The sequence below is a fragment of the Eleutherodactylus coqui genome, chromosome 13 (genome assembly GCF_035609145.1).
Source record: "Eleutherodactylus coqui strain aEleCoq1 chromosome 13, aEleCoq1.hap1, whole genome shotgun sequence".
Taxonomy (NCBI): Eukaryota; Metazoa; Chordata; class Amphibia; order Anura; family Eleutherodactylidae; genus Eleutherodactylus; species Eleutherodactylus coqui.
The window spans coordinates 30,486,169-30,630,347 of NC_089849.1; the positions used below are offsets into that span (position 1 = coordinate 30,486,169).

The 144,179-nt window shown below is 46.6% G+C and overlaps 2 protein-coding genes across 4 annotated transcripts in view; both read left to right on the plus strand.

Moving 5' to 3' along the window:
- The first annotated feature begins 15,430 nt into the window (after positions 1-15,430).
- Positions 15,431-85,502, plus strand: GPATCH8 (G-patch domain containing 8). 2 transcript variants are annotated; one of them, XM_066587286.1, is made up of 8 exons: positions 15,431-15,532; positions 41,164-41,238; positions 54,050-54,122; positions 67,683-67,750; positions 69,308-69,394; positions 73,074-73,217; positions 79,745-79,875; positions 81,201-85,502. In XM_066587286.1, the coding sequence occupies exons 1-8, from the start codon at positions 15,485-15,487 to the stop codon at positions 84,760-84,762; spliced, it is 4,188 nt and encodes a 1,395-aa protein (XP_066443383.1). In that variant the 5' UTR covers positions 15,431-15,484; the 3' UTR covers positions 84,763-85,502. The 2 variants fall into 2 exon arrangements, with proteins under 2 accessions (XP_066443383.1, XP_066443384.1); XM_066587287.1 differs by lacking the exons at positions 15,431-15,532; positions 41,164-41,238 and adding an exon at positions 62,566-62,610 and having other exon boundaries at positions 53,984-54,122.
- A 2,430-nt stretch (positions 85,503-87,932) lies between these two features.
- Positions 87,933-144,179, plus strand: part of ITGA2B (integrin subunit alpha 2b) — a 62,551-nt gene continuing 6,304 nt past the window's right edge. Inside the window, exons 1-27 of one of the 2 annotated variants that reach the window (XM_066588207.1) lie at positions 87,933-88,104; positions 98,204-98,365; positions 100,778-100,908; positions 103,140-103,234; positions 104,301-104,472; positions 107,447-107,496; positions 108,418-108,463; positions 110,152-110,268; positions 110,663-110,707; positions 114,800-114,840; positions 116,269-116,319; positions 118,988-119,040; positions 120,235-120,443; positions 120,568-120,750; positions 120,833-120,878; positions 125,572-125,673; positions 126,862-126,917; positions 127,247-127,398; positions 127,472-127,594; positions 129,882-129,949; positions 130,316-130,463; positions 132,552-132,638; positions 133,261-133,340; positions 135,090-135,170; positions 137,494-137,599; positions 141,736-141,882; positions 142,147-142,299. In XM_066588207.1, coding sequence (XP_066444304.1) covers positions 98,226-98,365; positions 100,778-100,908; positions 103,140-103,234; positions 104,301-104,472; positions 107,447-107,496; positions 108,418-108,463; positions 110,152-110,268; positions 110,663-110,707; positions 114,800-114,840; positions 116,269-116,319; positions 118,988-119,040; positions 120,235-120,443; positions 120,568-120,750; positions 120,833-120,878; positions 125,572-125,673; positions 126,862-126,917; positions 127,247-127,398; positions 127,472-127,594; positions 129,882-129,949; positions 130,316-130,463; positions 132,552-132,638; positions 133,261-133,340; positions 135,090-135,170; positions 137,494-137,599; positions 141,736-141,882; positions 142,147-142,299 — 2,682 coding nt within the window. In that variant the 5' untranslated portion in view covers positions 87,933-88,104; positions 98,204-98,225. Of the gene's footprint in view, positions 88,105-97,953; positions 98,016-98,203; positions 98,366-100,777; positions 100,909-103,139; positions 103,235-104,300; positions 104,473-107,446; positions 107,497-108,417; positions 108,464-110,151; positions 110,269-110,662; positions 110,708-114,799; positions 114,841-116,268; positions 116,320-118,987; positions 119,041-120,234; positions 120,444-120,567; positions 120,751-120,832; positions 120,879-125,571; positions 125,674-126,861; positions 126,918-127,246; positions 127,399-127,471; positions 127,595-129,881; positions 129,950-130,315; positions 130,464-132,551; positions 132,639-133,260; positions 133,341-135,089; positions 135,171-137,493; positions 137,600-141,735; positions 141,883-142,146; positions 142,300-144,179 lie in introns of those variants that run through there. The other variant, XM_066588208.1, reaches the window with a different exon arrangement.

A 144,179-nucleotide genomic window follows, 5' to 3' on the forward strand; every position in this document is an offset into this window, starting at 1 on the left:
CCACATTTACAAATGTGGCACATAGACTTGTAAACTTGGCACAGTTTATGCTGCACCAATTTTCACATAGTAGTGCTATGTGCGCTAAAAATGTGCCAATTTGTTTTCCGAAATATGTTTTGCACCACAAATTAAATTCTGCTTTATGTACTAATAGAAAAAATTAACAACTGATTTTAACATATGAATTGTGGGCAAAAACATGACCCCCCCCCCCCCCCACAAAATGTACTTATTTCCACATAAAGTTAGTACGTGCACCAAAGATGCGCCAGTTTGCATTCTGAAAAAAATATTTTGCTCCAAAAATCTTATTCTGTTTCACAGAAAGGGAAATATAAAAGCAAACAATCACTGAAAATGGCCATATACTTACTGATACAGGAGGGCAGACATGTGCACCACCTCAGCATGCAGGCAGCCATACTGCCAAATGAGGGAGCCAATTACACCTGTGGTGGACACCGAGGAGACAGCCACTCACACACCCTCCTAATATAGAGGGGGTGGCTGCTTGGTGTATACTCCTGCACAGAGTGGATACAAAGTGGCAGACCTTCTGATACATGTAGTGTACCAATGCAGACCAGCAACCTATCAACGATGCCATAATAGTTTGGCGGGCTGCCCTGAACCTCAAGTGAACCACATTGGTACCGCCACCCTGGGCTCCCCCAGCGTTCAAAGCTGCACTGCATGTAAATAATAGATAATAAATGCAAGATTTTAGTTGGATTTTGGCCTAAATACTTGAGCCCACAAGCCAATCGTCAAGGCTCCTCGCGTTTTGTGAGTCCCTACACTAATATAAATGTATCACAGGAAGGGAAAAATAAGAACAAACAATCACTGAAAACGGCCAGATACTTACTGATACAGGAGGGCAAACGTCTGCACCAACCTCAGCATGAACGCAGAGGGAGCTCAGGGTGGCAGTACCAATGTGGTTCACTTTTTTAAGGTGCTGAACTATTATAGCGTCATTAATAGGCTGCTAGTCTGCATGGTCTACATGTATCAGGATGGTTTGACACTTTGTATCCACTCTGTGTAGTAGTATACACCAAGCAGCCACCCCCTCTATATTAGGAGGCAGTGTGAGTGGCTGTCTCATCGGTGTCCTGCACAGGTGTAATTGGCTCCCTCATTTGGTAGTATGGCTGCCTGCATGCTGAGGTGGTGCACATATTTGCCCTCCTGTGTCAGTAAGTATATGGCTGTTTTCAGTGATTGAAAAATGTTATTCTGCATCATCTACTAATATAGTCAAAATAATGATAATAAAACAAAAAATGAGGCAAAATCAATAAAATAAAAACCTATCCATGTAATTAGACTTGAGCCTAAACAAGCAGGCGCCAAATGCCTTGTCATTTATGCCAACTCTTGTGTTGGATAGTCATAACTTGCCACGCCCACTTTTTTTGGGGGGGGGATTGACGAGCTTGTGGCATCTTTTTTGTCGCAAACTATTTGTGAATTTGTCTAGAACTTGATCCACCTTAAGTATGGCGCAGTTTTAGAAACAAATCTGTCGGAAACACATTGATAAATAAATGGCCAGTGTTCGTGGTGCGTCTCATAACGCCCCACTGACCGGCAGCCAACATCTGGACATGGTGTTGGTTGTTATGAAAAACGCCTGCGGCAAAAAAAACCTTCATGTGCTATTGTCTAAATAAATCATAAAACCTAAAATTAACGCTATCCGGAGATTTATTTGTGTCCCGCTGTTTTGGAGGTCCTCCGCATTACCTGCACTCCCAGAAGTGAAGTTACTCTTTCCCATTCAATCACCAGCCAGAGCAACCGGTAACTTACCTGAGGGCTGCCAGCTGAATTTTGGGGATTCTTACATTACTTTTTAGACTTGTTTGTTGTTTTATCTTCTTTCGCTTTTCAAATAGCAGGAGCTCCCCCTACTGGAACTACATGATATATTCCTTTTTAGACTAGGGCTACACTGTGTTTTTGGCCGCGAAACAGGTTGCACAGGCAAAGATCAAAGTGTAGTCGTGGGACATCGAACATAATGAAAGTCAACGTGGTCATGATACGTCTCACTAGTTACCGCAATTACATGGAATCTCTGGATTCTTGCTATCGGCATGTAGCTTAGTCCTGTGGATTCTTTCTGTGGTGCAGATAAAAATTCACACAAGTTTTCTGTAGTAAGTTAAGTGGGTTGTAAGGCCTCCTTCACAAGAGCAAATGCGTATTTGCACGTGCACTGTCATATTTTACTGTGTGTTTTGCACCTGCAAGGCATATTCATTTGTGCGCAACTAACAAGGACACACCAATTTAAATGGCTAATTTGTCTAATGAGTTGTGTGGTCTAATATCCTAGAATCATAGAGTTGGAAGGAACCTCCAGGGTTATTGGGTCAATGAAGGATCACTAAATCATCCCAGATATTTGTCCAGCCTTTGTTTGAACACTTCCATTGAAGGAGAACTCACCACCTCCCGTAGCAATCTGTTCCACTCATTGATCACCCTCACTATCTAATTTGTGTCTCCTCCCTTTCAGTTTCATCCCATTGCTTCTAATCTTTCCTTGTGCAAATGGGAGAATACCGCGGACTTCTGCCACAGCTGTCACAGCTGTAGCAGAAGTGCAGCATGCTATCCCATTGCTTTCAGTGGGGTTAGCGCTGCTGCCGGCCCAATTGAAAGCAGTGGTTTGTGGCAACCCCCGTAGTATGATTTTCGGGGAAGGGCTTGAAATATAAGCCCTTCCCTGAAAATCACCATTAGCTGGATAAAAAAAAAATGAATGAATAGCTAAGCGCTGGCTGTAATTGGCTGAGCGCTCAGCCAATCAGCACAGCCCTTTCAGGAGGTGGGGATTTTTAAGTCCCCGCCTACTGAAAGTGCTGGACAGCAGTGCAGGGGATTCAGTCGGAGGACGCGTCTGAGCGACAGAGAGGTGAGTAAATTTTATTTTGTTTTTTTTTATCCAGCTAATGGTGATTTTCAGGGAAGGGCTTTCTTTTTCAAACCCTTCCCCGAAAATCATACTGTCAGGGTTGCCACAAACCACTGCTTTCAATGGGGCTGGCAGCAGCGCCAAGTCCATTGAAAGCAATGGGATAGCATGCTTCAGCTGTGGCAGAAGTCCGCGGTATTCTCACTATGTTTTCAATGGCGATATTCCAGCGTTTTTCTTGCGCTGCGAGTGTTTTTACTTGCTCTCGCAGCGCAAGAGAGAATAAAAAGCCAGTGGGTATCTACCCTAACTCTTCTCTGAACTTGCTCCAGTTTGTCGGTCTTTTATAAAGTGGGGTGCCCAGAACTGGACACAGTATTCCAGATTAAGTCTGACTAAGGAAGAATAGAGGGAGATAATTACCTCATGTGTACTAGACTCTATGCTTCTCTTAATACATCCCAGAATTGTGTTTGGCTACTGCATCACATTGTTGACTCATGTTCCGTCTATGATCTATTAGTATACTCTAGTCTTTTTCACATGTGCTACTCAGCCAAATTCCTCCCATCCTATATGTGCTTTCTTCATTGTTCTTGCCCAGATGTAGGACTTTGCATTTCTCCTTGTTAAATTCTATTCTGTTAATTGCTGCCCAATGTTCAAGTTTGTCTAGATCTTGTTGAATACTCTCTCTTCTATAGTGTTAGCTATTCCTCCTAGCTTTGTGTTGGCTGCAAATTTGATCAGTTTTCCCTCAATTCTTTCCTAGAGATCTATACTGTATATATATATAAAGGCGAAAGCCCTCACTGACTGACTGACTCACGACTAATTCTCTAACATCCCGATATACAAACTTGAAATTTGGCAGGAGCATTCTTTAGGTCGTAAATAGGAAAAGTAAAGGGATCACAAGTTCATTATTCAATTCTAAGTGCAAAGGTAAGTGACGCCCCCTCCCCCTATGTGATATAGCTAAACACACACATCTGTAGCGCACAAACGTGAAATTTGCCATGGCCATTTTTTACGTCCTAAATAGGAAAAGTAAAGGGTTTACAACTTCAGTATTCAATTCTATGTGTGAAAAACTGTGCGAAAATTTGCAATACATGACATAGTTCTTTTTCCTGAAACCATAAAGCCCAGGGAAATGATTTGTATACTGAGGAGATTCTAACTAACCTCTCTGTGCATGTACTAAAAGGCTGTAAAGTATATAAGGAAGCGGTGATTCTGTCATAGAAGGAAATAATAATAATATTTGTATAGCGCCAACATATCCCGCAGCGCTTACAAAGACTGAGGGAATACAGAAAGACAAAAGTGCAAAAATTACAGAACCACGGTTACATATAGTAATCAATTGATGGAAACAATTGGGGTAAAGGTCCTGCTCCAACGAGCTTACATACTACAAGTAATGGGGTGATACAGAAGGTAAAGGGGCTGGAGATGTGCACGGTATGGCGAGGTGGAGAGTGAGGGAAGCTATACACATAAACAATGGTCAGACATTCAGCCGCGTGACAGCAGAAATGGTGTGACTGCAAGGGGCAGTTGATGGTGGCTAGCAGGGATTGCAGTCAGTAGGTCAGGGAGCATGTTATCAGGCGGAGTACAGAGGGGCTTGGTTTAGAAGACATGGTATGCCTCCCTGAAGAGGTACGTTTTTAGAGCACGCCTAAAGTTTTGTGAGTCATCGATTGCCCAGATAGCCTCAGGGCCAACAAGTTATTTGCTAAGATTGAGAAAGTTGTTTTTGGTGTGCAGAAAATATCTTTCTTAGGGCATGTCATTACACCATGGGATATCCAGATGGATCCTGGAAAGGTGAAAGCCATCACGAAGTGGGTCCAGCCAGTCACCCTGAAGGCCCTGCAACACTTCCTGGGGTTCACTAATTACTATCTCAAGTTCATTAAGAACCTCTCTGTGGTGGCTAAGCCTTTAACGGATCTCACCAGGAAGGGGGCGGTGGTGAGTACCTGGTCCTCCGACGCGCTGCCGGACTTCGCTACTCTGAAGGCTGCCCTCTCTTGTGCGCCCGTCCTCGTCCAACCAGACCTTTCCTGCCCGTTTGTGGTGGAGGTGGATGCCTCTGTGTTTGGAGTAGGGGCAAGTACTTTTTCAAGGCCCTTCCACACTCACGAATCTTAGACAGTGTGCTCATTTTTCTAGAAAGTTTTCCTCTACAGAACGGAACTACGATATAGGCAATCGGGAGTTACTCGCTATAAAATGGGTGTTTGAGGAGTGGAGGCATTTTTTGGAAAGAGTATGTCATCAGATCACAGTACTCACAGACCATAAAAACCTTATTTACTTAGATTCAGCTAAGAGGTTGAATGCTCGACAAGCCCGTTGGGCTCTATTTTTCTCACGTTTTAACTTTCGAAGAATGTTAAAGCTGATGCCTTATCTAGGAGTTTTGGCACCCTGGAACCTACTGAGTCTGAGCCTGAGACTATCCTTTTCCCTGGGGTGGGTCTCGCCGCTGTCTCCTCTGACCTTTTACCTCTGATTCAGGCTGCGCAGCAGTCTGCCCCTAAAGCCCTTCCGGAAGACAAACTGTTTGTTTCCTTACCTTTGAGGTTGAAGGTGTTAGAGGAGACGCATGCCTCGGTGCTAGCTGATCACCCCGGTATCCAGGAACTACTTCCCAGAATCTATTGGTGGCCTCATATGGTTAGGGATGTTTGGGCATTTGTCACTGCTTGTCCGGTGTGCGCCAGGGGGAAGAGTGTCAGGAGACATCCTGAGGGGCCTCTTTTTCCTTTGCCCATTCCGTCCAGGCCCTGGTCACATCAGTCCACGGACTTTATAACTGATTTACCGCCGTATACGGTCATTTCGGTCATCGTGGATCGGTTCTCTAAGATGGCGCATTTCGTTCCTCTGGGCAAGCTACCTAACGCTAGGTTATTATCTGAGATGTTTATCAAGGAGGTGGTGCGCTTGCATAGGATTCCAGAGGATGTGGTCTCGGATAGAGGAGTACAGTTTGTCGCTCGCTTCTGGCAAGCTTTCTGCAGGAACTTGAATATTGATTTGTCCTTTTCGTCGGCTTTTCATCCCAAGTCGAACGGGCAAACTGAGAGGATGAATCAAGAAGTAATTTAATACCTACGACTGTTTGTTTCAGATAATCAGTATTAGTGGGTTAACTTTCTACCTCTCGCCGAATTTGCCATAACCAGCCATGCTAGTTTGTCATCTCAGGTCTCGCCGTTCTTTTATTATGGGTTCCATCCTCAATTTTCTTTCTCGGCTCCCCCAGTTTCTGACACGCCGTTTGCGTCTTCTGCTATTGATGAACTGTGCACAGTTTGGGCCCAGGTTTGTAAGAACCTTCAGGGTTCCCAGGGAAGACTTCTTGGTCAAACTAATAAAAGACGCACGATCTCCGCACCCTTCGTCATTGGGGAGCAGGTGTTACTTGCCTCAAAAAATTTGAAACTTAAGGTCCCATCCTTAAAGCTGGCTCCCCGCGTCGTTGGTCCATTCACCATCTCTCAGGTGGTGAACCCTGTGGCATACAGACTGTCTCTTCCACAGTCGTGGAAAATTCATGACATTTTCCACAAGGGGTTGCTGAAGAAATGTGTAACCCCAGTTCTGCCCGCCCTCTCCTACTCTTGTACAGGGGGAACTGGAGTACGAGGTAGAGCGCTTGATTGATGCTCGGCGTGTTAGAGGCGTTCTTCAATATCTGGTACACTGGAGGGGTTTTGGCCCTGAGGACCGTACATGGATTCCCGCCTGGGACATGCATGCACCACAATTGGTTCGATGGTTCCACAGGGCCTTTCCCCTAAAGCCTGATCTGTGCCGTGGGGGTCCAGTGTTCCCCTGTAGAAAGGGGGGGGGACTGTCAGGACCCGTGGCTCGCGGGTCCTCTGTGCCCTCGCCGCCGGTCCTCTCACACAGGAGGCTGCCGTGCGGCGCAGGGGATCCCCGATCCTGGTTACCTCCCCTGGCCGCCGGGTTCCTCCTCACCGCCGGGTTGCTAGGGACACAGCGGGTGCCGTGCCGCGTCCTCGGCACTATGACAACCCGGCACGCATCTTCTTCTCTGCCTCCTGCAGGGCTGCGGGCGGGTTCCCCGGCACTGCTCGGTGTATTCAGCTGCTGTCAGACTCCCCGCCCCAATCAGCTGCTGGGGCGGGAGCTCTGACAGTATTTAAACCTGCTTGTGTCTGCATATCCTTGCTAGTGTTAGTTTGGTCTTCCAGCTGCACCTGCGTCTTCATATATTTGACTCTCGCTTTGACTTCTTGCTTTTTGGACCCAACTTGCCTTCGCCTGACCCTTCCGTACTGCGTACCCTCCTGCTGCCGACCTGGATAGTCTGACTTTGCCTTAGTGTTATTTGTTCCAGTGTCTGTCTGTTTGTCCGGCCCTCATGTCCCGCTTCCCCAGAGAGTGTAGGGACTGTCGTCCAGTTGTCACCCTGGGGCTTAGCCTAGGGGGGCAACTAGGTAAGGACAGGGGTTGCAGGTTTTTCAGGGACTTCCAGTTTCCCAGACCCCAGTCCTGACACTTCCCTTTTTTTGAAGATGGGGACAACATTTGCCCTTTTCCAATCTTCTGGGACTTCTCCTGTTCTCCAGAAATTTTCACATATTACAGTGAGGGGTTCAGCAGTTACCTCCGCTGCTTCCTTTAGTATCCTAGGATGTAATTCATCTGGACCTTGAGACTTGAAATCATTTAAGTTAGCTAAGTGTTCCCTCACCATCTCTCTGCTTATAGATAGTCTGCATTCTTTTGTTACCCCCAACAGCACAGGGAAGATCAGTTGATGTTCCATCTACTTTCTGAGAGAAAACAGATACAAAATAGGAATTTAAAAGTTCGGCCTTCTCAACATCATTGTTAACTAGGGATGAGCGAGTATACTCGCTAAAGCACTACTCGCTCGAGTAATGTGCTTTAGCCGAGTATCTCTCTGCTCGTCCCTGAAGATTCGGGGGGCGGCGCGGGGCAGAGCCGGGAGGAACAGAGGGGAGATCTCTCTGTCCCTCTCTCCCGCCCGCTCTCACCTGCTCCCCGCTGCGACTCACCTATCAGCTGCGGCGGCTCCTGAATCTTCCGGGATGAGCAGGGAGATACTCGGCTAAGGCACATTACTCGAGCGAGTAGTGCTTTAGCGAGTATACTCGCTCATCCCTATTGTTAACCAATTCACCATTTTCATCTTGTAAGCATCCAAGAGCATCTTTGACTTTTCTTTTGACATGCCCCCCAAATCCTTTTTTATTGCTTTTGGCCTCTGTTGCAAGCCTCAATTCATTATCAGCTTTAGATTTTCTGACACTTGCCCTACAGTTTCTGCAGACCGCATTATATTCTTCTTTAGATATTTCCCCCTCTTTCCATTTGATAAACAGGTTTTTCTTCCTTTTTAACATGTGTGCAAGTTCTGTGTTCCTCCATCCATATGTGTTCTTTTTTCCAGTGGAATTACGCAGTGTATTACACATCTCTTTGCACCTCCCTCCCCCCAATGACTCCTATAAGGACCTTTGGTGCACAAATGCACAGAAAAGTAGAGAATGCTGCTTTCTATTGCGCAGTCAAAATGTGAAAGGGGTTGTCCCGCAAAAGCAAGTGAAGTTAAACACTTCTGTATGGCCATATAAATGCACGCGCAGAAGACCTGTGCGGCGCGATCACGCCGGAGCGGCCCCTTCAGCGGGACAGAAGAGGCAGACTGCGCAAGCGCGTCTAATCGAGGCAGAAGAAGGCTTCGGTCGGCGCCATGGAGACGGGGACGCCAACACCGGGGGGGTAAGTATATAACTTCTGTATCGCCAATATTTACTGCACGATGTATATTACAAAGTGCATTTATATGGCCATACAGAAGTGTTTGACTTCACTTGCTTTTGCGGGACAACCCCTTTAACGAAACTATTCAAAAATTATAATTATCCCATAGAAAATACAGTAAAAAACGCAGCAGCACACGCAAAAGCGCAAGCTCTAATGCGGAAAAAAGCGGCGCAAATACGCATATGCTCGTGTGACACAGGCCTAAATCAAATTGCTGAGTGTAAAGGATCATTCACATAGGCGTAAATATGCCACATATGGCACACATATTTTTACCAGCGTAATATGCAATGATTTCAATGTGTTGATTCACACATATCTTTCACATGACTTTCGGTCACATGAAATAATACACAGCATGTCTTATTTTGTTGCGTATTCGGCCATAGAAGTGAATGGGAAAGCGTAAATACAAAAAAATGCTCAAAAAAACCCAAAGAAAGACCAAAATCCGCTGGGAATAGGCGATATTCAGTCTGTGAATATGCTGCGTATTCATGGACCGAAATGCGCTCATGCCTATGTGAACGAGCCCTAAACCTGGTGTAAAGCAATGGTCTGGTGACATAAGGCTTCATGCCATAAACTGCCCACAAGAGGGAGCTAATCCTGCACACAGCACCAACCATCCATGAACCTCCTACAGATCACCATCTATAGGGGCACACGTGTGTTAGAAAACAAATCCCACCGGTTATGTCCACAAAAAAACTGACATTTTTTTTCATGTGTGCGACTCAGTGTGGTCTCTTTATTCAGTCCGTTTTTTAGTTTTTTCTCTGCCATGCGTTTTTCACAAAAAAAAAAACAACAACAAGCCCAATTCTTTTTTTCTGCATCTCTACAAAAAACCAAACAACAAACTGACAGCACTGGGACTGCACACTGATGGCATCCATGGCCGGTGCGTTTTTTTCTCTCCCCATCGACAGAATAACGCAAGCGAATAGTTTTTTCATGCAGTTCGGTTCTGCAGCGAAAAACTTGGTAGTGTGTGTTACACAAAAAAAATGCTAGTCTGTCGGAGGCCGAGCAACGTAACATTGTACCAGTGATTACGGCGCCCTCTACCTGCACAGCGGTTACTGCTTTTCTTTCACAAACGCCCCTTCTATTTTTCTTCTAGGCTTTTTTTTTGTCTCACCACCTGTTATTAAGTCTTAAAGGGATTGTCCAGACAACCCCGGTTCAATAACACCGTCTGCATTCAAAAATTAAACAAAACTATACTTACCTCTCCGTGGCCACCGGGATTCACACTGCATCCCCACTGTGGTCCCATTGATTGTTGTGATAGATGATGTCACAGGAAATCAGGTGACCGCTGCAGCCAATGTGAAGCTTCAGCCTCACGTTCCTCAACCTCTGGCATAATGGCACTCAGGATGTAAGTGCTGATGCCAGCAGAATGAGGGGTGACGCTGCCGTGGTTACCTGATTTCCTGTGACATCATCTATCACAACAATCAGTGGGACTGCAGTGGGGCTGCAGCACTGGATCCTAGTGGCTGTGGAGGGGTAAATTGTTTTAAAGGTGTCGTCCAGTTGTTACCCATTGATGACCTATCCATATGATAGGACATAAATAGAAAATTGGCATGGTCTGCCGCTGGGGAATCTCTCTGATCAACTGATCTCTGAGTTGGTGCGCTCGTGCATTGAGCTGATTTTTACAAAGAGCAGACAGCTCCATTTCTGCTGCAGTGGTCAGGTTTACATAGTAACATAGTATGTAAGGCTGAATGAAGACAATGTCCATCTAGTCCAGCCTGTCTATCCTACTGAGTTGATCCAGAGGAAGGCAAAAAACCCCAAGGCCAGAAGCCAATTAGCCCTTTTGGGGAAACAAATTCCTTCCCGACTCCCTAATGGCAATCAGACTGTTCCCTGGATCAACCCCTAAGAGTTCCTACCTTCCTATATACCCAGATTGACACTTAACCTAAGATTTATATCCTGTAATATCCTTCCTCTCCAGAAAGACATCAAGTCCCCTTTTAAACTCCTCTATGGATTTTGCCATCACCACTTCCTCCGGTAGAGAGTTCCACAGTCTAACTGCTCTTACAGTAAAGAATCCCCTTCTATGTTGGTGATGAAACCTGCTTTCCTCTAATCGTAGCGGATGTCCTCTTGTTACCGTCGTGGTCCTGGGTGTAAACAGATCACGGGAGAGATCCATGTGTTGTCCCCTCATGTACTTATACATGGTTATTTGATCGCCTCTTAACCTTCTTTTTTCTAGAGTAAATAGTCCCAATTTTGATGCCTCTCTGGGTATTCCAGTCCCGTCATTCCATGTATTAGTTTAGTTGCCCTTCTTTGAACCCCCTCAATCACTGTGACATCTTTCCTGAGCACCGGTGACCAGAACTGTGCGCAGTATTCCTTGTGGGGCCTGACAGACAAGTGCCTTATATAATGGAAGGATAATGTTCTAATGTTACAGGCCTGTAATACCAACCCTGGCCACTGCAGTGGGAACAGAGCTGTCTGCTTCCTGCAGAAATGACGAACAGTTGATCTAATATGAATGACTTATCCTGTAAATAGTCCATCAGTAGTTTACAACTGGTTAAAACCTCTATATTACAGGTAGTGTTATTGATGCGGTTTTGTCCAGTAGCCAGACAACCTCTTTAAGAGTTCTACACCGCAATGAGTTTTCTGCTATTTTAAGGGTTCATTAACATGGGTGACAGTGAGTCGCACCCAACATACTTGGCGCGATTCGTAATGCACAGCACACAAACCCCCTGTCCATGTGCTGTCCAGGAAACCGTACATCTACATGTTCTATTCTCATGTGAAAACAAAGGTTTCCTCGTCTGTGTTACAGGCAACCTCCAAATCTGAGGAACCTTATAATCACCAGTGCATTGCCCTCTGACACACAAAAAGGAACTTATCCCTGTAAGGTAAGTAGCTGTAAGACCTGCTCACATATGCTGACTGCGGACAGGATACGGATCCCCAACACACAGCAGGACTATAAGATCCCGGGGACATTCACATGTTCCTCGTCTGATATTGTGTACCTGATCCAGTGCAGTAAATGTCCTGTTGGGGGCCTTTATGTTGGAGAAACAGGACAAAAACTGAAAGCCAGGATGAGGTCTCATCGCCACACGAGTAAAGACAGAAAGAATGAATTGCCTGTGGCGGAGCACTTCTCTAACCGTGGACATGACATAGGAGATATGCGAGTTTTGATATTGAAGGATGGTTTGACATGCTGAATAGTGGGTTAAATTATTCACGAGAATTTATGGGTGAATGGGAGGTATGAGACATCTATAGCACAGATAAGACTGCTGGCCTGGTGACCCCCCAACAGTAATTCATGGACCATAAACTTTCACTCCCTTATCGGTGTCTAGTTAAAAATGTTTGTGCACCTCCTGTAGCATTCCTGGCCTGTACCCCCCCCCCCCCCCCAACAGTAATTCAGGGACCATAAATTTATAATCCCTTATGAAGGCCTTGTTTAAAAAATAAATAATCGCATTGCGCTCACAAATACTCGCGGCACAGGGGGGAGGAAAGTGTTATATTTTCCTGAGAAGAAAAAAAATAGATTTTTTTTTACAAATCGCCGCACATTCAGGTAGAAAACTGACACTTTATGAGCGCGATGCCGGTGCGAGTTACATGGACGGATATCTCATTTGCGCACGTCACATGACCCTGCTGGGAGCACATGGGGGGTTACTAAGAATTCTTCTGTGGCAAGACCAGAAGGCGATGAGCCACGTCTCCTGCGCAGGCTGTGTGCGCGTTTGTCCGCGCAAAAAAAATACACGCGCGGGCGCCGTCAGCCATGGAAACGGACGATTAGTTTAATGTTTGTTTCTCGCAGGAGCTGGCTGCCTACTTCAAAAAGAAAATTGATGACATCCGTCAGGAAATAACTTCCCAATCCCAGACTAGCCCTGACCCTAGTCTTGTCAGCACCTCATCTAGCTCCTGCTCACTGTCTGTACTCAGACCAGCGACAGAGGAAGAAGTCTCCAAATTGCTCTTCTCTGCTCGCCCCACCACCTGCACTAGCGACCCTCTCCCCTCACACCTCCTCCGTTCCTTCTCCCCAGTGGTCATCTCCCATCTCACCTCTATATTCAACCTCTCTCTGACCTCTGGCATCTTTCCCTCTTCTTTCAAACACGCCATCATATCCCCACTGCTAAAGAAGCCGACTCTGGACGCGACCGATGCTGCCAACTACCAACCCATCTCAAACCTCCCCTTCATCTCCAAACTACTAGAACGCCTGGTTTACTCCCGCCTTGTAAGCTACCTATCAGAGAACTCTCTCCTAGACCCCCTACAGTCTGGCTTTTGACCTCAACAATCAACAGAAACTGCCGTTACAAGGGTATCCAATGACCTACTGACAGCCAAATCGAGGGGCGATTACTCCCTACTGATCCTCCTCGACCTTTCCGCAGCATTTGACACTGCTGACCACAAACTCCTCCTCAGTATGCTACGCTCCATTGGCCTAAAGGACACTGCTCTCTCCTGGTTCTCCTCCTACCTATCTGACCACTCTTTCAGTGTCTCCTTTGCTGGCTCTACCTCCCCTCCTCTTCCCCTTGCTGTTGGGGTCCCCCAGGGCTCTGCCCTCGGCCCCCTTCTTTTCTCTATCTACACAGCCCCTATTGGACAAACCATCAGGAGATTTGGCCTCCAATACCACCTCTACGCTGATGACACCCAGCTATACACCTCTGCCTGTGACATCTCTGCACCTTTACTCCAAAACATCACTAACTGTCTGTCCGCTGTCTCTAACACCATGTCCTCTCTCTACCTAAAACTAAACCTCTCTAAAACTGACCTGCTGGTATTTCCACCCTCCACTAACTAACCTCCTCCTGACATCTCCATCTCAGTGTGTGGCGCCACCATAACTCCCAGACAACATGCCCGCTGCCTTGGGGTCATATTCAACTCTGATCTCTCCTTTACCCCCTACATCCAATCTCTGGCCCGGACATGTCAGCTGCACCTCAAGAACATCGCAAGAATCCGCTCTTTTGTCACTGTGGACACGCTAAAAACGCTTACTGTTGCCCCCATCCACTCCCGACTCGATTATTGCAACTCGCTGCTGATCGGCCTCCCCTGCACCAGACTCTACCCTCTCCAATCCATCCTGAATGCGGCAGCCAGGCTCATCTTCCTGTCCAGCCGCTACTCGGATGCCTCTGCCCTGTGCCGGTCACTGCACTGGCTGCCCGTTAAATACAGAATTCAATTTAAACTCGCTACCCTCATCCACAAAGCCCTCCACAGCGCAGTGCCACCCTACATTGCATCCCTCATCTCAATCCATCACCCAGCCCGGGCTCTCCGCTCTGCTAATGAAACCAGACTGAGCGCCCCTCTAATTCGAACTTCTCACTCCCGCCTCCAAGACTTCTCCAGAGCAGCACCGGTCCTCTGGAATGCACTACCAAAGAACATCCGGGCAATCCAGGACTCGCAGAACTTCAGGCGTGCTCTAAAAACGCACCTCTTCAGGGAGGCATACCGCATTCCCTAAACAAACCGCTCTGTACTCCACCTGATAACATGCTCCCTGACCTACTGACTGCAATCCCTGCTAGCCATCATAAACCGCTCCTGCAGTCATACTGTTTCTGCCATCACACGGCTAAATGTCTGACCATTGTCTATGTGTATATCATCCCTCACTCTCCACCTCACCATACCGTGCACATCTCCAGCCCCTTTACCTTCAGTATCACCCCATTACTTGTAGTATGTAAGCTCGTTGGAGCAGGACCCTCACCCCTATTGTTTCCATCAATTGATTACTATGTAACCGTGTTCTGTAATGTTTGTATTTTGTCTTTCTGTATTCCCCCGTCTATGTAAGCGCTGCGGAATATGTTGGCGCTATACAAATAAAGATTATTATTAATAGAGCGCGCCGCAGACTTTTTTTGCGCAACTGAAATGCAAACGCAAAATCGGTGGGTTCTATTCGTTGGGTAGTAAATGCACGCTTTCGTGCACAAACACGCTCATGTGCCGCCGGCCCGCGCATACGTGTATTTATGCGCGCCTGAGTATTCGTATTTGTGGAATGAACGACATACTTTCTGCACTCATACGCCATGTCCGTTCGCACGCAGCGAGGACGCGCCACTTGAAATGCCTAATTAGTCTAATGAGTTCCGGACATGTTCTTTTTCCTGCGCAGTTCCGCACTGTTTCGCGGCTCTCCTAGCGGATTGCGTGCACATTTGCGCCCCCCATTAACTTCTAGGGGAACTTTTTAGTGCGCAGGAAAATAGAGCATGCTGCGGGTTTTTTTGCATGACTGAAATGTGCAGGAAGATACGCGCCCGTCAGCGATATATAGTGACGTATTGCGCGCTGGAATACACCCGTCTTCACTCCACTTCTGCTACAAGCACTAGATTTGCATCCAAAAGTCCCAAAATATTGAGAAGCAGCGTCATCCGTGTGATCACGTGGGCAGAGAACCAGCAGCTTAGAACTCCCGATCTAGAACCGTTCTAAGCTCCCCCCTCTAATTACGTCACGCGCAGCCGCCGGTGGGCGGAGCTCCAGCACTACGTACGACCTGAGGAGAATTAGTACGTGCTGCCGTCGCGTGGGCGGAGCTTCCTCGTGCGTCTTGCGGCGAGTGGGCGGGGCTGTGGAGAGGCGACAGTCGTACCCGCAAGACGCAGGAAGATGGCGGCGGATAGATTCTCCCGGTTTAACGAAGACCGAGACTTCCAGGTACGGGGGCTCCCGGGGTGTTCGCAGGGGCGACAGCAGACGGCGCGGCAGCGCTGGGTAAACATGGAGGTGACGGACGCGGCTCGTCAGCTTGGTTGTTCCCGGTACCGTACGGCTGCCTCCTCACCGAACCTTACATGACCCCGGAGTGTTAGCCCCTCCCACTAAGCCTAACTCCGCCCATCGCCCGATATCTGCTCCCCGTATCACTCAGTATTGTCTATGTAATAATATCCTCAGCTCCCTCCTCCAGCCCCAGGGACCCCCCTGATACTGTGGTGCCTCCTCCCCTCCAGCTCCATGCCCCCCCCCCCCCGAAATACTGTGGTGAACCCCTCCAGCCCCAGGGACCCCCCCAATGTTGTGAACACCCTCTCCAGCCCTAAGGACCCCCTTAATACTGTAACCCCCCCCCCCCCATCCAGCTCCAGGGACCCATTAATTCTGTGGTGAACTCCCCCATCCAGATCTGGGGACTCCCCAATACTGTGGTGAACCCCTCTTCTAGCCTCAGGTACCCCTTAATACTGCAACCCCCCCTACAGCCCCAGGTGAACCCCCCCCCCTTTCCAGCTCCAGGGATGTCCCTAGTTCTGTGGTGAATCCCCCCCTACAGCCATAGGGACTCTCCAATACTGTTGTGAACCCCAACACAGTTCCCCACCTCCGTACAGCCCCAGGTGACCCTCCCCCAGGCTATGTACCCCTAATACTGTGAACCCCCTACAGCCCCAGGAGAGGCCCCCCCCCCCAATACTGTTAACTGCTCTACACCCCCAGTGACCTCCCCCCACCCCTATGGCCCAAGGAGACCCCCCCCCCCCAATACTGTGAACCCTCTACATCCCCCCAGGAACCCAAAATGCAGTGACCCCCCCCCCCTCTCTCCCCAACCCACGGACCGCCAATGCAGTGGTTTCCTACAGCCCCAAGTCCCCCCAGCCCCGGTACTGTGGTGACCCTAGCCCCAGGGACCCACAACTACCGTGACCCCACACACCTTATAGCCACAGGGACTCCCAATGCAGTGGTGAACTTCCCGCCCCCCCCTACAGCCCCAGCGATCCGTCAATGTGGTGCCCCCCAAATACTGTGGTGAAACCCCCCTAAAGCCTCAGAGACCCCCCAATACTGTGGTGCACCCCCCCCCCCCCCAGCCCAGGGACCCTCCAATACAGTGTAGACCCCCCCCCCCCTCCTTTAACAGCCCCAGGGACCCACCAATACTGTGGTGCACACCCCCCCCCCTAAAGCCTCAGAGACCCCCCAATACTGTGGTGCACCCCCCCTCCAGCCCAGGGACCCTCCAATACAGTGTAGACCCCCCCCCCTTCTCCTTTTACAGCCCCAGGGACCCACCAATACTGTGGAGACCCCCGAAGATGTGACCCCCCCCCCCCCCCCTTCCAGCATCAGACTACAAGACTAGTTTTGCGTATACCTGTATCCAGTATCCCCCGCCCCGTACGAGGGCTTGGTGTTTTACCAGGGGAGTTGTATCTTTCAGCGTTACCGTGTAAAGGGGCCGGTCACCGGGGGACCGCGCCATAAACTAAGGACCCGATAAATCGGATTCCCGCAGCCGGACGACAAACGAGAATTCATTCGCTTCTCGTTTGACATTCAGCTGGGCAGAAGGCGAACAGACCCCATTATGGTCAACGTTCAGAACCATCGGTTCCCCCGACACAGATGTCAACCCCCCCCAAAATATCTTTTGGGGTGTACTTTGATTCTCTATTATAAATACCATAAAGGGGGGGTCTTCACACTTTTAATGACATTTTTCCCTTTTTTTTGATTACTTGCACCCTGCACTACAATACTTCAGTATTGCAGTCTGTGGCCTTTCTGCCGGCATTGTATAAAGACCGGCCGTAGGAACGTTTTAATAGGCTGAAATACATGACCCCCGGCTGCCCTCCAACCTCACTATACATGACCCCCGGCTGCCCTCCAACCTCACTATACATGACCCCCGGCTGCCCTCCAACCTCACTATACATGACCCCCGGCTGCCCTCCAACCTCACTATACATGACCCCCGGCTGCCCTCCAACCTCACTATACATGACCCCCGGCTGCCCTCCAACCTCACTATACATGACCCCCGGCTGCCCTCCAACCTCACTATCTCATCCCCAGAGCGCTGATTGGAGCATTTAAAGAGTTAACAGGCGCAATCAGCATGAGCGCTGACCACAGCTGTGGCAGGAGGGTGTAGCTGTCAGAGACGGCCGGCACCCGCTGAGTATGGAGCAGGATTGGTTCCTGATCCGGCTCCATACAAACCCGCACACCCAGGATGTACAAATATGTCCTGGGTTATGAAGGGGTTAAACTGCCAGAAACCAGCCGGTCTGATCTGTCGATCTGTCGCTGCGTTCAGTTTCCTCGTTCTTATCCTAAAACTGAGCAGAAGAATGGAAGGTTGGAACTGTGTGCCGTGTCGCCGCGTACGAGCCCTAACATACCTGGCCAAGGTAAATCCGCCATCCTCTGCCATTTGTTGACCCGGATGACTTCCACTTCCTCCTCCTCGGTTGTCCTGCTTGTTTGCATTGAAATCAATGGGAGCTACGCCTGCAGTTACAAGCAGTGGCCACTACATGGAGGTTGGAGCAGTAGCTTCCGCTCCGACCTCTGTGTATTTGCAGAGCTGTCAGCCGGGTTTCTGAGCGGCGAACCCCCAGTTGATCAACTATTGGTGACCCATCCTGAGACGACGTCATCAATAATATATTCCCTGGAAAACCCCTTTAAGTTCTCACTAGATGTAAGCTGTTAAAGGGATATTCCGGTACTTTTACTATTGATGACATATCCTCAGGATAATCAGATAATTGGCGCCCTGATCCTGTAATACACGGCTTTACTCCCAGTGAAATCATGGGGACCAATGCCTCATACTCCACTCCTGGCGCCTCACTGTGGTCAGAGCTGGAAGTGTAATCCCGTTGACTTTACCCCGCCGACAGCAGGCGTTGGAGCCCCGCCAGCCAACTGCTGATGACCTGAGGATCCTTAAAGTCCTGAAAACCCCCTTTAATTGTCGCGTGCCTGACCTCAGCGAACGCTTCATTCATGAGCGGGCTGCACGGACATACATCCCCACTGCCCCAACCCGCCGTGTGCCGACCGCTATATTACCGTACTCTCCGCCGTATCCGCTCCCTCACTCCGTCACCACCCAGACCCCTTTAGGGTGACTTGCGTTACTATTGCGCATTGAGGAGGAGGGAGAGATCTCCCCACGGTGGGATTAATGTCCCATGTACGATGTAAGGTGTACGTTTACTGCCGGCGTGTCCGCTGTGGATGATCTGCGGCGTGTATTCTGCGTGCAGACGCAGCGCAGGAGTTCGTCTATCTCTCATTGCAACTTCTTCCTCCACGCGGCAGCTCAGGAGTTAATCTGATCCACGCTGGCTTGGCCGCAGATGCCCATGCTGCTTCTATTTGCGGAGCGCGGCCCTCAGCTGTTCGCGGGTATGTCCCCTTTACCAGTAATAGTTTTGGGCTTTGGCTTGTCCGGTAAATAAATGTCACCGGAGCTCGCGATGACAAGTCCCGTAAGCCCTCTTGTCAGTGACAGACGAGACCCGCAATCACCGCGGCCGGCGGCCATCTTCACCTATAGAACTATACCAGCTCTCCGCTAGTATTACTGTTGTCATCTGTCCCTAGAGAGCGGCCCCAGAACTGTTATTGTCCCGTCTTGTTTAGTAACGCGATACGCTGGACGGCTCCCAGGAGGCAGCAGATGGTGGAACGATGGGAGGAAACTGCTCACAATGCAATTCCCACACATGGACCGACTCCAAGTAATGGCCGAGTATTTGCTGCGGAATCCACGGTTGGCGTCCGCAGCAAATGCCAATCAAAACATGCCATGGAAAATCGCTTTTTCCTTCACACTCGCAGAAACGAATTGTGATTTCCGCCAGCAGAGAAAAAAAATGGCAGCATGCTCTATTTTGCTGTGGGCTCCACGCAGACGGCTTCCAGTGAAGTCAATAGAAGCCGTCCGACCCGCAGCCCATCCGCGATTGACATTGCAGATAGGCCGTGGGTACCTGCGCCATCCCCTAGCGACGGCGCAGGAAAAAAAATATATATAAAAAAAAATCTGTGCTGTGTATAATGGATGGCGAGTGTCCTCGGTCATCCGTGTTACAGAAAAGACAAGGTACGCGGCGGCTGCGGCCGGGGTCAGAGTCTGGTTCCACTGCGGACTTCTGCATGCAGAATCCGAATCACCTGTGTGCAGCCGGCCAAGCTTCTCCATCTTAAAGGGATATTCCGCCTTTTTCTTTAAACAGATGACCAATCCCCTGGACAGGTCATCAGTAGTTGTTGGATGGGGGTCCGCAGCTTGGGACCTCCGTCCATAAGCTGATCGTTGAGCTCACTGTCAGCGCAGAGGGCCGGACGTTATTGTCGGAGGAGGAAGTCCGTGCGCCGGCTTCACTCTAATTGAGGTCAGTGGTAGCGCCGCACTTCGCGCTCAGGACCGCGATGTCAACGTCACACCCTGAGCAGGAAATGTAGCAGTGGCGCAGAGCTACCCCTGATCTCAATGGGAGTGAAGCCGGCGCTCTGACCTCCTCCTCTGACCACCGATGATGATGACTGTGATGACAGCGAGGCGGACAATCGGCTAATAGACGGGGATCCCGAGCTGCGGACCCCTGTCCATCAACTACTGGTGACCTGTCTAGGGGATTGGTCATCCGTTAAACAAGACTGGAATACCCCTTTAAAGGGAGTATATAAGTAGAAAATGACTTCTTGTATAAATTAAAGGTTTTCTATTTGTAAGCTATTGATTGCCTATTATGAGGGTAGGCTGTCAATAGTAATTAGTGTGGAGCCGCTGCCTAAAGGACCGTGCTGATGATCTGTTCACGGGCTCCGTATGTATGGCAAAGTTCTCATTCACTGCAATAAAAGGTGATATCAATATACATAGATAACACAGAACCCACTATTCACAATTGGGGACTTGTCACAGCTCCCCTCCTCCCCCTCCCTGCAGAATGACATCTGCACGTCACAGCTCCCCCCCTTCCTCCTCCCTGCACAATGACATCTGCACGTCACAGCTCCCCTTTTCCTCCTCCCTGCACAATGACATCTGCACGTCACAGCTCCCCCCTTCCTCCTCCCTGCACAATGACATCTGCACGTCACAGCTCCCCCCTTCCTCCTCCCTGCACAATGACATCTGCACGTCACAGCTCCCCCCTTCCTCCTCCCTGCACAATGACATCTGCACGTCACAGCTCCCCATTCCTCCTCCCTGCACAATGACATCTGCACGTCACAGCTCCACCCTTCCTCCTCCCTGCACAATGACATCTGCACCTCACAGCTCCCCCCTTCCTCCTCCCTGCACAATGACATCTGCATGTCACAGCTCCCCCCTTCCTCCTCCCTGCACAATGACATCTGCACGTCACAGCTCCCCCTTCCTCCTCCCTGCACAATGACATCTGCACGTCACAGCTCCCCCCTTCCTCCTCCCTGCACAATGACATCTGCACGTCACAGCTCCCCCCTTCCTCCTCCCTGCACAATGGCATCTGCACGTCACAGCTCCCCTCCTCCCCCTCTCTACAGCTCACCTCCCCTTCCCTGTGCAGATCACATAGAACACTGTATCATAGAAGTCAATCGGTCTGCTCCCATCTATTGTGTCTGTGGCTCATGAAGCTGCTGTTAACTGCGGCTCGGACAAGATGGCCCCCCCCCTCCCCCCCAACTGTCCCGGACAGACTGGAGAACAAGAAATTCTACGGTTCGAAAATAAAAAAAAAAATCTGACAAATTGTAAACCTCCCACAATGGGGATTAGTTTAGGACGCGGCGTATATTAGTTTAGGACGCGGCGTATATATAGGTGATCCATTCCCTTTAACGGCGTCAGCGCCCCTAGTGAGACGCTGGACTTGTGTCAGCACGCCGGCAGTCGCTTCCAGGCTCTGGACTGCAGGGTGTCGTCGTTAGAGGGGGCAGCCGGACCATTTTAGGAATTAGCGCGCCTCACTTGGTGTTTTAGGAATGTAATATTAGTTAGCAGCAATCGAGGGCCGTGAGAGACGAGCCATCATCGTTACGGCGCCCCTCTCCGGTCGGGATGGCGAGGATAAACCATTCTCTGCTGTAGTGCCGGCTGCAGCAGCTTGTGGCGGGACATATGCGGTGGATACCGTAATCCCCTGGATTATATGAGCTGCTTATCGGGCAGATATGTCTGCAGTCGGGCATTAATATGCTCAGAGCCTCTCTAGCTGGTGGCGCTCGCAGGATTCGCTTCTTTACTTGCCCGTTTGTCTTGTTTTCGTTGGTTTTGTAGTAAAATCTTAGTGAATTGGGTTACTCAACCCCCCTCTCCCCCCCCCCCCCCTCCATCGTGTGGTTGACGGCTCTATGGGCGACGGAAAGAATGGAAATGCCTGCAGGTTTATAGGATTTGTTGACTTGTAAGAGGAGTCATTCTGCGGCTCCCTAATGTTATAGCTCTGTTCAAGAGGTATTGATTAGTAATATCACAATATGTTGGGGGTCGGACAGTTGTAAACTATTGATAGCCTAGCCTCAGGAGAGGCCATTAGTAGTACACAGGCGGGAATCTGCCACCTGGGACCCTTTTTCATCTCCATTAGCTGCGCTGAGCTGATTTGTGCAGGAAGCAGACAGCTCCGTTCCCACTACAGTGGCCAGGTTTGGTATCACAGGTCATTTGTTTCAATAGCAACTTTGCCTGTAATACTGAACATGGCCACTGTGGTGCAAACGGAGCTGTCTGCTTCCTGCAAAATGGGACAAGAGTATAACCGGCCCAATGAACAGCTGACCAGACTACTGATGGCCGGTTGTGAGGATGGGTCATCAGTAGGTTACAGCAGAACCGCTCTTAAGGGAAATCAGTGAGCTCAAACATGCTGACCAATCTGCAGACTTAGGGATGAAATAGCGCTGCTTCGGCTTTGCTTTAAGGTACTTTTACACAGGCCACCTGAGTAATCGCTCAAAAAGGCGGGCGGCGGGAAGAGATCTCTGGCGCGCTCCATCTCTATTTAGTGAGCGATCACCACTCCAGTGTGAGAGCGCCAGAGCAGTAATTGTTGGCATGGCTGACGGGCACAACAGTCTTCCCTTGTAAAAGGACCCTTAGCAGCTGGCATGCGTCACAGCAGTCTACGGACAATGGTGGCCCATTGTAGAGAATGTTTAGCCGGGCGGCTCACCGCTGACAACACCTCGCTCCACTTCTATGGGGAACGTTCAGACGTAACGAGAAGCGGGCGAACCGCCGGTGACTTTTATGCCGGCTGAAACTGACTGACCAATGGAAAGTGCGCGATGGCTCCGCGTTCAGAACTAACGATTATTGCGCACTTTCCTTTGGCTTTTTGAGCAGCAATCGTTGCGTGTAAATGGGCCTTAATAGAGAAGTAGCGGCGTGTCTGCTCCCTCTTGCTGGAACATTCTTGCCCCTAAAGATAGCGGTTCTGCAAATAGCCGTCCGTCGGGGCCTCAGCTGTTTATCTGCATGTGATTCGCAGCTCGCCTCCTTCCTGTTTTGCTCTCCAGCCCTCCTTGATATCATTTTTCTCGTCAGTCTGCACGTCGGGGCCAAGCAGCTTCTCCTGGGCGTAGCCCCCACTCTGGAAGTATTTGGCGCCAACGACCTAGTTATGTGGAGCGCTATAACTGAGCCAAGGCTTCTGTTATCAGATGCCGACTGCTCCCGGCCGCACAGGATAAGCTGCCGCTTCCAGATGTGACGACCTACCGCGGCACGCAGTTTACACGGAGCGGCTATCCATCCAAAAAGACAATGGTGATCATTCATTTTAAATGCGAGCGAACAAGAATGTCGCGCTTGTTGTTTAGTGTCAGTCGGCGTAAAAATCCTCATCAGCTCGTTGGCTTCTTGTTACGTCTAAGCGCCGACCGGTTAGTCCTTCATTAAGGAACGTGAAACATTGAGCGAGACGTTCACGATTGGCCTGTCTAAACGGGCCGCATGAAGGAGCTGGTGATGACGTCACCGGGGCAAACGAGAATCGCCATGTTCTTTAATGGCGGTTTACACTGGACGAATATCGCACAAAATTCGTTCGGACGAAAATCCGTGATAATCGGTACGTCTAAATGCCAAAAAAAAATGTTTTCTATTCGTCTACTTTTTGCTGTCCCTTTCAACCAGCGTGAAAAATTATCGCCGAGTGCAAACGTTCAGCGCTGAGCGAGAAGCCCGTCTGAATGCTCGGCACGGGCGCGAACAACGAGTGGTGATGTCGGCGCCCGTGCGCAGCTCCACCCGGGTAAATGAAGCATTACACCCTGGGGCCATGAATGATTTCTCTCGCGGAGCGTGCATTGGGGCTCATTCACACGGGCAAAAAAATGCGCTGCGCTTGGAATCGCAAATATTACAGTGCGACATTGGCCGGCGTTTCTCAGACCGGTCCCGCACTCTGAATACGCCCTCATTCTGCGGTTGGCTCTCACAGGGTTGTTTCGCTCCGTGTCGCTTCTGTATACCATATCTAGAAGTAATGCTATGGCAACTAGGAGGAAAGCGGCCATCGCTGAGACCGGATAGCCAACCGAGCCCGATATTCTTGGGCGCAACTGGCATCACACAGAACATTGCCAAGGCATGCGGGAGACCACGTACCTGCATGTTGTACCCTCCTGTGATACTGGTCCAACAATGCAGAACGCTGCCATTCCTTTTGTTCGTCTCGCAGCGTCGCTACGAGATAAAATGGCGCGTGTGCATAGATCCATGGCTGACAAGGGGGGTCTTGGCGCGTACACGAGAATCATTAGCCATGTAAGCCGACCGGACTGCACCCAATGAGCCGGAGACCTATTCCTAGTGGTAGAAGTTTATATAACATTTTCTTCACATACTTTTAACCCCTTAGGCCTCGTCCACTGGCGGGTCAGATTGCACATTCAGGAACCCGCAGCGGAATCTGACCCTGCCCGCGTCCGAGGACCCAGCGTACCTAACCGTTCTTTCTGTACTGTGGACACATGCGGAAGTACCTGTCGGCGCCCATGTGCAGTACGTGTTTTTTGTTTTTTTTCCCCCCCAAATGCCTGCTCCGCAGATCAGGCTGCTTCCATTGACTTCCATGGAAGCTGTCCGTGCGAGAACCGCACTGAAATACAGCGTGCTACGATTTGATTTCCACATCCAAATATGCACAAATCATATCCGATCTGCTTTAATGCCGTTGCGGACGCCCAGGTTTCCCTACGGGCGGCTTGAACCGCAGTTCATCCACGCGGATTATGCAATTCAAATCCGCCTGTGGGCATTGGGCCTTCAGGACCAGACCCGGTTTAGGGATTGTACCCATGTGCTGCTTTTACTGCCCCTTTTTTTTTTTTTTTCTACCACAATTATTTTTGCCGTTTTTCCGTCATATAGGGCCACTTTTAAAAATCTCTTTTTCTGACGTTTTTTTTCCTGTTATTAAAGGGGTTCTGACACAAATAATGTTTTTATGCTTTAGCAGCCGTTGTTCCCAGTCTGCCTAATGGACACAAGGAACCCAGGTGTTTTGGCGTGCTAAAGCATAAAAAAACGAATGCTTACCTTTTCTTCTGTTGCTGTTGTCCTCCAGAGGTCATCTCCCAGCAGGCTGCTTCTTCCTACCACGGGCCGCCCCCCTCCGGGATTTCGCGCAGGCGCAGAAGAGAGGTGCCCTCTGACAGAAGTCAGGACGGGCCGCCTCTCCACTGCGCACGCGTGAAAACTTTGCAGCTCAGACAGGACGAACGGGCCGCCCACAGCAAGTTTTCACGCCCAGCCGATATACGGCGTCTCTCTCTGCAGGAGGAGGAGGCTGGAAGAGCCAGGAGCAGTGCTCTGAGGCCCTGCCCTCTCTCTGCCTCCTCTCCACCCCCCTGCACTATTTTCAATTAGGATAGGTGGGACGGGGCGGAGCTAATTCCCGAAACTTAGCCTGGGAAGGAGAAAGCAGAAAGAGGTCAAAAACCTCTTCTACCTTCTCCTCCGGGTCCTCTGCTGTGTTTGAGCGACTGCCTGTTTACTGTGATTGGAGGTTGGAGATGGGAAGTGACCTCTGGGCCCGCTCTGCCTCCATTCACTGAGCGATCCTCGTGTGTGTACGTGTGTGTGTACGCGCGCACAACTATCGTTGGTATGACTGCCGGCGGTGCATTGCCTGACAGTCATCCTGTGTAAACGAACCTTTACTTTTAGTTTTTTTCTCTTAGTCCTGTGTGCACCTTGGCTTACGAGTGCCTCAGCTTGTGATCTTCTTGACTTGCGAGCAGGCTCTCTCCTGAATTTTTGCTCTTATTTAAGAGCAAAAAATCGGGTTACGATCCTGCTCACAAGTCAAGAAGATCACAAGCTGGCTGGGGTGGGGGGCAAATACTCTCCTACCCCGCAATGGCCTGCAGCGCTGCTCTGTCAGCGTGAAGGAGGCACATGGCAGGCTGCAACGGAGCCCCACGTGAGGACCGGAGCGCAGGCGGTGGGTGAGTATTGATGTTTGTTTTTTTTACATGTAGTGTGAAACTTTCCCCATTGAAACGAACCGGAGCGCATTAATGGCGTTTTAGTTCATTTCGATGAAGAAAATTGATTTGACTTACGTGTGTTTTGGGTTGAGAACTTCATCACGGAACAAATTAAACTCTTAACCCAAGGCACCACTGGATTTGTATTTCCCGTGCTATCACTTAGCGAGGACACGGGTACCTGACACCCATATGCAATGTTAATTGCATATGGGCTGCCGGTTGGACGGCCTCTATTGACCTCAGTGAAGGCCGTCCACGCGGACTCTGCAGCAAAATAGAGCGTGCGGAACACGCAATTCCTATCAGAGTGTGAGCGAAAAAAAACAACAACTTTACATGCCTATCAATGCGTGCGATTTGCCAATCAGAAATTCCGCAACAGGAATCCTCCTGCGTGAAGCCGGCCTTAGGCTAGCTGCCCACGGGCGATGCGGTATCCCACGGTGAAGCTTCGCCGCAGGAGCCGCCGCCAACTCTCCACTGGTCAGCCCTATCTAATAGATAGGCTGACCGCGGAGAATCGGGGCAATTCGCAGCATGCCACGAATTGCCTGCTGTGAGCAGAGAATCGCAATGATTCTCCGCTTGTGGACAGGTGCCGGCTCTTTCCATAGCAATGCTGAGGGAAGCTTCGGCTGACGTGATCCGGCAGTGACGCTAGGCTGATGGCCTGGTTTTTAGCCCAGATCTCTCCTCTCCTGCACTTTGTATCAGCTAATCAGATAAGACCTCATTGTGGTCATTAAATATCTGATCAGAAGCTGCAAGAGAGGAGAGCAGAGAGAAACCAAGCCGTCCGTGATGGATCTCCTCCTAAGAAGACTGCGGTGTCTATATACACTGATACATAGAAGCTGCAGACAGGCGGTGCAGCATTTGTACTCGAACCATATTGCAAAAGAAATTGTCCGCCCAAAACACAAGCATTTAGGTGAAAAGCTCTTTTTCTTCCAGTATTTTGAACTGGATCTGCGACGGAGGCTCCAACGCAGATGTGACACCGGCCTTAGCGAGAGGGGCTCATCGGTGTGTTTTTTTAGAATCGGCCTCTGGTTGTTGCATTGCCTCGTGTTGCGGGTCTAGTCGGGGTCCAGAAGTTTAGAGACTGAAGAACACAAAGAAAAGACTAAAAGAAAGTCTAGCGATACTGCCCGGAGGACCTGCACATACGGCCCCAGCCGGCTTCACACGACCAGATTCTTATTGGCGTCCGCACTGAAGATCTGCAGCAAATCGCACGCTTTGAATGGCATGAACATGTTATTTTTGCCCACACTTGCAGCCACAAATTGCAGCATGCTCTATTTGGCTGTGGACCCTGCGCGGGCGGCCTTCATTGAAGTCAATGGACGCCGTCCGTCCTGCAGCCCATACGCACTTAACATTGCGAGCCGGCCGTGGGGGAAAAAAAATCTCTAGTGTGCACAACAGACGATGAGTATAGGCAATGCCGAAACCACAAGTATGCAGGGTCCTAAAAATCGCACATTTACAAACGCAGCATCGGTCCCAGTTTCTCGCACCGATGCCGAGCTGGTCTGTGATCTGGCGCCATATTACAGAGATCGTGTCCCGCAGCGTCATAACCTTCATAAGAGGGGGATAGTTTTGACTCATGCGGAGAGCTTTCCTGGCACATAAGGAAGGCGGACACTTGCATGTGGTGTGTGTATAGCCTGACCGTGCGCACAGCCATACCACGGACAGTACTGCGCAAAAGTTTTAGGCAGGCGTGGAAAAGATGCTGCAAAGAAAGGATTCTTACAAAAGTGTTAACCCTTTCCAATGCAGCGCTGGACCTCATCCAAGATTGAGATTTCCCCGCACAGCTCCCATGTCGGATCCGATACGAGCTCCAACGTCCGCACTCTCTTCCACATGGGGTATTATACATATTAACTTGTGTTTAATCTTCAAACAATTGCTAATAAAATCATCATTACGGGTCGTTTTAATGTGTTTTTCTGTAAAGTAATTGCAGGGAATCCACAAAGCGCTTCTCCACTCTAAATAAATAAATAAAAATAGCTGGGTAGGGTGCGGGCGGCAGGGAAACTGGATTGGAAAGGGTTAATAGTTTATTTTTGTCAATGAACAAAATGCCAAGTGAATGAACAAAAGAGAAATCTAAATCCCATCAGTATTTAGTGTAACCGCCCTTTGTCTTCACTACAGCATCAGTTCTTCGGTATTGGTGTATCTTGATGCCACCAGGAAGTCCTGGTGGAGACAACAGTGACAGCCAGGTGATGCCCCCTTCACCGAAGCGGCTGAATTGATGGCTCCCCAGCAGGTCCTGGTTGAAGTTCCCCACTGCTGCTGTAACTCTGCTCCCTGCAGTCCTGCTCCTGGTGTCCCCGCTGCAGCTGTCGCTACCCGTACTCCTGCTGTCCCGGCTATTGGGCCCGCTTCTGCTGTCCCCGCTGCTACTGTCACTGCCCCGCTCCTGCTGGCCCCGTTGGTTTAAGTGCTGTCGCAGGTCCCTGCAGTCCCGGCTGTTGGCTCCGCTCCTGCTGTCACTACTGCTGGTGTCACTGGCCGGCTCCTGCTGTCCCCACTGGTTTCAATGCTTTCACCGCTCCCTGCAGTCCCGGCTATTGGTCCCGCTCCTGATGTCACTGCATCGCTGTCCTGGCTAGCATCCCTGCTCCTGTTATCCCCGCTGGTTTCGGCACTGTCCCAGCTCGTGGACCCGCTCCTGCTGTTCCCGGCTCACGGCACCGCTGCACCTGCTTCTTGTACGGCCATTCCACCCTCCTGCTGCTGATGGCCGCTGTCCGTGTCCCTGCTTTTAGTAACATCACCGGCGGCAGAAGATCCACAGTAACACGATACACAGTGTCCTGCTAGGACCTTAGACTTGTCAGCCTATCGGGAGCTAGGGGTGTGACTCGGGCATTCCTAAATCCAACCCCTGTCAAACCCCTAACTTCCTGTGGCGTCAAGATACACCAGTACCCAGTTCTTTTGGGTACACTTGCACACAGTTTATGAAAGGAATTCGTCAGGGAGGTTGTTTGAGACCTCTTGGAGAACTGGGCAGAGATCTTCTGTGGATGTCGGCTCGCTCCAATCCTTCTGTCTCTTTATGTAATCCCAGACAGACTGGATGTTGATGAGATCAGGGCTTTGCGTGGGGGCATTTCGCCATTTCCAGGACTCTGTTCTTCTTTACTCCAAAGATAGTTGTTAATGACCATGGCTGGATGTTGGGGTGGTTGTCCTGCTGCAGAATGAATTTGGAGTCTTCTATTTTTGGAGTCATTCCTACTTTGCAGCATTTTATCCATACCTGCCTAAAACTTTTGCGCATTACTGTATATCAAGTGTTAATCAATGAAGGCCCACTGAGCGGGGGAGGGGCTCGTAGAAGAATCCACTGGAGGATATGTTCTCTCTCGCTCGGCTCTCCATCACTCTTCCTTTTACCTGTCAGGATTTGATTTCCCCGCAGATGTTCTCCCATTACCCAAATCGCTCGGCTCATGAAAGTAATAAGTGTAAATGCCGCAGATATGAAAACTCTGAGCCGTCTGTATATCTCACCTCTGATAGGTTCTAATGGAGACCTTTTGGATTTTGGCAATTCTTGTAAAGACTTTTTCGTTAACCCTCAGAGTATGTTTACACGGGGCGGAAATACTGCGGACTGTCCACAGCGGGAATTCGCTGCTAATTCTGCAACATATCAGCATCCGAAACAAGTCAAAATCCGCACCAGCCGTACCTACAGCTGATTTCAGAGGATACAACGTTCACCTCTGAGGTCTTCTGCAGTCAGCACTTCCTTCACCAGTAGTCCAACAGCCTGTACTGAATGTATTGCCGCTGGTCAGGTGATGCGGAAGTGACAGGCGGCGCTGCACTCAGTACAGGGCGCTGCGCTACCGGTGAAGGAAGTGCTGACCGTGAAGAGTTCAAGGGTGAGCGTTGTCAAACTACTAGTGTGCGTGTGTGCGCGTGATGTGTTTGGGTCCGGATGGATGTAGTAGAGCTGTGTGTGTGAGAGATGTGCGGGGGGTCAGGATGGATGTAGTAGAGCTGTGTGTGTTTGAGAGATGTGCGGGGGGTCAGGATGGATGTAGTAGAGGTGTGTGTGTGTGTGTGTGTGTGTGTGTGTGTGTGTGTGTGTGTGTGTGTGTGAGAGAGAGAGATGTGCGGGGGGTCAGGATGGATGTAGTAGAGCTGTGTGTGTGTGAGAGATGTGCGGGGGGTCAGGATGGATGTAGTAGAGCTGTGTGTGTGTGTGAGAGATGTGCGGGGGGTCAGGATGGATGTAGTAGAGCTGTGTGTGTGTGTGAGAGATGTGCGGGGTTCAGGATGGATGTAGTAGAGCTGTGTGTGTGTGTGTGTGTGTGTGTGAGAGATGTGCGGGGGGTCAGGATGGATGTAGTAGAGCTGTGTGTGTGTGAGAGATGTGCGGGGGGTCAGGATGGATGTAGTAGAGCTGTGTGTGAGAAATGTGCGGGGGGTCAGGATGGATGTAGTAGAGCCGTGTGTGTGTGAGAGATGTGCGGGGGGTCAGGATGGATGTAGTAGAGCTGTGTGTGTGTGAGAGAGAGAGATGTGCGGGGGGTCAGGATGGATGTAGTAGAGCTGTGTGTGTGTGAGAGATGTGCGGGGGGTCAGGATGGATGTAGTAGAGCTGTGTGTGTGTGAGAGATGTGCGGGGGGTCAGGATGGATGTAGTAGAGCTGTGTGTGTGTGAGAGATGTGCGGGGGGTCAGGATGGATGTAGTAGAGCTGTGTGTGTGTGAGAGATGTGCGGGGGGTCAGGATGCATGTAGTAGAGCTGTGTGTGAGAAATGTGCGGGGGGTCAGGATGGATGTAGTAGAGCTGTGTGTGAGAAATGTGCGGGGGGTCAGGATGGATGTAGTAGAGCTGTGTGTGTGTGAGAGATGTGCGGGGGGTCAGGATGGATGTAGTAGAGCTGTGTGTGTGTGAGAGATGTGCGGGGGGTCAGGATGGATGTAGTAGAGCTGTGTGTGAGAGATGTGTGTGAGAGAGATGTGCGGGGGGTCAGGATGGATGTAGTAGAGGTGTGTGTGTGTGTGTGTGTGAGAGAGAGAGATGTGCGGGGGGTCAGGATGGATGTAGTAGAGCTGTGTGTGTGTGAGAGATGTGCGGGGGGTCAGGATGGATGTAGTAGAGCTGTGTGTGTGTGAGAGATGTGCGGGGGGTCAGGATGGATGTAGTAGAGCTGTGTGTGTGTGAGAGATGTGCGGGGGGTCAGGATGGATGTAGTAGAGCTGTGTGTGTGTGAGAGATGTGCGGGGGGTCAGGATGGATGTAGTAGAGCTGTGTGTGTGTGAGAGATGTGCGGGGGGTCAGGATGGATGTAGTAGAGCTGTGTGTGAGAAATGTGCGGGGGGTCAGGATGGATGTAGTAGAGCTGTGTGTGAGAAATGTGCGGGGGGTCAGGATGGATGTAGTAGAGCTGTGTGTGTGTGAGAGATGTGCGGGGGGTCAGGATGGATGTAGCAGAGCTGTGTGTGTGTGAGAGATGTGCGGGGGGTCAGGATGGATGTAGTAGAGCTGTGTGTGAGAGATGTGCGGGGGGTCAGGATGGATGTAGTAGAGCTGTGTGTGTGTGAGAGATGTACGGGGGGTCAGGATGGATGTAGTAGAGCTGTGTGTGTGTGAGAGATGTGCGGGGGGTCAGGATGGATGTAGTAGAGCTGTGTGTGTGTGTGTGTGTGTGTGTGTGTGTGAGATATGTGCTGGGGGTCAGGATGGATGTAGTAGAGCTGTGTGTGTGTGTGAGATATGTGCGGGGGGTCAGGATGGATGTAGTAGAGCTGTGTGTGTGTGTGAGATATGTGCGGGGGGTCAGGATGGATGTAGTAGAGCTGTGTGTGTGTGTGTGAGATATGTGCGGGGGGTCAGGATGGATGTAGTAGAGCTGTGTGTGTGTGTGAGAGATGTGCGGGGGGTCAGGATGGATGTAGTAGAGCTGTGTGTGTGTGTGAGAGATGTGCGGGGGGTCAGGATGGATGTAGTAGAGCTGTGTGTGTGTGTGTGTGTGTGAGAGATGTGCGGGGGGTCAGGATGGATGTAGTAGAGCTGTGTGTGTGTGTGTGTGTGTGTGTGTGTGTGTGAGAGAGAGATGTGCAGGGGGTCAGGATGGATGTAGTAGAGCTGTGTGTGTGTGAGAGATGTGCGGGGGGTCAGGATGGATGTAGTAGAGCTGTGTGTGTGTGTGTGTGTGTGTGTGTGTGTGTGTGTGTGTGTGTGTGTGTGTGTGTGTGTGAGATGTGCGGGGGGTCAGGATGGATGTAGTAGAGCTGTGTGTGTGTGAGAGATGTGCGGGGGGTCAGGATGGATGTAGTAGAGCTGTGTGTGTATGAGAGATGTGCGGGGGGTCAGGATGGATGTAGTAGAGCTGTGTGTGTATGAGAGATGTGCGGGGGGTCAGGATGGATGTAGTAGAGCTGTGTGTGTGTGTGAGAGATGTGCGGGGGGTCAGGATGGATGTAGTAGAGCTGTGTGTGTGTGTGAGAGATGTGCGGGGGGTCAGGATGGATGTAGTAGAGCTGTGTGTGTGTGTGAGAGATGTGCGGGGGGTCAGGATGGATGTAGTAGAGCTGTGTGTGTGTGTGAGAGATGTGCGGGGGGTCAGGATGGATGTAGTAGAGCTGTGTGTGTGTGAGAGATGTGCGGGGGGTCAGGATGGATGTAGTAGAGCTGTGTGTGTGTGAGAGATGTGCAGGGGGTCAGGATGGATGTAGTAGAGCTGTGTGTGTGTGTGTGTGTGTGTGTGTGTGTGAGATGTGCAGGGGGTCAGGATGGATGTAGTAGAGCTGTGTGTGTGTGTGTGTGTGAGAGATGTGCGGGGGGTCAGGATGGATGTAGTAGAGCTGTGTGTGTGTGTGAGAGATGTGCGGGGGGTCAGGATGGATGTAGTAGAGCTGTGTGTGTGTGAGAGATGTGCGGGGGGTCAGGATGGATGTAGTAGAGCTGTGTGTGTATGAGAGATGTGCGGGGGGTCAGGATGGATGTAGTAGAGCTGTGTGTGTGAGAGATGTGCGGGGGGTCAGGATGGATGTACTAGAGCTGTGTGTGTGTGAGAGATGTGCAGGGGGTCAGGATGGATGTAGTAGAGCTGTGTGTGTGTGAGAGATGTGCAGGGGGTCAGGATGGATGTAGTAGAGCTGTGTGTGTGTGAGAGATGTGCGGGGGGTCAGGATGGATGTAGTAGAGCTGTGTGTGAGAAATGTGCGGGGGGTCAGGATGGATGTAGTAGAGCTGTGTGTGAGAAATGTGCGGGGGGTCAGGATGGATGTAGTAGAGCTGTGTGTGAGAAATGTGCGGGGGGTCAGGATGGATGTAGTAGAGCTGTGTGTGAGAAATGTGCGGGGGGTCAGGATGGATGTAGTAGAGCTGTGTGTGAGAAATGTGCGGGGGGTCAGGATGGATGTAGTAGAGCTGTGTGTGAGAAATGTGCGGGGGGTCAGGATGGATGTAGTAGAGCTGTGTGTGAGAAATGTGCGGGGGGTCAGGATGGATGTAGTAGAGCTGTGTGTGAGAAATGTGCGGGGGGTCAGGATGGATGTAGTAGAGCTGTGTGTGAGAAATGTGCGGGGGGTCAGGATGGATGTAGTAGAGCTGTGTGTGAGAAATGTGTGGGAGGTCAGGATGGATGTAGTAGAGCTGTGTGTGAGAAATGTGCGGGGGGTCAGGATGGATGTAGTAGCGCTGTGTCTGTGAGAGATGTGCGGGGGGTCAGAATGAATGTAGTAGAGCTGTGTGTGTGAGAGATGTGCGGGGGGTCAGGATGGATGTAGTAGGACCTGTGTGTGTGATGTGCGGGGATCAGGATGGATGTAGTAGAGCTGTGTGTGTGTGTGTGAGAGATGTGCGGGGGGTCAGGATGGATGTAGTAGAGCTGTGTGTGTGTGTGAGAGATGTACGAGGGGTCAGGATGGATGTAGTAGAGCTGTGTGTGTGTGTGAGAGATGTGCGAGGGGTCAGGATGGATGTAGTAGAGATGTGCGGGGGGTCAGGATGGATGTAGTAGAGCTGTGTGTGTGTGTGAGAGATGTGCGGGGGGTCAGGATGGATGTAGTAGAGCTGTGTGTGTGTGTGTGAGAGATGTGCGGGGGGTCAGGATGGATGTAGTAGAGCTGTGAGTGAGAGATGTGTGGGGGGTCAGGATGGATGTAGTAGAGCTCTTTGTGTGAGTGAGAGATGTGCGGGGGGTCAGGATGGATGTAGTAGAGCTGTGTGTGTGTGTGTGTGTGTGTGTGTGTGTGTGTGTGTGTGTGTGTGAGAGATGTGCGGGGGGTCAGGATGGATGTTGTAGAGCTGTTTGTGTTGCTGAGAGATGTGCGGGGGGTCAGGATGGATGTAGTAGAGCTGTGTGTGTGTGATAGATGTGCGGGGGTCAGGATGGATGTAGTAGAGCTGTGTGTGTGTGTGAGAGAGATGTGCGGGGGGTCAGGATGGATGTAGTAGAGCTGGGTGTGTGTGTGTGAGAGATGTGCGGGGGGTCAGGATGGATGTAGTAGAGCTGTGTGTGTGTGAGAGATGTGCGGGGGGTCAGGATGGATGTAGTAGAGCTGTGTGTGTGTGAGAGATGTGCGGGGGGTCAGGATGGATGTAGTAGAGCTGTGTGTGTGTGTGAGAGATGTGCGGGGGGTCAGGATGGATGTAGTAGAGCTGTGTGTGTGAGAGATGTGTTCGGGTCAGAATGGATGTAGTAGCGCTGTGTCTGAGAGATGTGCGGGGGGTCAGGATGAATGTAGTAGAGCTGTGTGTGTGAGAGATGTGCGGGGAGTCAGGATGGATGTAGTAGAGCTGTGTCTGTGAGAGATGTGCGGGGAGTCAGGATGGATGTAGTAGAGCTGTGTGTGTGAGAGATGTGTTCGGGTCAGAATGGATGTAGTAGCGCTGTGTCTGTGAGAGATGTGCGGGGGGTCAGGATGAATGTAGTAGAGCTGTGTCTGTGAGAGATGTGCGGGGGGTCAGGATGAATGTAGTAGAGCTGTGTGTGTGAGAGATGTGCGGGGGGTCAGGATGGATGTAGTAGGACCTGTGTGTGTGATGTGCGGGGATCAGGATGGATGTAGTAGACCTGTGTGTGAGAGATGTGCGGGGGGTCAGGATGGATGTAGTAGAGCTGTGTGTGAGAGATGTGCGGGGGGTCAGGATGGATGTAGTAGAGCTGTGTGTGTTTGAGAGATGTGCGGGGGGTCAGGATGGATGTAGTAGAGCTGTGTGTGTTTGAGAGATGTGTTCGGGTCAGAATGGATGTAGTAGCGCTGTGTCTGTGAGAGATGTGCGGGGGGTCCGGATGAATGTAGTAGAGCTGTGTGTGAGAAATGTGCGGGGGGTCAGGATGGATGTAGTAGCGCTGTGTGTGAGAAATGTGCGGGGGGTCAGGATGGATGTAGTAGCGCTGTGTCTGTGAGAGATGTGCGGGGGGTCAGGATGAATGTAGTAGAGCTGTGTGTGTGAGAGATGTGCGGGGGGTCAGGATGAATGTAGTAGAGCTGTGTGTGAGAGATGTGCGGGGGGTCAGGATGGATGTAGTAGGACCTGTGTGTGTGATGTGCGGGGATCAGGATGGATGTAGTAGACCTGTGTGTGAGAGATGTGCGGGGGGTCAGGATGGATGTAGTAGAGCTGTGTGTGAGAGATGTGCGGGGGGTCAGGATGGATGTAGTAGAGCTGTGTGTGAGAAATGTGCGGGGGGTCAGGATAGATGTAGTAGAGCTGTGTGTGAGAAATGTGCGGGGGGTCAGGATGGATGTAGTAGAGCTGTGTGTGAGAAATGTGCGGGGGGGTCAGGATGGATGTAGTAGAGCTGTGTGTGAGAAATGTGCGGGGGGGTCAGGATGGATGTAGTAGAGCTGTGTGTGAGAAATGTGCGGGGGGGGGGGGGTCAGGATGGATGTAGTAGAGCTGTGTGTGAGAAATGTGTGGGGGGTCAGGATGGATGTAGTAGCGCTGTGTCTGTGAGAGATGTGCGGGGGGTCAGAATGAATGTAGTAGAGCTGTGTGTGTGAGAGATGTGCGGGGGGTCAGGATGGATGTAGTAGGACCTGTGTGTGTCATGTGCGGGGATCAGGATGGATGTAGTAGACCTGTGTGTGAGAGATGTGCGGGGGGTCAGGATGGATGTAGTAGCGCTGTGTCTGTGAGAGATGTGCGGGGGGTCAGGATGGATGTAGTAGACCTGTGTGTGAGAAATGTGCGGGGGGTCAGGATGGATGTAGTAGACCTGTGTGTGAGAGATGTGCGGGGGTCAGGATGGATGTAGTAGACCTGTGTGTGCCATGTGCGGGGATCAGGATGGATGTAGTAGACCTGTGTGTGAGAGATGTGCGGGGGTCAGGATGGATGTAGTAGACCTGTGTGTGAGAGATGTGCGGGGGTCAGGATGGATGTACCATGTAGCAGAGCTGTGAGGCACATTGCACCACCAGAAACACTGGTACTATAATTTCCTAATGATTAGTGGTATCTTTTGAAAAATATCAAGTCACAATCTGCCCCTGTGCTGTAGAATTTCTGCTGTGGACATTGCGCAGCATTTACGCTCCGAGTGCGAATGTCTTGCGAGTATAGTGCGTTACAAGGCGCACAAATATGAACTCCCTTCTTTTAAATGCAGTTTTTCACGTGAACGAATCACTGCAAGTCCTATTATTTGGCGTTCTCTCGCCCCACTTGGGACCGTCAATGACCTTGTGCTGTAGATTCACACCTGAGTGGAAGGCAATGTTTCCCATTAAATAATAGGTAGCACTTGCGATCCCAATCCGCTTGTGAAACACGTGCCTGGGGATCGCAATGTCACAGAAGTGATGTGAGGCTTTTTTGAATGGAAACTGCCTGAAATCTGCGGGTGAAACGTATGTTGGCGAGCGCGATATCTCGGCCCAATATGGCGCTCACTCGTGGGAATGCAGCCTCCATGTTCCTCCGGTGTCTCTCTCCTGGGACGGTTCTCGCAGCTCATAGGGTTGCTTTCCTGAGTCCTCAGTCGGCTCCAGATTGTGAGCACGCTGAAGCCATCTGCAGCCGCTCGTCCTGGACTTATTTTGGAAAAATCGCCTCCTTCGCTGTTGTTTTTAATTGGCGAGTGGGAGGCTGCGATCACAGGCTGTGCGCTCAGCAAACGGAGAAAACACCCAGCTGCCTCATCCTCGCATGATCCAACTCGGGGCTCGTACACAAGCCTCCTTCGTGCCCGTGGTCCTTGGTGACTAGTAGGAACTGTCAGTCGTGGCACCAAGAAACTGCTACGCACTTCCGTATTGCGTAATACAGTAATATTGGTCTAGTCTTCAGTGGAGCCATTCTGTTAGTAGAACTGTAGAAGGCAGCCGCTGTGTGAACCCAAGCCATTGGAGAGTAACACTGCCCATGCACAGGGAGATTTGGGGACACAGACTTCAGGCCGGACTCACATTGTCAATTTCCTCGTACGAGATCCTGCGGATTGCGATAGGGACGAATTCACACAAGTGACCCGTTATGTTCTATATTACACACGGGCGATTTTGCTTTGTCTTTTAGACCAAGAGTCCGAGATAGAAAAATCACAGCATGTCCTATTTTTTTTTTTAGGGGGGGTGATATCGCCGTTATTTTCTATGGTAGCTAAAAAAAAAGTGGTGTTTTTTTTTTTTTTCTTAACGTTTTCCTGATAAAACTTGATTTTCGTGTGTGTGCAATGATGCAATTTTCTTGCAAAATGCATCGTCCATGCAGGCAAAATCACAGGTTTGCAAGTGCAATATCGGTCCAAGGATAGTTGCTGAGCGGTGGACCCCCATCAAGCCACCGATCACTAGATCTGCCGGCACACTGTCGGTTCTTTGGTAGTTGGAACCTTATGTGCAATAGGCTGCTTCTCTTGCATTGAAATTAATGGGCGTTCTACCTTCTGTTACACTTCTATCTCCAACCCTTATGCAAACGGAGCCGTCATCATCCAACCTGTTGCAGTGCGGGGTTGAGATCAGGTGATCGTCAAAGATCTCAAGCAATGAACCCCCGACCAACTATTGAAGGCCTGTGCTGAGGATAGGTCTTCAGCAGTAAAATCTTGAAAACCCCCTTTAAGCTGTCCATATATCTTCAACAACTGTTGGATGAACGACCATTCCCCCCGACAACTGTATCCCCAACTGCCCGCCCCAACTGTATCCCCAACTGCCCGCCCCAACTGTATCCCCAACTGCCCGCCCCAACTTCGGCCAAATGGTTTGTGTTCTTGGGAAGGTAACAGCCTTGGCAACAGCTTCTCTTCCGAGGAACAAAAGGAATTGGCAATGAAATTCTGCGTTCCTGATCCTTCTTTCCCCTGATGTCTGTTGGGGGGAAAGTTGAGCCGCCCCGATACACGTTAGTCATCCAAGCCCATGTATGTCAGCGGGTCTGGCCGACTAAAGTCTAAAGGTCCTTTTACACGAAGCAGTTAATCATTGAAATGAGCAAACAAGCGAGCGGGTCATCGGCTGTCAAGCGTCCGGTTACACGCACAGATAGTGGACATTTTTCGACATGGCTCATTCAGTCCGTCGTTGGGGAGTCTAACAATGCCTGGGAATGGTTTGTGAATGACTGATGATCGCCTTTTACACGGAACGACTGGCAAATAACGAATGGTTATTGTTGTTGATCGTTGGCCGTGTTTACGTTGAACGATTATTGTTCATTTTCGCATGTTTTAACGATTATTTGAAGGCTAATTGTTCTGTGTAAAAGGGCCCTAATATGTATGGGGGCCTAAGTGCCATGCTGTGCCCCCTGGGCATTTTCAGCATTACATGTGTTTTCAATGGACGGCAGGCAGTTTGCTTTTGCCAGACCTTTCTGGCAGCACCTTCTTTCTCCTGAGAACAAAAGGCTCGGCCCCCACCCTCTTACCTCACACATCTGCTGTCGGGGAGAGTTGGGAGATCTTCATACACATTATGGTCAGCAGGTTTGGCCAACCTGCTTTTGGTGTGTATGGCCGTCTTAAAGGCTGTACAAAGGTTTTCCTGCTGAAAACTAAGGGCCCTTTTACAGAGAACGAGAATCGGGCCGTTCTAACGAGTGCTGATCGCAAATCGCATCAGTCGGCGCTCCCTAGAGGATGGCTGGTGTGCGGGCCTACTGTTGTTGCTATGATCCTTTATTCCCTACTAGGTGGCACATCCCGCTGTTTACATGCGCTGCCAATTGGTGGTCAGACTTCAGATACAAACCGCTTATGAATGACCGTTTACTTGTTCATCGGCCGTTTGCATCAGAAGGACCGATGATCACGGGATCGCTCATGCCTGATCATCTCCTTGTGTAACAGACCCTTAATGCTGGTTCCCATGGGACGCTTTCACTGCAGAAATCTCACGTTTTTTCCACAGCGAAAAAACGCGGGATAAGCGCAGCTTCAAAACTCACGGCCCTTGGCCACAGGTTTTGGAGCCGCATGCTTTGTCATTGCGGCCGGCTCTCCCATAGAGAGGAGCGTGGCTGCAACGGGGAAAAAAAACAGAAATGACATGCTGCTTCCCGAGCATCCACGCTGCAGTGCCGGCTTTGCCGTGACGGATTTTCCGCCCCGCATGGACAAGACTTTTGACAAATCTTATCTACATGGCTGGCCAACCCCAGGTTAGCGGCCGCAGGCGGATCCGCCGCGGCAAATCCGCCCTGTGCGAACCCAGCCTGACTGTATGTACAGCTAGGCTATTAACCCCGTGACCCTAAAGTGCATACATGAACAGCCTCCAGTGTTGCGGTTTGTATGCAGCAGGATCGGGAGCCGGGTACTGTCTGTCTTTAACTGCTAACAGCCACGATCAGCGCACTCACTGATCGCAGCTATTAACCCTTTAAGGCCCCCTGTCCATGACCGTGAATTCGCCGGCAGTAAATCGCCGGCGAATCACGCAGGCTGAAGCTTTCCATAGCGTTGCTATGGAAAGCGCCGACCTCCTGTCCACGAGCGGCCGGCAATTCACAGCATGCTGTGAACTGCCCCGATTCTCTGCGGTCAGCCTATCGGCTCCTGCTCCCGGGCGGCAGCTCCCATGGCGGATATCCGCCGCGGGATACCGCAATGCCCGTGGACAGGGGGCCTAAATGCTCTGATTAGAGTCTCTCATTCTCCCCTCTGCCGTTCAGTTTTCAGTTGTATCTCTGCCTATTTGGATAGACCTAAAATACTATATACTGCAATAATGAAGTATTGCAGTATATGGGATAATTGTTCAAACGATTTCAAGTTCCCTATGAAGACAAAAAAAAATGTTGAGAAAATTATTTTTTTTAAGATAATTTCTTAAAAGTAGTACACCAAAAAAACCTATATAAATTTGGTGGTGGTGTAATCGTACTAACACGCAGAATAAAGTTGTCATTTTGGTTGTTGGCTGTATGCCATAAAAACTAGTTGTACTTTTCCTTTCTACTCCGCTTACAAACTTGTAGTAGTTTTTCAGTTTCTTATATGGTGCATTAAATAGTACAATTGAAGTATACAACTTGTCCCACAAAACTGATGCGCTCAGACAGCTGGTCATCCATAGTAGATCAGCAGGGGTCTTTCATCCAGGGACCCCACTAATCAGCTGTTCACTGGTCCGGAATACTCTTGCGCTGATGTGATATCTGCAGGAAGCAGATAGCTCCGTTCGCACTGCAGTGGCCATACTTGGTATTGCAGGCCAAGTTTCCATTCATTTCACTTGGCCTGCAGTAAAAACAGAGCTGTCTGCTTCCTACAGAAATCAGCTCATCACTTTAGCACACTGGCCCATCAAAGAGCTGATTGTCGGGAGTCTCAGGTGATGGACCCCTGCCAATTTACTATTGAGGATAGGCCTTCAATAGTTTACAACTGCCACCCCCCTTTCTTTACATCGCATTGGCGAGGTCTAATAGAAGTGATCACGCTGGTCTGACTGTAAATCCTTTTTATCCCGCTACTGTGACAACGTATCGTAGTAAAGACCCCGGTTCTACAAATTCAGTAAAAGTCCACGTTACCCATAATGCATTTGAAACCAAAGGAAGAGAACTGACTTTCCACTCTTGTTTTTGTCTTCAGGGTAACCATTTTGATCAGTACGAGGATGGACATCTGGAGATTGAACAGGCCTCTCTGGACAAGCCCATTGAATCGGTAAGAGAAGGCACTTTGGGCAGGCGTTTATAGCATTGTTTCTTTTTGTTTGCCCAACGAGAGAAGAGCTAGCGATTAGACTAGGAGATGCGGGCCGTCAGCACGGGAGACAAACATTGGTGGTTTATTATTTTATATTGCAATTTGGCCCAAAGTATTAAAAGTGCTCTGCTTATCTCCAGAGGTCAGGGACCTTGTATGAAGGCTAGCCCAGGGAGAGCTGCTTATATTTAGTCCAGTCTGGCACAATTCTCCTTTATTTACCGTGGGGCTTTCACCTATGCATGGCGGAATGCAGACAGTTTGCAGCCTGAGGGTGCTTTTACATACAGGTTTTGGGGGGGTTAAAGCCACAGTTTTTGGAGCCGAAGCCCGAGGTTTATCCAGCAGTAAGGAGAAGTAGACGTCTTTTATATCTCCCAGATCTTCTGGCTTTTGGCTCAAAAAAACTGCACTAAAAACTGCATCTTTCTTCCAAAAAAAAAAAGGAAACCTGTGTGAAAGCACCCCAATACACCCCTCCGATCACCCTCTTGTCTGGAGGAGCCTTCAGTAGACATGCTAATGGCTCAGCCCAAAACGTTGTCTGCTTCCACTGTGTGTATGTGAGAAGTCTACTTACGAGAGAAATGCACATCGACCCTCAGCCGGACCCTGCAGTCCGGACCACCGACTTATTCTTAACCCCTTGGTCGCTGCCTCAAATACCAGCTCTGATTTTATGAATCCTCCAATGCATGTAATACCAACACGATGCAAGGGCTTGATCCAAATTCTGTGTTTTTCATGTGGACAGGTTTTTGGTTTTTTTTTTTCATATACTTCGTCTGTATTAAAAACGCACTTCTCTGGTCTCGGTGAGGACGGGGCTGCACCTGCCATAGTCCTCAAAAAACTGCTAATCTGGCTAAGGAGCAATGTGCATCTCCCTGCTGAAGTGTAGGTCTGTGTTGTGTTTGTGTGTGTGTCTGTGTGTAGATGGTTATACAGAACTTTACACAACTTTGGCCCTATCTGGCCTTTCTCTTCCACAGCAGTTGATCCCAATATTAGCTAAGCTGCTCATGACCTGGTTTGTATTGCACGCTCTGCCTTTTTTAATTTTTTTTTAAATTTCTTTTATATATTTCTATATATTTATACATTTCCTTTATTTTTTTTTTCCTTTAACCGCTCACTGCTAGAGGGTCTGGCAATGTGTGGTTGTTGCTGTGCCTCCCAGCAGTGAAGGGGTTTATACTCTAGGACTACTTTCCTCCTCTTTCCCCTACCCTCCTCCTTTCTGTTATGGTCCAGTGAACACCACGTATATATATTTGTGTGTATATATTATCTCCCCTTTCTCTGCTATGTGCTGGCATGTTGCTAGCTAAAGTGCGCACAAGGTAATGCTGCAGAGGAGGACACCGCTCCACACAGGGGTTCGAGGAGGACACCGCTCCACACAGGGGTTCAGGGAGGACACCGCTCCACACAGGGGTTCAGGGAGGACACCGCTCCACACAGGGGTTCAGGGAGGACACCGCTCCACACGGGGGCTCAGGGAGGACACCGCTCCGCACGGGGGGTTCAGGGAGGACACCGCTCCGCACGGGGGGTTCAGGGAGGACACCGCTCTGCACGGGGGGGTTCAGGGAGGACACCGCTCCGCACGGGGGGGTTCAGGGAGGACACCGCTCCGCACGGGGGGGTTCAGGGAGGACACCGCTCCGCACGGGGGGGTTCAGGGAGGACACCGCTCCGCACGGGGGGGTTCAGGGAGGACACCGCTCCGCACGGGGGGGTTCAGGGAGGACACCGCTCCGCACGGGGGGGTTCAGGGAGGACACCGCTCCGCACGGGGGGGTTCAGGGAGGACACCGCTCCGCACGGGGGGGTTCAGGGAGGACACCGCTCCGCACGGGGGGGTTCAGGGAGGACACCGCTCCGCACGGGGGGGTTCAGGGAGGACACCGCTCCGCACGGGGGGGTTCAGGGAGGACACCGCTCCGCACGGGGGGGTTCAGGGAGGACACCGCTCCGCACGGGGGGGTTCAGGGAGGACACCGCTCCGCACGGGGGGGTTCAGGGAGGACACCGCTCCGCACGGGGGGGTTCAGGGAGGACACCGCTCCGCACGGGGGGGTTCAGGGAGGACACCGCTCCGCACGGGGGGGTTCAGGGAGGACACCGCTCCGCACGGGGGGGTTCAGGGAGGACACCGCTCCGCACGGGGGGGTTCAGGGAGGACACCGCTCCGCACGGGGGGGTTCAGGGAGGACACCGCTCCGCACGGGGGGGTTCAGGGAGGACACCGCTCCGCACGGGGGGGTTCAGGGAGGACACCGCTCCGCACGGGGGGGTTCAGGGAGGACACCGCTCCGCACGGGGGGGTTCAGGGAGGACACCGCTCCGCACGGGGGGGTTCAGGGAGGACACCGCTCCGCACGGGGAGGTCAGGGCGGAGCCAGCCACATGTGTATGACCTGTTCCCTGGTGGGCTTGTAGGTGAAAGATTGTAAAGGGGAGAGTGCATGCAGGACAGCTCGGGGCTCTTCACATCATTTTGGCCATCCACTAAACGTATACGGTTTAATACAGTATTCAAACATATTGCTTGACATAACCGGAGAATAAAATTGATCAAATCTACTTTCCAAGTGCGACCTTCTGAGTGCGGCGGGCCTCTTACATTTATGTACTTTGTGGGGTAGAGGAGCAGACCATGCAGTCCCACACACAGTATATGCGGAGCATACGTGTCTCTTACATCAGCCAATAGAATCCTAAAGCTCTACATGTCCGGATGTTAAACAAGGGGTTACGCAGTTAGAAAACAAGGTTTTAAAATGTGTCCAATGCTTTAAAAATAAAAGCAGAGGTACTTACCTGTCCTCTGCTCCGGAGAGCCAGCGCTGCAGCCCCATGATCCTACCGAAACGGAGACCACATGACCGCTGCAGCCAATGAAAGGCCGCAGCGTTGACATTCTGAACTCCTGGCATCATGACGCCCAGTATGTGAGCGTTGATGCCAGGAGAACGGGTGGTGACGTTACAGCGGTCGCATGATGCCGTTTCCCAACAAAGACCAAGAGAGCCGTAGGGCTGCAGCGCTGGATATGAGGGCTGCGAAGTACATTTTGATCTTATTTTAACAGTTGGACCCATTTGAATTTAAAAAAACAACGTGTTTTGTAACTGGACAACCCCCTTTAACCCTTCCCAGTCCAGTGTCGGACCTTGTCCGACATTGAGACTTCCCTGCATAGCTCCCATGTGGGGCGAGGTCCGACGTGTTTCTAACACTATGCAGAAGGGAGCTACGATGCTGGATCTCTTCCGCATGGTGTAATATACTTATTAACTCACATTTAATTTTTAAAAAACTGCTAATAAAATCAATACAGATAATTTTTGTGCTTTCCCACCTAAAATAAACAAGAGCTGGGGATGATTTTTCCATTTAACGTATTTGCTAGATGTACGCTAAAAACGTGATGTGAACCGTCCCGGACCTGTGGCATCGGGTCCGTTAAGGGGGTTTGCACAGGGCAGATTTGTTGCAGAAAGTTTTGCAACTTAAAGGGGTTTTCGGACTAATAAATACGTTTATGGTGATGGGGGAGGAATCGGTAAGTCAGACAGCCCCTTGAAAATCGATTCCTTACATCCGAAGACGGGTTGTTTCTGAGACGATCACCTGGGTTGCTGGACGGACGCAGATATCACTCTAACAAATCTGCCGTGTGTGAACATTCCCTGAGCCTTAGGCTTCATGTCCACGGGCGTAATTGAATTGTGAAATCCGCGTGTGCGATCCGCAGTTCAATCAGGCCATACAGAAGCATTGGGCCTCCACACTTAAATATTTGCGGATGTGTTTTTTTTTTCCCGATTTGCTAATGACATGCACGTGAAAAAAAAATCGCAGCGTGCTCCATTTTACCACTGATCTCTATGGGAGCTTATGATCTGCAGTGCATCCGCAAATACGCTTGCGGATGCACTGCGAATATGAAGGTCAAATTCAATTAGGAAGGTGGGGAGAAGGCTGGGAGGTGGGGTTGTGCTTTAGTGTATCTGCGTGTGAAAAAAACGCAATCTCCCGCAAGCAATAAAAAAAATCAATTTATGGATAACTCGCAATGCATCCGCTGCGAAAATCCGCGCATGCCGTGGACACGAGGCCTTACGGTCATATCTGCATCCGAGCCGCCAGCAGATACGGCAAAAAATCCTGGCTGAAATATCGCAGCATGCTGCACTACTTTATTCGCTAAAATGTCGGTCAGAGAGCCGGACGCCCCCCGTTACAGTCAGTGGGGTCCATTCGCAGCTGGCATGTGCCCGATCCAGCAATTCTAATATTTTCCAAGGACGGATCCAAATGCAAATCACCCGGAACCCCCAAAGACACACAAGCATATAAGATCGCGTCTGTGTTGTGTCCGTGCAAAAAGGATGTTTTTTTTTTCAAACGCATGCCATACTTTTACGCCATTCGTGTGTAGTCCGTTTGTCTTTTTTTTTTTCTTCTGTATGTCTTACGTTTTTCATGTCCACAAAATAAACGGACCCAGTTCTTTCTTTTTTTCCCCCAGCATTCACGAAATACAGAGCGCACACAAGCGGCATCTGAGTGCTGTCCTTTTATGTTTTTTTTCCGCATCCCCATTAATTTGTATAGGTGAGTCTCATCTGCACATGGGATCAGAGTAGTGCATGCTGTGTTTTTTTTGTTTTTCTCACCATCTATGTGTCCCTGTGAAAAACGGATGTGTGATTTGGCGCACTGACTGCGGATCTGTGTGCTTTCCTAGTCATCTCCACACCAAATTCCCAGAAAACACGCATGTGGGACATGCAGACACGCTTGTGCCGTATTCTTACACTGTGATTTAATTCCGCTTAGACAGACTGATGTCGCAGCCACAGGGGGCGCACTACGGCGCTCAGGCGGAGAGGGTATTTGTGGGAGCGTTAGCCGACCTCTGCAGCAGTACCTGTGAGGAAGAGTGCAGGGTTGGGCTATGGCTCTTCTGCTCCGAGTCTACAGATCCTAGTCTCGGGCTCTCGGACGTGAGAGGAGTCCGCGCCCGCCCGCCCGTCTCCTGATTCCGAGCCCCACCGCTTGCTTTGTAAATTGTATTTTGCCATGTGATTCCTGCCCATAATCTCCCCTGATGAAAGTCTATGCGGCGGAGTCCATATATCATTATATCGGTGCACTTCTTCAGGTCTCGATTATAGCGGAACGCTGGGAAAGTCGACGGCATTGGGCTGTCGGAGCGTCGCCGTCCCTTCCAACGTAGCATCCCTCAGGGAATGAATTGGAGGCGATCCATCGACTTCCGAGTGCAGCCGGCGGGATCTGTGGACTCTGAGCCCGGCCCGGCCTCAACTTGACCGGCATTAACCCTTCAACTGCTGGAGGCTCTCATTTTTTTTACCACTATTAGTAAGAGCCAGCCAGGCAGTTAAGTAAAGAGGTTATATCTGCGCCAAGTTGGGTGCCCATTTGGCATAGCCTAACTCCACTGCTTCTTCTCTGTCCGGCCTTGGTGGTGTCAACTTGTAGTGAGCTGCAGGGTTTTGGTTTCGAGGGGCTGATCAGGGTCTCTCCAGCCCTGCAATATGCATGAGAAAATCCCCCCACAGTGAGCATTTTTTTTTTAGTTTTTACTACAGAGCACGCTGAGCCGATCTTATCACCCACTCAAGAGCTGGTAGGGGGGTGGAGCGAGGAGCGCAGGATATATGGAGGTGGCATCTGTTCACTCGCAGTCTGATGGCTCCTTCCAGCACTTGCCCTAAATTACACGTCACCACAGCTGTCATTCATCTCACGGGCCGCAGCGCCTTCCCCCCCCCCCCCCCCCCCTGGTGGCCATTACTTAGTCACAGCTGCCCTACACGGATCACCATCCAGTCAAATTTTCCATCCCCCCTCTTCAATGTAGAGCATTGTCCGAGAAATTACAAACGGCTATATTGTATAACACTACGTTGATTGTGCTGCGCGGCGGCACACAATGCATCTCCATTGTATCTGCCATCCCAGCAATGACCCAAGAAGTCATTCTATCGGGGGGCCGTACCGCCATCCTGCCCTTCACACAGTGCCGACGTCACATCAGCTTTGCTGCTGAACAGATTCATGCTCTCCGACTGGGTTGAATACCAAATAGCCGATGGGCGGGATGGGACCGTACCGTTAGCAAGAGGTGATGATGGCTGGATGATTGTTTTCCCAGCAGCCATTGCTCTTGACTGGCTCTGTAAGTGACGCAAATGTCTGCCCAGTGCATCCATCACCCCTCCGGGCCATCTTTTCTTTTAACTTCTCCATTTCTCCTGTCAGTCTTTTTTTTTTTCTTCTTTTTTTTCCTCTTCCCCCCTCTCCTGTTCTCCCCGGCACTCAGTCCACCCCTCCGATTACCCAGTTATTTTATTTTTTGACGATTACTTTGTCTATGCCTTTTCATTTCACCTTCCTGCTTTCACCTATCTTATATATATTAAGCCTTTAACTTGCAAGCAGTGGCTTGGTGACAATGCAAGAAAACAAAAACATTAAAAATACAAAAAAAAAAATACAAAAAAAATCTGTGTTTCTTACTGTGTTACATTTAATTGTTCCTTTTGACAGCCCTGTTTTTAAAGCCAGGTTCGTATTTCCACTCCACTTGTATTATCTTTTGGAAACTAGCAATGCTTCCCCCCCCCCCCCCCCCTCCCATTTTGTCTGTCTTTTTTAACCTTTTCTTGTAGAAAATTCATAGTGACCTTTCCTGCGCCCAAGCAGAGTGCCTCCCCTCCTCGCAGCAGTCTCTTCCCGCCACCCATGTGCCAGTATTGGGCAGAAATACCCAACTCGTTGCTTGTACAAGTTTAATGGTTACTGGAGTATTTTGTGTAGACCTAATGCATTACGCCTTTTACACAGCCCAATGATCAAAAGGACAACCATAGGTACATTCACAAGCAAACGCTTATTTGTTGGCTGTTCCTAGCTTTTGTATAGCCAAAAGCAAATAGTCATTGTTGGCAGCACACCTCCCCGTGTGAACCAGGGCTGTCCTGCCAACAGTTATGGAACTCGCCTCCCTCCCACCCTACATACAATTCCAGTTGGCCTATGCAATATCCTACCAAAAGTAGTATTTATTTCCATATGTTAATACTTAGTGGGGCTCCTTTGGCCCTAATGGCATCGGATACTCTCCACGGTTTACTTTCTACTATCGTCTGATATACTTCCCTTTATTCATCCTGCAAATGTCTGGCCAGTTCTCTCAGCAATGGACACTGTTCCTGACCCGCTGTTCTACTTCGTCCCAAAGATGTTCAGTAGGCTTCAGGTCGGACTCTGTGCAGCCGGTCCAATCGTAGAAAATCCGTATTCTCAAGCCAACGTAAAGCAGCGTTGGGTGTGTGACAAGGCACGTTGTCTTGTTGGAAGTATGGCCGACCATTCCCAGAGTATTGTCACATTGTCAGCAGCACATTATTGTCTAGAATGTCGGGGTACACCTCCGTGTTCATGGTTCTTGCCACTACAACCAATGGACCAAGACCATGCCATGTAAACCATCCCCAGACCATAACGGAGCCTCCACCGTACTTATCTGTTGGCACAACACACTCAGACAGAAGGTGTTCCAGGACCCCCCACACCCAGGTACGTCCATCTGATGTGAAGATGGAATAGCGCGATTCATCACTCCGTAGAACGTTCTTCCATTGCTCAACTGTTCAAAGGCTACGCTCCTTGCACCATTGTAGACGGGCCGATGCATTGCACTTCATGATTGATGGCTTGTGTGCAGTGGCATAACCCTTATATCCAATAGCGTGTAGTTCCTGTCGTAAACTATGGCTGACAGCTCCAATGGTCTACATCTTATGGTTCAGGTCATGTGACATGCTAATAAGACACGATCCATTCTACTGATAGGGGGGGTCCAAATACTTTTGGTAGGATAGTGTACAAAAAGGCCAGATAATTGGGTGCCAATCTCGTTGATCGGTGCTTGTTACATGGCTCAAATTTAGCCGTGTAAAAGGACCCCGAAGAGCCTTTTACATAGTCTGTTTACTGGGCAAGAAGGTTAAGAACACTTATTTACCTGAATCTCAAGCTGTGTGAAGGTACACCCAACCAGCCAATGAGTGATTAGGCCATGTAAAAAGACATTGAGTTTGTCCATATTAATTGATGGCCTATATTAGGATAGGTCATTAACAGTAGATTGGTGGGAGTCCACTGCCTGGGACCCTTGCTGATCAGTTACACTCTGGGCAGGTGCGCTCATGCATTGAGCTGATTTCTGTGAGAATCAGACAGCTCTGTTTCCAGCTTAGTGGTGAGGCTTGGTATTGCAGGCCAATTTCCCATTGAAATTAACGACCTGTATTACCAACCCTGGTCATTGCACTGGAAATGGAGCTTTCTGCAGAACTCAGCCAAGTGTGCCAGCCCAGCGACCAGCTGATCGGTGGGGTCCCTAGCAACAGAATGCATTGGTTGGCAGCACATCTGATATTCACACATGTGAGTGTGCTGCTGATCATTATTTATGCTTGCAGAGAAGGCCCGAACAGCTAACGCCTGTTTGTCGGCTGATGGGGTGCAGCGTCACAGAGCCCAGTGATCGGGCAAGCAAACGTTCTTACGAAGGCTCTTGCCTAATCATCGGGCTGTGCAAAAGGATCTGTCTTTCACACATGCCAATCCAGATTGTACAAGAGATGAATAATCGCACATACCATCGCTTGTCCCCAGTTTAACATTTTCGGACACATCTTCCATTGACAAGAGATTTGCGGTCATCGATGATATAAATATATAAATAGAATTTTTTAAATTTTTTATTTTTTTTCGGCCGCACAAAAGACGTCATCAAGTATTTGCCAGCTGATTGGCTGCTGCTTCGTGTAAACGAATGTTTCTGTGACATTGTAAAAGCTCCTTAATTGTCCCCATAAAACGCCCAGTAAGGGGACTTTTATGTATAATCCCTGTTACCCAAACAATCGTCCCAGCGACTAGTACTGCTGTGCGTTCACACAGGAACGTTAGTCGCTTAAGCGAATGGAGGCGGAGCGCGCTGGGGGTCTCTTCGGGCCGCCCGCTTCCATTCACCGTGAAGACGCGGTCGTATAGATGCCACCTATTTGCAACTGAGCGAGAAGTCTCTTCATATCGGAGCGACTAGCAGCTAATGAGCAATTTCTCGCTCAATTCCCCAGTTGGCTTTCGCTTATGTCACGCCGGTCATAGTCATTATTACTGTTTTTTTCGCCCAATAGTTAGCCCATGTAAAAGTACCCCAATATCTTCTCAGACTGACTTCCTAGTTCGACCTCCAGAAGAATAGAAGTATTCCCTCGGTGCATCGGGCACAACTCCGAAAGTACCCAGCGCATTTGTAAGATTTTAGTTTCGACCCCCGATTGTGCATTTCGTGTGATATATCCCTGCGGTGCTCCTCCAGGACAGACGTCATCTCTACAGGCTGCCCAGGGGTTTCCCTCTTTATTGCTGCCCTTGGTAGATGTCCTGATGCGGCCGTTCTCCGACGGTATGAAACAAGCCCCCTGTTCCTTATTTTGGCAGACCCGGTGTTTTTGTAATAACTTGGCAGCGTAAAATATATTTTGTCTCTCCGCGCCGCATCGGTCGGATTCTTGCCTCATTTTCTGAGCAGTGGGCTCTGTGATTTAGCATCGCCATCAAGCCGTTAGCTTATCCCCATAACCTGGCGGTGGCTGTTATTAGTGGGTACTTATCACCACCTCCCTACTCTGCAATGCAGCCTTTGTGCATAGGAATGCAGAACAAGCCTCCCTTCTATGTCCTGCTATGTTCCACCCTGCAGTATGAGTCACCCATCTCCCCCCACCCTCAGCCTTTCTCTATTGTTCCCCCCCCCCTTCCTTTCATCCTCGCTCTGAAATATCGTCTCCGCTGCCGTCTGTGGATTCACTACGCGGCTTCTAAACAGTTAAAGTAGCGATCAAACAGTCGTGGACGCCAAAAAGCAGTTATTGACTTATGCACTTATTTACCGACGGCCATTCACTTGGATTTCAAGGAGACGCCTTCTCACCCCCCCCACTCAAGGTTACTTCAAGGTCACTCCTAGCGATCAATTAGATATGTATAAAGGGGAGATGAGACACTCTGCTGGGACCCCCTTATCCTCTTGCCTCTGTTTTGCTTTATCATTTGCACTTGAACATCCTTGGCTGTTAACCCCGTCCTTGTCCTGTCTCACCCGATGCATTAGATGCTATGCAATCATTCATGATCCTCATTTCATAAAGCCAGACCTGCAGGTGTATCTCTCCTGTTTTACTTCTATCCCCCCCCCCCCCCAAACATGATTACTATTACTCTACCTAAATAACACTAACACAAATGGTTTCTTCTGAAATAAAATATATATATAACGTTTTGCTGCATGCTTTTAGTTACGTCTGGTCTAAAGAGAAATGTAATGAAGGAAGCTTGTTGGAAGCCAACTGGTATCTACCTCCGTAATCTACTTTTTTTTGCTATTCCGGCTTCTCCCACAATCTTGTTTGTTTGACAATGTCCCCAGGAAATTGGGTGTGCTGTCCCATCGAGAGCTAATGAGAGCCGACCTTGCCCACTCCACACATGATCACCACCGTGATTGTTTACCTACTCAGAACTGATTATGCAGCAATGCCTATAGTCCTAAGCTTTGCAGTACATGCTGGGGCATGTAGCTCCACTGACAAGGGAGTTCATTCGTCGCATAGCTTATTGTCTGGTATATATCCAAGCACGTACACTGCTCAAAAAGCTAAGGGAACATTTAAAACACATTTTTTTTTAAACGGGAACTCTATCTTTCCTCCTTAGGGAGAGCACCTAGAAGGTGAGTGAGGAGACTTTTATAAGGCCATTCATGCTCCTCTGGGTAATATGCTAATAAGGAAGATGGAACAATACCTCTACAGTGCCACCTATTGGAATGCAGCATTCCTGCAAGTCAATGTTACTCTTATGGAAGCCTTGTAACAATGACTGGGAATTGAAAGCCAGGCCAGAATCCATACACAGACAGCTGTTTCGGGGTGTTTGCCCCTCATCAGTGTGCCTCATCTGAGGTATTGTTCCAGCTTCCTTATTTGCACTTAAAAAAACCCCCAAAAACCTTAACATGTCAAAAAAATGTTTTGATTAGAGGGGGTCTGGGTATGGAGACTCTTCCTGATTGCTCAAATAAAGGGGCTGCAGCACTCACCCCCCTTCGGCTGTCTTCGGCCACATGTCGGCTGTTCTCAGCAGCTGAAGGCGGACGCTGTAACTCTTAGACATCTGTGTCCCTCTTCAGCTGCCGTGAGGACCCAGGAGGCAATATAGAGCTCCAGTGATGGACTTGCCAGTTCTGGGGTTCTCTGGAGAAGTCCAGTCGGGCTGCACGGTGCTGGGCTGTGAGCAGGGGTCCCACTACAGGACGTCGGGCCCTCGTGGAGTCCGTTTGACAGTTTAGGCAGAGATGTACAGACCAGTAGTCCACTGGAGGTCATTTTGTAGGGCGCTGGCATCGCTCCTCCAGTCCGGAGTTGGGTTGATGCCCTCCAGCGCTGTCCAGCTCTCCTCATGTCTTGGCCTATGTCCGGGTATCTGCTCCTTGCTCCGGAGACAGTTCTGCAGGCAAACCTTCTGGTGGCACGTATGGATGTGCCGTCCTGGAGGAGCAGGGCTACCGGGACAACCGGATTGGGCTGCAGGTTGCGGCTCATGTATCAGTGATAAGGACACCAGCAAATGCCAAACTAGAGGAAAATCAGCCAGGAAGGAGTAGAGGAATTGTCTCCAGTCTCTTTCCGGGGTCTCACTGTTGGCCTCCAGCACTCCTGTTGTGAACTGAAGCAGGTGAGATGGATTCGCAATCTCTTCTGCTTCCTAGCAATATAGATTGATATCCCTGAAGCGTAAGGATACTTTTACACTGACTAATAGTCGACTAAGTCATTGCTCAAAAGAGCAATTACGGCGACTCTCGTCCTGTGTAAACATCCGACAGGGTAAGTGTGCGAAGATCGATTGATCGATTGTCAGAGTTGCTTGGTTTTGAACTCTCCTAAAAATCAAGCCACTGTCGGACCGTTAAACAGGTAGTAGCTCATCTATGAACACCTTGTTTACTGTGAATGGAGGTTGGCGGGGGCGGAAGAGACAGTTGCCCCATGTAAAAGTACCGTAAGTGTCTTGGGGTTATACTGGGGTGTTTAAGTGTTCCCTTAATTTTTCTTTTTTTGAGTAGTGTAATTCTGTACGAAGGAACAATTCTTGCAATACCCTCCCTCCATGACCCCGTCCTCTGGGCCTTCTCATTGGTTCTCCATGGGATAGCACCTGCCTTGCGGTCCAGGTGATGGATAGATGTTTGTCTTATGCTCTGTGTTTTCTCAGTTCCATATTGGAATCATATCCACGTACGTTCCCACCACACACCACAGCGTTTAAATACGTGTTCTTCAGATGCCCAGCCCCTGGTTTGACATAACCGGAGGATCAGTAGGACTATGAGAAGCCCGTAGTGTAGGGAGCACAGTGTTTTATGTCACCATACACTAGATTTTATTTTCTTTTTGTTCTTATTTTCTTTGAGATGGTCGAGCTTTCCTGTTTATTATATATATATATACTTTTATCGCATGACTCAGTTCTCACAAAACTCGGTCACCAGTGGAGAATCAATGACATCGGGGAGGGGGGGGCCAATTTTATTACTGGAATATTTTCGTGTTCTTTTTTTTCTCCCCTCCTTCTCTCCCCGATCCGTCAGGATAACATCGGCCATCGCCTTCTGCAGAAGCATGGGTGGAAACTCGGCCAAGGCTTGGGGAAAACGCTTCAGGGTAAGTGCCATCACAACCTAGATTTCAATGTATTCTGAAATGTGTATCATTCAGTCTTCATGTGCTTCCTGCTCTCTCCTCCTCTTCCTCACCGTTTTTATTTATTTTTTTTTCTTTCTTTGTTTTTCCACTACCCCCTTCTGTTTTGAGGAGTCCGATATTACAGACCAGGGACTTGTTGGAAAGCCTAATGTATAGATGAACCCACATGTGCCTTATACGCTGCGGAGGAAGAGCCTTGAGGGAATGGACTAGTGGTGGTCACTGTACATCTTGTGTTTCGTGTTCTTGGATGGGAATATTGAGGGTTGGCAGCTGCATCAAGTCTACATTTGGAGATTCAATCAGAATTTTGCAAATGGCGACAAGATTTTTCTATCTCTCACCATTCGAGACTTTGCCCAGCTCCTTGCGGCCATGGTGAGAAAATTATTTCCTCTGTGCCCAAACAGACAGGCACGTCTGGTGGGTGAGGTTGCCTGGCTGTTACTAATGTGACCGGGCAGAGTGTAGAGTACTAGGCTGATATTCGTGTGATGAGAGATGGTGGGAGCTGGCGGGGCTCTAGATGTGGCTGTTGTAATGCCTGCGGGTGCAGCGCTCAGGATGTGGCTGTTGTACTGTGCTCGGGAGCATCGCGTATGTGGATGTAATCTATTGTACCATACCATAAGGATTTTTACGTTAAATGCGTTGTCCACTTGTAACCTATTGATGGCCTAGAGCTTTGCGCTCTTGCACTGAGCTAAGGACTTCGTATTACAGGCATTGAAGGGAATGGGAACTTGACCTGCTATACCAAACACTGGCCACTGAAGTAAGAACGGAGCTGTCTGCTCTCTGCAGAAAGCAGCTCGGTGAAAGAGCACAAAAGCCCAGCTTACAGCTGATCCATGGGGGTCCCAGGTGGGAAAATTGACAAGCTGAGTGGAAGTCCATGGCATGTCGACTACATTGCCGTTTCACTGCAGGATTCACCTCTTCTCAATGAGGGGGCGAATTCCGCACAGGAATAAGTGATAAAACCTGCTACATTTGGTGAGGATTTGGAGGCGGGCTTCCCGCTGCTGATTTGTAGTGGAACACTCGCTGTGGACATTCCGTTGCAAATCAGCCCCATGTGGATCCAGCCTAAGTTTTAGGTTTTTACACCATCGTTAACCTCTTATTGACTGGCCTATTTTGCACCCCAAGGGGTTTTGCAGGGAGAGTACTATCCTCAGGATAGATCATCAATAGTTTATCGGCCGGGGGCCGGAAGTCTCCATGCCGAACCTCTGTGTAGTGGCCGACACTTGTAACCACGTTGATTTCAATGAGAGCCGTGCCTGCAGTAAAAGCGCCGGCCACTACACAATGGTCGGCGTGGTGACTTACGCTGCTTCAGCTCACCGCTCAGCTGATTGGTCGGGGTCCCGAGCGATGGACCTCAGCCAATCAACTATTGATGACCTATCATGTCATGTATAGTGTTCTCAATGCTAAATTTCCTTTTAATGACCAAGTCTTTTTCTTCATCACATTCCAATAACCTTAATTTCTATTATTTTTTTATGTAGACCGCCGTATGAGGGCAAGTTTTTTTTTTTTTTTTTTTTGTGTTTTTGCAAAAGCTGCTAGTTTGATGTAACTCTCCAAAGTTTACCAGTATACTAAAAACATTAACAATTAAGGCTCTCTCACGCAAGCGTTTTTTTACCGCATATTACACGCACTAGTTTTGCGCGCTTGATACGTGGTAACTAACCTTATGACTTTCAATGGGGTCACTAACCTACAGCGTGCTAAATGCACGCGCAGAAAAGAATGTGACCTGCACCCTCTTGGCGTGTATTACCACTACATTGCTCACGGCTGGCCTCATTAACCCTATGTGGTCTTCAGAATAGGATTCTGGCATTATGTGACATTGTTTTTATTTCCTGTATGATTTTATTTCACCATGCTCTTGAGATTTTTTGCAATTTCTGGTATCTCGTCCCTGTGTCTCTGCGCCCCCGTGCTCCTGCATGGGATCTAGCAGAGCTGGCTCGCAGGTGGAGCAGCCAGCAGTGGGGCGGGGCAGTGCAGGAGATTTCTCCCCTCTCCATTGAGATACACAGGTGCCGTTCGCTATTGAACGGCGGCTGTTTAATCCTTTCCAATCCACTGTCTGACCTCTGAAGACATTATGATTTAAGGCTGTACAGCTCCGATGTTGGAAGACGTCCGTCGGGGTTCTCTTACTGTACATTGCCAGCCGCTGTCGGAGCCTATCCAACGTGTCACCTCATGCAGTACTGGCTTTAGCCAGCAGATAGCGCCGTTGTATAATGGCAGAAAGAGTAAGCCCCCTAGGAAAACCAGGATACAAATTGGATTGGAAAAGGTTAAACTGCACAATGATCTTCATCGCTCATCTTTTAGCAGCACAATAGATGAGCGATGACAATCATTGCTAATCGTGCAGTTTAAACAGCCGCCGTTCAATAGCGAACGACGCCTGTGTTATATGAATGGAGAGGGGCGGGGGAGCGAGAGAAATCTCCTGCACTGCCCCGTCCCCCTGCTGGCCGCTCCGTGTGCGAGCCAGCTCTGCTAGATCCCATGCAGGAGCACGGGAGCGTGAGGATACATGGACGGGTGTTGGGCATCATTTGCCCAACACTCGTCCAGTGTAAATGGGCCTTAATAAAGGAGAGCAGTTGATCGTCAGCCTTTTTAGTATAGGGTTTGACTCTGCAGAGTTGCGCCAAAGTTCCAGCCTTTGCAAAATAATTCTTCTCTATTCATCCCCGCTACGTGGAAGCAATATCTGGTTGGTGGCACCTCCAGGGTACACACAGCCCTTGTCTACCCATCAGGCCTCACCTACCACACCGGGCTTGGCTCCACTTTGTGCTTTTTTTTTTTATTTAATGGCAGCACTTTTGTGTGTAAATAATGTTTTGTTTAACTTTAAATTTTGGGGGTCCGGGAGACCCTGACATTCCACTATTATTACGATTGTTGGATCTAGTTCACAATATTCACTTTGCAGTAAAAATCACACAGCTTTTCTGAATTGGCATTGTCATGGCTCTCTGAAGTTTATAGTTATGTTTTTGGTTTTATGTGCTTATTACTTTTTCGCACCCCCTGGATGTTCCCAGGCCTATTTTCGTCCTTTACAACAGAAAGGGCATTGATTTGTGTGAGAAATTGTTTGTTTATAGCCTCATAGACTATAATAGGGCTCTGTGCTGTCCATGGAATACATCCATTGGTCCTAAAGTTTTAGGCACATTTGCATCTGGGGGTCCCATTCTCCCAACATAACTTAAAAGGCCTTACAAGTCTGAAATAGGTGCAGCTCCAAAAGGTGAGATCCCTACAACTCCTGTTCTTTCCTCCAGCGCTCCTGGTAACCATGGGGGCCATGTAGGATGGATGCCCTGCACTGTGCTGTTTCCATAAGTCCCATGGCAGTCAGTGGGAGTAAGGTCGGTTTCACATCTGCGTTGGAGGTCCCGTCGTCAATCCAGCTGCAAATACCAGAAGACATAGGGCTGCATGCAGCGCTTTTTCTTCCATTCCAAAACCGGGCAGCTGAGCGGAAAGTGGGTGGAAAGCCTGAACCGTTCGACTGCGGGGATTCCCTTTTTTTTTGCTCCCAGAACGGAATCCCCAGCGTAAGTGTGAAAGCACTGTGGATAGGCGATAACTTGTAATCCTCATACAACTCCTTTTTTAAGGGGGGATTATCTTGCTCTTTAATGAGGTTGTCAAGTTGTTGTGTTTTTGGGTTTTTTCCTGCAAAGACATGTGCCCCATGCGGTAACCTGACAAACGCTCATATACTCTCCCAGCTCCCTGCGTCTTACACTCCACTGCTCGGTCCTCCATGCCCGCTGTTTGTTTACGGGCTGCTTCAGCTAATGAGAGCTTTGCGATTGTCATTGGCTGCAGCAGTCTGCGACAACCCGTAAACAGCCTGCTGCTGTCTGTAAACATGTCGTCAAGGGGAGGTCTGGAGTGGACGGTGCGGGACACAGTGGGGCGAGGTGAGTATATCTCTGGTCAGGTTACTGCATAGGGCACATGTTTTTGCAGAAAATGATCAGATCTGACAATTCCTTTAAAATTGATGACCATCAATATTAGATCAGGGGGGGGTTGCAGCGTTATGGCAAACGTCATGTCCCCTTTATAGCTTACCAGGCACAGCTCTGTAACTTTAGTAGTGGCCATGCCTGGTATAACAGCTCGCTACCATTCAGAGCTGCACTAGTCTGTAATACCAGGCACAGCCATAGATAATACCGTATAATAAGATGGATGTAATTTCCATCTATTCCACACCTGCCCTTTAATGGCAGCTTGTATTTTGTCATTGGAGCTCTTACGGAGGCGGCTGAGACATGTGCGCACGTTGCATCACCCTCCTGGTACGGTCTGACTTCCTTCCAGCGCCGCAGGCTTATTACCGGGATCACTCGGCAAGTCACATAGCGGGATTAGGTATTCTAATGAGCCAGTCCAAGTGCCTAATAGTTTCTTCTACTTTGCTGATATCTGGACAATCTAGTGTAATTGCTTTCAAAGTACGCATCACCTTTGGACGCAGAAACTATTATCCAAGTCCTTGTGGATTTGAGAAGATGGTGGTTATATTGCATAAGGTTCCTCGAACCCTCCAGCTAAAGAAACGGCAGAGTAAAAGACATTTCACAGCTTAATTAATGTAATCATGTGACATTTCCTGGCATCGTGTCTACCGGGCTCATGGCAGCTCTCCAGCCCCGACTCTCATCACATGCTGTTCTTGTAGGGAAGGGGGACTTGTTTGGTTCTGTCAAGGTGAGGGTGTCCTCCGGGCTCCGTAGGGTATGATCCCACATAAAATGCCAGCAGTTGTGCCATTCACAATAGTGTTATGGCTTCCGTGCTTAGTGAAGCTATGACTGCTATTGCTATTGGGTTCTGAAAAAAAGAGGTCCATTAAAGGGGTTGTACCAGAATTAAAGGGGTTGCCTAGTTGTAAAGTATTTATGCCCTATCCTTAAGACAGGTAATGAATAGTAGATTGGCAGAGGGACAGACACCCAGAAGCACCACCGAACATCTGCGTGTGGAGGCCGGCACGATCGTGCACTGAGCAGATTTGTGCAGGAAGCAAACAGCTCTGTTCTTATTGTAGTGGTCAGGCTTGGTATTGCAGGCCAAGTTCCCATTTACTTCAATGGGAGCTTGACCTGCAATACAGAAGCTGTCTGATTCCTGCCGCTCTATGCACGAGTACAGGGATATGTCAAAGAGCTGTGCAGCAGCGGTCCTGGATGACAGAACCCCGATGATCTACTATTGATTACTTGTCCTGAGGATAGGCCATCTACAGTTTACAACTGGACAACCCCTTTAACTTTAAGTCAAGTCTGATCATGTGGGTCTCACCGCTGAAACCCCCTCAATCCTGAGAACCGGGGTCCTATTTCCTCTATCGTCATTCTAAGCTCGCTGCACCCCCTGTCGTGAGGAGGAGATTGAATGGAGAGATGAATACACATGCGCAGTGCTGCTCCATTCACTTTCAATGGGCCTGCCAGATACAGCGGAGTACAAACACTTCAGGTAATAAGTTAATTCTGGTACAACCACTTAACGTTCAATCGCTTTAGATTAATTATAACCCTCCGTACCGTTGTAGATAAGCATCCTGCTTTAAAATACTGTCCCAGTCCCTGCTGTCACTGCCTCTTGGAGTCGGGCTCCCCATAGTTTAACTATTCGAAAGGCCCTTTTACACGGGCTGACAGTCTTTTAAACGACCGCACGAGCGCTGACATCACTGCTGACATCACCGCTCTTCGTGCAGAGCATTCAAACTGAAAGACTTGCCGCTGTGCTTCACCTTCTATGGGAAGCGGGGAGCATTTACACGGAACAACAAGCCAGCGAGCCAACCAGGTTTTTAAAGCTGACTGAAAAGTCAGCATAAACAACCACGAACGCCAAGTGAGCGACTTGTGTTTTTAATTTTTTTTTTTTTTTTCATTTTCGCATTTACACGGTACGATTATTGCTCAAATGTGTTCATTTGAACGATAAGTTACATGTAAATGGGGTTTACTGTAACTGACTGTAATGTAGAACGTGTCTTTTGTGAACTTGAGCATAGTGACAATTTGCATGCATCAGTTCTGCTCCATTTTTGCGGGAACCTTTTGGGACCCCAGTTCTCCCAATCGGCATGGGGCTCAGTGATCAAACCCCACCGATCATAATGATTCTCTCTCCTGTGAATATGCTTTAACTATACTTTGGTACAACCCCTTAAGTATCCTACAGCAGTAATTGGCCTGTTACTTACTATCCTATCCGCAACTTTTTTTTTTTTTAACTCAAAAACTAGGCCCAATGCCGGTCCCTGTGATCCCCGCTGCTGAGGCCAGCCAATTTACAGTATGTACCATTTACAGCAACTTTGTTTTCTGTCTTTCGGTGCATAAAAGGGGCTTAATCTGCTGGCAGATCCGTGGCACTGCCAAATGCAATACATGTAATAGGCCCATATGTTAGTATTGGGCACGTAAGCTTCCACTTTTTCTGCTTTTGCCCTTCATGCGGCCCTGTCAGACCAGCGTGGAATATTCATGGCCTGCGTGTAACCCAACACCTCAATAGGATATATAAAGCGACTGTCTATCACACCGACCTCCCAGGTTTAGGTTACCTTGTATCTCTGGGGCTTGGATGTTGCAAGCTTCATAGGTGGAGATCTAGTCTCGCAGCCGACACCGGAGCTCTTCACGTGTTTAAGTAAAGACCATACATCTGGGGTCGCGTATCACATTAATACCGTGTAAGAATGACTTCCTCCAAGCGTCTTCGTGCTGAAATCCTTAAGGCTTATGCACTAAACTTATCATGGAACCAGCAAACGATGGGACACTACTTGGCAGTCATTCCTGCCTAGTACCGCCGATGGGCATCTATCCTAATTATATATCAATGTCTCACTTCAGAAGGAATCTCAAAAGGGTCATCGCATCCAGAGCTGGGCAAACTGCCATTGCCTGTCCATCGTCTGCGCAGGGAACAAGTTATCACATGACGGCCATAGAAAAGCAACGGCAGCCATGAAAACCGGGATTACGCAGGTCCTTCGGTGATAGAGACGCGTTTTGTTTTCTAAGTCCATATTTACATAGCCAATTTTCTTGTGCCAGTTTTGTGTGTTGCAGAAAATGCGCACCGAAATAGAACCCGTTATTTTAAATGGGTAAATTCACTTGCACGATTTTTCTCTGCGAGGTCATGTGTCATTTTTCTGCGATTACGCAGAAAAGTCTCCCATTGTTTCTTATGAGTGAGTTAAAGAAAATTGCATCACACTTGTATGTTCAACTCCTGTTGAAACTAGATGCGGTTATCTCCCTTGCCCTGTGTAAATTCGGTCTACAATGTAATCAGAGCTTCCCGGGCAGAACACAGCGTGCGATCCTGCTTATCAGGGAACGTTCATACTTAGCAGAATTGGTGCAAATCCACACCGACATCTGTAGCAGGTCTGGTAGCAAAAGCCGCGTCAAAACCTCACTATTAGTACGGATTTTGCGGCGAATCTGAAGCAGACTTCACCTCTTCAATTGAAAAGGTGAAATCTGCAACAGATCTGCAGCAAAACCCATGTCAAAATCTGCACTAAATGGTGCAGATTTTGATAAGAATTTTAGTGCGCATCCACCCAAAATCCACAGCGCAAAATATGCTGCGGATTGTAGCGCAGATCGGCACCAAAATACCCTTCCCTTGAACACACCCCTAGGGTTTGGTTACATGTTGCAGATCTCAGTGTGGATTTGCACCGTCTTCTGCAGATTTTGCTGTGGTTTGTGGTGAGGATCCGCAGCAGATTTCACCTTTTTTCAAACCACAATCCACGATTCAATGTACCCGTAATATAATGACGAGTCTTGTGATCAGCTGACTACCACTAGTTTGCCTTTTCTAAGCCACGTCTGATCAAGAAATGTAATGCATTGGTGGGTCTTGTGGACTTGGTGGGTCTGTGGCTCATAGAGGGACTCCTAAGTGTTTCAGGACCCTATGCTCTTATGTCGTTGGGCCCTAATTGGACATATGGACGGGGTCTGTCGTTGTGAGACAAGCCCTTTAAGTATTACATCTGTTTTCTGGGTTTTGATTTGGTACCGAATGACCATCTTGGTGCTGTTTGGCCACCCTAGGAGTAATGATGAATGGCATGGATGCCCGCGGTACAGCAGCTCATGCCATCTGTCCTGTTTTCCATCTCTCCATCATTCTGTGGCTTTCCTCCCTCCCTCTGGTGAAGAGCACAAGCTGTAGAGAATCTCTTGCTTTCCTTCCCTTCCTTTCCCTGAAGAAGCCTTCTCTTCCTGCTAGCCACCTCCCACCCTCACCTCGTGATCGCTGCCTAACCAACCGTGTTTCTTTTTTACAGCATAATACCCCTGGACTTGTTGTGGTGATGGTAAACTTAGCCGTGGTAATTGAAACTTTCTGTTCAGACTGACTACTTTTATTTTTATTTTTGTCATCAGTGCACCAATGTTAGGCTTCCTCTCTCTTTCTGTTCTGTCGTAGCGTTCATATATTTGCTTGGACCGTCCTTTCTTCCTCTGTCTTTCCATGCACTCGTGTCTGGTCCTTGTCCATTATCAGGGACATGTTGAAGGGGGCGTTGTTTTTATTTATTTATTTTTTTGTGTGTTTCCATTAAAATACTTGCAGCCTGCCCCTCCGCCCTTCCTGGCCTTTCCTCTTCCTCCTCCTGCTCCACCTCCTCCTCCTGCTCCTCTTGCCTTCTCCCTTCAGTTTTCTCAATATTAGTTGGAGGCCTCTGGGAAATAAATGACAAATGAATCTTCAGAAATTCTAACACTTTTCAATGTGGATTTTGATAATTTTTTTTATTTTTATTTTATTTTTGTTTGCGCCACACGATTGAATTACTAGCATTTGCAATAACTGAGTAATGATAGGTTGCAGGTTGTGGCTCGGAACAGAGGAAAAGGACTGAAGGTGTTGGGAAAGCAAGCCCGAAAATTGAGGGACAGGAAGGCTTTACGTTGCATTAAGAGACTACCATGAATGAGATGTTCAGCTTTCTTATTAATGTGTGAATATGGGAGTTTACAGTTGTAGTTTAGGACCCATCTAGAGGATATTCACAGTCTGGAATACAGGTGGCCCTACAAGTGTTGGATGACAGATCGAACATCCAGTTTAAATGGACATGAGGGAAGCCTAGAAGACTAGAACAGATGGGCTGTAGAAACAAGGATGTTCAACGTCCGCTCAACTGAAGGCGTAGAATAGACTTATCCACAGGATGGGTGATACAGGTCTGATCAGTAGGGGTCTCGCCACTAAGGTCACCATGATCTTGAGAATACGGGTCGCATGTCCTCCTTTTCTACCCCTTACCTATTCTCTGCAGGGCGGAGGAGCTTGATCGGAGCGCTGGCCAAGCATGCGCACTGTTGTATAATCACTTGGTGACCTTCGGAAGTCCCATAGATTTGAATTGAGTGACAATGGCACCCCTACAATGAGGAGGAGATGGGGACACTGGTCCCTAGTTGTTGGGATCGGTGGGGTACCCAGCAGTGAGGCTCCCTACCAGTTAGACTTTTATCACCTATCCTGCGGATATCTGCTAACACTTGTAAGATAGCCATTGAAAGTCAGTTTAGACTATTTTTTGCGCTTTTTCACGACCCAGTTGGGCATGACGGATGCCAATCTAGGCCAGACATCGGAGTTCAGCTGCTGGAGTTGAAAAATCTAGATATGTGGACAGATTTGAATCCCACCTTTTAGAAGCCCACCCAGACAAGACCACACGACAGAGATTATATGAACTAGTCATTCAGAAATCTGCCGTCCGTAACCCTTTTATTTATGGTCGGCATTACTAATGATAACACACTGTTACCTGCCTAAGGGTGCCTTTTAGATGGAACGATTAGCGGTAAAAAAAAAAGTTACGCAAGAAAAAGTAAACGATAATTGTTTTTTTTTTTTCAGTGTACAATGGGCTTTTACGTTTTCTAGCCCGGTTAGGGCGTCTGGGCGTCTGATGTTGGAGGTCTTTTACTTTAATGAAGTTAGATTTAAAAGAAATTTGAACATCTCCATTCAAACGTCATGTACAAAAATGTAAGCAACGTCTCATCAAAAACGGGCGGTCAGCTGACTACTTTCTTGGAAAGCAGCTGATTTAGCAAAGGAAAGCCCAGCCAGCCCGCCATGTGCCATTTATGTGAAGGTCCATGTAATATAATGACAGCTCAGCTCTCCATTCTGGAGACTCTCTACGATGTCCATATGCTCTCTTAGGGTATATGGATAAGGGCTGTCCTCATGAAATAAATCATTTGATATGGGACATTGGTGGGTGCAAGAGAATTGGCCATCGTGGGGATAATGTCCGATAATGGGAAGCTTGCCATTTCCATCTTAAAATGGTATTGTATAAGAAACCATTTTCAGACCCGGTACGCTCTTCAGTCCTTTCCCTTACGGTGTGGCCACCGCTTCTTCTATATTATACCATTGGGCTTATAAACGGTTGTCCTGTATCACACACCTAGAAGTAGCCACGCATTGTAAAATGGGCCGGCAAAGCTCCGTCCATCATAGGAAATGTTAACCCCGCCCCAAACCAGCCACCCGTTTCTTACTTTTAGAACCAAGACATATGGGACCCTCAACTAGATTAATACTGCATTTGTATGGTGTATGTCCCCAATGGTAACTGGTCACATATCATACACTCCTGTGGGTACGCCTTATGTTACCGGTCAAGTCCACATGATTACTGGATGACAGTAGTGACTTAGTAACGGCCAATAGGAATCCACTCCTTTATCATCATAGTAATTAAGGCCATGAAATATTGATTTACCTTTAAGTGCAGTTCTGCTTTTACCGCTCTTCATCTGTATTCAATTATCTTATATTAACAGAACGCAAATGGCATTAAATGAGACATTCACGTCGGGCCGCGTAAAGAAAAGCTTTGCTCAGTGTTTGTATACTTGGTGCCCATTAAAGTAATACATCTGATATCTGTCTATTAGGTTGACAGGAGCTGAAGTTTGCAAATTGATTAAAGGGACCCTGTCACCATCTTGTTGCCGTCCTCTCTAAGGCTGTATACACAGGGGCAAATTTGGCGTACAAGTTTAATCCGATTCCAAGATGGACAGAACATGCACGGGGAAAGAACCCATGCATTTGAATAGGTTAATTCACATGAGCGACTCTTCTTCTGTCTCTATTGGACTGAGTAAAATCACTGCATTGCCTATTTTTGTGCAATTCTTCCCCAAGAATCACCCATTGTTTTCTAAGGGACCATTAAAAAGAAAAGTTGCAATTGCATATTATGCAATTGGCACGCAAGTTGCGTAGGGGCGTGGGGAAAAAAAGCACCAGGAAATGCATCTAGGGAAGGTTTCTACACCAATATAAAAGGGGTTCTTTACTGTAAGAGCAGTTATGGAACTCTCTGCCTGAGGATACAGTGACGGCAAATTCAATAAAATCTCTTGTTTATGTGGGAATATAACTTTCGGAGCCATTTGGGATTTTTCCAACATGCATCAGCGTAGAACTAAAGCTGAGCCACAGAGTTTTGCTTTGGATTTTGCTGCAGGTCCGCACACAGATTTAGCTTCTGTCAATTGACAGATCTGCTTGTAGCAGCCCAATGCTAATAAATAGAGATGAGCGAGCGTACTCGGAAAAGCACTACTCGCTCGAGTAATTGGCTTTATCCGAGTATCGCTGTGCTCGGGTCTAAAGATTCGGGTGCCGGCACGGAGCGGGGAGCTGCAGGGGAGAGCGGGGAGGAACGGAGGTAAGATCTTTCTCTCCCTCTCTCCCGCCCGCTCTCCCCTGCTCCCCGCTGCGACTCACCTGTCAGCCGCAGCGGCACCCGAATCTTCAGGGACGAGCACAGCGATACTCGGATAAAGCACATTACTCGAGCGAGTAGTGCTTATCCGAGTACGCTCGCTCATCTCTACTAATAAACCTTTCAGAATGTGTGTGAAGCAAAAACCGCACAGAATGAACTGCAGCGCAGATTTACACGGCATCTAATAGAATGTTAAGAGGGTGCAGAATCCACAGCGACATTCAGCAGTGTTAGCGGCCTACGGGTCTGCTCATGTATGGCCGAATTGCTGCTGATCTTCTACACTGCGGATTTTGGAGCCAATTCACCACAGATTTTACTCCTTCAAATGAAAAACGCAGCGGATTTCTATCCTTGGCGCACAAGGGTTAAAATCCACAGCGGATCTGCTACAAAAGCCTTGGCAATATGGTGTGGGTTTCTAGCGGATTTTCTGATGCACTCTGCGGAGCCGCCCCTCTTTAGGGGTTGTCCGGATCCGTTACCCATGTAGGAAACAAAGATTCCTCAGAAATGGCTGGATACGGGTCATTCTACACGGCACGATTGTCCTCCCAGCTATAAACGATCATGTGCTATGTAAAACATTGGTGAGCCAAGAAATAAAATGCCTCTTGTGCGTCCCCTTCGGATTGTCTTCTAGCTCCATTCACCTGACTGCACAGTATACAGAAGCTCTCCAGGCAGGGCTCACCGTCCCTTTAATTATTGAGTGTTAATGATATATTTACAGTACGTTGGGACTGCACCATAGAATATGAAACTGCTGTCTACGACCTTTGAACAATGGCACTGATTGGAACTTGAGCCTTAACATTTGGCTGAGAGAACAAGCCCAATGGTATAATGTTCAGGTGTGTGCCACATACATACCAGGTACCTGGGCAACCACATATTAACAGTCTGTCTTTTTACTCAAGGTGTGTGACGTCTGCAGGTAAGTCCCCCCCCCCCTCTTCTCCCTCTGTGTCCTGGACTTACATCCCATTGTGATGTAATCTAAATGGGAATCTGCACCAGTCTGAGATCAGATGCGGTAGTGAATTGCCTGTCTGCTCTTCCCCATTTTCTCCCACCCCCCTCATTACCCCATCCCCTACCCCGCTTTGGCTGGTTCTGAGTGGATTTCGGATACTCTTCGAAGCGAGAAAAACAAATAAAATTCAATCTGCTGCTAGTTTGATTTAGTTGAGTCAATTCTATATTTGCATCTAGTCTCTTTCACAGCTTACTGAGCCCCCGTGAGCGCTCCACATGTGGATATTTAGGTCAATTACTCTTTCCCTTTAATCATGCACTTGCAGTGTAATGCCGCTCGCAGCAAATAGTCGCTCTGCGGTTCTCTCTTTTTGCATTTTTTTTTCCCCGTGTTCCCGGAGTAATGTCAATTTAATAGTCCATTGTGGTAAATGTAAGAAGGGAACGGTCACCCCCCCCTGCTTGAACTCTACGCCATCATGGGTGCTGAAAGGGGTAAGCTGTGAGAAGGACTCTTGTTTGGTCCACTGTAGCTTTCTGGTCTTTGCACTTCAAGGCAAAATTGTCTAACCACCCAAACCCATTGAATAACCAGTTCATTTCTCTCCGGATTTGCCATCTTTAACCTTCATCGTTGTCTGTTTCTTCTGCAGGCAGGACGGATCCTATCCCAATCGTGGTTAAATATGATGTTATGGGAATGGGACGTATGGAAATGGAGGTGGGTTTTCTGGTCAATGGGAAAATATATATATATTTTGTATTTGAGCAAATTTAAATAAATGAACAGTTTTAAAGGGACAGTCACCCCAGAACAGCACTAGAGGGTTATCCAGGAAGCACCTGCCGGAATACACCAGGGTCGGAGCAGAAGCGCTGCTCCGTCCCCTGTGTAGTGGCCGGCCCTCGTAATTGCAAGTGCAGCTCATTGAAATCTTTAGACCACGCGTGGACTTCACCGAGGGACACTGCGGTAACTGGGCAGCGGGTGAGGTTAGGAAAAGCACACAACCCGGCTCCCCCGTCACCACCTGGTACAGCACCATGACTTAGTGCGGTTCTGTGCTGACGCTGTCCCTTTCATCTGTTGTTTTCTCTCTACTTGTTAAAAACTGAAATGAGTAATTGGGAGGAAAGAGCTCAAATAAAAATGACTAATGCTTATTAAGCCATAAACGAGTTAACATCTTAGCGCCCAAGTACGTATATGTATGTCCTGGGTGCACAGGGGTTTGTATGGAGCACAAACGGGAGCTGAACTCGCTCCATACACTGCTGATTAAACTGTTGTCGACTGCAGCTATTGCAGCGGGTGTCGGCGATCCTGCCGATCATGGCAGTAAACCTATAAATGCTATTGTTAATTCTTGCAGCAGCATTTACATACCCCGATCAGCATTTGGAGATCCCAAACAGCCGTCACCCCCCAACAATGAGATTATAAGGTGCCGCTGAGTTGTAATGGCGGCCAAGGGCCACCATGGATTTTTGCCTACGGGCCTACGGCATATCTTAATAGAATGCTGGCAGAAACACCATGTATTGCAGTACTGAAGTATTGCATTATATGGTAGAAATGCTCAAACAATTGCAAGTTCAAGTCACTATGAAAATAAAAGTAAAAATAAGTGGGAAAAAAAAATTATTTTTGTAAAAAATAAAAGTAAAAAAAAAAACCCTGTTTTTATGATTAAGAAATATCAGAACAAAAAAAAAATTTGGTCTTGCTTAATAAGCATTACACCAGGGCTATTGCTATCAATGAGCTGTACGTATAATGCAAGGAAATAACAGATCCCACAGATCGAGATACGTTCTTTGTGTTAGCTGTGTGCTGTACTTGATAGATGAGGGTCCTGAACAGCTGAATCCCTTTATTTGACTCTTGAAGATGTGTTTTCTTGCGTTGATTACCTCTTTATCTTATGCGGTGCTGGAATGTCTACAGGACGTATCCACGGCAACCTGGGTATAAACACTTCTGAAGTGCCAGGAGAAGGTGATGCTTTCTAGAGCGACAGACACAATCAGAGGCGGATTGTGGGCTTTAATAACATTTGATTGTCCTCCATTTAACAGCAAGTTTGCATCACTAGGATACCCCTTTAACTATTGATGGCCTGTCCTGATAGGTCGTCAGCAGTGTAGCTCCGGACAACCCCTGTAAGCTTACAATGTCAGAAATATTAAAACAATTGCAAGTTTTGATTTGGGGGCTTTTTTATTGAGTTGCTTACAGTATTTCTGTTTTTACGTATTATCTGCTCCTGTGTTCCAGTTGGACTACGCAGAAGATGCCACAGAACGAAGACGTGTCTTGGAGGTAGAGAAAGAAGACACTGAAGAACTGAGGCAAAAGTATAAGGTGATAGTTTGTTCCTAGTGATCAAAAGACAAGAAGTAGCTAACTGCATCCCTATTAAAGCGGGAAACGCCAAGCATCCTTTATACGTGGCGGCTGCATAACTCCAATCCTGGCCGTTTATCGTGTAGATGCTGCTGTCAGTACGGCGAGATCATTGGGGGGGGGGGGGGGGGGCGTTCGGTTATACTGGCAGCTTATGAAGGCGCTTGGGCCTGTCATGGATGCCTTTCTATAAAGGGCTCAGTATACTGATTGAATATACTGAAATATTGCAGTATGTTGTACATCACTAGTTTAAGTTCCTATGGGACCTAAAAATATAATTAACCCCTTAAAGACACAGCCTGTCTTGGGCCTAAGAACACGATGCTTGTTTGGGGATTTGCATCTCCACTTTTCAAAAGCCATAACTTTTTTTTTTTTTTTTCTCCCCTCGTCGACATGGCCCATATGAGGGCTTGGTTTTTACATGATAAGCTGTAGTTTTTATTCGCACCATTTTTTGGGTACATACAATGTATTGTAAAACTTTTATTTTTTCTTGGAGGGCAGGGAGAAAAACCACATCAAGTCTGTCATTTGTGTTTTGTTTTTTTTTACCGTGTTAATCCTATAGCATAAATTACAGAATTTCTTTTTTCTGTGGATTGGTATGATTACGGCTGTACCAAAATTATTTAATTTTTTTTAGGTTTTTCCACTTTTTAAAAAAAAATTATTATTTTTTTTTTTTTTCATCGCTGCATTCAAATTCCCATAACCTTATTTTTCAATGGATTTTGTGTGATGAGCTGCAATTTTTTTTTGTTACTATATTAGGGTACATATATACGACTGTTTTGATCACTTTTATTATCAGTGTGTTTTGGGGGGGTCAAAATAAACAAAATAAGCATTTTTGGCTCCATTTAAAAAAATTTTTTTTATAGTTTTTGTTTTTGCCGTGCAGGATAAATAATGTATAAAATTTATTATACAGGTTGTCATAGATGTGATACCAAATATGAGGGAGTTTTTTACTGTGTGTGTGTGTGTGTGTATACATAGAGGGGAAAGTGCACAAAAAGGTTGTTCTTTTTTTCTTTCCTAAAATTTTTTTTTATAATTTTTTTATTTTTATTTTCACTGTAGGGGACTGGAACCAGAGAAGTTATGATGACTATGATAATGCATTGCAGTACTATTGTACTGCAATGTATTATCGCTTACAATGAGAATCACAGATAATGGCAGGCCCAGACGCCACTGTCTGGGATTACATAGTGGAGGGCCGATGACGTCACAGAGGAACCATTTACATGCCGTGATCTACATTGACTGTCGGTCAGAGATGACTCCCGCTACGGGATGGTGTAGGCTCACATTCTGAGCCTTTGCCATCCACAGTATATAAGTTCATGTCCTATTGCATTAAGGGGTAAATAGTGTTTATTTTTGTATACATGGTGCCAGAATTGCAGGGTTTCAGGTGAGACTGATCTCTGTATGGTCACTGAGTAACGGACGTGTAGGGAGTCGCACAGTAATAATGCGTTTAGCCCAAACATATTAAAGGCTCTGATATTGGAGCTACTTTCAAGGGTATGTGTGACGCCTTTTCTGTTAGCAAGTTTCTGCACCCGGTTCATAATATCTTCGTATTCATACAAGCCTCTGGATATACAACCCCAGTATCCTTAGATATGTCATTGGACATAAACCATGGGGGGGGGGTTTATATGATCCCTGAGTGAGGGAACTTTGTCACCGACATATATGGAATCACACTGAATATAGTGCATTTAGCACAAGGATATATGAAGGCTCTGATGTTAGAGCTACTCTCAAGGGTATGTGTGACCCCCAATATGACTAAAGTTCTATTGTCCACTTTAAACGCTCAATTCATAATATCTTCGGTGTGTTTCTCCGCGGGTCATCGGGACGTTAATGGGCCTGTTAGTAAATTTATGCAGATATTCAATAGTTTAGCCACCGACGACTCTCACAAATGTCTTATCTACTTAAAGGGGTTGTCTCACGGCAAACATCAAAATTTTACATTAGCCCATTCCCCCTGTCACCCCCCTGGCATAAAATAGCATTTTAAAGCAGTTTTTAAACCGCTTGCTACTCACCGATGTGATGAAAGATGAATTTATAAAATTCTTCTCCCAAGATGGCCGCCGGTTCTTTCCCAGGGATGCACTGTGGTTTTCTCCCATGGTGCACCGCGGGTCTTCTCCCATGGTGCACCATGGGCTCTGTGCGTTCCATTGCCGATTCCAGCCTCCTGATTGGCTGGAATCGGCACACGTGATAAGGCGGAGCTACGCGATGACGCGTAGAAGGGGCGGAGCCAGAACGCCGCTCGTGCCCGGACCGTCCAGAAGGGAGAAGACCCTTCTGCGCAAGCGCGTCTAAAAAAGCAAGAAGACCCCGAAACTAGACGGAGCCATGGAGACGGGGACGCCAGCAACGGAGCAGGTAAGTGAATAACTTCTGTATGGCTCATATTTAATGCACAATGTACATTACAAAGTGCATTAATTTGGCCATACAGAAGTGTATAACCCCACTTGCTTTCGTGAGACAACCCCTTTAATCATTGACAGAGAGTGCATGCGTGCCGGAGTCATAAAAAGTAAAGATCCTGGTGTAGATAGCGTTTGTACTAGAGCTGATCACGTGAACGCTCAGGGAGGTTTTGTAGGCGGCCTGCACACATAAACTGCGGGGATTTGTCTTATCATAAAAGACTATCTTATTGGCGGAAGACAGTCTTATATTAACGAGAGACCGCACGGATGCCGTAACTTTAGTTATCTACTTATGCTCAGTCCTACTAATGCTCCACAATAGGAGTCTCCATCGGAGCTAAGAAGTCGAGATGAAAATAATTTTCCAACCTGGCATATAACAAAAATTCAAGCAGAAAAGTCCTCTAGATAAAGTCTATCTGATCTGTTAGTATTAGAGATGGACCAAGGCTAGAAGTGCTTGCTAACTAACTGAAAGTTTAGATTTGTCTACCTAGACTCGCTAGAATGATGAAGCATCATTGCATAAGCTCTGGTCGGTATTAGTGTATCTTGAAGCCACTGGAAGCTAGGGGTTTGACAGAAGGAATGCCCCTCACACCCCTAGCTCCCGATAGGATCAATACTGTAAGGTCCTGGAAGGTGTGAAACTGCATTTGTGGGAGCCATAAGCAATGCAAGTGAGCAGCTGTGCTCACCGGCTGTACCCCGTGGCCGCTGCTGTGGGCTCTGAACTGTCGTCCTTCACCGCCGTCCCTGTAGGTTCCCTGCTGTCCTGATGCACTGTCGGGAGGAGCGACCTGAAGCAGTGCAGCACGGGGCTTCCGTGTCTCTGCTGCGCTCCTCCTGTGCCTGCACGCCGTCAGTGATAGCACCACTGAAAAATACAACTTGTCCCACAAAAAACAAGCCCTCATACAGCCATATCAATGGATAAATAAGAGTTATGACTTTCTTTTTTTTAAGTGTGGTAGGAGAAACCAAAAAAAAAATGCGCTGTGGCCTCCAGGAGTTAGGTAGTGTTTGGTTTGTCCAAGTTTAGAGTCCCAGCAGTGTTGCATCCCCAATTTCGAGCTGCTGTCAATCTATGTAATGTAGGGAATGGTTTGTTGTGTTTGTAGAGTGATATACTTATTGTGGATGTATTTTACTCCATACAGGATTTTGTGGATAAGGAGAAAGCCATTGCAAAAGCCCTAGAGGAGCTGCGGGCAAACTTCTACTGTGAGTTGTGTGACAAGCAGTATCAGAAGCACCAGGAGTTTGACAACCACATAAACTCTTATGACCACGCACACAAACAGGTGAGGACAGATGTGGTTTATGGGAGTTATCGACGGGGATCTTCCCCGGTTGCACCATGCTCAACTGACCATGCATGTATGTTTTTATAGGGAGCTAAGTCGCTGTCGGCACACGTCCCCTTCAGACACCTCTAGCAGCGGCTTATCTCCTGGGAGAACGAAGGGTGGTACATGTGGAAATCCAATAGTCATACCAGATATAGATATAAATATATTCTCTTTGCAGAACGTAGAGATTGACTAAGAAAGGAGTTTTTTGAAATTCAAGGGGGTCAAAGTTTGTATGGGAAAATAATATCTAAGGCACCTAGAAACTTGGCCAAAACTATTGTACCAGTAATTAAACATGTAATTTTACAGATGTTCAAAAACACCACCCTAAATACTTGCTACTGATTCACACAAACCACCATAAGTCTGCGGTCTGACATATCAGCAGAACTGTTCTAGTTATTCCCATCACTATCAGGAGATAAAATGGCCAAACCATCCCAGTGATTCACCACGTGCTCCAATATCTCCGCACGCACCTCTCCAGCCATGCCTTGTGTATCGTACAGAGTATAGGATATTGCTCTATACAGGCAAGCACCAGCACCAATAATGGCTACGATGGTATGATGCGCCGATGAAATATGAAAACTGCCTAAAATAAAATCTGTCTTTGTTGCCCCTGGCAACCAATCACGCGCAGCACTTATTTTACCTCGGCAGTATAAGAAATAAAAGAGTTGTAATTGGTTTCTATATTACGGAGGTAAAGTTAAAGCTGAGCTGTGATTGGTTGCTATACTGCAGAGGTAAAGTTAAAGCTGCTCTGTGAGTGGTTATTATACTGCAGAGGTAAAGTGAAAGCTGTGCTGTGATTGGTTGCTATGGGCAGCAAAGACAGATTTTCTTTCAGACAGCTTTCATGAGTGGGTGCCGGGGTAGTTTTCTGTGGCTCACCATGCTATCAGTCTCACACATATGTATAGAAATGTGATTTTGTTTGTTACCCCACTATAGTCGTCTTCTCCTCATTCTAAAAAATGGTTGATAACTGGGAACCATAGACCACATTGAACAGGAGGAGATATTGGAGCACGTGGTGAATCACTGGGATTGTTTGGCCATTTCATCTCCTAATTATGATGGGAATAATTATAACCGTTCTGCTGACTATTCTGCTGATACATCGGACCGCACACTTATGGTGGTTTGTGCAAATCTGTAGCAGCCGGCCAAATATTTAGGGCAGTGTTTTCAATAATCTGTAAAATATGCCTTTATTTGTTCAATAGATTATTTTTTCCAAGTTCATAGATGCATTCGATAGTTTTCTCATAAAATTTTTTAACCCCCTTTTTCACCCCAAAGGCCTCCCTCACACAGACGCTTCTGTACAGAAGCGCTAAACGCTGTTCAACGCTCCCATTAATTTCAATGGGGCTGTTTACACAAGTGTCAAAACGCAGCGTCTTCAATGCTGCGCTTTGACAGCGATGAATGTTCTATCTTTTGGCCGTTTTCAGCCCTGCGTCTTTCATTAAAATGAATGGGCAGCAGTTTCAGCGACGCTGAAAACGTGGCACAACTTGGTACAACATGTGACCTCCGGGATTCCCTGCTATAGCAGAGCTGCAGGGTCCTACTAGAACCTGACCAGCTCTGCCGGTGACTAATGTCACTACAGGGGCTTCTATGGATGCGGCTCCTATGGATGCCCCAGCTATAGTGGGAAAGTGTCAAATAAAAGAAAAAAATAAACGTGAATATCCCCCAGAGGTCTTATATGATGTCACGGGGGACACAGATTAGTAAAAAACACAATTACTTACATCAGTAAGACAAAATTACAGAATAAAACAACAATATATACATAAGAAAGAAAATAACCCAAAATCAACACCAACCAAAACCGTCGCTGTAAGCGCCCTGTAAACCAAAACCATACATATTATATATCAAAACGTCTGAAGCAAAATGAGGAACCCATTCCCGTACCTTATTTTAGCGTAAATATACTAATTTAAAAAAAAAAACTAGAAATGATAAAATCATTTTTTCAAGCCTTTTACCCCCAATAAAACGGGGGGGGGGGACGATAAAAAAAAGTCAGTGAAAAAGATATGAAAAAAATCGCCCTGTATGTCACGGAAAAATAACAGCCAAAATAATTTTGATAGCTAAAGGAAAAATTCAGCGTAAAATAAATATTGCATTATATATGGTGTATATCTGGTCTGGGGGACCCCACAGAGCTGGCGGCTAGAACGAGACTAGTGAATTGCAGACACCACAGAGCTGGCGGCTAGAACGAGACTAGTGAAGTGCAGACCCCACAGAGCTGGCGGCTAGAACGAGACTAGTGAAGTGCAGACCCCACAGAGCTGGCGGCTAGAACGAGACTAGTGAAGTGCAGACCCCACAGAGCTGGCGGCTAGAACGAGACTAGTGAAGTGCAGACCCCACAGAGCTGGCGGCTAGAACAAGACTGGTGAAGTGCAGATGGCTCCATTCTTTTAGAAATGGAGAGTAATTTTATTAATACATGTGTATTGGACCCCATTTCTCAGTCATGGCTCTGACTACTCACCTGCTAATAGACCATGCCATGACAACTTCCTATTCGCTCCACAACTCCCTGTCTTTTTGTTGGTTGAATCAGCTTTGGCGCTTGCCTGGTAGTACTTCCCCCCCCCCCCCCCCCCCCCCACGTTTGCTTATTAACCCCTTAAGTGCTGATCATGATGGACACACAATATACAGACTCCCTTTATCACTCAGATGCCAGCCGGGTCTGATGGCTTTATATTACCTATCAGGCGGCCCTCGGCTATGTGACATAACACCTCTTAGGGCATCCCTAAAGGGCCTTTTACACAGACAGATAAATCGCCTGTAACGAGTGCCAACAAAATATTGAAGGGCTGCCGGCACTCTCTTACCTTGCTTCTCACTTGGCAGTTATTGGGAAGTGTTTGGCCCTTCTGGTCTTGTCCTGGAAGCTGCAGCGGTCATGTGATTGATGAACGGCACAATCACATGACGACACTAAGATTGGAGCCGCCGGACATTTACAAGGTGCCCTGTGCCGAATTGTCAAAAATAATAGAAGACCCCTTTTACAGTGTTGATTAGAGATGAGCGAGTATACTCGCTCAAGACGAAAGGTTCGGGTGCCGGCGGCGGGCGGGGAGAGCAGGGCGGAACGAAGGGGAGATCTCCCTCCCCCCCCCCCCCTCGAGTGGGCAGGTACTCGATAAAGGCAATGCTCGCTCATCTCTAGTGTTGATCTAAAACAATTCAGATTTCACTACTACATATTTTGTTGGATTTCTGTCATTTCCTATATAAATACCGTTTACCAGGCAAACAGTCCCAGGCATGGGTCAAACCACTAAAAGCAATCTGGGTCTATACACGGAGATATGCTTCCCCCGTTACCTTGGAATCACTTTGCTCCCTTTTTATAAAGCGGACTTAATATTTTCCTTGTGACAAAATACAAGCTGTTGTAAGACGTGTGGGCGGAGGAGCGATCAGAATGTGCTGGAACATCTTGTCCGCTTATAGCGTTCACCAAATACGTCTAGCCGTTTACGCAACGCTTTTCCAGCAGCCTTTAGCCCTACCTGTGAAGGAATCGGTGCCAATTAAAAAAATGATTTAGGGATTTGCTGTAAATTCAATCAGGGCCTTATATTAACTCCTCAGCGTCCAATGACTTACATTTACAACACGGGGAGAAGGGGGTTGAGGCAAAATGTATAATTAAGGCATACGGATGACATAGGCTCGGGAGCTGAGCCCACGCCATCTGCAGCGGGAGCCGGCCGTGACTTACAGCTTGGCCTCCTACTGGAACAGCGGGGATCAATGAAAACACAGACTTTCCTCCTCTGTTAAAGGGGTTGTCCCACGCCGAAACGGGGTTTTTTTTTGTCAATAGGCCCCCCGTTCGGCGCAAGACAAACCCAATGCATCAGTTAAAAAAAAAAAAAACCCGTTTAGTACTTACCCGAATCCCCGCGCTCTGGTGACTTCTTACTTACCTTAGTAAGATGGCCGCCGGTATCTTCACCCACGATGCACCGCGGGTCTTCTCCCATGGTGCACCGTGGGCTCTTTGCGGTCCATTGCCGATTCCAGCCTCCTGATTGGCTGGAATCGGCACACGGGGCGGAGCTACGAGGAGCAGCTCTCCGGCACGAGCGGCCCCATTCAACACGGAGAAGACCGGACTGCGCAAGCGCGTCTAATCGGGCGATTAGACGCTGAAATTAGACGGCACCATGGAGACGAGGACGCTAGCAACGGAGCAGGTAAGTGAATAACTTCTGTATGGCTCATATTTAATGCACGATGTATATTACAAAGTGCATTAATATGGCCATACAGAAGTGTATACCCCCACTTGCTTTCGCGGGACAACCCCTTTTAACCCTTCACTTGGTGTGATTAAAGTACAATGCCATGGCCGGTGATTGTTCGCTAATTTGATAATGCACTGTAGTACAGAAGTACTGCCCTGTATTATGTGAGCAATCATGGGATTGCAGGTACACATTCCTACAGGGACATTTAAAAAAAGTAACGGAAAAAAAAAACACCCCCCTTTTCTGTGCACTTTTCCTTTGTTTAAAAAGTGACTTAAAACAATATGCGTATTTGGTAATATCATATTTGTAACAACCCATACAATAAATTGAACACAACTTGTATCCCTCAAGGCAAATGCTATTTAAAAAGAAAAAAACTGAGCCAAAATGTTGTGGGTTTTTTTTTGTTTGTTTATTTTGCATCTTGAAAAATGCAATAAAATTGATGTCATACCCCAAAATGGTACCAGTTAAAGCTATAGCTCATCACACAAATACAAGTCCTCATGCAGCTCTGTCAGTGGGAAAATAAGAAAGTTATGAGTCTTTATAAGCAATGGATCCATCTAGCCCTGCCCCCTCTCTTGGTTAGAGAAGAATCATTATGAGAACCCCTCTAGCCTTGCCCCCACTCTTGGAGAACCCCCCCCCCCCTAACTTAAAATATGAGGAGATATGTAAGAGATCCCTGTAGCTCCGCACCCCCCCCCCCCCCTCACTATCGGTAATTCCAAAACTCTTTTGCGATCTTATCCCATAATTTCAATGGGGCTGGCACTGCTGCCACTGGCTCCGTTGATAATGATGGGCGATATCGCAGATTTTTTTATTGCATATTGGAGTGAGTGAAAACATTGCAAATGAGAATGAATCCATTGAAATTTATTGATTTCAAAATCGTGTGTTTTCACTTGCTCTCGCTTCACAAGAAAATCTATCACCAGTGTGGAAGAGCCCTAAGGGGCACGCTCTCCGTTGGCGTAAATGCTACGGATTCTGCAATGACTGTGACTGAGATTTTAACAAGTAGTGCAGGAAAAATCCACGTGGAATTGACATGTGGTGCAGATTTTACATCCACAGCTTGTCAATTGATTGCTGTAGATTTCACCCTGTGTTCTGCAGAGGGTGAAAGCAGTGACAGATTTGCAGCACATCTACATTGAAAATCCATACCAAAAGAACATGCTATTTGGTGACTCCTATCACAGTTACTGCTGCTGATTAAAGGCTTCTGTCACATAGTTGTAATAAAGGTGATGATAGTTCATCCTCCCTTACTGTATACTTATGGTATTTAGCTTATTTAAATGACTATAGAAGGTAATGATAATCGCACTGTCCTCCCAGCAGGCAGAGATGTTACTGGCTCTAGCTAGTCATGTGATGCTGTGCTGATGCATCAGGAGATTGATAGAGGAAGAAAAAGCAGGGAGAAATCTAAAAAGCAAGATGGTGTCTGATAAGTATTAGGCTGCACTGCATGGAAGTAACCGCAATATACATAGGAGACGTGACCGTGTGAGACAGAATTGGGTGGGGGTTGAGTGATAGAAAAATGAGTTTTTGCTGGAGTAGCCCTTTAACAAATCCCTCTCCAAAAAGCCTCAGTTGCCATTTTTGACCATCACAGCATAGAATCCCGCTGTGATGGACACATTTATGTATTTATATTCCTGCATGGTGGTTTCTGCCTCCCAGAATAACTTGCAGACATCACAGGCAGCTTAGTAGATAAGCCCCAGACTGGAGATTAAACCTGGCTTTACATACCTAAATCTGTGTACCGGGAGGCCCTCGGCCTGGCTGAGGGATAGAAAGAGAATTTCCCTGAGGACTGCTTGCTGAGGAAAATGGCAAGTTAAGAGATTTACTTTCACTTTTATCTGTAAATAAGAAGGAAAACCTGTAGCTGGTAATGCAATAAAGCTTAGGATGTATATAGATGGAGAGCAACACACACGGCATGCAGTGTCTGCCCGGCAAGTATGTACCTGATATTACAGTACATCCATTCCCTACATTCCGCTGCGTAGTCTTCATGTGTCTTCACCCATCGTCCCTCGGACCGCCGCGGTCTCCGGTGTTTGCTTACTAGGACATATATTGAGCATTTTTCTTACCGCTGATTTTCTCCTTACCTATCCCGCTTTCTCCATGCAGAGATTGAAGGACCTTAAACAGAGAGAATTCGCTCGAAATGTTTCTTCTCGTTCACGGAAAGATGAGCGCAAGCAGGAGAAGGCTCTGCGACGTCTTCTTGAATTGGCGGAGCAGAGGAAGCAGGCTGAAAGGTGAATGCAAGCGACCGAAAATATCCTACGTTTAAAGCAAAAAATAGATGTGCCCATGTAATGTATTTGTTAAACTCTGGTGGGTCGTTTTTATATTAACTGTCCTTGTATCTGGATATTACACCATTTACATAAAAAGTATTTATTTATTGCTGAAGAGGTTATCCAAGGAGGAAAATATTTATCCAACACCTTCTGGGTCTTGCACTGCCCACACCTCCACTCCTGCGCTGGTTCCAACACCGGGTCACATGGTATGAAGTCTTCCTCCTCTCTGATTGTTATGGACATCAGAGGGGTGTGGCTGTTTAACTCATTTCAATAACTAAGCCGGCCCGCTTGTCAGTCAGTCACACACTTTTACACGGAGCGATGATCGTTCGGATTCCTGCGATCCAGCGGGAATCTGAAGGATTATCGTTCAGTGTAAATGCATGCAGCAGATGAACGAGAATTCGTTCACTTGTCGTTAGTCCTTTAGTTTCTGCATGCAGTAAACTGAATGACGTATCGTTCTGGGTAAACAGTTCATTTATGAATGAGTGCTTCCTTACTGTGAATGGAGGCTTCTGGACTGGGAACTATCCCCATCCCGCTCTGCCTTTATTCAGTCAGCCATGGTTGTTCCTGTGTAAAAGCACAGGACCCATTATTGCTGGGGCGAGCTGTCAGGCATCTGCGCCCGACAGATCGTCCCGTGTAAAAGCACCCTATGTTATTGAAAGGAGTTGAATAGTCAGTCTACTGCGATTTATGTCACCGACAAGTGAAAGCGACCGGAAGACTCGATTGCACGTAACTTGGTGTCTGACCAGGGCCAGAAGTGGAGGTGCTGACACCTCTGGACCCGTACAAAATTGGGTAACTATTTTCCTCCCTGGATAACACTTTCAAAGGGAACCTCCCACAGTGAATATGCAATCTAATCTGCAAACAATATATTAAATAGCAGCAGGAGACAATAAGCAAATTGATGTATAATTTTGTAGTAAGGTTCAGTATAAGTTGTATTTTATTCAATTAGCTCTTAGCCCATTATGGTCTTTGGAGTCCAAGGAACGATCCTAATCAGATACCGTTACCTCTGCATGTAAGCTTCTATAGGGAAGGCTATCAATTTACTGTTGGGACCTCCCACTGGACTCCTAAGCCCAAAATCAGCAAGAATTTAAAGGGATGAAATGCAACTTCATATGGACTCTTACCACAAAACTATGGCTGAAACTGAGATAGCATTTTTAATGTGGCATGTTCATTTTAACTATATAGACAGCACACAGTTGCATATATACATTTGTCTTATTTCTATCCATTCTGTCTAACAGTGCTCCCGGAAGTGGCCCAATGTTCAAGACCACTACGGTTGCTGTGGATGATGATGCCTTGGAAGATGATTATGGACCCGTCAGTACCTGCTCAACGATGCAAGACAGTCCTACTCCTGTTCAAGAAGAAAAAGTGGTCCAAGCTGTCATCTGTGCTCCTACTCAACCCACTTCCCCAGCCGTAACGTTTAGTTTTAAAAGCACCTCTGCCCCATCCTCTCTTCAGAAAGTAGGTTTCTCCTTCTCTTTTGCCAAAAAAACGCCCTTGAAGTTGGAGTCTTCAGCGGCTGTCTTCAAGGATCACGGTGAGGAGGTGGGATCAACCGAAGAGGAAAAGGAAGAGGAAAGGGCAACCAGTGACCTCATGTGCTCTGTAAAGTCATTAGAGGGGGAGACTATTAAAGAGAATGAAATTAAAGAGGAAGAAGAGGAAAGCCAAGAAGATAATGGCGCATCCCTTGCAAGCACTTTATCAAAACTGAAGAAGATGAAGCGAGAAGAAAGGGGGACACATGCCGGTGAACCAGAGTACTATCACTACATGCCGCCTGCTCACTGCAAAGTGAAACCGAATTTCCAGTTTTTGCTTTTCATGAGATCCACCGAGCAAACTCAAGTGGAGAACATCCTCCAGAAAAATGAGAAGAAATCAGCTGTCCTTACCAAGGCCAAGCCTGCTAGACAGACTGAAAACAAAAGTGAGAAGAATACGGCTGCCGATGGCAAAACTTCTGTGCCTCAACCAGTTTCAAGCAGTGCTTCTCCAGTATTACCCAAAGTGGATAAGAAAGACGATGGAGTAGAGAAAGAAATGTCTAACATTACTAATGAAGAAGCTCCCAAAAGTTCTCCTACATCTGTGAAAGAACCGCAGGAAAGGCCCAAGCACCCAACTGGTCCTTTCTTTCCAGTCCTGAGCAAGGACGAGAGCACAACGCTGCAGTGGCCCTCTGAGCTTCTAATATTTACTCAGGCAGAACCTTCCATCTCTTATAGCTGTAACCCATTATACTTCGACTTCAAACTTTCCCGAAACAAAGATGGAAAGGCCAAAGCTGGGGAGAAACCTAAAGAGAACCCAGGTACAAGCAAAGATATTGTCACTGATGCTGACTCAAGCAAAGACCTGAATGTCACTGTTAAAAAGGAATCCGTCCCAGTAGTACATACTTGTGGAGCACAATCTAAAGTTTCTGCTACCCCTTCTGGTGATGTAAAACCCGAACCCCTCGAAGAAGGGAGCAAAGGTGAAGTTACACGGAAGTCTCACAAGCAGAAAAAGAAGAAAAAGCACAAGAAGAGCGGTAAGCGAAAACGGAAACACAAAGATGGAGACGAAGGTACTGAACAAAAAATGAAGAAAAGGAAGAAGCATAAGCACAAGAAGTCTAAAGTTTCTTCCAGAACTGTCTTGAAGGTTGAAGATGCTGAGCAAAGTACATCTCCTTCATTGGGCGCTCGCTCAAGAGACACAGCACCAGGAAAGCTGCTGACTAAAGAAGACAGTGCAGGAAATTCAAGTAATAAGCAGGACCTTCATGCTTCCTCCAAAGAGCCAGAGAACAAAAAGGCTAAAACAGACCCTAAGCTACAGCTTCCTCCTCCTGCACAATCCTCATCTTCCGCACCTCTCAGAAATACACCCACCAAGGTCAGAAACCGCCGAAGTAGTGCAGAGTATGAAAGCGAGGATGATGCCAGTAGGAAAAAATCCACATCTAGATACAGTGATGAGTATGAGTCTGTAAGCGACCGATCCAGAAGTCGATCCAGATCTGGAAAGCGACGGCGGTCATACTCTTCCAGTTCAGGGGGGTCTTCTGATGGAAGTCGATACAGTCATGATAGGAGTTATTCTGATAGTGACTACAGTGACTATAGCAGCGGGTCAAGGAGGCGATCCAAGCAACGGTCACCAGGTTCAGACTCAGACTCTGTGGCATCTAAGAGACATTCCACTAGACATAAATACTCCTCTTCTGATTACAGCCGTAGTCGCTCTAGAAGCAGAAGTCGCTCTAGAAGAAGTAGGAGTCGGGGTAGAGGTAGATCTAGTAGCAGTAGCCGGAGTCGGAGCAAAAGAAGGAGCCGCAGCTTAACTGGTCACAGCTGGAAGCGCAGCCGTAGTTACAGTAGGGATCGCAGTACAAGTGTTCGCAGTCATTCTGGAAAAGGATCTCATGGGAGGGACAGTGTAGATAGCCGTCGAAGTGTTAGGCGGGACTTTAACCGCTCTAAGATTTATCGTTCTCAGTCTCCGCATTATTCTCGTTCTTCTAGCCGAAGAGAGAGCAGTCGAGGGTTGGAAACGAGAGCAGCAAGTGGAGCTAACCTGCCTCGCAGTAGCACGGAGAAAGATATAGGGAGATGTTCCTTAACAGCAAAACAGCTCCTAGAGAAAATCCAGTCTCGGCGTTTAGAAAAAGCAGCAAGCACGTCGGAAGACCGCAACTCCAAGTCGGGATCGAAAGTAAAAGACCCACCTCAGGGATATTTTGGCCCAAAATTACCACCTATTCTTGGTACTAAAAATGCTCCATTGCCATTAATAGGCAAGCTGCCAGCAGGGTCCAAAGGCACAGTGCCACAAAAAGGTGAGAACGAGTCGGGAGAGACGTCCGTCGCTGTTGATGCCGAGCAGAAGAAAGAAGAGAAGACTGCGCCCCAGGTAAATGATGTCGTAGAGTCCGAACCTCCCGCGCCTGTTGCAGAACCAATCGCCCAAGAGGAATTAGTTTGCTTCCAACCACCTGCCGAAGGGTTTGGAGAGGGAACTGCACCTAATGGAAGTCTTCCGTTTCCACCACCCCATGGCAGAATGATGCCTCCACCACCTGATTCTGATTTCTTCAATGCTTCAACTTACCCTCCAGTTGCTGTTGATACAAGTTCTGTGCGGCCAGATGGGGAAGAGGAGGAGGAGGAAGAGGATGAAGAAGAGGATGAAGGTTCATTAGCACCTCTGGAAAGCCAGCCCATCACTTTTACTCCAGAAGAAATGGAAAAGTACAGCAAACTACAGCAGGCAGCTCAACAGCATATACAGCAGCAGCTGTTGGCCAAGCAAGTGAAGAATTTCCCAGCCGGTCTTATCCCACAAGCTCTGCAGCCTACAGCACCAACCCTCCAGCCTATACATATTCAGCAGGCACCCCCAGTATCTGCCGCCTCCTTAACCTCGGTACAGCATGCTATCCTCCAGCATGCTGCAGCTGCAGCGGCTATTGGTATCCCACCTCACCCACAACCTTTGGCACAGGTCCACCACATCCCTCAGCCACATTTGGCTCCCATCTCTCTTTCCCACCTTACCCACTCTCTCATCCCAGCCCACCATGCTGCTTTTTTAGCTAGCCACCCTATACACATAATTCCTGCGTCTGCCCTACACCCTGCCGGGCCTCTGACCCTTCATCACGTCCCCCATGCTGCCCTATACCCAACTCTGCTAGCTCCACGGCCCGCGTCTGCTGCAGCAGCCACAGCTTTGCACCTCCACCCTCTCCTTCACCCCATCTTCTCAGGCCAAGACCTGCAACACCCACCGAGCCATGGGACTTGAGATGATCTGAGTGTGCCCAATTTTACCTGCCAGATCATGGTTACATAGAAGGGGATTGAAGCTTGACCAGACACAACTGTAAAGGGGCCCCTCCAGTTGCCGGTTTCTGGATGGGAGGACATTATCCAACGCTGCTGGGTCATTCTCGTAACACTGTCCCAGTTCTTCTATGCTTCAGTTGACCTTCTAGGTCCGGTTTTGTCTTTGGGAGACCTGGACCGGAGTTAGAAACTGATCAGTCTGTATAATCTGTTCAAGTTGTATGGAAGATGAGTACACATGAAGGTGAAAATTTCCTTTTTATCCCCCCCCCCCCCTTGCCCAAAATTCTGTATTATCTGTATAAAATCCGCCCCTTACCACAAACAAGGCTGACCTTTCCCCACATTTGGGGAACACAAAGATGTCAACAAAACTAGTGACGATGTAGACACCTCCATGTCCACAATGGGGGGAGGAGGTCTAACACGACATCTGCACTCTGTATCATAATTTTTTTTTTTTTTTTTTTGCTGTAGTTGTATAATAATCCGAAGGGCAAAAAACTATAGTTTTCAGCTAGTTTGCAACAAAACGTATTTCTGCTGCTGTGGCATGTATATTTTATCAGACTCCTTTTTTTGTTGAGGTTTATGTATGATATAATGTATAAAAAAAAGTAATAAAGAGAAAACCTTTCAGGATTGCAGAAAACATGTAATATTATAAGGTGTAATAAAAAGAACAAACGGTTTGTGTTACATTTAGTGGTCGTATGTTGCATGAATGCCTAATCCTGGAGGACAAGCTCAGCCAGCCATGAAGTCATGTGACCAGTACCTGTTAGTGGAATGAAATGGGTTAATCACTGACTTTGGACTTATTTACAGATGACTATTTTTAGGCTGTTTACTTTGCACTGTTTCTTCAATGGCCTCAGTTGGCCGGGTTTGGTATGTGTATGGGGAAAAAAAGGAATATATATAATTTCATGTAAGTGAGTCCTAAGTGGCAAAGTAACTTGGTATTTCTTTGCTTGTAAAAACTACAGACCCCTCCCAGAAGTTTGGAAACGCCCCATGTTTTAAGCAGCCAATGGGTAGTCAGCAACATCTCTGGGAGGCTTTTCACCGGGAATGGAAAGTTATCCAGACCGAAAAACACAAAAGGTGATTCACCGCATGCAGAGAGGCTGTCATACAGGCAGAGGGTGGATACTTGGGCGAGTCTAAAATGGGAAGGGATTTCCAGATTCCAAGAGTCATTTGGAGGATTGCGCTGCTTTGGTTTTGTTCAATAAAAACATCCTAAAGCAGGAGAGATCTTTGACAAATTCTTCCCAGTTTTACATTTTAAATCCAGTCCATAATTATAAATACAAAAAATGTTTATAATAGTTGGATAGTGTTTTTTTTTTTTTATCCCTAGATATTCCAGGAGTAATGTTAGAATAGCGCCACCTTCTGTCTTTATCCTGTGTCTACCTGCTCAGTCTCTTGCTTCTCTGCTCCACTACATAGAAGCAAAATTGAGCATGTGTGACCACCTTGGAACATTAAGGCTGGGTTCACACAGGGTGGATTTGCCACGGAAATTCCGCCTGCGCCCGCTAATCCCGGGATTAGCCAGCCATGTGAACAAGATTCCCCGGACGCAGCATGTACATTTTTTTTTTTCTTCTTCCACTGTGGCCGTGCTCTCCTCTATGGGAGCGCCAGCCTCAGCGGAAGAGCGAGTGGCCAGGTCGCTTCAAAACTCGCGGCTAATTGCCGCAGGTTTTGAAGCAGCGCTTCTCCTGGCGGAAATCCTGCGTTTTTTTTTTTTTTTTTTGGCTGCGGCCAAACCACAAGATTTCTGCCAGGATTCCGGTGTGTGTGAACCCAGCCTAACTGAGGTGGACTAGACTCAGATTCTTCAGTAGAAACAGTAGGTGGTGCTATTCTAAAAAGAGTCTTGGGATATCTGGAGATGGAATAGCACTACTGGCTGTTTCCATTGAAGAACTTTTTTGTGTCCTGACTGCATACTTTATGGTCTGTAGCTTATTTAGGTGAATATAGAAGGTAATGATTATTGTCCCACCTCCCAGCAGGCAGAAATGGTATAGCCACTGGTATACTGGGCTGATGCATCAGCAGACAAATGTGAAAGTGAAACTAAAAAATCTGAGCCTCCAGATGATTCCTAATAAGCCTCAGACAGGAGGCTGCTGCACTGCAGGGAAATGGCCGGAATACACAGAGGAGACCTCCAGACTGTGACAGGTAATCTGCTAAGGGGGTAGGGATGGTTGTTGGAGTGGCCCTTTAATAAAAAAAAGGTATAGAATTATGGGCATACTGTCACTATAAACAATATTTTATGTGGGAAAGCACCTATAAGGGGTGTTTCCAGACTTCAGAAAGGTACTTTTTATATATTTTTTCCTATAAACCTGAAGGCAACTCGTATATTGTTGGTTGTACCTCTGTGTTTAAAGAGGACTCCTGGCATGTCTTTAGTAAATGCTTAAATTTACTGTGAAATGCTTTACTCACCTTTTATAATAACTTTGTGAACTTCCTCCTCTGTTCTTCCTGGAAGTGTATGAAGAAATCAATGGGTGCATGTTACCATTTTTTGCTGGTATGTCCCTACGCCCTCTGACACTGTCAGCACATACCTTATTGATGAGGAATGGTAATGCGCAGTTTGAAATTTTCTGCTTGGATTTCCAGGAGGAACAACACAGCAACAGCACAATCAACAGCTAAAGGGAGTTTTCCCACTAAAGCAATTTATACCCTATCCACAGGATATGGAATCTGCTCCACCGCAGGGCGTACTTGTGTGCTCATTCGGGTCTAGGGGTTAAATGACCAATATGTCAGCAGTTATGACTAATCTACCAAACACTTGTGTTTTTATATATTCTGCATATTCTCCAAATATTGAAGAAAGAGTCCTCCTCCTGATTGGTTAGTTGTCAGCTTTACTAACGCGCGTGTGTGGATTAACACTGTTCTGCATCAGCCTTCAGTGCCGGTACCAGAGGCTGGCTGCAATAAGCCAAATAGCACTCCACATCGGGGCCCTTATAAGGGAATGTATCCCTCGGGTTTATGTTTGTTTTTAAACCAGATAGCCACGCACATTCTTATTCTCGTTTATTTTCTGCTTGCAGACTTTCTTATTGTCTGTACAAGACTTGTGGGGGTGGCCAGTTTTCCAGAACTGCCGTTACCAGCATTTAGAGAGTCATTGTAAAGCAGCCTCATGGGCCATAGTCAGAAAGCACAGAAGCTGAGCATTTGACGCCTATGGAAAACTGTTCTAGGCACGCTCTGACCTGTGCAGAGGTCATTGTGCAGGAAGGGGGATGAGGTAAGCTGTGCCTGTCTAATTATGATTGGTGGATCCTGTGTAATCTATATATAGGTGTCGTGTATCATTATAATCCCGCCTATGAGGATGATGAGATCACTGCTGAGAAGTCATCTCTATAAGAAGTGTCAAGGTTGTTAGGCTGTATTCACACTGCCAATTTCCACGTGCAAATTCCATCCGATCTGCGATACGGACGGAACTTGGATGTTAAAAGAACCAATTATTTGCAATGAATTCATTTACAGGGGCGGTTTTTGGTTTTTTCAGAGCAACAAAAAAATCACATGTTCTATTTTAGTGCAATTCCTTGCAAGGAATCGCCCATTACTTTGTGTGATCTTAACACATTGCGCTCAGATGTTATGCGCTCTGCATGCAAGTGCAATCTGTTTCTTTACTATTAACTATAGGAACATGGTTTTTGTTTTTTTTTCAAGTGCATGAAAACCGCGAGTACAGTTTTCACATCAAAGACTTATTGCACCCTGAGAAATTGCTGGTTTTGTTTTTTTGTAACCATTTTTACTGAAATGTCAAGTTTGACCTCCCGTTGGAGTGTGTAGTAATATGCAGCCAGGTAACATACCTGTACATATTGTAACCCACACCTGGGAGGAAGAGGAGGCACTTTGAAGTACACTGCCAGAACCGTATCCTCCTAAAAGGGAAGGGAGTTATTCCTTAAAGCTTCGTTAAATTTACTTTAGTTTTCCTTACAAAGAAATGGATCTACAATCCAATATTTAGATTAACCCCTTATTTATAAGATTTAACCACGATTGCCATGTTTCCTTAAAATATAACATTCTGTCCTGCTGTAACGCGAATAGTTTTTCATATGAGCAATGCTCTGAGGTCGTCTTGAGATTTTGGATCGAGGGCGGCTAGGGGACCTCCACCCCCTGGCTATCAATAACTTGACAATGAGCAGAATATGCCAAATAATTTTCCTAACTTGGAAAGGAATGTCTTCTATGCCAAACAGAATGGCGAGAATTAAACGGTGCGTTTAATCTCTGACTGGGACTTTATGGATTACTGCAAACACAGAGGACCAAAGGGAGATGATAGGAGGGCTTTTCCAAAATATGTGGAAATAGGCATCACACCTCTCTGCATGCTATCTAGCAGGACTTAGGAGACCCTGGGGATGGTCTAGCCAACCTGCTAGGAGAATAGTACCATCTCGTAACCATCTTCTGGTGTACTTTAGTGACCCTGCGCAGGAGGTGCCGTTGTCAGCCCATGTGAATGCTTTGGCGCACCGTATCAAGTCATGCTGGGATTTTATATCCTTTTTTTCCCAATTAAGGAGATGGACTTTTTAAAATGCTTTCCTATAAAAAATATAATAAAGGGCCTTTATTCGTATTTTAGGAATTTCCTGTTTGAATAAAAGGTTATATGTAAATAGGTAAGGATAGTGTTGGTGGTGCTTGAGTTGACACAGGTTTTGACTTGTAGGTATCTCCATAGCTCACCGCTCGGGAGACGTGTTTCTATGCCTAGTGCTTCGAAGGATTTTAGTTTTGCCTCGCATTGTATTTCCGAAACTAAGACAATTCCCTTCTTCCTCCACTGTTTAGTTGACAGATTGGGGATGAGTAACTCTAGCATCTTTAGGGGCACTTGGCGTCTGGGGAAGTGAGCGTTGGTAGTTTTAACTAAATGGGTCCATACTTCTATTGACACCCTAATAGTAGGGCCGTTTGTTGGCTGAATCTTTGGGTTCAGTGAGATTGCTAGACCGGTGATTACGGCCTCCACGCAGATGTTATATACAAGCCCAAGAAACTGTTATATCGGTGCAAGTTTCTGGGATCAATATCCTATTCACCCGTGTGAATACAGCCTAATTAGGCTTAATGGTCATGACAATAGGTCATTTTCTGATGACACATCTCCTTAACTGGACGTTTTCTTAGAGAACATGTCACCACGCCTGGCGGCATGTCTGCTTTAGGGCTTATGTACACAAGCACATATCGGCCGGTGTCTTCACGGTAGGCCGATATACGCTTCCATTGGAGCAGTGCCCCCCTTCCCTCCCCCTCACCAGCTCTCTGCCAACATTAGCAATAAGAGGGGATGGGGGCAGAGCTAAGCCCTGATCTGTCCCGCTCACTCCCATTGCTGTCTGTGGATAAGGGGAGGTGTGGGAGCGCGCTTAGCAGCTGAACCAACTCCATACATGGCGGGTATTGGCTGGCCATGACAGCCAATGCCCGCTGACAGTGGCCACAATCAGGAAGAACTCAGAATGCGGCTGTTCACCCCTTTTTTTAAGTGCCCCTGTCCGTTTTGACAGCGGCATTTAAATGTCCCAAAAAGACCTGCCACAATGAGAACATGGGGCTGCCATAATTGTTTGCCTATTAAAAAAGATGTGCTTGTGTTACCAATCACATGATTGCAAGTTCAAGAACATCTTTGGGGACTAACAAAAAGAATAGTGTTAAGAGTTTCTTAATTTTATAAAAATAAAACCTACTCAAATGGGGGGGAAATCATTTTTGCAGTCCTTGCATCAAAAAAGTTAAAAAAAAGCTAGAAAGTGGCACGGTTCCACCCTTAAAGGTCCAATTAACTAAAATGTCACATTATTAATCCTGCATGATTAACTCCTTTGGGAAAAAATATGTAATGGCAAAATGTCGTTTTTTTTGTTTTTTTTTGTTAAGGCATACCCCCCCCCCCCCCCCCCGACACACACTCACACACACTCCACCTCCAAGAAAAATGTAATAAAAGGTGATCAAAGAGTTGTACATTTATAGTTTGGCCTGCAAAACTGAGCCCACACACAGCCCTGTCCATCAGAAAGATCGCAATGGGGTCAAAACTTGGCGACAGCAAGCAATCCTTTCAAATATCTTTTTAAATATTGCTGTATAAAAAGACCTCTATAAATGTATTGCTGTAATGGCGCTGACCCACAGAATAAAGGCAGAGCACTTTTCCTGCCCTGTAAAAATACCCCCAAAATGCCACGTGCAGCTTTTTTTCCCCCATTTCACTCCTCTTAGAAATTTCTAAAAGTCATTATAAGGTGTGTTACATGGTACCATTGAAGAATAAAACAAGCCTTCACGTAGATACATCACCCGCAAAATAAAAAAAAGTTATGATTATTTTTTCATAAAGTGGGAATACCAGAACTGCAGAATGTGACCTGGACACAGGCGCATCAAGGACCCTTTGTTATGAAGGGGTTAAACGTATCACAAAGCAAACAAATAGGCACATGCACCTGGTATACAGGGTAAACAAATGCATGTAACAATCCCTTAATCCGTGATCATGCACACATAATGCAAAAAATGTCAAAACCATCTCATCGGTCAGATGATGAATTTCCAAATTCGGGTGATGACATTTCAAGAACTAAATCTGTAGTGCTGATATTAATGTAACAAACATTCCACCAGCATGCCAGAAGAAACAAGAGGGACCAGTTCCTGACTCTAATGTTCCCTATAGCTTGTTACGTTCTTGAAAAAGACAAGGTAGCCACCCTGACATGAGCAACCCTGTGAAGTGCCTATTATAGAGATCCTAATCATAGCTATACTGTGCAATATGTCCCTTCAAATGACCCAACGCATTTTGCCTAATTGGTATATACTAGGCTCATCAGGGTACAAAAGTAACCGTAATCTGCCATATAGAAGTGTATTAGCGAGCCCCAGCATTCAATTACAGGGTTACAAAAAGACGACCATGCTGTTAAATAACACTGCGATGACCGTGAGTGAGCTTAAAAATTAAATGCGCTATGTATGGCGGCCATACTCCTATCACGGATGGGAGCCCCGACTGATCCCGCCTCTATCACCAATTTGTCAAATGGACAGCCGAGCCTCGAGCGACCACTCTAGCGAGTGCGGAGGCGCCAGACTACAGGTGGACACACTTCTGAAGTGTGTCCCGGCCTGAGCATGGGTCTCCGGACCCGAACTCGAAGCATCGTATGCACATATAATGAGCGTTCAGGTCCAGAGACCTGCGGTCCAGTCGGGACACACTTCTGAAGATCATACCTAAAATGCTTGCAACAAGACAGTGTGGTTAGACTTCAAGTATCACCATTTTCACGGAATTGTTTGCAACATTTATAACTTGCTGCAACATGTTATCTTAACACAAGAAAAGCCCAAGATGCAGCTGTGATTTAGAGATATTGATAAAGTGTCCCCTAACTATCCATAGCACATGGGCAGGTCCAAACGTAAGTTCCCTGCAGCATGCAGAAAGATAAAATGCTATAAGGGGAAACTAGCGGTGGTACAAAATACTGCTGAACAGCCACTCCTATGCCTATTATATACTTGGGGTGTGTGTGCGCACTTAGTATTGTGCTTGTAGACCGATGAGGCTTATATAGTGTGCCAGTCACATCGGTAGGTGCAGTGCACACTGTATGCTTACCACTAGAGATGAGCTAACGTACTCGTTAAGGGCGATTTTGCAATCAAGCATCACTATTTTCAAGTACCTGGCTACTCGGGTGAAAAGATTCGGGGGGTGAGTGGGGGTTACAGAGGGGAGTGGGGGGGGGGGGGGGGAGAGCTCCCCACTGCTACCCCCGGTCCACCACGCCGCCCCCCGAATCTTTTCACCCGAGTAGCCAGGTACTCGAAAATAGCGATGCTCTATTGCGAAATCGCCCTTAACGAGTACGTTCGCTCATCTCTACTTACCACCTATCATTGACACCCGTGCTATTAGATCAGGTAGGTGGTCCTGCACCTTATAAGTGAACCACACAAAGCAACGACACCCCGGGCTCCCCTGGCATCTAAGGGCGCATTACGGTAAAATGCAAGTGGGGGGGGGGGGGGATATGTCGCAGAACTTGTCTGAAAACTCCAAACCTCAGCTGAATTTCTCTGCAGGAAAAATTCTGTAAGCATGCGGGTGACTTGGAGCGCTTACATGGACGATGCCAGGTAAGCTTGGGAAATCTACTAGATGATATCGACAATGTCCATAACTAACTAGTAAGCCTAGATCCCAGAAGTGGCTATAGAAGGAGGGGGGGGGGGGGGGGGAGTCTTCCAATGAGAGTGAGGTCTTACCGCAGGGCTAGGGAAGGCTGTTGGCTCTTATCTAAAACCCAAGCTGCTCTATGTCCTCACTGCTGTATCGTCATGAAGCCGTGGGCACCAGTATAAAAAAACTCACAATATGGCCAAAAGCTTTCCGTGTCACGAGGGTTTCTACCTAGTCTTTGTAGCTTGAGGTGCTTTTACACGGAACGATAATTGTTCGGATTTTCGCAATCCAGCAAGAATCTGAACAGTTATCTTTGGGTGTAAATGCATGCAGCAGCTGAATGATGAACGAAAAATCATTCACTTCTTGTTCTTCGTTCAGTTTCTGCTTGCAGAAAAATGAATGGTGTATCGTTCTGTGGCAAAATTGCCTTGTTTTGCCTTATTTAGTCAAGAAAGAACTACAAAAAACTACTGCAAAAAATGTACATTAACCAAAGAATGTGGATTTTTATAAAAAATGTACATTATATATAGCATGAATTATCACTAGTTCTACCATATCTTTACTCTCATTAACAATATGCATAATTGCAGGCAAGCTTTTTTTTTTTTTTTTTTTTGCTGATGGCGAATTTAGCTTCAAACCATTCAGTCTCCTAAATATTCCCTCGCTGTCTTGTGGTTCTGTACACAACTATTAATAACCTAAATAATCTATTGCCTTATAGCAGGCAGCACTGGCCCCAAGTGATAACGACAGATCTTTCCTGCTCTAATTAGCAGAAAAATGTTTCTCTGGTTATGATGGGAGTAAAGTGAGGTTATAGTGATACATACCAGCTCCGGAATATTCCAGAGCAATGCTAAGACACTACGCTGCTACTGTCCGAAGTTGTATTCTTAAATCTAATTCTCTACCGCAAAGGATCTCTCAAGGGGCCAGTGCGTTGGAAGCCGTGTACACTGTTGGCAGAAGCATCAGGACACACATAAAAGGGGATGAAATTGGATTTTATTCACATTTCTTAGTATGGTGATGGGCCACCTTTGACCTCAATGACTGTAGTAACCATCCTAGGCCACTTTTCTTATAAGGGCTCCCACACACTTACGTTTTTTTAACCCGAATGTCAATGGGACTTTCTGATATTAAAAACACATCGCACACAAATTGCGAAGCACCAACGGGCGATGGGTTTTTAACATTAGAAAGTCCCATTGACAATCGCGTTAAAAAAATGCAAGTGGGTGTGACCCCTAAATGTATGTAGGGATTTATCTCTATTCTTCGAGGAGAGTGTCAGATAGTAATGCAGGGAATATTGTCCGTGCACGGAAACGGTGTTTAAGTTCATCCCAAAGATGCTCGATAGGATTGAGATCCGGACTTTGGGTTGGCCAGTGAAGTTTGCAGACATTCTGGTCCCCAAACCAAGCCTCAGCACTGCATGATGTTTGACATGGTGCTCAGTCATGTTGGTAGAGACACGGAGGTGTGCCAAAATATTGCCACAGGGTAGATAATGCCACATTGTCCCGAATCTTTCTGTACCCATTGGAGTTGAGGGTGGACTTCACTATAACCGATGGCCCTAGTCCTTCCCAGCAGAAACACCCCCCCCCCCGTCCCCCCCACCACCATAACAGACCCTCCTCCAAACTTCACTGTTGGGATGCTACAGGCGTGTAGAAACTGCTCTCCAGGCAACCGCCACACCTAAGTGTGGCTATCTGATCAGTAGTGTGTAAGGCTGAAAAAAAGACATATGTTAATCTAGTTCAGCTATTACCAGGCTTCAGCTGTCCAAATCACTTCCGCTCATTTACAGTTCATGAATGACGCTCCAAGCACCATCGCAGGCGCCTCTGTGCATTCACTGCTGTGATGTTGGGCTTCTTTGCAGCTGTTTAATTCATAGTAACCCTTCACATGCTGTTCCTTATGGATGGCTCGGGTGCAAATGGATGCCCCAATGGCATGCAAGACCTCCTGAGCATTTTTTTCGGTAAACTGTGTGTTTGATGCCTTCACACCTCATACAAGGCTTTGTTGTTTACATTGTCAGTTTACGGTCTTGGTGCTCTCTATTGTTTGTCAGGGTTAGTGCTTCTGATAGTATTTCAGATGGGGATGCTCAAGGACAGCGGTGTCTGGTGTTAGGGAAAGCTAGAGTGTTAGGATTAGTAATTCAGTTTGATTACCATCTGTCTGCTTTACTATCTAACTACCATCACTATCCTCCTTTTGTGCCATCATCTGATTACTATTACCATTCTATTCCTGTCCTTCTATTAGTGAATTCCAACCCTTGCATTTTTAGTTATTAGAACAGTGGGTGTGAACTGATTAGACTTGGAGATACGCCCCCTTTAACCACGTCAATTGGGATCTAGTGTTCTCTCCAGGGGCACTAAAACTGGTGTTATGAAAGCTGACTCAAATTGGTCAGGGTATCTGTAGGGCAGTACTGGAAAAGCAGACAGACATGGCCATGATACAAAGCTGAGGTCAGGATAGGCATAATTCTATGACAAACGAGAGTCTGGGCAGGCAGGATAGTTATAGCGTGGTCCACAAACTAGTTGAAGTCAGGAACGGAGAATAAGGGAAAGCTGAGAAGAACAGGCACAGGTGAAAGCAAGAGTCAGTCAGAAGTAGTGAATACCTTTCGCATACTAATTGCTTGGGTACATTCTGGTGGGGATGATTGCTTTAAACAGCCAGAGACTTGTCCGGTGGTGCAAAAGTTGCCTTTGCGCTAGCCCTTTAAAAGGCAGGCTAACCACACACCTGCACCCTATGGCCACTAGGAGCCCGACAGCTGGTGCAGCGTCCGCCACAGAGGACACATGGCACTGGCCACAACTGACGAAGAGCCCGAGAGGTTCGCAAGCTCGCTATTACATCATGTATTTTTGTAAGCCATTAAAAGCTATCATATCTACAGGATTACGTGATTTCTCTTGCTGGGAACAATCACATTTTACTATCCAGTTGTTACAGTTTAGTCCTACTGTAAGTCTTGGTAGTATCTATGTAATGGGATGCACTGTTAGTACCTGGGAAAGGGGACTAATATTCACTGTCCTTCCAAAAGTAATTGGACACCTGAGCAAGAATCAAAAGTAGTATTTATTTCCATATGTTTCTTAGTGGGGCTCCTTTGGCACAACTGAGATTGAAAAGGCTTAGTGGCATAATTTCTATTAACATCTGATACGTTTCAGCTAGTATTTTCCTCCATTCATCCTGCAAACTTCTGACGCTGTTCATATTTCCTGACCCAAAATTCCAGTTCATCCCAAAGATGTTCATTAGAGTTGAGGTTGGACTCTGTGCAGCCAGTTCAATTATGGAACATCCATATCCTAAAACATTGTCGGCAGCACATTATTGTCTAGAAGGTCAAAGTAAGCCTCCATATTCATGGTTCTTCTCACTATGACCAAAGGACCGAAACCATAACAGAACTTCCTTCGTACATAACTGTTGGCGCAACACACTCAGGCAAAAGGCATTCCCCGTAATTTCTCCACACTCAGATACCTCCATTTCATTTGAAGATGGAGTAGTGCGATTCGCCACTCCAAAGAACGTTCTTCCATTGCTCAACTGTCCAACGATGACGCTTCTTTCAAAATTGTGGACTGTCTAATGCATTGCGCTTTGTGATGGGTGTCTTGTGTACAGTGGCATAACCCATATATCCAGTAGTTCCTGTGACAAACTATACATGACACCTCCTAGGATCCACATCTTATGTAGCATGGTTTTGGACCCGGGACATGCTAATAAGGCATGATGCATTCTATTGATAGGGGTGTCCAAAATCTTTTGGTAGGATAGTGTTAGTTAAGTTCACTTTTGCTGTCTTGTCTTCAGCCAGCATCGCTACAATATGCCTTAAAGAATCAGTATAGTATTCAAAGGGGCCCCGAAGTTCGTAGAAGTCTTAGTGGATGGATCTGTAGATAAGCGCTCCCACACACTAGCATTTTTTTCTTACGCAAATGTCAATGGGACTTGCTAATGTTAAAAACGCATCGCACAAAAATCACAAAGCAAAAACTTGCGATGCGTTTTTAACATTAGAAAATACCATTGACATTTGCGTTAAAAAAAACGCCAGTGTGTGGGAGCCCTAAGACAGATTAACCAATTTGTATCCTGGTTTTCCTAGGGGGCCTAGTCTTTTTCTGCCATTATACAATGGCGCTATCTGCTGGCTAAAGCCAGTACTGCATGAGGTGACACGTTGGATAGCCTCCGACAGCGGAGAGGCTGGCAATATACAGTAAGAGAACCCCGACGGACGTCTTCCAACATCGGAGCTGTACAGCCTTAAATCATGATGTCTTCAGAGGTCAGACAGTGGATTGGAAAGGGTTAACGTCTCCAAAAGATTACCTCTTTTAGAAGATTAAAAAAAAAAAATTCATCTTATTTGTATAGCGCCAACTTATTCCGCAGTGCTTTCAGGTAATTTATTACCCCCACCAAACTGGGTACTCATTTTACAGACCTCGGAAGGCTGATCCGGCTACCTGAACCATGCGGGGGCCAACCCTGGACTACCCAATTCCAGGTGGCTATTTTAAAGGATTTTCACCTTATGTATATAGACTTACAGCATGTACTGTATGTGGAATACCTTTTGGAGAAATCATCCTTTGCAGACACAGTGATACTTGCTCGGGATGTTAACCTATTGGCCCTGATAAAGTCCAGTTACTAAAAAATGGCAACTATTGGGTTGTGTAAAAATGTACAACTAGGGAGGGTGCAGTCTTTCCTGAGAGGAAGTCGTGGCGAAACATAGACGCTTGACTTAGAGATAAGATGTGTAAAGCGTGAGTGAATGAAGAAGCAGACACCATTATAGACGAGGGTTGATGAGCTCATAGCTAGAGGTAGGTATAGAGCCGAGTGTAAATGTTGGAACTGCCTTACTGCTGGCTTGGGTATGTGCAATGTAATCGTGTGGGTCAATACTAGAAGACCTACCATGAGACGGTCTTCAACTTTCATCGATATTATTATGGTAAGTTGAACAGAACTGTACAGAGAAGAAAACCCTTTTCCCTATTCTTTTCTGCAGATCTTGTTGATGTGGTGGCACCATGTTGTTGCACCTGCTGTCCTTGCTCTTCCAGTATGCTTATGCTTTCAACCTGGAAAGCCAGAATCCCACAACCTTCTCTGGACCCAGAGAGAGCTACTTTGGATTTTCCTTTGACTTCTATGAGCCTGGAGACAAGGGGTAGGTCACCCTGAAGATTCTGATATTGGAGTGACACCCATCTTCTGTGGTGGAATCCAACAGGAGCTTTTGGGTTGTAGATGTATCCAACATCCCCGTTTCTTATCCTTTTGACATAGTAATCATTGGGTAGATCAGCTGGGGAAATTAGAAAGCTTGTGCAGTTCTATCTGAATCATCGGAGAAGGGTTTCTGTTGCTTTACTTTGTTACATTGATGTACATCGGATGCTATGACAATCACCAGTCATGCTTACCTTACTGATATAATCGGTGCCTCTCTGCTTGTAAATTGATTGTATATAACATATGTAAATCTGTTCCCTTAGTAGCGCAAACTAATGTTTTAAATGGGGAAAAGCCACTTTTCAATCTTCATAATGTTTGCTTTGTCCAAAAGGTTCAGTAATGTTTTCAAGGAATACTACAAGTAGAACTAATATTGTGTTATACCTAGTGCAGGGCCTGAGGGTTCAGTGTGTGACACAGGGATTTAAGCAATGGGAAGATGAAACAATGCCTCTGTGGCACTACCTATTAGTATTCCTGCAAGTCAATGTCTGACTTTTTAAGTAGCCTTGTAACAATGACTGAGAATATAAGAAAGAGTCTTCTCCAGAAGGAAAAGATAACCATGCACAGACAGACGTTTCAGGATTTTTGCCCTTCATCAGTGTCTAGTAGGTTGCTGGCTGGGGGTGAGAGTTCTATGTGGGTCGGGAGGGGTAACGTTTCTCCTTAACAAGAACACCTAGTAGGTGCTGCTGTAGAGGGATCGTTCCACCTTCCTATTTGCATAAATTTCCCAGAGGAGCATGCATGGTCTTATAGGTCTCCTTACACCTACTAGGTGCTCTCCCTAAGGAGAAGCGTTACCCCTTACAATCCACAAGAATTTAAAAAACACCAAAGAGTGAGTCCCTGTGTCATCCACCACCTCCTCGGGACCTGCATTAGGCATAACACATTTTAACAGTTTTGCTTTGAATGTTTCTTTAAAAGGATTGGCCGCCTTATATGTAGTCAGGTCAGGAAAGTGGATACTAGGGGCATTCACAACTTATAAATGATCTTCAGAAGAAGAGCAGCGTTTTCCTTCTTTGCGAAGCCACACCGCAAGTTCTCTGCTGCTGCTCTATCCTGCAAATGACCACTGTTGGAGGGGTATGTGGCATAATGGCCTATGCCAGTTTCTCTCTTGAATGCAGGTCCAGGGTGAGTAGAAACTAGCGCCAGTGCAGTGCATCTCATTGGGAGCCGCTAATTGACAGGCTTGCATCCTGTTCCCTCCATCAGTGGCCATTTGCGGGACGGAGCCGTGGAAGTTAGAGGCGAAAGTGAAGATCCGCCAGTGAGGCTGGACTGGTGGTTTGGGGTCTTTTTAGACAGGAAGATTGTCGGACATTTAAGTGATCCAGTGATAATTTGAACAAGAATCCTTTAGGGTAAAAGGGCCCTGAGTTTCCTTCTGCTCTCCCCTCTGGCACAACAAAGTTTATCTCTGTTTATTAGGCGATACGAAATGTGCAAGAGAGTAGAGATAAAGGCTGAAAACCAAGCTGTCAGTCCAGCTTCATAGACAGATCTCCTACTGAGATTTAGACTGTAGCCTTTGCAACCACGAAGGTGTCCATAGCCTTTAGGCCATATTCATACGGACTACAAAGTCGTGCGATTTCATGTGAATGAACCCATTGGAAACTATGAGCTTCACATACATGCGTTTTTGTAGCCCGTGTGAATAAGGCCTTAAGGGCCCTTTTACGTGGGGCGACTGTCAGGGGCAGACGCACCCAACAGAGATGATTACTCCTGTGCTTTTACACAGGAGCAAAAATTACTCAATGAATGGAAGTTGAACAGGCTGGGGATCGTTGCGGCCCACCAGCCTCAATTCACAGTAAACAGGAAGTCATTCGTAAATGAATGACTGCCTGTTTACGGAGGCTGATCATTTTTTTATTTCTACAGCGGCACGATTCAAATGATGAACGAATTATCGTTCAGATTCCGGAAATCCAGGGAGAATCTGAATGGTAATGGTTCAATGTAAAAAGGGCCTTCACTCTTGCCAGGATGCTTACTGACAGCCGAGCTCCGGCTCCAACAGCAACGATTGGAAGAACCTCCAATCCTGGCAGTTTAACTCTTCATATTCCACAGTAAATCGTAGTCCTGATACCTAAACAGCATATAGAGGGAGGCGATGGAATCCCTGGGTGCCAATGTGTTGCCAGGGCATTCAATGGCCCACGGGTCTGCCATGTACATAAGCCCACTGTCAGTGCCATACTGACAGGCATAACAGATTGTAATGCAGAGCTATATTTGCCATTCTATGTTCATCTATATGCAACAAGAGTTCATGTAGAAATATACTGTAACTTTTGAAAAAATATTCTTTCCCCCTCAGGTTAAGTATTGCTGTGGGTGCTCCAAGATATAACACGTCTCAGCCCGGGGTCACTAGTGGTGGAGGCATCTTCCTGTGTCCATGGCAGTTAGGAAGAAACGACTGCTCCATTGTACCGTTTGACCAAACAGGTGCAGTAATATAATGGAGGTGATGGATTGTAATAGTTTATCTGATCGGGGACACAAGGTTGGGAGTAGGTGAGAGCTTCTAGGTGGTTTAGATTTTGCGGGCATTCCCTTTGCCACATGAGAATGGCAGTGCCATGGGTGACATATGATTATTGGGGAGGTGGGGGAGCTGATGCCGGCAGAGGCTTTGCAACAGGAATTCAAGGTATGCAATTCAATAATGTATTCTAATGGCAATGTGCTAAAATTAGAATTAATCTATGTGTACAGATATAGCAAAGTTTTTAATTTGACTTTTAATGTGCTGCATGGTGCATCAGCAATTGTATGTACAGATGGTGGACACGAGCGGGTGAATAAACTGGCGTACAGAACTATTTCTTACCTTTTCAGTGACTTTTGTTATGTTATAACTTGTTGCAGCACCTTACAATGTTGGGTTACATTTTGCTACATTTGTAAATATTTGTGTTGCATTGACATATTCAGGTCATATCTGTAGGCACTCGTTCACATCAGGGTGCCTTTTAATCTACTGGCCAAAGCGATCCGTTTTATGGCGAAACCAAATGGTGCCAAACAGACCCCATTGATATTAAAGGAGGAAAAAGTCCTACATGCACTTGGAGTTCTGGTATAATTTCCATTGATCAGCTCCGTTATAGCCAAACACTGAAAATAGTGGACGGAGCCGATCTGAACGGCACCAGACAGACCGGCTACTGACATGCTGCCCAAAAATGTTCCTGGCTGAAATGGCACATGCTATGGTCTTACAGCAGGGAGTTCATGGGGGATCTGCACTGAATGCTCTGAGCAGGACCTTCTCTGCAGATGTCAATATGGCCTTTAGTAATGAGCGAACTTCTGAAAAGTGCAGTTTGTCCCGTTGTCCAAATTTCAGCAAAACAGTTCAGTGAAGTTTGAAATTGTTAGAACCGGAACTGTACCAATACCCCTTCACTGGTGTAGAACACGGTCTACATGGCTCTTCTTACAACCTTGGGTCACCTGGAATGTGGCGCCACACAAAAAGTATTTTTGGAAAAAAGTGTTATATTGCGCAAAAGTGGTAAAAAAAAATAAAACTTCTATAAATTTGGTGTTGTCATATTTGTAATGACTAGTAGAATAAAGATAGCAATATTTATACCACTCTGTGAACGCCATAAAAGGAAGTGGCAAAAAACCATAGCGAAATAGCTCCCCCCCCCCCACCACCACTCCATAGCAAAAAAAGTTAATATAATGTATTCCGTGAATTATATAGACCCAAAATTGGTCCCTATAAATACAAGATCTCATACAGCTACACTGGTGGAAAAGTAACAATGTGATGGACACAAAAGGGGAAAACTACTGTTTAAGGCTAAAATTAGTTATGTCACTAAGGGGTTAAAAATGCACTTAAGGCGATGGAGTTCTCAACCAGATATATTTTGCATGGAAAATAAATTCAAAATCTAGCATTAAAAAAAAAGTGACTTTAATGGGAGGGACTGGGGGGTAAGGCAAAGTAAGTGAGGAAAGAGGTTAGAATTATAACATTATTTTTCCCGCTTTTACTTTTTCTTCCTTTGTTTTCCCCTCCCTCTTCCTCTTTTTCCCTCCTCTTTCCTTTTTCTCCTTTGTTCCTACATTTGCCTTCTCTTTTCTCCCCTTTCCTTTTCTTTTTCCCTCTTTTTCCTTTTCTTCCTTTGTTTTCCCTTCCCTCTTCCTCTTTTCCCCCCCTCTTTCCCGTTTCTCCTTTTTTTCCCTCCTTTTTTTCCTTCTCTTTTCTCCTCCTTTTTTATTTTACCACCTCCTTTAAACAGGCGTGGCCAAGATGAACCACCTGAGGTTCAGGTTTGCAGCAAACCAAACTTTTTTAAAAATTTTTTTTAGCAAAGTTCAGCCTGAACCATGGTAGACTGTCTCGTTTTTCTCAATGCTAGTGGCCTAAGTGGAAAGTTAAAAAAGGCAGCTGTTAGGTCTCTGGCTTTATGCCTGTTGGTTCACAAAGGACAAATGTCCACAGAGGCGAATAACTCGATGCTATGGGGTCCACCACAATGATTTTTTCTTTCTGTCAGATACATAGGTGCGGTATGATCTTATAAAAGTCTATAGGCATCCTATTACTATGTAGTATACACATCCAGAGTCTGTACAAAGCCTACTGCTGTCCTCATTATCATCACCATCGTTGAAGTAATGTATGTTTGGCTTGCATTGCCATCTCTGTTCCACAGGTGACATCTATGACACTAGGAATAATGTTGTGCGGGTCTTTAAGTCTGACCAGTGGCTTGGAGCAACAGTAAGAACCTGGAACAGCAGCATTCTGGTACGGGTGCTTATCATGTAGTCTATACTAGCTGGGTTCGAGATGGGCTTATTGAGACATCAGAGCTATTCAGGGGGGGCTGGAGATGCTAATGGGGGGGATCGATGTCCCAAACAGCACAACGTACTTTGTGTATGGCGGTATTAGTTTTACTAAAATGACTATATAGGCAAAATGGGCAGCAGCTGTAAGACATGCATTATAGGGTTTCCGATGCTGTTACTTGGGGTATCCTCTTAAGAAATGTCATATAATTGGTCGCAAGTTTACTTAGGGGTGCAGTCGCACAGAAGTGGATATTCCATCACAGAGTTTGCTACATTTCCATGGAAAGAATCTGCAGTTTGATTCCCTTGTGATATATGCAGATTTGTTGTGGATTGAAGAGGTAAAATCCACAACATCCATTGACATGCAGCAGATGTTAACCCCTTCACTCCCCAGGGCATATATATACATCCAAGGTGCACAGGTTTAATATGGCACAGGCACAGAAACTAACCCCATTCCATACACGACCGGTGTCGCTATTTTTGACAACTGCATTGAAATGGTCCAATTGAAGGTCCTGAACAGCTTCCCCACAGGGTTGCCATCTAGGTGCCATGGAAGCTGGAGGCCTTCTGAAGGCCCCTAGGGCTCCCATGTATTTCTGCCTTCTAAGACGTGCTTGCGGCACGTCTTAATAGATTGTCTACAGAAACAGCATATACTGCATACTTCAATGTGGAGGGGTGAAATCTGCAACAAAATCTTACTGAGGACTTTCCATGGATTTTATCCACCATGTGTGGACCTGACCGAAACAATGCTGGCATATCACTGAAGCCACCATCGATTCTAAGCCTTTTCAACTGTTTTGCTCCCCAAAAAGAGTAGCCCCTGGGGGCCGTGGTCCAGTTCCTACAGTTTTGCAGCAGTCGTGGTAATAAAAGTTGACCTGTCTGATAAGTCTGATTATACCAATAAAGATCTGTGTGTGTAACTACCGCCTAACGTGTGACCGGTTATCGTATGTGTGTGTATGACCGATCACTGAAGATAGTCTCTCACTTTCTCCTTGCAGGCATGCGCCCCCTTCCAGCATTTTACTTTCCAGTCCGCTACGGATAGATTAAGTCAATCTGGCAAAACTCCCACCGGAGCCTGTTACCTGACGACCGACCTGAAGAACAGCTATGAATTCGCGCCATGCCGACAGCTCACAGTAGAGCGCACCTATGCAATGAGGCATTATTGTACGGCTGATGTGCTACCAGTAATCCACAAGATGATTATCTGCATCACATGACCATTACCAGGCTTTACTATAATAATCATAAAAAGGTTTTGCAACATAAATTACTTTAACCCCTTCCAGACCAGAGACTTTTCATGGTTTTTATGTTTGTTTTTTCGGCCCTGCCTTCCAAGAACCATATCTTCTTTGTGACATAGGTATACGAGGGCTTGGTTGTTGTTTTTTTTTTTGCAGAAGTTGTATTTTTTAGTGATGCCATACCATATAATGTACTGGAAAACGTTTAAAAGTATTTTAAGAAGGGTGAAAAAACCCAATTGCAACATTTTGGGGGGGTTTAGTTTCATGATGCAGTGAAAAATGTGAACTTTATGTTGTGGGTCTGTATGTTTAGGCGATACCAAACTTGTATCATTTTTTTCCCCTACTTTTAAAAGGTAAGATAGCTTTATTTTTTTTTAAAAAAAGCAAAAATTGCTTCTGCTACCAAATTCTCATGTGCAACTTTTTAATTGCCCGTGTAAATGTACCCTACCTCTAATTGGGAAGTTGCCACTACTATTAGCTGGTAGCTGCTATGTACGGATTGGACTCTATACATCATTCACAACTGTATGACTTACATTTACATAATGCGGTCAGGAAGGGGTTAAATATTAAAATAGCCATAAGCCACTTTAAAAATACTTTACTTCGCAGATTTTACCTTTTTCACGTCCTTTTCTCCATATATATATATATATATAGAGCCGCTTTCAAAATTTTGCTGATTGCCTTTAAAAACTGCCAGCAGCTCTGTTGTGAGATGCGTAACTAGTAACTGGCTTATGATTTCCCATAATGCACAGTGCTAAATACAATGCGGTACTTGCATCATGTGACTCAAAATCTGTACGAGAAAAGAAAGGCGTTGCACAGTTACTTCTCTTCTATAGATGTTTACTATGTAAGGGCTCACTCACGCGAGTGTATGCTTGCTGCGTGTTGGGCGCATATTTTGTTTCATGTGTTATATTGCATGTAACATGCCTTTAATGTGTATTTTAAGCACACATAGCCTGTAATGGGTATATTACGGGCCAAAATAAGACATGTTGCATTTTTTTTAACACGCATAATATGCAGCTCTGAATAGCCCAGTGTAAAGCCATGCTCTTTTAGCACTGTATAATAAAAAAAAAATCTGGTTTTAGCCCTTTGCAATCCAATTTTGGATTCAGAGTTTCCTAGGGGGCTTTCTCTTTCTGCCATCATACAATGACACCATCTGCTGGCTAGAGTCAGTACTGCAGTATGTGACATGCTGGAGAGGCCCTGACAACAAAGCAGCCAGCAGTATATAGTAAGAATACCCTGCTGGACATTGGAGCTGCACAGGCTTCAATCAGAACGTAGGAAGATGTCAGACAGTGGATTGGAAAGGGTTTAAAAAAAACTTTTTTTTAATGCGTTTTTTGTTGCGGTTTGCAAACACTTCAAAATGCAGCTAAAACACTGGGAACGCACCTAATTGGGCACCTTTATATGCTGTAACTGGCACTTCTGACCAATGTGAAATGTTGGTTCTTGGCACCACCTGCTGATGGTTGATGAGAACTGCATAACTGTCAACATATGCACTAACTAGCCACTTTATTAGAAACTCCATTCCTTACAAGATTGAAGCTTCCCTGTGTAGAATTAGCAGCGTTACCATGAAATGACATCACAAGTTTTCAGTGGATCAGGTTCAGTGTGAATCCACATTAGATGTGAAGATCTAGTGATCTGAGTGACTTCCAGCAAGACCGGTCATCGGTGCTAGACTAGCCGGGGCCAGGATGTCACTGCCAACCGTGTGAGGTTTTCTTGTGTAGCAGCGTGGAGAGTATGCAGAGGATGGTGTGATCAAGGAAAAACATCCAGCGAAAAGGAGATCCTGTGGATGGAAACAAGTTATCACTGGAAGGGGTCAGAGGAGGATGTCAGGAATCGTTCTGTTGAACAGGTGCTGCACAGTCAAGGAAACTACAACTTGAATACAACACTGGTGCTCCAACTAAGGCTACTCTCTGACAACGGTCTTTACAGAGTTTACTGGGGTGTTTGAAATGCCGCGGTAAACGCGGTACAATGCCTCCATTGATTTCAATGAGGCTTCGCAGACCAGCGTTCAAACGCGGAGTTTTGTAACTCCACAATTTTCACGTGCTGTCTGCTCTATGTTCTTTTTAACGCACCTCATCGCCCATTAAAATGATGAGTTGCGTTAAAAAAACATCGTAGGATGCGTTTGAAAATGCGGTTTGAAATCGCGATAAGACGCATTGTTTGAAACACTTCGCTTTACCGACTCTGTGTGAGAGTGGCCTTACGTGTCCGAATGCACAGCTCCTCATTCCTTAGCATGGATGGGCTATAATGGCAAACAACCAGTTCCAGCACCATTACGGTCTAACAGGTACGGAAAAGTTGAGACTCCATGATGGGAGGTCAGAATTTGGCACAAGCAGCATGAATCGATGAACCCTTCCTGTTAGATATTCAGAATATTTTTAAAAAAAAGGGCCGCATGTAGGGGCAAAAATGGTCAGAGTTGGATTTAGTCCTCCATCACCAGTGCTATTTTGGTCCTTTGGATTCTGGACCGTTGAGTGGCTCTGCGTGATTGATCCTGGCGTATTAGAGAAATGGTGCTGCTGACATAGACTTTACTATCCAGCTGGTCAGAACATGTCCGCACCTCCATCTAATCTGCAACAGCGACAAGAAGCTTCCTGTCCGCAGGGGCCGATATTCCTGCAGAATGATTTCATCACCCAGTGGAATCTACTCCATGACGAAGTGCTGCGATTCTGAAGCCAAAGGAGGTCCAACGTGATACTAGATGGGGGGGCTCTAATAGAGTGGCTATTCAATGCATAATCTAGACCCAATGGAATAGGAAGTTGCACTCAGTGGGTACTGATACATGTGTTTCTTGTCTTACACAGACAACGATAAACGTGACTGCGAGGTTGGATTCAGCGCAGAAATAAGCAAGGTGAGTTACTGTGAAGACTTATCACCATATAAAACTAGATAAATAACTTGGAAACCCCCTTTGAGGCTTTGTTCACATGGCGGAATTTGAAGCGGCTTTTCCATCTGCATCCCACTACGGAAATCTCTCCCCATAGAGAGAAGTGAGCCCGCAGCGGAAACGGCGATACGATTGGCATGGGCATCTAAATTCCGCGCCGCATGTCAGTTTCTGCACGGCTTGTCCACAGCGTGTGAATGAGATTTTTGCAAATCTCGTCCACTTTGCTTCTTAGTCTCAGGTTTACAACTGCATGCCGAATTTCTGAGTAGAACGTCCGCACAGAAGCTCTGCGGAATTCCGCCCCCTGTGAACCCAGCCTAAGGGAGGTAGAAATTATATCTAGGTGTATCGGGAGGCCGGCCATCATTTTTTCATCCTTGGTCCCGCCTTCCTTAATTGTACAGTAGGCCCTAGGCACTCCAGTCCGACGCCGCGCACTCCTCCACTGGGTCCCGCTGAACTTCACTTCCTGGAGAGAAGTGATGATGACCCGCCATTGGGTCCCTTGAGAACTTCAGTTATTCACCAGCTGAAGGGAGCCGGTGATTGGCTGCAGAGGTCATCACATGGCCCTTTTGTTGGGAACATCATCGCTGGCTACTTGCACCCGGTAGTGAAGACCAGCGGGGATCGGAGAGACGGCAGCGGAAAGGTTAATATGTGTTCTGTTATTTAACTACTGCAAGCTTTAGTGTAGCACTGTGTCCCCCGGAGAACACCTTTAAGTATTGCACATTTCCTGCAGAAATGACTGGTTTGACATAGAAGCTGATGAGAACATTAGCTAGAAGTAGGTTTCAATGAAGGTCTAGTTTAGATGGAAGGAGAGCCGGTTGTTTTGAACTGTTCGCTGTAAGGATCCTGTTTTGTCTCACGCAGGATGGGACGCTGCTAGCAGGAGCGCCAGCTGGCTTCTACTTTAGTGGTAAGTGGGTTTCCTTTGCTGCCTCCTCTTTCTCTTCTAGCACGTGCGTTATACACAAGACTGCAGTACAGTTTATACGCCAATTGCACTAAACTCCCTTTTTGTTTGAATGCCTCTTAATATGTGGATTTGGAGCGACCGGTAGGAAGTGTTTAAAGTGACTCTCTAGTTTGGGGACAAAAATTCTGTTCTGAGACTGGAGGGTGGAGGGGATATATTACTTGCACTTGATCTTTCCTCCATTCTGCTGGTTCTGGTCCTGTTTTTGGGCGACCAGCAAGGCCACCATTATTTTCTAACTAGACTGTGCACTGCTCTGTGATTGGCCACTGGACCAGACCTGGGGCAATGCAAAGACAAAGGAGATGATCAAGTTTAGATAATATACCCCATCTATCCTCCGCCAATCTCGGGACCGAATTTTGTCCAAAAGTGGAGGGTCACTTTAATCCCTTCATTATAGACTAGGCTTATTCACATGCATGATTTTTCACATGGGCCGATGGACCATGAGAAACAATGGCATCTCCCAACCTTGTCTGTTTTCACAGATGAGAAATTGTCAGCAGCACATCTCAACGTGGAAAAGGGGAATGTGATGCAGACACTGATTATATTGTGCCGGAGAAGATTTTGGTCAGGAACGCTAACTTTTTTCCTTAGGGAGAGTACCTAAAAGGTGATTGAGGAGACTTATAAGGCCATTCATGCTCCTCTGGGTAATATGCAAATAAGGGAGATGGAGCAATACCTCTGCAGCGTCACCTATTGGAAGGCAGCACTCCTACAAGTCAATGTTAGACTCTTTATACAAGCCTTGTAACAATGACTGGGAATTGAAAGCCAAGCCAGAATCCATACACTGACAGCTGTTTTGGGGTGTTTGCCCCTCATCAGTGTGCAGTAGGCTTCTAGCTTGGATAGCGAGAGGCCTGTGGTGTGGGTCAGGAACGCTATCTTTTCTCCTTAGGAAGAGCACCGTGAAGGTGAGTGAGTAGACTTATAAGGCCATTCATGCTGATCTGGGTAATATGCAAATAAGGGAGTTGGAACAATACCTCTGCAGTGATACCTATTGGAAGACAGCTGTCTGTGTATGGATTCTGGCTTGGCTTTCAATTCCCAGTCATTGTTACAAGGCTTGTATAAAGAGTCTAACATTGACATGCAGGAGTGCTGCCTTCCAATAGGTGGCGCTGCAGAGGTATTGTTCCATCCCTCTTATTTGGAGATGATTTTGACATCTGCAACTATTCCGCTGTGTGCAGCTGCAACCTTATAGAGCCATCAATAAGATGTTAAAGGGGTTGTCCAGCTGTAAACTGCTGGTGGCCTATCCTTGAAAAGACCACTAACAGGAGATCAACAAGGGTCTGCCACGTGAGCTGATGACCGGAGCTGGTTTCTGCTGGAAGCGGACAGCTCTGATCCCACTGTAGTGGCCAGGATTGGTGTTACAGGCAAAGTACCCATTGAAGTGAATGCTGAGGATTGGCAATGGATAGTATACAGCTGAGTAGGTCAGACCAAAGATAGGAGTGATCTTAATGCTCTTTGTCTGAGTAGATCACAGTTTAGCTCTATCATATTTTATCTAATCTAAGGAAAGTTGCTTGCAGCCTAATCGTGGTTTTTGACATTTTCCCTTTAATATGTTGTGAGTAAGCGGTGTTCTCTTTTCTTTCCAGGACTATTCATGACGGTGCCCCTGGCCGCTATTCAGAACGCTCGAGGTGACATCCCACAAACTTTTAATGGGCTGAGCACATCTTCTGAGTCTACGGTTTCAGGTGATGCGTATCAAGGTACATAGCACGTTGTATGTAGATCCGGTCTATGAAGCACCTACCGACCTGTTCAAGGGGCCAAGTTACTTATAAATCCCATTCAGCCATTTCTACTTTATTTACAGTATGCTCATTTTATGTATAATTTGAACCAGCTAATATGATGCTGGTATAGCACTCACCGGGCTTTGCCAGATTCCTGAATGGCAAATTACACAGTGATGCATGCCAGGCTCTTACATTTGCTGATAAAGTTACCATGAAGGCCTAGCTTAAGTGCACTGCAATGAAATCTGCGGGGATCCATGTGATAGTTGGAGGGGGCTGTTAAAGATCTTGCAGTGAGGCCCAGAAACTGGTCTGTACATAGCCAGTCAGACTTGTCATTGGTTTTCTCATCTTTTTCTTGCAGGTTTCTCAGTTACTTATGGCGAATTTTCATATGATGACAAACCAGGTACTGAAGCCACATGTCCGATGGATTTATCAGTGTTTTCTAATCTGACCAGCAACTTTCCAAGTAGCTGAAAACTACTTCAAAACTATCTGTTATATGGCACCCATACAGTATATATGTGTTATATGATCTCAACCAACAATACCTAAACAGACCTCCAATCGCCCACGGAACAGTTGTCAAACTTCTCACCGAATTTGTGATCTATTGCCAAAAAACTGAAAGTTGGGTGACTATGAACATACCAACAGCAAACACTGTTATGGCCTCATTCAGCAAAAGCCCAAAATGAACACTCATCGCGCCTCTCAGGAATATGGAGTCAGCCATGCATCATTTCAGCCAATTTTGTCTCCCATAAATGGCATCTTTATAAAATTCAGATGCTACAACATCTGACAGAGGACGACCCAGGCCATTGGATGGAATTTGCAGAATGGGTGACACAGCAACTTCAGATAAACCCTCGTTTTCCTTCAATGATGAAACAAATTTGGCAAGAAGTTTGGCCACTGCATGGTGGATATTGGGAAGTCTTTTTGGGTGGTGGTGGTGTGGTGACACAGCGGCCATCTAGACATGAGGCCCACTCTGAGGAACTGGAAGGGTAGGGTTGGTACTTGTTACGGTGGCTCTTTCCAGACTCATCCCCGGAGGGACGCACACAACCTCGGCCCAAGTACCGCTAGTGCTCTTCCAGGAAACATTGGGACAGTGATTACCTGTAAACGTGTGGTGGGCTGTAGACTTGTGACGCCACCATTCCTTACACACTGGTATAACCCTCGGTGGAGAAATGAAGGAAGTCCACACACACAATTAACTTTAGTACCTCAGTCCCTGGGAACGGACAGGGGCTGGAAAGACTTTACTCGTAACTTGACAGCGTACACACCAGTGCAGGCAGGACAGTAGACTTGAGGTCAGGGAGGAGGCACAGGAGGAAACCAGCCCTACAGTCCAGGGTATCTGTATGGTACCGCTCCTGGAAGGGGAACACTCCAGAGGAGGCACAGGATGAAACCAGCTCTACAGTCCAGGGTATCTGTATGGTACTGCTCCTGGAAGGGGAACACACTAGAGGAGGATGGGGGTAGGAACACTCCACAGACACTCACTTGATTCAGAACTTGGATCACTGCACGGCGGACTCCTCTCCACTCAGCTCTCACTCTCAGATGAAGGCTCCTGGGATAGGGACATCAGCATACCTTTCCTCAGCCTCCATTCTCTTCACCACATGAGGAATAAAGGTACTCCCATGTGATCGGCACTCTCACTCCTCTCACTACCGTTGAGGATTATGGACTCTCGCACCACACCCCAATCACTCACATTTATAGGGTACAGACACCACATGACTAGACAGATATTGATACTTTTCCAGACCTATCCCAGCCACTTTCGGACATTAACCTCTTATATGCTGCAACTGTGCAATACACATAACCAGAGACTAGACACTTTGCACAGTGCATCTACACAAAAGACATGACATGTATGACAATTATGGAGGGACAGAAATATAGACTTCGGACCACTACATTGGTTCAAATCTTCTACATTGACACATATGCTTTGCTTTCTGGAAAGCAAGGGAAGAAGGTCGATCCAGGAAACTACAGGCCTGTGAGCCTGACTTCTATAACGGGAAAGATCTTTGAACAAATTATATATTAAGCAGCATGTATGCAAGTACTTGGATGAAAATGGAGTAATTAACCAGAGCCAGCATGGGTTTGTAACAAGTCATGCCAGACAAATCTAAGTTCCTTCTATGACAGAATCACTGACTGGGTTGATCAGGGACATGCGGTGGATATAGTATATCTTGACTTCAGTAAAGGATTTGACAAAGTATCTCATACCATACTTATTGAAAAAATGACCAATTATGCAATCGACAAGGCAACTGTTAAGGCCCATTACACTGGATGAGTGTCGGGCAAATGATGCCCAATACTCGTCCCTGTATCCCCGCGCTCCAGTGCTCCTGCACGGGAGCTAGCACACCTGGCTCGCACACGGTGCGGCCAGCAGGGGGACGGGGCAGTGCAGGGGATTTCTCTCCTCTCATTCTTCTGCCCCTCTCCATTCACATAACACAGGCGCCGTTCGCTATTGAACGGCGGCTGTTTAAGCTGCACGATAAGCGAATCGCTCATCTTTTATGCTGCTAAAAATATATAATATACCATATATACCGGCGTATAAGACGACTTTTGAACCCTGAAAAATCTGCTCTGAAGTCGGGGGTCGTCTTGTACGCCGGTAATACAAAAAAAAAAGAAAGTGTCAAAAAAAAAAATCATTACTCACCTCCCCCGGCATCCTGCAGCGCTCCGGCAGGCTGTCGCTCCCTCCTGGTCCCCGACAGAGCATTGCTTTCTGGACGCAGGGCTTGAAATCCCCGCCTCCAGAAAGCTAATACTGTGATTGGCTAACTCACACAGCGTCAGCCAATCACAGCCATTCAATGACATCATTGAATGGCTGTGATTGGCTGAAGGTGCACGTGTGTTAGCAATCACACCCATTCAATGATGTCATTGAATAGTGTGATTGGCTGAAGCCACATGTGTTTTAGCCAATCACAGCCATTCAATGATGTAATTGAATGGCTGTGACTGGCTGACGGCGTGTGTCTTAGCTTTCTGGAGGCGGGGATTTCAAGCCCTGTGTCCAGAAAGCAATGCTCTGCCGGGGACCAGGAGGGAGCGACAGCCTGCCGGAGCGCAGCAGGACGCCGGAGGAGGTGAGTAATGATTTTTGTTTTTTTTGCTCCACTGTATTCCCGGCGTATAAGGTGTCAGTTGGGGGGTCATCTTATACGCCCCGTCGCCTTATACGCCGGTATATACGGTATGTGTATAAAATATGCGCGTGTGTGCAGAAAAAACAAGTCTCCTTATTTTTCCGGAACCGCGCCACGCTTGTCCTTGGGTCCTCTATCGTATTACAGCTGAACTCCATTTAGTTAAACTGCAAAACCAAACCCCGCGCCGGGACACGAGTGACACAGGTTTTGCTTTATTGTTTTTTTCCAGAAAACCGTCTCCAATCATGCAAAACTCCTTTTAGCCCCTTAAGGCTCAGAGTGTTTTGTTTTACTGCTCTATTTTTATTTTCCTTCAGCTACCAAATTATTTTTGCTGTGTTTTTTTTGTTTTTTCCGTGACATACCGGCCTATTTTTTATATCTTTTTTTTTTTTTTTTCCGTTTTATTACTGGTAAAAAAAAAAAAGCTAAAAAAAATATATTTTTTTAAATTGATAGTTTTTTTTTTAACAAAGAAAAATTAGTATATTTACGCTAAAATAAAGTACAGATACGGGTTCCTCATTTTGTTTCGGATGTTTTAATACATACTATGTACAGTTTGGGATTACAGGGCGCATACAGTGACTGTTTTGGTTGGCGTCGGCTTTGGGTCAGTTTCTTTTTTATGTATATATTTTAATTTTATTCTGTAATTTTTTTGTTTGTTTGTTTACTTTTTGTTGTAATTATAATTTTTCACCATCTATGACCCCTATGGCGTCATATAAGACCTCTGGGGGACATTAACATGGTCTTTTCTTTAAATTTATTCCACATTTTACACTATATCTGGGGGTATCTATAGGAGCCCCAGTTACAGGGGAAAACCTCTCCCTGTAGTGTCAGTTGTCACCGGCAAAGCTGAGCAGCTCTGCTGTAACAGGGGGCACCCGGCGGTCACGTGATCGCTCACATTGCACCGCCCATTGTCTTCAATAGGGCCGGCAGCAGCATCGCTCCATGTGGTTGGTGCACTCGATGCGATGCTAGGTCTCCCATTAAAAAGAATGGGAGAAACTCCCCGAACCTCCGCCGTGGAGCGATGCAAGAGGGTTTCGACATGAAAACGCATTGCATGTTCGGGGAACTCACATGGATGAGGAGCATGATATGGGGGCGGGGTTCATGGCCCCATATCGCAGTCGCTCATGTGAAGGTAGCCGAAGATTAAAGTCTGACACAAGACTGTTTTCATGAGTACAGTGTAAACCACCTGTAAATACCTGATTTCTGTCAGCCTTATATTTATTAATCTTTTTGGTGTTTTGCAGACCTGGTGATTGGAGTCCCGAACCATCTGGATGTTGGAGCAGTGAGTAAAGTTTAACAGAACAACCAGTAACTTTTTCTATTGTTTACTAGTGATTAAAGTCAGGTTGCCGCATTCTATTGTCCATCCCTGTGGAGCTTCAGCCATGTGCCCTCGGACAGAGATCTGTGAGGCCTTGCCAGAGTGTTCCCCCGGTCAAGGGAAGTCTATCTAGGAGCTATGTAATGTGCTCCTCATCATAGATAGGTTTCACCTCCTGATGCCAGAGACAGCTGCTGAAACGGAGATAGGAAGAATATATATGTATACACCGCTTGCCCGGAATGACTGGGATCAGTGCTCGAACCAGGATAGAATATGTTTTCACTCATGCGATGTTGCAAGAAGAAAAAAAAATCACGGCATGTCTGCTACGATTTTCTTACGGCAATATTGCGATTGCCAGTGTAAAGGACCCCCTACGACCGCTTTCCCACGTGCGACAAAATCATGCGTTCTTTTTTTTTCTCGCAATGCAACAGTGCTACGAATCGCATATATGTGAAGCCCATTCTCTCCTATGGGCTCCTTCACATTAGCGTAGGCTGTTACATTGCGAGAAAAAAAGTCAAGGGTTGCTGAATATTGCCGCGATTTGCGAGGTTTTGTAGCCCATGTTTCCCTATTGAGCCTTCCTTTCTATTGCATTGCACAAAAACACGATTTTCATGCAGTGTGATGCAACTTTTACAGTAGGAAATCCTACTGTAAACGCCCTAAAATAAGGCCTCTCAGATTGGCTGAGCCACGGCACTTGAGAACCAATCACAGACACTGCATTGAATGGCTGTGATTAGTTCATTGAGCGCTGCAGTGATTGGTTCTCGAGCGGCGTGACTCAGCCAATCAGAGCCAGCGCTTCCTGGAGGCGGGAATTTTGAACCTCTAATCAAGGAAGTGCTGACTGAAGACTTCAAACAAGTGTTGGGGACCTGCGAGAAGAAGTGCTGTGGAGATGACAGCGGCTGTTAGGTGATGTATTGTGTTTTTTTTTTAATGCAGCCAGGGCTTATTTGGGGGTGGGGCTTATATTTCAAGCCCCCCCCCCCCCGAAAATCCTGGCAAAAGAGCGCCACAAAGCAGTGCGACTTTGTAGCGACACAATCGTGATATCGCCGCGAGAAAACACAGCGATATCACACAGAACACAGAAGCGATATTGCTGTGATTTTTTTAATTTTCTTTTTCTTCTTGCGGCGATATCGCTGTCGCTCGTGTGAAAGAGGCCTGAGGCCCATATATATAATATCTATAGCTTCATTCCCAAGAGGAGGGCTTTAACCCCTTAGTGACCAGCCTATTTTGGCCTTAATGACTGAATGTTTTCAGTTTACTCCATCGTCACACTCCATTATTACTCTTTAGTTCATTTCTAACGAGTTCCACGTTCTCACCAACCAGCTTTATATCCACCTTTTGTGTCTATTGTAGGTTCAGATATACAGCGGTTTAACGGCACTTTATGTCATCAAAGGGTTTCAGGTGGGTGTCGGTTTTTCTATCCTCTATCACAGTGTTTCCCAAACTGCAGTTCTCACTAACCCTTTAAGGCTGGAAAGTCCGCCGGCAATTTTTATTCCGGGATAAAGCAGCAAAGTGGATGAGAATTACAAGAATCTCGTCCACACGCTGCGGAGAAGCCGTTGCGGCCATGCCGCGATGAAACTGACATGCCGCGCAGAATCCAAAGCTGCGGCATGTCAATTATATCACTGTCTCTGCTGCGGCCTCTCCTCTCTATGGGGAGAGACAGCCACAGCGGAATGCAGGCGGCAAAACCCGAACGATACTAGTTTTGAAGTTGCATTTCTGCCGCGGAAATCTCGTGGTATCTCCGTGCGGTCATTCTGCGAGTTTTACGCCCCGTGTGAACCCAGCATAACGGGTTTATGGGGTGTAGTAGTGGCTCAGCACAGTGGGGCTTATTTACTAATACTGTCTAAAAGTTAAGTGCAAACTTAGACCAGACAGTTAAAAAGTGTCAGATATATCACTGAATGCTAAATGTGTCGAGTTTTAAGACTGTCTCGTCTAAGTCTAGACCACCTATTAGTTGGCTTAGTTTATGCCAAAACTGCGCCCAAATTTTGGGCGAGCCGGAAAAACTGTTTGAAAGTGTCTAAAATCACAAGATAAATGTGGCGCAAGCCTGTAAGACCGTTGTCTGTCATATTGTGCACCAGAAAACCACCGTATTTAGATCAGTAAATAAGCCCCAATGTCTATTCTGCAAAAGACATTTAGGGCTCCTTCACACCAACGCAATGTCACTGAGTATTACACTCGCGATGTACATACGTGTAATACGCGGTGAATGGAGACAGTGAGAATGCAGAGATTTTCATGGACCCACTCACACTAGCATTTTTTTATTGCATTTAATACGTGCGATCGAGCCCATTGTTCTCTGTGGGCACATAATAAACTATGCTCATACGCAATTACATTGTCTATGTGCGGCGTTTAATACACAATGCTGCTAAGAGGCCAGAGAATTAAAAAAAAAAAAAAAAAAGTCACACAGCGAATGACAGCGCACTTTACGCAGCGATAGCCCCCTCACCGCCGGCTCACACAGCGGTAAAACACAGCATAATGCCTGCAGCATTTTACGCGGACGGTCATGTGAATGAGCCCTTTCTCGGATTGTATATGATGTAAGTGTGAAAGAACTGCTGAGCTCGAAGGGCTCGTTCACACGGGTGTATTTGCACTGTATATTACATGTAATACGCACTGAATAGAGCCCTTGAGCGTTCACATGAGCGCATATTTTCACGCTATGTTCGATCACATGAAAAATCATCACGATGAGACTGCCTTGCATCACTGCGGGGAATCCCTTCATCCCATTGCTTTCAATGGGGCGGCAGGTGTGAACCCACCCGGTATTATTGTCTCTTGACGCCACCAGAAGCGAGGGGTTTGACCGGGCTTCCATGGAGGAACGCCCCTGTTACACCTCTTGCTCCCGATTGGGTCAAGCCTTGAAGGTCCTAGCAGCATGGGGATTTACTTCATGCTGAGATGGAGGGTTACGCTCAGGGCTTGTTTCAGTATTAACCCCAACACTGAAAGGAAAAAACCTGCCATTGAATAGTCAGAACAATTTTTCACTGAAAGGAACCCTCACCCTAACCCTCCGTGCCAGCCACACTGTCACCCAGCGCTGTCTCCGGAGTTTGATTGCAGTGTCCCCGGTCCCCTCCAGCCTCCCAGTCTCCCTCCCTCCCTGACTCGCTGTCACCCTGCACTGTGCTGGCGCCGCCGCAGGTCCCCTGCTCCCTCAGTGTCCGCCGCTGCTGGGCAGCGCAGGGAGTCCGTCGGGGAAGCCGCTCTGCCACCGCCGCTCCCTCACTGTCCGGTGCTGCTGCCCACTGCAGGAAGTTTGTGCCGGGTAAGCCGCTGTTAGTAAGTGCCAGGACCTGAGAGGGGGGCGTTTCGACCTGTCAAGCAGCCTGTATTTTGTCACCAACCACACTTCCGGTGGCGACAAGATACAAGAATACCAACCCACCCTAATCACTATAACATATGATGCTCAGAAACCATCTAATGGCCGGAACCGTCTACAAATCGCAGTACTGGCGGTTACGTGCACAGAACATAACCATCCCCAGAGCTCGTTCAGTGCACTGCGTAAGGGCTTACTCTCACGGGCGACAATCTCACACGACTTTTATACATTGTCAAATGCACAAAACTCGCACGAATAGGAAATCCGTTCTTTTGAATTGACTTATGCACATGAACGATTTTTTTTTCTCATCACGTTCTATCCTTGGGTGTTCTCTCGGGACGCCTCGCTTATTGTTTTTAATGGGACCTTAAAAGACATTGCATCTGTGTGATGCGCACGCTAGGAAACCTTTGCTGATCCTCTGATGCGCGTAAAACACACGAGTGAGGATCGCAATTAAAAAATGCCTTGCATCGGCATGAAAAACGCACGTTCGCAAGCGTGATATTGAGCCAAGTTTCACGGCCCGATTTTGCGCTCGCCCGTGTGAATTAAGACTGAATGTGCAGCTCCATCAGGCCAGAAGACAATGTGCGTTTGCATGAGTGGTGATGGGAAATGTACCGAACAATCCCCGGACTACCTTGTATACAGTGTGTGATGTGTGCGCATGGCTTCTATTCCTTGCAGGTCGCTGCACATTTTGGTTATGCGGTAGCTGTCACCGATATCGACAAGGATGGGTGAGTAAATAGCCAGTTTGTATACAAGACATCTTGAACCCTAGAGTTTGACCTCGGGTAGTGCAATGTGTGCTTGTAGGACCTCTACAGCCATCTAGTGTTTGATTTGAGGTAATGCAACATAACAGAGTCTTGAATAGCGTTTGATATGGGAAGTGGTGACTCAAGTGATTACTATTGATACAGTTGCAATTAAAATGATTCACCCTGCATTACAAATTAGTTTTTTTGCCAAATTTACAAACCTGGTAGCTATTTTTATACCCCAATGAAGGTCCCCTAGACAAAACTAGCAGTTAGCTAATCCTGTAAATCCCCAAATACCTTTAGACATTTCTAAGTTAAATTTCCCCAATTTAGAGGCCTCTGGAGGGGGCTCTGCTACAGATAAGATAACCTTTGGATAACGGCGACTTCAGATGATGCAATTGCCATTTATGAAGAAAATTTCAGTAAAAAGTTGCTGATAGGTGGTGCTGCAGCGAACCTGGTCTATTTGTGACCAGAAGGGTGGTCGTTCCGGGTCTTGAAGTGAGGTAGGAACTTTCAAATGTTCAAAGGGATTATTCTGACTGCCATTATGGAGTTGGGAAAGAATTTTTTCCCCCAAAATGGGGTAAACTGTCTTCTGCCTCATTGGTTTTTTTTTTGCCTTTCTCTGGATCAACAAGGCAGAGGGGTGGAAACAGGCTACACTAGATGGATATTGTCTTCTTTCAGCCTTGCATACTATGTTATAGTTATGCCCCTGCTGTTCACACTGCCATCTCTGCTTTATGTTTTGACTTTCCGTAAAAAAAACTGAAAAACGTAGTGCAACATGCTGTACTATTTTTTTTTTTTTTAGGAAGGATGGGGGGAATTGACAAAAATCATATGGAAGTCATTTATAGTGACTGCGTTCCGTCGGGCACCTCTGGTGTTCATCATCTGACAGATCCGATTTGCCATTTTTTCTTCTTCTGTGTCATAACGGAACAGAAGAATGGAAATGTGAGCCTAAGTTAACAAGATGTTGCAGACAGAAAAGACAATAGGACTGCAGCCTCCAACTACACAGGGTTTGTTTGTAGTCTGTTTCCATGGAGACACACAGGTCCGTATAGCAGATATAGACCTACTTTGTGATAAATTAACTAGTGCAGGTCCTTTCACTTTCTGTCTGTATTAGTCTTTGTGTATCTTGACCTGCAGATATGATGATCTCCTGGTTGGAGCCCCTGTTTTCTTAGAGCATCGCACTGGTGGAAAGTTAAAAGAAGTCGGGCAAGTTTATGTATATATGCAGAAGACGACAAAGCGTTTGGACAAAGACCATCAGACTATTAGTGGGAACTATGTTTATGGACAATTTGGTGCATCAATTGCTCCTTTGGGAGACCTGGATCTGGACGGATACAATGGTAAGAACAAGGCGTCATGTTGTAGACCTTTTGCCTTTGCCACTCTCTTCCTTCCAGGCAGCAACTTCAACAAACTGGCAAAAATTGGACAATGCCAGGTTATTCTTGTTTTGTCTCCTCTCAGATGTTGCTGTTGGTTCTCCATTTGGAGGAAAATTTGGAGGAGGCTGTGTGTATATCTATAAAGGAGAAAGGTCTGGGCTGTCGGCACAACCATCCCAGATCCTGGAGAACCCCCTATCCACACCTTCCAAATTTGGATTTACTCTCCGAGGAGGAAAAGATATTGATAGTAACGGGTATCCAGGTAATAACCAGGTCTGAAATGTTATGGAAGTGATTGCTTGTCATCTGTATTCTTAATGTATTCTGATTTGTGCCTCATGTAGATCTGATTGTCGGGGCATTTGGAGCAGACACAGTGTATGTATACAGGTGAGAACGGTTACACATACCTCCCAATTCTGAGGGTAGTTGCTAGCAGGATACACAGAAACTTTATTCTTAAGCGGAAGTAATTAGAATGGGTAATGAAAATAATGAGACTACGGTTGATATGTAGGCGCTGAGGGTAGGGGTCAGAATCTCTAATCAGTGCTGACCCAACCGATGCTACAGAGTGAGGAAAAATACTGCATGGTCTGGTTGCCGCCTGGTTGGTGGTACAGGGGGCACTATTACTATTGGGGCCACTAAGTAGGCAACAATTACCGCCAGGGCCACTATTACAACTAGGGGCGCTACTATTACTGGGCACTAAGGGGATTACTATTGCTACTACGAGCATTATGACTACCGGTGATACTAAAGGAGATGCAATTACTATAGGGGCCACTGAGGAGTGTGGGGGGGGGGTGCTATAACTACTGAGTCCACTGGCACAACAGAGGTAAAATTATATGTTGTGATAAGCCACGCCCCTAAACCATGCCACCTTTTACCTTGGTGGTTCTTTTTTGGTGACAACTCTAGTAGTAATGGGCATATTCATCATTTGCACTCCAGACATGCTCGGAGAGTGGAAAACCTAGACACCAGGACTGTAGTACTAGGCAGTGACTGCTGTCAGTTCTCTGCCTTCAACTTATACTATTAACACCATCTCCTCCCACCACTACCATTAACACTCCCCCTGACAAGTGTTCTCACTGGACCTGTGGGGATTAACCCTCTGAAGGCAAACACAGCCTTGGAGTTCTGTGATCTGTATGTACTCAGCACATGCACCTTCAGAGAGTTAATTCCCACAAGTCCAGTGAGCACACTTGTAAGGGGGAGGGATAATGGTAGTGATGTCAGGGAAGAGGCGGTGTACTGCCAACCATGAGTAGGAGGGAGTGGGCTGACCATAGTCCATGCTCAGAGTGCGCTTGGAGTGCAATTATGAATACGCCCAATTAAATTTAGAGAATCACTTTTGGTGAACATGACCATATATATTATACAGGCCACCCACATAACTTCCATTTCACCTACAGAAGGGGTTGTGATCCTGCCTTTGCTAACTCCTACATTAGTGCTGGCACAGCTAGGTGCGTATCCTGTCATGGCTGTGCAGATTTTGAAGGCAGGAGCATAGGAAAGCTTGTTTGAGCTGTAATCTTAACCCCATCTAGGCTTTCTGAGAAATTGTACTAAAAAATATCTGAAAAATCTAGAGAGGTTTTCTGGAACTTAAACATTGATGGACAATGGAAGAGGGAGCCTTGACATCTGGGACCCTTGCCAGAATGCAGGGCCCAGCTTTGTACCTTAGTTCATTAGACTTCCTTATTTCATCCCTTCCTCCTTCCCTTCATTCCTTCCATCCTCCTTCCCTTCCAACCTTGCTCACGCTCTCCTTTCCTTCTTTCTTTCCCCCTTCCTTTCCTTTCCTTCTCTTTTTCCTCCTTCCTTTCTTGTCCCTCTAGTTCCCACCTTCCTTTCCTGTCCTTCTGGTTCCCACCTTCCGTTCCTGTCCTTCTGGTTCCCACCTTCCGTTCCTGTCCTTCTGGTTCCCACCTTCCTTTCCTTTCCTTCTGGTTCTCCCCTTCCTTTCCTTTCCTTCTGGTTCTCCCCTTCCTTTCCTTTCCTTCTGGTTCTCCCCTTCCTTTCCTTTCCTTCTGGTTCTCCCCTTCCTTTCCTTTCCTTCTGGTTCTGCCCTTCCTTTCCTTTCCTTCTGGTTCTCCCCTTCCTTTCCTTTCCTTCTGGTTCTTCCCTTCCTTTCCTTTCCTTCTGGTTCCCCCCTTCCTTTCCTGTCCTTCTGGTTCCCCCTCTTCCTTTCCTGTCCTTCTGGTTCCCCCCTACCTTTCCTGTCCTTCTGGTTCCCCCCTTCCTTTCCTGTCCTTCTGGTTCCCCCCTTCCTTTCCTGTCCTCCTGGTTCCCCCCCCCTTCCTTTCCTGTCCTTCTGGTTTCCACCTCCCTTTCCTGTCCTCCTGGTTCTCCCCTTCCTTTCCTGTCCTTCTGGTTCTCCCCTTCCTTTCCTGTCCTTCTGGTTCTCCCCTTCCTTTCCTGTCCTTCTGGTTCTCCCCTTCCTTTCCTGTCCTTCTGGTTCTCCCCTTCCTTTCCTGTCCTTCTGGTTCTCCCCTTCCTTTCCTGTCCTTTTGGTTCTCCCCTTCCTTTCCTGTCCTTCTGGTTCTCCCCTTCCTTTCCTGTCCTTCTGGTTCTCCCCTTCCTTTCCTGTCCTTCTGGTTCTCCCCTTCCTTTCCTTTCCTTCTGGTTCTCCCATTCCTTTCCTGTCCTTCTGGTTCTCCCCTTCCTTTCCTTTCCTTCTGGTTCTCCCCTTCTTTTCCTTTCCTTCTGGTTCTCCCCTTCTTTTCCTTTCCTTCTGGTTCTCCCCTTCTTTTCCTTTCCTTCTGGTTCTCCCCTTCTTTTCCTTTCCTTCTGGTTCTCCCCTTCTTTTCCTTCTGGTTCTCCCTTTCCTTTCCTTCTGGTTCTCCCCTTCCTTTCCTTCTGGTTCTCCCCTTCCTTTCCTTCTGGTTCTCCCCTTCCTTTCCTTCTGGTTCTCCCCTTCCTTTTCTTTCCTTCTGGTTCTCCCCTTCCTTTCCTTTTCTTTCCTTCTGGTTCTCCCTTTCCTTTTCTTTCCTTCTGGTTCTCCCTTTCCTTTTCTTTCCTTCTGGTTCTCCCTTTCCTTTCCTTCTGGTTCTCCCCTTCCTTTCCTTTCCTTATGGTTCTCCCCTTCCTTTCCTTTCCTTATGGTTCTCCCCTTCCTTTCCTTTCCTTATGGTTCTCCCCTTCCTTTCCTTTCCTTCTGGTTCTCCCCTTCCTTTCCTTTCCTTCTGGTTCTCCCCTTCCTTTCCTTTCCTTTCCTTCTGGTTCTCCCCTTCCTTTCCTTTCCTTTCCTTCTGGTTCTCCTATTCCTTTCCTTTCCTTCTGGTTCTCCCCTTCTTTTCCTTTCCTTCTGGTTCTCCCCTTCTTTTCCTTTCCTTCTGGTTCTCCCCTTCTTTTCCTTTCCTTCTGGTTCTCCCCTTCTTTTCCTTTCCTTCTGGTTCTCCCCTTCTTTTCCTTTCCTTCTGGTTCTCCCTTTCCTTTCCTTTCCTTTCCTTCTGGTTCTCCCTTTCCTTTCCTTTCCTTTCCTTCTGGTTCTCCCCTTCTTTTCCTTTCCTTCTGGTTCTCCCCTTCTTTTCCTTTCCTTCTGGTTCTCCCCTTCTTTTCCTTTCCTTCTGGTTCTCCCTTTCCTTTCCTTTCCTTCTGGTTCTCCCCTTCATTTCCTTTCCTTTCCTTCTGGTTCTCCCCTTCCTTTCCTTTCCTTCTGGTTCTCCCCTTCCTTTCCTTTCCTTCTGGTTCTCCCATTCCTTTCCTTTCCTTCTGGTTCTCCCATTCCTTTCCTTTCCTTCTGGTTCTCCCATTCCTTTCCTTTCCTTCTGGTTCTCCCATTCCTTTCCTTTCCTTCTGGTTCTCCCATTCCTTTCCTTTCCTTCTGGTTCTCCCATTCCTTTCCTTTCCTTCTGGTTCTCCCATTCCTTTCCTTTCCTTCTGGTTCTCCCATTCCTTTCCTTTCCTTCTGGTTCTCCCATTCCTTTCCTTTCCTTCTGGTTCTCCCATTCCTTTTCTTTCCTTCTGGTTCTCCTCTTCCTTTCCTTTCCTTTTCTTCTGGTTCTCCCCTTCCTTTCCTTTCCTTCTGGTTCTCCCCTTCCTTTCCTTTCCTTCTGGTTCTCCCCTTCCTTTCCTTTCCTTCTGGTTCTCCCCTTCCTTTCCTTTCCTTCTGGTTCTCCCCTTCCTTTCCTTTCCTTCTGGTTCTCCCCTTCCTTTCCTTTCCTTCTGGTTCTCCCCTTCCTTTCCTTTCCTTCTGGTTCTCTCCTTCCTTTCCTTTCCTTCTGGTTCTCTCCTTCCTTTCCTTTCCTTCTGGTTCTCCCCTTTCTTTCCTTCTGGTTCTCCCCTTTCTTTCCTTCTGGTTCTCCCCTTTCTTTCCTTCTGGTTCTCCCCTTTCTTTCCTTCTGGTTCTCCCCTTTCTTTCCTTCTGGTTCTCCCTTTCCTTTCCTTCTGGTTCTCCCTTTCCTTTCCTTCTGGTTCTCCCCTTCCTTTCCTTTCCTTCTGGTTCTCCCCTTCCTTTCCTTTCCTTCTGGTTCTCCCCTTCCTTTCCTTTCCTTCTGGTTCTCCCCTTCTTTTCCTTTCCTTCTGGTTCTCCCTTTCCTTTCCTTTCCTTCTGGTTCTCCCCTTCATTTCCTTTCCTTTCCTTCTGGTTCTCCCCTTCATTTCCTTTCCTTCTGGTTCTCCCCTTCATTTCCTTTCCTTCTGGTTCTCCCATTCCTTTCCTTTCCTTCTGGTTCTCCCATTCCTTTCCTTTCCTTCTGGTTCTCCCATTCCTTTCCTTTCCTTCTGGTTCTCCCATTCCTTTCCTTTCCTTCTGGTTCTCCCCTTCCTTTCCTTTCCTTCTAGTTCTCCCCTTCCTTTCCTTTCCTTCTGGTTCTCCCCTTCATTTCCTTTCCTTCTGGTTCTCCCCTTCCTTTCCTTTCCTTCTGGTTCTCCCCTTCCTTTCCTTTCCTTCTGGTTCTCCCCTTCCTTTCCTTTCCTTCTGGTTCTCCCATTCCTTTCCTTTCCTTCTGGTTCTCCCCTTCCTTTCCTTTCCTTCTGGTTCTCCCCTTCCTTTCCTTTCCTTCAGGGTTCCTCCTTTTTGTTTTCTGATGTGGTCTTACACCCTTTTTTACAGAGCTCAGCCTGTTGTTACCCTACATACCTCCGTCACCTTTTCTCCAGGAGTCTTGAACCCTAGTTTGAAGTCTTGTAAGCTTGGCTCCGGGAATGTCAGCTGGTAAGCAAACATCCACTATTGTACTATCCAATAACTGTACGGTTGTTTTTGTGATGTGATAGTGAACACTTGAATGACTCATGGGATTGTGTTGAGACCAAATCAGTCACTGATTCCTATTGGAAGAGTCAAAGTGAGTGCTGATGAATGATCACAGGGGAAGATTTAAGACATGAGCATGTATGGAATAAATGGAATATTTGGGGTGATCTAAACCTCCCAATGCACAGATTCTGATGGTAAACTACCAACTCTGCCTAAATTGAAGCAATAAAACTGAATAGTTTCAGAGTTTATAAGGTCACAAAATGTTTTTAGGCAGCATGAAGATGTTAGGGTGACCCTACAGTGCTTGGGTGGAGGTATAAAGAACCCCCAAAAAACAGTAATGCAGAAATTATGGACTGCAAATGCATCACCAAGAAACTACATTGTATAGGGTTACAGTGTTAGTGAACAAAAGACCTACTTTAAGGGTGAGTCCATATGGGGTGGAATTGCTACAAATTTGTGGCAAGATCTGCGTTGATTCCACCACAAAATCTGATATCACAAATGTGAATTTTGCTTTGTATTATACCCCTAAGCATTGGAAGGGTGAAACCCACAGTGAAAGTGCATGACTGATTCACGGTACAAGGGCTCCTGCACACTTACGTTTTTCTGATCTGACAACTGCAAGAAATACAGCAGGTTTGGATCTTTTGTGATTTCGGGTAGCGGCAACTAGTGAGTTGCAACGTGACTGCACTCGCTTACATTAGGATGTGATGTAACATAACAATACTATAATCTTTGGCCGTGCAATGTGCATCACGGCTAAAGTTGACTTGTAGCTTTAGTCTTATGGGTTTTAACATCCGCAGCATGCTCGTTACTCCATGTGGACGATGTTGGTTCACATATATTGCAGTGGAATCTACACCACTAATCTGCCACGTCTGAAGGAAGGTAGCATGAAAGATACTACAGCATGGCTACCAAACCCTTTCCTTGTCCCTCTGCATTGATAGCAGCTACTTGTATATGTGTTTCCAGCAGTTTCCAATAATCCTATAAGTTATTCTTATCTCTGTCATCGGATCCCAGCATCATAGACCGGTCAGTGCATGGCTGCCAATCTCTTGTAAGGTCCAAGCTGGAAGAATTCATGGAAATTACGACTGATGCATTTCCCTTTTTTCCTAGCTTTGATATGAGCATCTGCATCCGAACCTCTGGAAAAAACCTGCCCAAGACATTAAGTAAGAGCACATTTCTCTTATTTATCAAATTGTCAAAAAATGCCGTATGATGGACTGATGTATAATTGTTATGCAACTATGGACCCTCCCTTTCCTTTCTTTAGAGCAGTGTTGTCATTGGACCATCTTCTCTTCCCACCTTCATTGGCCAAACGATGAGGGCAAAAATGACAGGTCCACATAATCCATGGGGTGGGAGGAAGAAGGCGTCTCCAGCTGGACTCCTCTTCCTCACTTGGCTCCATCGCAAACGCCTGTATGTTATTACCTATAAGTGTTTGGTTTTATTGATTAGTTGATTTCCGTTCTTCGTTCTCATCCTTCTTCAGATCTCTTAGCCGACATTCAGCTGGACAGTCAAAAGAGCAGATTTCTACGTAGAATCCTCTTCATTGATTCTTCCACACCTAGCAAAATAATACCGATCACTGTGACTGATGATAAGGCGCCTGTCTGCAGTAAAGTCATCGCCTACCTGAGGGTAAGTATCCAGCGTCTAGTAATCGATGGATATTTTAGTGCCCGTGTAACACGTCTGTCATTGTTTCCTACAGGATGAATCCGAGTTCAAAGATAAACTTAGTCCGATAGTTGTTAGCGTCAACTTCAGTTTAGCTGCGCAACCTGCGAATGTCTTAGCTCCGGTGATACACGGAAACACGTTTCTACAGGAGCAGGTAAGTCATGGATGTCTAACGTGTACTTTATGGTTTTGACCTAGAGCTACATACTACACTCCATTGTAAAGTATGTGGCGCAGATCAGTGGCTACCTTGCCTATTGATGTTGCATGCAAAGCAACAATCGACAATTGAGTTGTCCAGCTGTGACTTTGGTAAGTCCTTTAACCCCTTAGTGACCAGCCCATAGTGTTTTTACGTCTTAGCTAAGTGGGCTTTAATCCCCGAGGACATAAAAACATGCATCCTGTGTGGATTAAAGCCACGTGGGCTATGGATGTGACAGCTCCATGGGGTCTGTGTCCAGAGGTAGCTGACAACATGGAGCTGTCATGGGGGACCATGGAGAGACCCCCTCAGCAATGGGATTGGTGCTATCCAATGGATAGTGCCGATCACATTAACGTGCAAGAAAGTTTTTAAAAAGTCAAAGATTCAGCTGCCCTTGTGGATCGGATACCGATTCAGACCGCTACCTCTAATACGTAATTTACAAGAAGCCCCGGGAACGCTCGCCTTCCTGCAGTTCCAGGAGCAGCTTGTTGAGCGTCTTCTGTGTGAGACCGCCGCACCTCAGCAAGCTTACGGAGACTCAGAGCGACACTCCCTACACCCCATCCCTGCCGCTGAGGTCAAGAAATACCCCCCAAAAAAGCATGGGAGGAGGGATAGCTGGTTTTATTGCCCCATGTGCCCATCCCAACCAGACCTCTATAATCAGCCCTGTCTTCAGACATATCACACAGTTTACATTATTACTTCTATCTAAGATTTAGGGAATGCTAAAAAATAGGGATGGGGGGGGATTATTTTTAGGGAGTCAATTTTTTTTTGGAACAAGTAAGCAATTGTCCCTGGAATTTATTCAGTTGTACCCTGAAATTCAGTAGGTGTTTCCTCAATTATAGGCCTTGCCATGTGTCCTGTATGTAGATAAGGGCCACAGTAGGTATGTTTCTGAACACGGAACAAACAGGGGGATCTATTTTGGGGTGAACATCTTCATTCATATGTGTGCTGTACAAAACAAAAATGGTTTTAAATTGACACAATTGCCAAAAAAATGACAATCATAATTTTTTTCTTCTGCTTTGCTTAGATTCATTCAAATACTGTGGGGTCAAAATACGCCCCTAGATGAATACGTTAAGGGGTCCAGTTTTCAAAATGGGGTCATTTGTGGGGGTTCTGCATCGTTTTGGCGGCTCAAGGGCTCTACCAGTGTGCTATGGGACCTAAATCACCTTCAAGCAAAATTTCTGTTCTGAAAGCCACCTTTCATTTTGGGCCCCGTTGTGCATACAGACATAATATTAGGGCCACAATGGGTATGTCTCTGAACACGGGACAAACAGGGGTATCTATTTTGTGGTGAAAGTCTTCATTCATATAGGTGCTGTACAAAAAAAAACCTGTTTTTATAATGACACAATTGCCAAAAAAAGGAAAATCTTAATTTTTCCTTCGGCTTTGCTTAGATTCTCTCAAAAACTGTGGTGTCAAAATACGCCGTACACCCCTAGATAAATTCATTAAGGGGTCTAGTTTTCAAAATGGGGTCATTTGTGGGGTTTCTATATAGTTTTGGCCGCTCAAGGCTCTACAAGTGGGCAATGGGGCCTAAATCACCTTCAAGCAAAATTTATTTTCTGAAAGCCACCGGCTGCTCCTTTCGGTTTGGACCCCGTTGTGCACACAGATATAAGATTAGGGCCACAATGGGTATGTTTCTGAACACAGGACAAACAGGGGGATCCTTTTTGGGGTGTCAATCCTCATTTTCATGTGCACTATAGGAAAAAAAACTGCCTTAAAAATGACATATTTGCAAAAATATGAAATTTTATTTTTTCTACTCTAAATTGCATTAACTCCTGAAAAAAAAAGTGTGGTCAAAATACTCCTGACCCCCCTCAGGGAATACATTAAGGGGTGTAGTTTTTAAAATGGGGTCATTTGTGGGGGTATCTATCATTCTGACACCCATGAGGCTTTGCAATTTTGGTTGGTGAGGAAAACAAAGACCTCATTCACATGAAGTGGAGAGCGGTATCAGTACTGCAAAAAAAAAAAAATCACAAAAAATTTGTTAAAATGTTTAACACAAAAATGTGATTTATGTAAAAGGTCATTTTCTAATGACACCTTGCGTTTATTGCCCCCTGTCTTACTATGACTGCTTTCAGGCTTGGTTGGCCCAGATCGTTGTCTACTTGCTCTGAATGAAACACTTTAATATTTTTCCTTTTTCAACGACTCATAACTTTCTTTTTTTGCCTTCCAGATTCATATCCTTTTGGACTGTGGAGAAGACAATATCTGCATACCAGACCTGAACCTGGAGACAAACTGGTCAGTGCTGCTAATAGCCCCAGTTTACTGGCTCTCTGGAAGCAGCTTGTAGACACGTGATTGTCCTATTAGTCTCCATCCTAAGTTCTGCACTTCATCTAGGGATCTGGTCGTAGAGAGATACGAGTATTTTGGGATAGAGGGTGGGGGTTGGCTTGCAGCAAAGCTATGATCTATTCTTGTTTGAAACTTGGCAACAAGAGCACCTTGGGGGTTTTGATGTTTCGTCTATGGTTGAAGCATCTTGAAAGGCTGATTGATTCAATTGGGATCTGATGTGGGTTGAGGTCATCCTGCCTGATTTATCGTATTCACTCCAGTAAAAGTCAGTTTACGTGTCTGATTGCTTTTTATTTCTGTTCCAAGGAATGAAGAGCCTCTTGTTATCGGGATGGATAATCTTGCACAAATCCAGTTCGGTGCCAGAAACCATGGAGAAGGGGCCTATGAAGCGGAGCTCCACATCTGGCTCCCATCTGGGGCGCACTACGTGCAGGTCTTAAGTAACACGACGGTGCGTTGGTTTGTACAGTAATGAATATAGTCATTCCCAGGTGTTAAGGGCCCACTGGTCAGGCATGAACATTCATCTGCCCAATTATCTGACCATGTGAAGGCGCCGCTGATCACCCAATAAATACACGTTTGTTCCTCGGGTGATTGCATCTTTCATGCAGCACAAAAAAAGTCATCATTGTGGCGGCACGTCTTCCCTTGTGACTGGTGGATGTGCGGCCAACAATGATGATACAGTGTGGAGGACAATCAATTCTATGCACCATCATTTGTACCCCATGGAGTCTGAAACAAGAGCCATAATCTTTTAATTTTTCCATTAACATAGTAGCCGTATGAAAACCTGCATTTTGCATCGGGATGAGTTGTTTTTTTTAATGGCAGCATTTATTGTACTGTGTAAAGTACAGAAAAACTTTAAAAAAAATGTAAGTGAGGAGAAATGCAAAAAAAATGCAATTGCGCCATTTTTAGTGGGTTAAGTTCTCACAACATTCACAGTACAGTAAAAACGACATGAACTTTATTGTATGGGTCAGTACAATTATGATGATACCGCATTTATACCGGTTTTGGTTTTTTTTTTTAATGTTTTTCTATTTTTGAAAAAGTAAACCAAAATTGCTTTCCTTTGCTCTATTCGAAGACCTGTGACTTCTTTTTTTTTTTTTTTTATTTCTTTGGCGATTGGGCAGTGTGGGGGCTCATTTCTTGGGAAGTGAGCGGTAGTTTTTATCAGTACCAGTTTGGGGTGCATACATTTTTTTTTTCAATCACTTTTTTATTCAAATGTTTTTGGAGTCGGGATTTAAAGAAAAAAAGCATTGTACTTCTGTTATTCATTTTCTTACGGATTTCACAATGCGGGATTAATATTGTGATATTTTAATAATCTGGACTTTTACGTACATGACAATACAAATATGCTTTTTTTGTTTCGTTATAGAAAAAATGGGAAAGAGTTGGGTTTTTTTTTTTTACTTAAAAAAAAAGCTTTTCAATTATTTTTTTTTACACTTTTGTTTATTCCCCATTGTGGACTTTCAGTATTGCAGTATATAGTGATTTTTGTTGACTTTTAACCCCTGCCTGGACAGGGCTTGATGGGTATCTATGCGTGGCAGCCCTGGGAGCCTTTAGTACGCTCCAGACTGCTGTGCTAGCCTATCGGCACCCTCTGATTGTACTGCGGGGGTGAGGGTGGGGGTGTTAAGGTACGGGTAGAGGTCCCCATCAGCTGACTATTTAGTTGTGCTGTCAGCTTTGACAGTGGCACCTAAACAGTTAAGTACCGTAATCGCACTGATTGTGGCAGTTACCAGCAGTTGTCAGCTATCAGAAATAGCTGCTAGCCATCAGGTATGGAGTAGACTCGGCTCCCGAGACCGCTCCATACAGACTTCAGGACTGCCGGGACTTTTATAGTCGTTCTACTTGAAAAATGCATCGCAGTCGCTGTGAAATCGCTTGTCTAAGGCTTCATGTCCACGGGGAAAACCAGGCCCGCCGTGCATTCTCCATGCAGAATCCTGCAGCGGGTCCCTCCTTTCCCGGGGACATGAGCTGAAAAATAAGAATAAACTCACCTGTCCGGACGCTGCGATCTTCCCTCCGTCGTGGCCGGACCTTCTTTCTTCAGCCCGGCGGATGTGCTCGGCACGCCGGCAGCGTGCTGCGCGCATCTGCCGGGCCCATCCGCCGGGCCGAAGAAAGAAGATCCGGCCTGGGACGGAGGGAATATGCGCAGCGTCCAGTCAGGTAAGTTTTAATTCTGGTACGGGTGTTCTGCGGATCCCCGCGGGAGACCCGCACTAAAATGGAGCATGTCGCGTTTTTTTTTTCCCACATGCGGATCCACGCCTGAAGGGAAAAATGACATCCGCAGGTATTTAACTACCTTCGGGTGTCCAATGCATCTCTATGTGGCGCGGATCCGCGTGCGGGAGAAACGCTGCGGATTTAAAATAATCTTTTCCCCGTGGACATGAGGCCTTAGAGTGTGATATCTGCCTGAGTTTCTCGGACACATATCGCACTCGCCCGTGTGAGTCCAGCCCAATGATGATTGTTTTTCACATTTTCGTAGGACAAAATAATCTGCGCCCCCAAAAAAGCAAATGGAACTGAACTTGTTATGTGTGAGCTGGGGAATCCCATGAAGCAAGGGGCAGAGGTGAGTGCTATCAAACCAAAGCATCTTGGAGGGTATCAAATCCTTGCTCTTTTCAAGATCTCTGCTTGCAGTCATTCAATGGGCGCATTCCCAGCTATTTACAATTCCAGTGCAGTTGTCAGAAATGTGTCCTGTAACGAGCTGCGCACCTATGTAATCGGCACACAACCAGGACCGAGTTTTATCTTATTGAATGACTGCAAGCATAGATTTTAAAACCAGTGAAGGACCGATACAAAAGTTTTTAAAGGGTTATCCCACTTCTAGTTGTTTTGTAGCAGGAAGCAGACAGCTCTATACATTGTGCAGTGGCCCAAGTTGGTACTGCAGGCTGAGTATTACTGAAGTGTACAATACTCAGCCTGCAGTACCATCCTGGGCCACTATGCAATGAACGGAGCTGTCTACTTCCTGCAGTAAAACACATAAAAGTGGGACAACCTATTTAAGTTGCTTGCAGCCCTGTATTTTCTGTCATGGTGGCTAATACTATGTTTTGTGTAGCCAAAAGAGCCCCCATATTGATTTACATCTTCCCAGTCACGTCATCAATGTTTCATGGTTCCTGGCTATAGGATGTACGGTCACTGTCTCTTCCGCTGTTTCCCTCCATGTCCTGTAGATATCTGCTGCACTACAGCTGAGCATCAGCAGCCTAGAAGAGAGTGGAAGCAACATCTCCTTCCCTATGCAGATAAAGAGGTGAGGTCCCGGCTTCCTTCCTTCTAGGCTCCAAACCCCCCATGTGAATGCAGACGAATGACTCAGATCTGAATGATATTCTCTCATGCAATGATGTGTCTATGAGTCATATTAACCCCTGAATCACCGCAGTTACTCCTTTTTACTGCACTTATTCTACAGCTTCTTTTTTATGGTGCTGTTGAAGAAGTCCAGCAAATTTGCCTTGTGCCGCCCTGGAGTGGGTGCTTGGCTGTCTAATGACAGTCTAGGTCCTGGTTTAACCGTCGGAATTGGCGGAATGTCTGATGCTGGCGGTTTAACCCTTTGATGACCACAGTCAAGAGTAACTGTGGCTTAATCAAAGGGGACTTCCCCTTTGATTGGGTCGCTGGGTTTCCCAGCGATGCAATCAGGGACTGGGCAACCTCGGCATAGTGACACAGAGGATAATGAAAAGCTACACCCTAATCCCTTAAAGGGGTTGTCCATGACTTTTACTAGTTGATCGGTAGGGATCTGGTGTTCAGGATCCCCAATGATCAGCTGATAGCCAGGCCGCTGTTAATGCAGATAGCGCTGGAAGCAGATAACCTTGCCAACATTGCAACACCCTGAAATGGTACTGCAGGCACAGCTCCTGTTGAATGCAGTGTAATACCAATGTGGGGTGCTGCAATGCTGACAACGCTATTTGCTTCCATATTGACGGTGGCCCAACGAACAGCTGATTGCCAGGGATCCCAAGTAGTGGATCTTCACTGATCAACTATTGATGATCTATCTTGAAGATAGGTTAGTAAAAGTCACAGAAAACCCCTTTAATAGTATTTAAAGGAGTTTTCATGGAAAATGCTATTGATGAGCTTATCAGGATAAGTCATCAATAGTTGATCGGCAGGGGTCCATCGCTCAGGACCCTGACCAATCAGCTGAGCAAGAGCATGCTGTCAGCGCAGCAATAACACAGAGGTTGGAGCCGAAGCAGTGCGCCGACCTCTGTGTAGTGTCCGACGCTTGTAACTGCAGGCACAGCTCACATTGATTTCTGCAGTTACAAGCGCCGGCCACTACACAGAGGTCAGCGCAGAGACTTTCCCTCCCACCTCTGTGTATTTGCGACATTGACAGCATGCGCCCGCTCAGCTGATTGGTTGGGATCCGTCGCTCGGGACCCAGCACAATTACCTATTCATGACCTATCCTGAGATTAGGTCATCAATAAGGATGAGCGAGTATACTCGCTAAAGCACTACTCGTCCGAGTAATGTGCTTTAGACGAGTATCTCCCTGCTCGTCCATAAAGATTCGGGGACCGCCGCGGCTGACAGGTGAGTTGCGGCGGGGAGCAGGGAAGAGCGGGCGGGAGAGAGGTACAGAGAGATCTCACCTCCGTTCCTCCCTGCTCTCCCCCGCAGCTCCCCGCCCCGCGGCGGCACCCGAATCTTTAAGGACGAGCAGGGAGATACTCGTCTAAGGCACATTACTCGGACGAGTAGTGCCTTAGCGAGTATACTCGCTCATCCTTAGTCATCAATAGTATTTTCCACAGAAAACCCCTTTAACAAAAAAGTCCACAAAAAAATGCAATTGAATGTAAAATGCATTTTCTTGTGCATGTATTGAATAAAAATCAAAAACCTGTATTCATTACTGTTGTGGGAACACCTAATAATTTAATTAGAATCAATGGAATTAACTTTGCTGTTTATTTAGTGTGAAACCAAATAAACAAAACTGATGAAAGTCACTTTTTCCATTCATTTTCAGCCGAAACAGTCACAATTCGAGCAGCCTGATGGTTTTGGTACACTTGGATATTGTAGTAAAAATGGCACTTGACCTCAGAGGGTGAGCACCTGCATAGGGGCTTTGTTTTAGACTATTGATAGAAGCGGCGATCTGAGCATAAAGGTACCTTTACATGACGACTATTGTCCGAATAATCTCTTGAAAAAGCGAATGCAAATTATAGTTGATCGGTGTAAACAGGACAAACTAAAAGTTCTGTTTGCAGTGAATCTCAGGTGGCTCATTCAGGCTGAACCTGGTGGTCGTGGTGGGGATTCTGCTCCTGTGGCTCAATGGTGCGGTGCTCGAGTGTTGGGTGCCCGCCCGTATCCTATCTTGTATCCAAGCTAGAGGTGGTACAACAGGGTACTAGAGCTTTCATGCCTGCCCGTCTCACATCTTGTATCCAAGCTAGAGATGGTACAACAGGGTACTAGAGTCTCCATGCCTGCCCGTCTCACATCTTGTATCCAAGCTAGAGATGGTACAACAGGGTACTAGAGCCTCTATGCCTGCCCGTATCACATCGTGTATCTAAGCTAGAGTTGGTACAACAGAATACTAGAGCCTTCATGCCCACCTGTATCACATCTTGTATCCAAGCTAGAGGTGGTACGACAGGGTACTAGAGCCTCCATGCCTGCCCGTATCACATCCTGTATCCAAGCTAGAGGTGGTACAACAGGGTACTAGAGCCTCCATCCACAATAAATGATGCTTTTGCTCTGATATTGTAATCCCTTACTTATATCAATGTTACAATCGCACAGAATAAGCTTCATTCCATTCCGACAACTTCTAGGGGCGGGAATCTTTTTCTTATATAATGATCTAAAATAAAGGTGATTATCATGAAGCACGGGGAGAACATACAAACTCCATGCAGATAATAATCCAGCACTGCAATGCAACAGGGCTAACAGGTGAGCCACAAGAAAAGAACCACAACCACCGTTTGGACAGGATCATCATTTTAGGGTTATTGGTGAAGTTAGGGTTTGGTTAAAACTAATTCGGAATGAACCAAAGTTTTTTCTGAAATTTGACCAGCTGACCGAACCAAACTCTTCAAGTTCACTGATCTCTAGTCTTGTATTAGATCAGAAAACCAGCTCTGCTTTTTATCCCAGAAGCAGTTCTGCACTTGCTCATCGGCGGTGCCTGGGGTAGTGAAGCCTCATTTGTTTTGATGGCACGGAGCAGCGGTATCGGACATGGCTCATTGATGAGCAGTGCCACTTCTGGGAAAAGCAAAGCAGATTTTTTTAAACTCCCATGTAAATCCTTTTCAGTCATACATTTGATGTTAAGACTGATCAAGGTTGCCAAGGATTGCTGTACTCTAACGGAATGGATTTAATACTACTGCTCTGTATGGTAGAATCTATACTGACTCACCACTTTATTAGAGGCACCGGCACTTTTCCGACTGGAGCTTCTCTGTATTAAAAGTAGAGTCTTGATCCCGGAGTGCAGCATAAAATCAATGTTACAAGGCTTGTTAAAAGGTCTGACATTGACTTACAGGAATGCTGCCTTCCAATAGGTGGCGCTGTAGAGGTATTGTTCCATCTTCCCACTTCCCAGAGGAACACAGGATGGTCTTATACACCACCTAGCTGCGCTCACTAAGAAGAAATTCTACCTTTTCTAACCTGCATAAAATCATGTGACAAGTTTTCTGTGGATCAGTTTAATGTGAATCCACATTATATGGCAAAACCCAGCGATCTGAGTGGATTCCAACGAGGCCGGGCCATCATTGCTAGACTAGCCAGGGTCGGGATGTCACTGCCAACCTTGTGGAGTTTTCTTGTGCAGTGGTGTGGAGAATATACCGAGAATAGTGTGATCGAGGGAAAATATCTACTGTAAAAAGAATCCTGTGAATGTTAACAACTTATTGACAAAAGGGGTCAGAGGAGGATGTCAAGAATCATTCTGATGAATAAGCGGTGCACAGTCTAGGAAATTAGAGCCAACCACAACAGCTGACTACCAGTCCCAGTGCCTGTTGCTGTCAAAGAGAAACAAAAAGATCACTCCAGTCAGCAAAAGAGCTCAAAAATGGTATCAATGAGCAGTAGAGAAATATCACCTGGTCAGATGAATCCAGATCTCTGTTACATTGTGCTGATTGGAGGGTCAGAATTTGGCACAAGCAGAATGACTCGATGAACCCTTCATATTAACGTAGATCAATATTCCTAGTGACATCTACACCACAATGAATTGCTGCAGTTGTGAAAACCAAAAGAGGTCCAACGTGCTACTAGATGGGGGTCTTTTAAAAAAATGGCTACTCAGTGTAGATATACCTTGGTGATTGGTGGGAATGGAAGTGTCCATAATGCATATATTCATGCTTTTTCCTCTGCTATAGGAGTATTCAACCTGCAGAAGTCATTCTCCCATTGCCCAACTGGGAATTAAAAGAAGATTCAAAGAACCCCAGTGATCGAGGAGAACTGGTGACCCAGATCTACGAGGTGAAGCTTTTTTTTTATCATTTGCATTTAATTTACATGTAAACCCGGTTACGGACAATCTATGTATACAATAGCCTATACATCATTAAGGACCCCTGTCCACGGGAGCCGCCGCCCGGGAGCAGGAGCCGCAGACAGATCTCCGTGATCAGCCTAATCTGATAGGCTGACCGCGGAGAACCGGGGCAATTCGCAGCATGCTGCGAATTGCCGGCCGCGAGCGGAGAATCGCAATGATTCTCCGCTCATGGACACGGGCCTGTGCTTTCCATAGCAATGCTATGAAAAGCTTCAGACGGCGTGATTTGCCGGCAATTTACCGCCGGCGAAATCACTGCCGTGAACAGGGGGCCTTACTCAAGGGACTAACCTAAATTACAGCACAAATTGGCGCAGATTTGACTTACTGGAGCGCGGGACAACCAGAGATGTGCCAAATATTTAGAGGTCTGCGTTTCTTGATTTCTCACATCTTACTCCAGCGAGCATTGTACAAACACTGGTGTATAAATTGCTGGTCTTAGTAAATGTGCCCCATCATGTCTTGTGAAATGAGTCCAAAGATAAGCCAGACTCGAGGTCTTGGACCAGGGGAGTCTGGCACTCGTGGCCTTACCTTAAGCTGGTAGTAAGTCATGGGGTGCTGTCAGGAAAAAGACTCCGGAGCAGGGGTTTTATAATATGGGGTTGGTACAATTAAGTAATCAATGGTCATCACATCATAGAGTGGTGCTCATACAGCATTTCTCCGAAGGTACGCGCCCGGACTGCATGGCAGGCTTCCACAGCTGAAGGCTGGACTATCGGTACTTGGGCTGGTTTAATTCCAGTGCCCCCTCATTCAGTTAGCTGGCACACCAAAGCATAGTGTCCTGGTAGCACGGTGTATATTTTCATGAGCAGACACCTAACAAGTCAGTGTGAACACCAACTTCTCCTGCTCAACAGGCGTTTGAGTGACTTTTATACAGTATATGCCCCCAATACCCACGTGGGAGTCCGAGCTCTAAGCGTCTGCTTCTGCCAGCGTCTGTTAAAGGCATAGTACACATAGTAAACCTTGATATACCTATGTTTATACCCAGTAAACTAACAAGATATTGCGGCAGTATTTCGCCGTCTTACTACTCAATTTAAAATGTGGGGGAGTAGGTGAGACCCCTTTACACTTACCCAAAAGTTTGTACCCTTTGTATCGTTTGCACAAGCATTCCAATGAGCAGTGAGAGTCCTGTAAGGGTCAGCCATGAATTGGCCTGTTGTGATGAGCACTTACTAACAAAGTATCTCATATATTGATTGGCATTCATTCTCTGCCAATTATGCCCCATTTACACTGGCCGAGTATCGCTCAAAATTCACTCAAACGATGTCTTTTGAACGATAATGGTTGCATGTAAATGCTACCATCATTAGCATTTCGGCTGAACGATGATTTTATGTTGAGTTTAAAATCCATTGTTCGGCCGGGCAGCTGATCATAGGGACTTTGCTGTAATTCTCCACAGGAGCACTGATAACATTGTATTCAGCTGCAGTCTCAAGGCAGAACAAAGGGGCTGTATGCAGACAACAGACCACCTGCTGTTATCTGCATACAGGGAAGGGACTCTAATTTACATGAAAATGAAGCTAATAAGTTGCTATTGGGCATTAGTGCCCATTAGCCGCTTATGCAAAATGATCGCTCAAACTGTCACCCAAACAGTTTCTACAGAACTCCCATGCTCTGAAGCTTAAATCTGTGTGAATGTGAATGTTTTCCTAACATACAACGCAACACCTCCTCCCTTTTTTTAGGTATGGTTCTTATAAATGAGTTGTATCCTTCAAGCCTTGTATTCCAATCATGTGTATCATTCCATCACATTTCTGTGATGCCTATGACATCATATTGTTCCCCATGCTCTGGGCATTTGTGTAAAAACATTTTAGTTTGTGATCGGTGTCTCTTATTCCTCTACTTTCCTTCTGAATTTTTTGTCTTTGTTCTTTCTTTCCACATCTAATAGCAAGGTTCTCAAATGTATTAATTAGCTGTGTATTTTTACCTGGCCTTTTACTTCCCTTCCCATATTGTTCTAGTTTAAAGCTCTCCTAATGAGTGAAGCAAGACTCCTGCCAAATATATGCTTACCTGTTTTTGTAAGGTGCAACCAGTCCATCATATAGGTAATTCACTCCATGGTCTAGAAACGCAAATCTTTGCTGACGGCACCATCGACATAACCAGTTGTTCACCTCTAGAATCCTGTTCCATATTCTTATTCCATGGCCATCCACTGGGAGGATGGATGAGAAGACCACCTGTGCTCCTAGTTCCTTCACCTTCTTCTTTCCGAGGTCTTCAAAACCTCTGCAGATAGTTGGAAGGTCCTTTTTTGCAGTGTCATTTGTCCCTACATGTATCAGTAGGGATGGGTGGTGTTCTGAAGGACTGAGGAATCTTGACAGCCTATCAGACACATCTTTGATTTGTGCACCTGGAAGACAAGCACACCTCTCGTGAGGTGTCAGGTCTGCAGACAGCGACCTCTGTTCCTTTTAATAAGAAATCCCCCGCAACCACCGCTCTCCTTTTCTTCTTCACAACACTTCTTTTTCCCCATTCAAGAGGACTCTGTGTGCTTACTATGCTTACTGTGCTTACTACACTGTTCTTTGTGGGTCGTCATTTCTTGCTGTACCTCTTTCTCCTCTGCTCTGTTCTTTGTGGGTAGAGTCATTTCTTGCTGTACCTCTTTCTCCTCTGCTCTGTTCTTTGTGGGTAGAGTCATTTCTTGTTGTACCTCTTTCTCCTCTGCTCTGTTCTTTGTGGGTAGAGTCATTTCTTGCTGTACCTCTTTTTCCTCTGCGCTATTTGTGAAGCCATTTCTTGCTGTACCTCTTTCTCCTCTGCTCTGTTCTTTGTGGGTAGAGTCATTTCTGGCTGTACCGCTTTCTCCTCTGCTCTGTTCTTTGTGGGTAGAGTCATTTCTTGCTGTACCTCTTTCTCCTCTGCTCTGTTCTTTTGTGGGTAGAATCATTTCTTGCTGTACCTCTTTCTCCTCTGCTCAGTTCTTTGTGGGTAGAGTCATTTCTTGCTGTACCTCTTTCTCCTCTGCTCTGTTCTTTGTGGGTAGAGTCATTTCTTGCTGTACCTCTTTCTCCTCTGCTCTGTTCTTTTGTGGGTAGAGTCATTTCTTGCTGTACCTCTTTCTCCTCTGCTCTGTTCTTTTGTGGGTAGAGTCATTTCTTGCTGTACCTCTCTCTCCTCTGCTCAGTTCTTTGTGGGTAGAGACATTTCTTGCTGTACCTCTTTCTCCTCTGCTCTGTTCTTTGTGGGTAGAGTCATTTCTTGCTGTACCTCTTTCTCCTCTGTTCTGTTCTTTGTGGGTAGAGTTATTTCCCACGAAGAACAGAGCAGAGGAAAAAAGGTACAGCAAGAAATAGACTACTGCAGTCTCAGAATATTCAACCCCCTGAATCAAATCCCTTATAAAAGCACACATCTACAAATCAGCTGTTGTCTCAAGCACACCTATTGAAACTAATCAATAGCTTCATTAGTTACATCAGGTGTATTTGAGATAAAGCACTTCGAATACCCAGACTGGCTAGGGCTTTCTTGACTGTTATGTTGGACTGGTATATTTCTAAGTCATTAGAGTGGTCCAGAGCTAAGAGTTCATTGCCTTCACAAAGTAAAAGGGTACAAAAAATAGCAAAGGCACTGAATGTTCCTAGAGATGCAGTTGGAAGCAGTTTATAAATTCAAAGTTAAGAGAATATTGGCTTAATCTACCTGGACATGGTAGAAAGCCGAAGCGATCAGCGTCTGCCACCAGATTCCTAATGAATTTGGCAAATAAACCTGATTTGTAATGGGGATTGAACAATTTTGATTGCAACAGTCTATTCCTCCTGCAGTGCCTGCTACAGGGAAAGTCTTGCATTACATGGCTTCCATTCAGAGCTTATAAGGCCAAAACTCAAACAAAAAAGAGAGAGTTTTGAATGAGGCCCCCCCCTTCCCCAAATTAATGACCTCTTTATGCCCTAGCAGGGAGTCTGGAAGAGGGTTGTCTTCATAAGTATACACCTTCATATTTAGTCTGTTGGACGTCTATTGATCTTATTATATTATTTTCTATCAGCTCCACAATGGTGGGCCGGCTACTGTCGACGTTGAAGTAGTCATTAAAAGCCCTGAGAAGTATGAAGAGGAGCTTTTTCTGTACCCGTTTAATCTGATGGTAGATGACAACATGAGATGTTCTCTGGCGGCAATCAACACTCTGCAGGTCAGTGGATCTCCGTGTCCTCACATGCCAGGAACGGCCTGAGCTTTACATGACTTTCTCACAGGATACTGCGTCTTTCTGGATTTTACTCTCTTGTCTAGCAGTGGGCATTTGTGGAGGGCAGCACCCCTCATCCATGACTACATTGCCTTTCCAGTTCATCGATGCTTCAGTAGATTTGCTCATTTCTACTAGAGCAACATAATTTGTTAAATACTTTATATCCTTACAACCTTTGTCATTGGGTTTGTGTTTTTTGTTTAGCTTATACTACCAACTGCGGCCCCTCTTGACAAGGCCGATAGTCATCGAGTGAATAGAAGAGAAGTGCCAAGAGATGAAAAGGATGTGATGATGGGAACTGGGAACCAAACCACCACAGAAGGTGATCTCCGTCATAAAGTACCCATTCTCCTGGTAAGTAAAGAGTGCCCTCGTGACAGTATTGCATCCAAGTTGCCTTCCATCCAGTCTTTCCCATGCTCTCTTCAGAAGAGAGCATGCTGTTGTAGTATGCCGTTGCCAGAAGAACATAAACAGCCAAGCAAGCTCCAATTTGCTGTTCTGTAACTCCCATAGAAGTCAATTGGAGTTACATAAACCACGTAGCACAGGGAGCTGGGATACTGTAAACAGTACTGGCTTTAGCTAAGATGGCACCCTGAGCCATTTTTTTGGCACTCCATCATAATTAAAAATTATATATATTGCCTTGATAGGCAGTCTGCCTGTATTCTGCAGCAAGATGGCAACATACCTACACCAGAACAGCTCAGTAAATAAATATGGTAACATAACCAAGCTCATAACATAAATACAGCAGCAGAACCAAGCTCAGTACACAAATACAGCACCAAAAGCAAAGGCGTAGCATAGATACAAACAAAACTCTGTTTACAGATACAGCACCAGAACCAAGCTCATGACATAAATAGAGACTGAGAACCTAGCTCATGGCGTAAATATAGACAGAGAACCAAGCCCATGACATAAATGCAATAGCACAACTAAGCGATTGTATTATGGGGGTGCCGATGGGCTAACAGCAATGTCTTGGAATATCAGAGGAGAAGAGACCAAGCCAGAAGGATGATGATTCATGTAGCTCCATAAGGCGCTGCCGCATTGAGAAACAGCTCATCTGACCAAGAGGACCTTAAGGCCCTTTTACACGCAACAATAATTGCTCAAAATTCGTTCAAAGGCTGAAAATGAGCAATAATCGTTATATGTTAACGCAGGCATCGTGCACTTTTCGTTTGAACGATGATTTTGAGGTTAACTTAAAATCCATCGCTCAGCCACTGAGAGATAAATCGAACACCTTTATCTCTCAATAGACTGCAGAATGTTTTCCCTGCGGCATGTTTACACTAGCCAGGTGAAACCATGTAATCTGCAGGCAGCATGAGGAGAACAATGCAGCTGTTTGCACAACTGTGCGTGTGTTTAAACACATGCTGGGCTCTGCAAGCAGCTCCTGGAGGCCCTTTTACATGTAAATGAAGATTATAGTGTCAGTGGCCATTAACACTTCATGCAAAAAGATCACTAAATCCTTCATTCTTTGTCGTTTGAAATATTATTTTTGCATGTGAAAGGGCCTTAAGGCGGCTATCACGCCCAATCTACATCTGCCTGTCCCCATCACCCCCTACACAATCTGGCAGCCAACGCCCTGTGCAAACGCATTAGTCACACTTAGCTAAAGCCGTCCATGGCTTCAGAAATGGCATAGCTTGCTGTGGTATGCTGTTTCTGTAACTACTATTCACTTCTCTGGGAGTTACAAAGATAAAAAAAAAGTGCAGAATTGGTTGTTTCTGTACTCCTGACCACCCCTGACTGCTGCATAGAACAGGGATGGGGAGGTCAGATCTCAAAATAGGTGTGTTACTGGCATCTATAAGATTTTTTTTCATGGCCTATCCTGTGGATGTCATAAAAGTCTCTTAACTCATTTAAGTTCATTTTTTTTCAGTGTCCTACTAAGTCTGTGTGCTACGCATTCCCTTGTGTGGTGAGCCTTTTATAGATTGGTTTATCCTGATCATCCTGGTTCATTAGTAGAAAGCTACAACTACAGTGATTTCTGACATTTAGGGTTTACTCACACATTGAGGTAATATCACATCTCTGTTATTTTTCCCCAAATAATTACAAAAATGCACTATGACTTCCATATGTAAGTAATCCTGGCAAGGGCAAAGCAGTAGAGATGATGCAGCTGGAAGATAATGCCAAAGCTACCTAACAATGCCGCCCTACAGTATATGATATTTGTAGTCTATGGAAAT

Bases quoted from the DNA above. Each gene is read 5' to 3' on its own strand.
- GPATCH8 (XM_066587286.1), top strand. From the start codon at position 15,485: ATGGCGGCGGATAGATTCTCCCGGTTTAACGAAGACCGAGACTTCCAG. The intron at 15,533-41,163 runs GTACGGGGGCTC...TTTTGTCTTCAG, and splicing joins ACGAAGACCGAGACTTCCAG to GGTAACCATTTTGATCAGTA. The intron at 41,239-54,049 runs GTAAGAGAAGGC...CCGATCCGTCAG, and splicing joins TGGACAAGCCCATTGAATCG to GATAACATCGGCCATCGCCT.